The sequence below is a fragment of the Bacillus rossius genome, chromosome 8, assembly GCF_032445375.1.
Source record: "Bacillus rossius redtenbacheri isolate Brsri chromosome 8, Brsri_v3, whole genome shotgun sequence".
Classification (NCBI taxonomy): domain Eukaryota; kingdom Metazoa; phylum Arthropoda; class Insecta; order Phasmatodea; family Bacillidae; genus Bacillus; species Bacillus rossius.
Genome location: NC_086336.1, coordinates 27825867 through 27970045, shown reverse-complemented (window position 1 = coordinate 27970045; position 144179 = coordinate 27825867). Strand labels below are relative to the sequence as shown.

At 40.7% G+C, this 144179-nt stretch overlaps 1 protein-coding gene across 1 annotated transcript; it reads right to left on the bottom strand.

The window, feature by feature from the left end:
- Positions 1–28232: 28232 nt before the first annotated feature.
- Positions 28233–127808, bottom strand: LOC134535347 (uncharacterized). Its single transcript, XM_063374417.1, has 10 exons — positions 127741–127808; positions 126364–126438; positions 125702–125873; positions 113586–113640; positions 113445–113549; positions 108477–108581; positions 32753–32829; positions 32055–32120; positions 31721–31846; positions 28233–29206 (listed from the first exon to the last, which is right to left on the bottom strand). The coding sequence occupies exons 1-10, from the start codon at positions 127806–127808 to the stop codon at positions 28400–28402; spliced, it is 1656 nt and encodes a 551-aa protein (XP_063230487.1). The 3' UTR covers positions 28233–28399.
- Between the last annotated feature and the right edge of the window lie 16371 nt (positions 127809–144179).

Genomic DNA, 144179 nt, shown 5'->3' with positions numbered 1-144179 from the left:
TAACCCTCAATTAATGTGATTATTTATTTGTAGGCTACAAACATTTGTAAATGCTATCTTATCCGGAAGTAAATTACATCTAAATAAATACATTATTTCGTTAAAATACTTAACGCCCATGATATGCTAACCTGAAACTTTGATAAAAAAATAATGTTATCTTCTATTGTAATTATTGAATTACACATAATTGTGGCAAATTAAATAACTTACATTATATATTGCTTGTAAAATGCAACGCGCTTATTGCTAAATGCAGAAATCAGTTCCATCGCAAATTTTACACTTACTTAGTAGGCCAAGTGATTCTTAAGATTTCATCGATACTTTATTTAATAGTTACACTGAATACATGTTGTGAGCTCCATGTCCCAAGGTGTTAACCGTCTTAAAGTAACAATGTTGATTTTATTCAACTATTTGGATGCAAACAGCTGTATTATGTTGTATTCATTTATGCTTCATGTGGGAAAATCTACGAGCTTCAGTGAGAAAAACTTTGAAACTTCTTTGTTCTCACAGCGTCGAATAGAAAAATTAATAAACTTGAAGATCTGTTAAAACAGCTGTAGTCAACAGTAGTCAAACATGTTTGTTTAAAAAATTTAAAAATAAAAATCTTACGCAACTTGTTTTGGCAAATTCCATTATAACCTCTTTACTTCAATGTGAAATTTTAAATTGATCTCTTAGTGTTGCAGAACAAAAAAATAAATAAATTGGCATTGCAAATTGGTCACGAAAATATTTTTAATAATTTGAAAACAAACAAACCTTCTACAAATTGTTAAATAATCTGCGAACTAATAAAATATCTACAAAGTAAGTATGCGTTACTAAATAATTAATAATTAATTTAAATGTGCTTTGTTTACATAATGTATTACCATCCATAAAACTTAAGACCTATATTACTGAAAAGAGAACATGGTTTAAAAAAATTCAGCGTTTAATATACTCGTATTTAAAACGCAGTAGATTTTGATATTGCAAAATTTGTGCAAATTATGTTATTCTTTTAAACTATTCCAATGTTGATAACATTTTAATTTATCCAGCATAAAGTATAAAATTGCACTATATTTCTTCCTCGGCAAAAAAAAAACCTTTAAACCATCTTCCGAAATGTAGAAAGTGAAATCGGTTTTTAAACTGGTATCCGGAATTCATAATATGGATGTTAGTTATTTCACAACAGTGAGGCGCATGTAAAAATGCATCGCTAGCGGCCTTGATTATATCTGTAAACGGGTCTCGAAAAAACACTTAGTGACGACGTCCCGAAGCAGGATTTTTTTCACCCTAAAAGTAAAATATTGATTTAAATTGGCTGCGAAGAGAAAAACAACTTCAACTACAACTGATAGTTACATAAAACCAAAACACCGCGCGCGTTAAAAGTGAATCTTCACAAATAAGAGGGATAGGACATTTTTAGAGTAGTCTATTATTTAAAACACACGTAATCATGCGTTGAAAATATACCTTTATTCACAAGTGTATGTTGGTGTCTTTAATGGAATGATGATTTAATAGGTTTATTATAACTAAAATATGATACATAACTATAATGGAAATTTCTGTGTGAATTGTCACAATTCTAATGCTAACATCGGTTCCAACCTCAGAGTTCAAAGTTAAGAGATACGAATTATCAGTTGCAAAAGTACTGGAAAGTTTACGAAATCATGCCCTGCTATTGCGATCTGCAACTGGATGCAAATATGTTTGGATTCAAAAAAAATTTTTTACATCCTGTGCATACGTTACATACGTTACACACTTTAACTCCATTACCTACTCACTTCCGTTACCCTGTGATTCTGATATTTCGCCAATGGCTGTAGGAAAATTTCACTTCAATATTATTGTTCATTGATACGCTTGTCTCATTCATGTGTTCTCTGGTAAGAATAAAAAGTACATACATTTTCCATCGTCCGTGTTAGCCAACACCCTGTAGACGGGAAGAAAGTTAGGGTCTACTCATTGTAGGCCATCCATCACGCTGACAAGCCTCGCATTCAGGTAGCTCCTACGACGCAACATCTGACACTCCATTACACAGGAAGAAACTGAAACCGCAAGCCACTTGCAGTGTCATTATTTCTACCATCCTTCGCGAGATATACAGTAATTGCCCATGATTTATTAAATGCCTCAGCGTTTGGAAAAATGATGAGGTTTGTAAAGCTAAGCGTAGTCAATTCATTTATGCGGCAAATACTTCTTGTGAATCTCAATTAGATAATTTTGAAACTATTTTCTGAGTAAGACGTCTTTATCATCTGTGTGAATTTCAGAACAACAGAACTTAATATTTATACACATATATTAGTCTATGAGAAGAAAAATAAAACTACTACGACAAAAAATAATTTGCCTATTAACTATATAGCTATCAGTAGTATATAATAGGGAGTCCGGGCACATGGAATCGGAGTGTGGTGTGTGGTGTCGACGGCCATCTTGGACTCAAAAATTCCTCAAAATTCCTCAAAAATGACTCAAAATGACTCAAAAATTCCCGTTTCGAGGGAAAATTTCCCGTTTTATTCCATTAAAATACCAGAGGCTAAAAATGTCCATATAGAGGCTTAAGCATCCATGTCTACAGCCTTCGATAAGCCTCTGACGTCATCATGGATTATGACGTCAAGGTTGCAAATACCGTTACGGCCGCCATCTTGAAAATCCGTAATTTTCATGTTATAAAACGGGAAAATTTTTAGTAATCATTAAAAAAATATTTAATCGAATTGAATAATAAAAATTAAATAAAATATTACTTAAAAACCACTGTTGCCCTTATCGTTACGGTCGCCATATTGGATTATATAAATGTTGCATGTTTCGATACGTCCCACCATCTTGGTTGAGTACGATGCCATCCTTACACTTTACGTTACGACCGCCATATTGGATCCTATTAATGTTGCAATTATCGTTACGACTGCCATCTTGAAAATCCGTAATTTTAATGCTACAGATTCGAGAATTCCTGTCCTGGGTTCGAAACCGCTAAGAGCAAAAAAAAAAAAAACAAATCCTTCCTCCACAGCAGTCACCAACTGATATACCGCCACCAATACCGAGGTAAATATATCGTCAGATGGTATGACATGTCCGCCATCTTGTCAATGTGTCCGGGCTTCATCTGTCTCCCTCTCGGGGGAATTGGGGGTTGGGGGTAATGCCCCTATTTCGAAAATTTCAAAAATATATTCTTTTTGATTTAGAGTGTTTCTGTGTAAGGTTTATGGTGGATAAAGGGCCTGGGGTTCGTTGATAGCAATATGGGTGCTATATCTGAAATTATCTGGCCACTCTTCCGGCATGATCAATAATATTATACGTACATTACATCAGTCCGTGTTGATTTCGGCACAGCTGGTGTAAATATAACTAAACCAATAGCCATTCAGTTTCCCGCGAAATACAGCTATGGTACTGCTGAATAGCGAATGTTGCCATAATACATACTTAGTTGGGCATGTACCGTGCATAAAATGCAACAATTCACTGTAGATTATGCAGTTATTTATTTGGGATAGCGTCTCTTTGCTACCAGACAGGCTTATGTAGCTCTTAGTCAAGTAAAGTCACTAGATGGTCTCCAAAAGAAAAACTTGATTTCTCTAAGATAACAAGAAAAGTTACAATTACTGTTAATGCATTAGCTGAAATGACTAGATTACGTGAACGTTAATGGCTAATTTTAAGTTTATTGTAACAAATAAATACTTTAATCACTCATTTGAAGTAATTTTGATTTGTTTCAATTACTCATATTCAAATTTTTTATTTATATTTACAGACTAAAAAGAATAAAATAAACTTATAGTGAAACTAAAAAAAAAACTTTTATCATTCAGTGAATTAAATATTAAAAAATTACATTTAAATTTAAGTTTTTTGCTTAACAGTCAAATAATGTATAACTGCAAGCGTGGGGTGTTCTCCTTTCATTTTCATAATGACTATCATAAAATTGTCGTAATGACTATATTATAAAATTAGCGATAAAAAATTTTAAGACAAATGATATGAAGCACCTCCTGGGCGTAGATCCCAGGGGACAGGGTACCCGGGCCCGCCTGGAATTAAGAAGCCCCTCACTAAGGGAGGCCTGTCTTCTCTTGTAAATGCGTGATTTTGAAACGTGTTTGATGTCAAAACTATTTCTTATGAAAATTTTATTGTATATTTCAAAGTTTTCTTCTTATTGCATGCATGTAGTCCAAAATATTGGCTGTGTACAGAATACCGGCACCTCATCCACATATGACGTGTCGGATATCCCCGCGTGCAAATCTCGGGAAGGGGCTCATCCCCCCAAGTAAATTTCCGGGGGCCATACTTGCGAATCCTACAGATTTGCGTCCCTGAAGCGCCCCAAGCACCCCATTACTAATTTCTAGTTCATTAATGATATTGAGTTCATTTATTCATGTTTGTATATATTACAAATCATATTCTTATAACTGATAGAAAATTTTCAACAAATGATATCAAGCATCCCACGTTTTTAGTTGTACAGAGTTGTGGTGCATTTTTTGGCTGTTGGACAAAAAACTTTAGCTTAAATTTTAATTTTTAATAATTATTTCATTCAATGATAAAAACTGGTTGTAAAGTTTCTTTTAAAGATAAGTTTGTTAAAGGTGAAAACACTTGTTTTCTTGTATATTAGGCCTACCGGTTACTTATTTAATAAACAAAAATAGGAAGTTGGCGAAGTGTAAAGTTTTTTCTAAGCCGTTTTCATTGATATTTGCATTGCTATTTTGTTAAGTTAATTACTGTATAGAGTGCGCTCGCAAAGTCCCATTTCGATATCGATAGCTCGCCGTTTGCATGCAACGCGCAAACTCTATCTCGTGCCTAGTGAAACTCGTTTTCCTTCGCGGTTAGTCTGTACTGCGAAGATGGAATGGCGACATTCCACCAAGAATAATTAAATTATGCTTTAAGGTTTTGTTTTACCGAAATCTCACCTCGACAGTAGATTCCCCTTGTTTCGAAGGTCAAGTGTGCAAAGTTTTAACTCAATCGGATGAACAATGTGTGAGCGCACAGAAGACGAACACACAAAAAGATATTCATTATTATATATATATATAAGATTAAATAAAAAAATTAAATCATATTTTAAAGCAATATTTGTTTGGATCATTTAATATGTAAATCGAAAAATAAAAATGTTATAAACAACGTGTTTCTGCAAGTTATAGCTTTAAAATAAATAATGTAATTGTTTCAATAAAGTTTTTGTGTTCTAAATTACAAACGCGAAAATTGCTTGCCTAAAAAGCTGTAATATACTAATTTTCCAAACACGTTTGAATGATACGTAGTTATGATATATGTTTTTTAGTAGGTAATAGTTACTAAACGAACATTTTTTTATTGAGTTTTGAAAGCTTTACTTACTAGTTCGTAGTTCATCAAGGGCTTCTTAAAGAACGTTATTTAACTATGCAACATATAATTTTGACCTGCGGTAATACTGCACAGTGACTTTAATTATAATTGCTGGTCAGGTGTGTGATTTTAAGAATTAATTTAAGTTTAACTTTGATAATTATTTCACAGACTTAAATTCGTAAGATTATTATAAATTTCAATGAGGCTAGCTGTTTTAACGTTTAATTGTAACATTGGTCAACTCTATTTAATCTTACCTTAGTAAGCTTACAAGTAGAGGATAGAGATCTCAATTTTAGTTTGCCTTCAAAGGTCAATAAGGGTAGGTTGCTGAAATTGATTACAGCTCTTTTTTCAATTACATTTAACGTCAAAGGTACTTCGTCATAAATATAGAAAGATAATAGACAACACTTTCATAAGAATTAAAAATTAAAGATGGGCTAAAGAAAAACTTAAATAATCAAATAGTATCAAATTCTTATAATTCTAAGTATTTGATTTTTAAAGAAAAAAAATTCTAAAAAAAATATTAGAGTAAATAAAAGTAGTGTAGCTTAGCCGGTCCGGAAACTGGTGCTGGCGCGTGGTGTCGGTGTCGGCGTCCGCCATATTGGATTGTTACGTCACGGCGGCCATTTTTTACTCAAAAATTCCTCAAAATTCCTCAAAAATGGCTCAAAATGACTCGAAAATTCCCGTTTTAAGAAAACATTTCCCGTTTTCGAGGGAAAAATTCCCGTTTCGAAGCCAAAAATTTCCCGTTTTAGTCCTTAAAAATCCCAGTAGCTAGAAATGTCCACATGTAGGCTTAAGCATCCATGTCTACAGCCTCCGATAAGCCTCTGACGTCATCATGGATAACGTCACCGTTGCAGTTTCCGTTACGCCCGCCATCTTTAAATTTATTATCCGATTTTAATGAAAAAATATTAAAATTTATAAAAAAATTCAATTAATAAAAATTTAATAAAAATATTTAATAATCAAACTTTTACAGCACAGAGCTCGGAGTCCACGGTTCAAACCCGGTGAGGGCAAAAAAAATAAAAATTGCGAACGATCCTTCCTCCACAGAAGCCACCTACAGACTAACCTACCACCAATAACAAGGTATATATCAACTAGTATGATGTCATGTCCGCCATCTTGTATTCGTCTGCTGGAAATCACCATCATTGTATCATCTGCTAGAGTGCGATGACGACATGTCAGTTGAATTCATACCCGCTAGAGTGCAGTAATCATTTATTATTACGGCGGCATTCGCCATCTTGGAATTTGGACGCCATCTTTGAATCGTGTAATTATTTAGCTAGAGATTCGGAAAAAATTCCAAAATTCACCAAAAAAATTGGCATTCATTTTACAGAATGATTCGATCAGTTCTAGTCCTTGGTTCGATACTCGATCAATGTAATAATGTTTAATTTTATGTAAAAAATAATAATTTCAATAAACAATGTTAAAAATTCTTAAAGAGACTTTTAATCCTCTACTACCATAATCCTATAAGTCATCAAGACCACCATCTTGAAAATTCATAATAATTAACCTAGAAGTTCAGGAAAAAGTTCAGAATTCATTAAATAAATTCCCAATCAATATACTGATTAATTAGATCGACTTATGTCCTTGGTACGATCTTGGATGATGCAAAAAAAATTAAATATAACATCATTAAACATAATAGTGACAGGTTCGAGGAATTAAACACCGCAAGTTCTTTTTCAAACATAATATTTATTACATAATTTCTATTCTACTACAGGATAACTTGCGAAGGTTAGTAATATTATAATAATTTAGGTCTGCATAGGCGTGAAATGACTAATTCGTAGCTCCAATCGGTTTATACTCGTCAGAGTCCAGCCAGAACCTTTTAAGACATAGTTCTCCTCTTTTTGACAGAGTTTCTGGAATCCCTTTTGAACAGTTTGCTTCACATGGTCAGAAATGTAAATTACTGCAGCCGTTGTCTTGAATGCACATTTCTTCACTTTGTCATCTAATGGATATGGCTTTCCATATATACAGTCCAGCCACAAGTTACAATAAAAGGTCCGTTAGTTGCTAAGTCATCAGTAAGCTGATTGATTATGTTCTACCTGATATCCTCAAGAAAAATAAAAATATCTTTAGCTCCAAATACTCCCAAGGCTCCAAAGGCTCCAAGGGCTACAAAAGGCTCCAAAGGCTACAAAATGCTCCAAAGGCTACAAAATGCTCCAAATGGCTCCAAATGCTCCAAAAGGCTCCAAATGCTCCAAAAGGCTACAAATGCTCCAACAGCTCCATCTGCATTTGACTCCAACTGATTTCAATTACTTTTATTATCGAACTTGGCATGATTACTTGCATGCCTTTATTAGTATACATTTTGACTGACAGTGGTGACGTTTTTTACTCCTTTAACTTAAAAGTTTTATTTAGAAATCAGATTTCGAGAAATGCTAGGTCATGCACAAAGATATCCATGTAGTAGTCGTAGCCTGTCAAACAATATGTTAGGATCTTCCCATGAGGTATAATCAATCTCTTCTGATGCGTCCATCATCCTTGCATGTTTATAATAAATATTATTATCTCTGGTGTCTTTCGTTCTAACGCCAACCACAAGGTCACTTTCATCATCGAGCCAGTGATTATCACAAGCTTGATCAGATTTATTTATTAAAACACGTCGTTTCCTTCCTTTTGTCTCAAGCCACCATCACAGTCTTCGCTATTACATGCTTGTGGTGCTTCAGCACAGTACTCAATCATGTCAACCTTAGATGTGCCAGCACAGTCATCGATCATGTCAGCTTCAGATGTGTCACCACAGTCTTCAATCATGTCAGTACCAAAAACTTGATCAGGATAATTTATTTTATTATGACGTGTCCATCGTTTTAGTCTCAGACCGCCATCACAGTCTTTGATCTTGCTTGCTTTAGGTGCTTCAGTATAGTACTCAATCATGTCAACCTTAGATGTGTCAGCACAGTCATCGTTCATATCAGCCTCAGATGTGTCACTACAATTTTCAATCATGTCAGCTTCAGATGATTCATCACAGTCTTCGACCTTATAAGCTTCAGGTGGTTCTCCATCTTTCACATTTTCATGGAGACGACTAGATATTGGTGTAAATATCGTTTCATTCTAATGTCGTTGCAACTTTCTTCGTTTGTTTTTAATTTTAAATTATTATCAGGATCTTGATCAGTATTTTTAACATTAGCTTTTTCGCCTTCGTTCCTCTTCCGCGATTTTGGAACACAGTCTTCGTTATCTTTATTCATCTTAGTTGTACAGGTCTTGCAATGTTTATCCAAGTAATATCTTCTACCAAAGGATTTCTGACACTGACTGCAATGAAATGGTTTTTGACAAGGACCCAAATTACACTCGCTTCTCTCATGTCGTTTAGCATTCTTTCTCTAAGTAAAAACCTTGCTACAGTATCTACAGTGATGGCGTTTTGATACAGCTTCAGACATCGTACCAGGGTACATGTTAGCTTCTACGACTTATGGCAGATGCAAACTAAGAGTTTTAAATTAATAACCATTACTTAAATACAATTTTTTAAATATTTCGTCAGCGAGAGTTAATTTATCTTATGCAAAGCTACTTGCTGCAACTAGTTCCGCTTTTCAACATCAGATGACGTCACGTATTGCTTGCAGGTAAATAATATTTATTTCTTTTATGCAGGATGCGGGATGCTCACTATCGATCGCATAAGAAGGATAGCTACGATAGTCTCCAAGGAGAAGGAAGTTCGTCCTTCCTGCTAGTGCTTCTCAGATTTCTCACGGTCCGCCATCTTGGATTACGACGTCATGGCGGCCATCTTGGATGAGTGTGACCTTGAACTTTGACCGAAACCGCAGGAATGATCGCAAGCACACGGATTAACCATCAAAATAATAACAAGAATAATCGGGAGCACACGGAGAAAACTATTATAATATTGACAAAAATAATCAGAAGCACACGGAGAAAAACGGCACAAGTTTTCTTTGATATCATAAAATTTCAAGGAAAAAAAATAAAAATAAAAATAAATTAATAAAAAATAAAAAATAAAATAAAAAACACAAAAATATATTCTGGCTTGTACTAGAATTCTATCTTTGTTCAACAATGAGAAGTTCACAAGCTAGCAGAATATATTTATGTATTTTTTATTTTATTTTTCTACGAGCTACGAATTAGTCATTTCAGGCCTATGAAGACCTAAATTATTATAATATTACTAACCTTCGCAAGTTATCCTGTAGTAGAATAGAAATTATGTAATAAATATTATGTTTGAAAAAGAACTTGCGGTGTTTAATTCCTCGAACCTGTCACTGTTATGTTAAATGATGTTATATTTAATTTTTTTTGCATTATCCAAGATCGTACCAAGGACATAAGTCGATCTAATTAATCAGTATATTGATTGGGAATTTATTTAATGAATTCTGAACTTTTTCCTGAACTTCTAGGTTAATTATTATGAATTTTCAAGATGGTGGTCTTGATGACTTATAGGATTATGGTAGTAGAGGATTAAAAGTCTCTTTAAGCATTTTTAACATTGTTTATTGAAATTATTATTTTTTTACATAAAATTAAACATTATTACATTGATCGAGTATCGAACCAAGGACTAGAACTGATCGAATCATTCTGTAAAATGAATGCCAATTTTTTTGGTGAATTTTGGAATTTTTTCCGAAACTCTAGCTAAATAATTACGATTCAAAGATGGCGTCCAAATTCCAAGATGGCGAATGCCGCCGTAATAATAAATGATTACTGCACTCTAGCGGGTATGAATTCAACTGACATGTCGTCATCGCACTCTAGCAGATGATACAATGATGGTGATTTCCAGCAGACGAAGACAAGATGGCGGACATGACATCATACTAGTTGATATATACCTTGTTATTGGTGGTAGGTTTTTCTGTAGGTGGCTTCTGTGGAGGAAGGATCGTTCGCAATTTTTATTTTTTTTTGCCCTCACCGGGTTTGAACCGTGGACTCCGAGCTCTGTGCCGTAAAAGTTTGATTATTAAATATTTTTATTAAATTTTTACTTATTAAATTTTATTATAAATTTTAATATTTTTTCATTAAAATCGGATAATAAATTTAAAGATGGCGGGCGTAACGGAAACTGCAACGGTGACGTCATCCATGATGACTCAGAGGCTTATCGGAGGCTAAAGACATGGATGCTTAAGCCTACATATGGACATTTCTAGCTACTGGGATTTTTAAGGACTAAAACGGTAATTTTTCCCTCGAAACGGGAATTTTTTCCTCGAAAATGGGAATTTTTTTCTTAAAACGGGAATTTTCGAGTCATTTTGAGCCATTTTTGAGGAATTTTGAGGAATTTTTGAGTAAAAAATGGCCGCCGTGACGTCACAATCCAAGATGGCGTACGCCGACACCGACACCACGTGCCAGCGCCAGTTTCCGGACCGGCTAAGCTACACTACTAATAAAGTAAATTAACAAATTTAACACTGATTATAATGTTCACTGGGTATTTTTTTATATATCCTTCCAGTTTCATTTGTGACATTTTGTTTTATAAATAAAATTAAAATATACATTGATTCTGAAACTAAAGTTTGTAAAACAACAATTTAAATGGTAGAATATTTACCACCATAGTTAATATTTTTCATTTATTGTACTTAATTTTATTTTTGACCGCTGACTCTTAGATTCGGATTCGAGGGGTATATTCGAGGTTCTCTCTGGTATTAGAATTCCATTTGGATTCGAGAAAATTAAGAATTGACCTATTACTACAAAGAATTATTTTTTGTTCCATGGATAGACTAACATGTTTGAAGGTTTAGTTATTTAAATGGAGGGGGCACACACTTTGAAATATATTTCGGTACCGATTCATGCTATATCTTATTCATCCAATAATTTGAACGTGACAAAATAAACAAATTTATGTGAGCGTGCCATTACTCTTTCGAAAACAAAAACATAAATTAACTCAATAGGTTGGTGCCTAGATGTGTCTTCGGTTCTTAAACAATACACAGCATTACATATATAGGTACCCTTACATACTTGTTACATCCACAGATTTACTTTTACTCATACGTAGTTAGTCTGTACTATGAAGATGGAATGGCGAAATTTCATCAAGAATAATTAAATTCTGCTATAAGTTTTTTTTTTACTTTTATTTAGCGAAATTTCACCTTCCTCTTGTTTCGAAGGTCAAGTGTGCAATTTTTCAACTCTATCGGATGAAAAATGCGCGAACCTATGTCCCATAATGAATTCTCACTCGTTTAAGTGGAATATATAAATTATCTAACACAACACAAATCAAATGGTTCATGTTGGTTATTCCATTTTATTCACAAACTATTGTTAAGGGCTGTTCTCTGTTCTTGTAAATTTAACACTAGGCTCTATTGCATTTTATGTTTCGTTCATAATTGTGTGATCAAATATGTACTGAGTGTAATGATATTGCTGCAAAACATTACTAAAGTGTTGAAAGATTACTTGTGAGAAATTTTACAACTTTACAAATAGCTTTTTGTAAGTACGGAATTGATGAAATTACTTATGAGAACACAACAAATGTAACATAGTTTTTTTGTGTGTCTACAATCAACTGCCATGGAACATCTGTGGTACGTTACATAAATTGAATGTTTAATTTTTTTTTTAATAAATAGATTTTTTATTTTAATTTTAAACTCATTAGCTGGAATCACAAAGATCCGTCTCAACCATTCGTCACCCATTGTTCCGTTAATCACGAGACATGCAGCCAATCTGATGGCCCAAAAAATTCCATCCGTCCATCAGTCAAAACCTTGCCAAGCTTTAACATTCGACGGATGGAATTATAGCCTCAAAAATTTCTGAAAGGCACTGCCTTTATTTAAAATTTCTTTATTGTTTGTTTATTTGTTTGATTTCTTCCGTTTTTTTTTTAATTGTCTATGAACACGTTTTAGGTTGGAATTTTTAAATTAAATTGTCTGAGTTACAAAAATGTTTATAATTCTTGGTACGGTAACTCGAGAGTATATTTCAATATAAATTTCAGAGATTGTTTATCATTTCAAAGTGCTTATCGTACATGATCGTCCAACTAGTAAACCTTTACAAGGGAAATTTTTTCAAAAATTTAAGACTTTTTAATAGTTGACAGCAACCAAGAAGAAGAATATAATGATGGACGTGCGGATCATTAGGAATCACTAGCCTTGTTGATGGACGGACGGATGGCGGACGGACGTATGGCGGACGGACGTATGGCGGACGGACGTATGGCGGACGGACGTATGGCGGACGGATGGACGAGTGACGGATGGACTATACAGATCATTAAAGTTCAGCTTTGCCCACCTCTAAAGATGGATTTACGATTGAAAATCTTAAATATTATAAACTTACTTTGTACGCCGATGAGCATAAGTTTACTTATGTATATCTGCGAATTTACAGTTTATGATTGACTAGGTTGTCGTTAGTTGCAGCTTCCAGGCAATGAAAACGGGTGAGAATGCAGCCATGTTATATTATAAAGATGAATTTTTTAATTTGTTCGTATCGTCTGCATTTTGAGTGCATTTTGGTTAGGAATCGTTGCCCATCGATTTTTTTATGTGTCATTTTTAGTCATGGTAAAATTGGTTACTTAGAACAATGTTTCTTATGATTATGTAGTTAGTTGGAAATAAGACACGTGGTTACAACTGAACCTAAAACTTACATTTTAACTCGTGACGTGGAATTCTAACTCAAAAGAGATTCACAAATATTTTAAATTTAATATAAATACTATTTCATTTAATGTCATTATCATATGTTCAATGCCAAAATAAAATTGCTGTACCGTTTAAAACATATGATACACGTATCACGAATCCAACTTTATCCCATGATCCTGTTGACATCATCCTGTATGATTGATCCTTTACTACATGATGCTTGCTGTTTATAATTGAGTACGTCGAAAGATCCTGGACATAACAAAGTTATTACAATACAAACAATTTTAGGAAGTAAATAGAAAATTAATTTTCTGATTTTTATTTGATTTGATAAGACAAAAATTAATTGTCATCGCAATTTTTGTATTAGTATCAACGGATAGACTTGGATAGGTACGCAAAATGAAACTTTTACACCCGAAACAATAAAAAGAATAAATTTTCCGATCAAACATTTAATTTAAAATAATTATTGAATTTTTATTTTATTTATATTTTCGTTTCTCTAAATTAGGATTAAAGATAATTCCTTATTTCCTACTTTATTTATATATCGTAACCTGCATACCCCGAAGAAACGTTATTTCACACCAACACATTCTACTGTAATTTGATTGGTGCTTCCGAAAACACTTGGTGAAACTCTAACACGATAATCAAAACAATCATAGATTAATATCGTAGATACAAGACCATATCTTAATTCTTAATTTCCAATTGTAAACCCTCCTTGAAAGCAATTCAGAAAGACCGTTTAAAAAAACTATGTGTGAATACGATAAACAAACTCTGTCGCGAACGCTGTTCGCTCTGCCATCTCCTGGTACGACTGTAAACTAATTCGACTAAACTTCTCAACAACCGCACAGGTATGTGGTGCGCTCTGTGTTCTATCTTATGAACTGGACGTAAACTCGATGACATCCGTGCGACATCGTTGGAGCACCCAAAATCAAAGGTGTAGAAAAATATTTTATTTCATTAGGAAAATAAATAAATGGGGATTAAATGTTATTTTTTTATATGTTAGTGCACAATGTTAGAAATGCATATATATATATATATATATATATATATATATATATATATATATATATATATATATATATGTATGTATATATGAGGCCCATTATCATTATGCAGATACAGATAGTGAAATTTAAAATGGAATTTTATATTTATTGAAAATATTTTATTAAATGGAAATAGGATGTTCAAAATACTTGCCACAGGTCTCTAACAATTGTGGTGCCGATTGAATCATATTTCACAGTACGGATGATTATTTTGAAATTTAGTCGGTTCGAAAATAAAATTTATTAAAATTTGAAGAAGGGTTTAGTGAATATTGCTTTATTTAGCCATGTTTTAAAATAAATTGCTATCTCTTCACGGAATATTTTTTACAGCATGAGTAATTAAAATAAAGTGATAAATAGTTTTGGGTCATTATTCATGCATAGATATACTTTTTATAAAAGGTAAGAGTGTTTGATTTTATATTTAATTTTTATCCATAGTTGGCACTAGTGTTATACAGGATTGCGTAACAAAAATACAACACTTTAATGTGGTAAATTGTTGTTACAGAATCTAAAAAAATTGTTAAAGATATAAATTTAAAACTTAAAATGTTAACCTATGGCTGTTAATCAGATACAACATTATTTATTTTTTATTTTTTATTCATAAGATTTATTAGCTTGACGAGATCTGGGACAGCTTGTACGTATTTGAAAAAATAAACGTTATTTTGGCTCTTTTTATATAAATTACACCTGTAATGATATGATAATTTGATTTTAATAGGTTTATTCGTGTACAGGAATTACATTAAAACAACAATCACGATATTTTCACACTATTCGTTTGAATGGAAAAATCACAATTTATTTTTGCAGTTTGCATAATTCCCTGCCAAATAAAGTTAAAAGGAGGTGAGTATACTATTTCATAAAAATAAATGTACCCGAAAAAACCAAAGTGGTCTATAATTAACTCATACGTGTAGTGTATATTAGCAATAAAGAAAATATTTTTTTAACCCTTTCAGAATAAATTCCTGTTTTTTTTTCCCCCTTCATATTAGTAAAACCTTATTAATATCTGTACTTTTACTGCACATATTGATTTTCGCTAGATGTTTTACTGATTTTAACTTTTCTTACAATCTTACGATTTTTGTTATCTCTCGAAACTTGCACAAGCTACTCCGTAAGTGGAAAGCTAATTGTTTGTTTGACGTTAAATCAGTTAAAATCATAATGACGAAATAAATACCTGCATCAGCGATAGGGTCCCGGTGGTGCCTCCGAGATAGCCCGAGAAGTGACTAGAAATGCGACAGCAACGAGACTGCGAAAAACACTGCAATAACTGTGTCAGCCACCCGCGGCTAGCCTATGGTTTCTGGCCTAGCTATACGAGTTGGTCAAGTATGGTCAACACAGGCTTGACGCCTGTATTTTATTTTTCAGACACTTCATTGGCCACTCCCAAATTCTGCTTTCTCCTTCCCCTTTCCAACACGTATTCTAAATGTTAAACAGGCAAGAATAACACACATTGTTATATAATAACCTTTCGGCCAGATGCAAAATTGCTGTTTTCGTAACCATCAGCTACAAGTTAGCTGAACATATTTACACCCTGCCGCAAGAGAATTTAGAAAGAAATACTTCAGTTCCTTTCAGTTTTCTTAGCTGATAAACTTTAACATAAGTATTATAAAATATGGGTTCCGAGCGCAGGATGGAGACTATATGATGTATTGCCGAATGCCACCTTGGATTGTGTGGTTATGGCGGCTTGGATGACCTTGACCACGGATGTAATCTATGGTTCCTCCATATTGGATAGTGACATCACAGCCGCCATTTTAGATTCTACCATACTGCTTTCTGATGTCACACTCACCATCTTGATTTAGTTTCCTGGACACCACCATCTTTTTTTCGTTTGCTGGAGGCACTATCTTGTTTTCGTTTGTTGGAGGCACTATCTTGTTTTTGTCTGCTGGAGGTTGTCATCTTGGATGATATAATGTCCACCATATTGTTTTCTTATGCTGGATGCCAAAATGTTTTGTTCTAATGTTTATTCCTCAAGTGCTCCAGCACCGCTCTGTCATTGCAACGTAAGGTCGATGTTCCATGATCTACCATTGTCTTATTACTCTTATAGATATATTAAATACATAAATTTTTATACCAAATACATTAGAAGTAAGATGATTTGAACCATGACAGATCAGAAATATGGTACGGAAATCATATGCTTTTGACCACATGACCGTCGAAACATATACCAGACTATGATTTAAATAAATTATATACATATATGTATGTATACATCAAATACTTTGACATGTAATTTTTTAGTATAAAGGAAAAATTGTACCACCTGTTTGAGCCCTAGCCACCATCTTCGTTTTGAATCCTTTTAACTAGGAGTGCTGGTGTCACGTACTGCGCAAATCGTCTGCTAGAGTGTGCTGCTGCCATTTTTTTTAAATATTTGCTAAGAGGAGCACTAACATCGCATACTGCACATATCGTCTGCTAATGTGGACTACCACCACATTGGTGTCAATAATCAATATGTCAACTATTCTAGCATTCACCATCTTGTTGTCTATCTTGGCTGCCATATTAAAAATCGGTAATTATTACACAAATATTCGGAAAAAACTTAAAGTCTTTAAAAAAATTTCCCATCAATATATTGTTTGGTTCGATCAGTTACCATCCTGGTTTACTCCTTGTTCTGTGCAATAATTAAATTCAGCTTAAAAATCATTATTATTGTAAGTTAGTAATTTAGACTACAAACAAGGACTCTACACAAGGCAACTGCCCAGGCTGAATATATATACTTCGTATGCCTGCCATTGAGACTATGTTCTGTGCACCTAAGTATAATAAGTGTGCTAGCTACAAGCATATGGCCAAGTGTCTCCGAACGATAATGCCTAGTTTATTGATATTTGTTATGCTTTTCAACCAAGTTATGGCCTCTGTAAGCATATTGGTCAAGCGTCTACGAACCACGAGGTCTTCTTTGTCAATACAATGTATGCAATACATCCAGGAAAAATAAGCCAAATTCTCCTTACCATGAGGGTTACTGTGCGGATATAAACAATGTGCTATACACTTACTTAAATATTACTTTCAAACATATAAGATAAGAGTCCCGAACTGCCAGACCTGCAGTACCGCATAAACCTTATGCACTTAAAGATGTCTATAAGGTATATTGCAAGCATTTATACCATAAATCTTCGAATTACAGAAAACATTAATGATTATACACCAATCACATTCGACTAAAGAGGCTTATACTGACTATACACATCATGCTTAAGCATAATATAGTACCTTTCAAAAACTAAGAAGAGACGTTTTTATCACTAATAAAGAAAGGCACGCTACTTACCATAAACACTCATACCATTGATTCTATCATTATATCCAACCAATAGTACGTATATTAATGTACTAGCTGTAGTACCCGGCATTGCCCGGGCTGAACACAGGGTGAAGGGGCCCTTTTTCGAAATCAGATGTAGACAGTAATTGTCTTCTTGATTTGAATGTCAAGTGTGCAAAATAATTTATATCACTGGTAGAACCCGGTAGACGTTGTTCTGCCAGTGTTTAGTTATTTACCTCTATATATCTAAAAATTGGTGGTATGTATATAATGTAGACTCTATAAAGCACTATAGATTACTTATATGGAAAAGATTCCATTATCTAGCTAATGCTCGGCATGCGTTGCATGCCTCATTCGGTTTTGATTTTGTAATATGTTTGAAGTATTTACACATATATAAATCATCTATCCATCTCTCTACATATATATCTTTTTCTCTATCTACATCTCTATATCTATGTTTTTTTCTATTTCTCTTTATCTCTCTATATCTACATGTATACATCTATACCTCCCACCATATCTATGTTTTCTATATACCAATCAATATATAGCTCTATACATCTATATATCTCTATACATCTATATATCTCTTTATCTAACTCTATTTCATTCCCTTTACCTAGCTCTATCTCAACATATCTCTCTGTCTCTCTAAATATCATTTGTATCTATCACTCTATCTCTGTCTCCCTTTTATATTTAATTAAATTGTGTCATGCGTGCGCACTTATACAACGAAAACTGACGAAGTTCCGCTATATAATATGAAATAAACACATTTATTGAAACGACTATCGGGCTACCTATTGTTTATATCACACATGAAATGAAATGTCTGGGTTTGTATTTTATTCAGTTCAATTCTGTGAATTATCGCTGTTTATATATAATTCAGTTCAATTCTGTAATGTGTGCGCACTCATACATCGAAAACACACGAACTACTGCTAAACGATAAGAAATACACCCATTTTTTTTGAAACGATTGGTGCTCTTACAATTATTGTACCCTCTCAGAAACCTTCACGGGCATGCGCATAACAACTCACCAAAATTTCATCGCAATGGGATGAATGGTATAAGAACGCATATGGCACAAACAAAAGAAAATTCAAGACATGACGAACGCTTCAAACGATGGCACTTTCAAAATTCAAGGCAACTCTATCGTTAGTTCGATAGCCGCCGCGAGCTCCACTAAGCGGGCTGGTCTCACCAAGGAGAAGTATATGAATTTGCCAGACCTTACTATGTATGCGATCGTGTGGCAGACATAGATAAATGAAACTCACACACTATTTGTATGTCTATGACCTATGATTTTTTCTGTTATAAAATTAAATTATCACACTTTCAATCCACTATGGAGGGAATATCACATGGATATGTAGCCTATGTGTTAATCCAGGTTATAAACTATATGCGTGCCAAATTTCAATCAAATCCGTTCAGCCGTTTTTGCGTGATTTAGTAAGAAACATCCATCCATCCATCCATCCAAACTTTCATATTTATAATATTAGTGGGATACTAACTTTGTTATCATATTATATCCTGCAATCATATCATACCCTACCAATAGTCTCTTACCAATTGTATCCTACTTATCGTATCCTATCGTATCCTTATCGTATCTTTATAAGGTTCATTTTCAGTGTTCACTTTCTCATTACTAAGAATGGTGACATAGATATCACCGTTGCGTGGAAGCTACAATGAACCGGAGACCAATGAATTGCATATTTGTATTCGTAAATAAGAATACTTATTAAACTAAAGTTGTTATAGTTTCAGTCTTCAGTTAAATCTCTTAGCAAGCCTTTTCCCTTGGTTTTCCATAACAAACTGAATGATAATAATTTTCTTTTAGAACGAAAAAGAGAGAAGAGGTCCATTGAAGCAGTTAAGTAGTATATAATAAGGCATCCGAGGACTGGCTTCTTGCTGAGGGTAGAGGATTGTCGAACCATCTTGGATGGTGACAACACGGAGGCCACCTTGGATTGTGACATCATGGCAGCCATCTTGGATTACCTTGACCATTGACTATTGACCTTGGCAATTGACCTTGACCTTGAAAATGGCGGCCATCTCTGATCCGCCATCTCTGGTTCAGCCATTTTGAATGTCCCATCCGCCATTTGGTTTTCTAGAACTTTCTGCCAATTTGAATTATGTCATCACTATTGCAATTTTCGTTACGGCCGCCTTCTTGAAATACTAATATTTTTATGCTAGGAAATCGGAAACAATTTTAAAATTCATAAAAAATTTAATTAATACATTTTCTATTAAAGTACTCCACCATCTTGAATTAAAACATCACCATTGCACATTTTATTATGGTCGTCATCTTCGATTCTATAATTTTTCAATTTTCGTTATTTTTTATTTTATTATTTTTTTAATATTTTCCCAATTAAAAAAATAAAATTAATACAAAAAATTTAATAATCAAATTTTAATAAAATATTTTTTAAAAACTTACATTATGAAGTCCTCGGTTCGAACCCAGAAAGGGAAGAAAGTAATGACTACGGATTCTTCCTCCACGGAAGTCACCGCCGGCAGACTGACCTTCCACCACTAATGCCAAGGTATATATCGCCAGCTAGTATGATGTCATGTCCGCCATTTTAGTTTTGTCTGCTGGAGACCACCATCATTTTTTTCGTCCATAGGAGTGCACTGCAACTATGTTATTATAATTTTTACGCGCTAAATTGCAGTAATAATTTTTTATTATTGTTGCACTTGTTATTTTGAAATTTTAACACCATCATGGAAATGCGTAATTATTTAGTTATAAATTCGGGGAATATTTCAATATAAATTTTAAAAAATCTCCAATTAATTTACTGATTGATTTGATCGATTCCTGTACTTTGTTCGATACGTGATCGATGCAAATCATTTTAATTTTATGTAAAAATAAATAATTACAATAAATATGGTGGAAAGTCCTATAAAAAACCGTGAAATTCCTCTACTACCTTCCTCCAGTAGGCCGATCGTGACATATTGGTCGCCCTCTTAGAAATCTTAATATTTAACTTAGAAATTCGGAAAACATTACAAAAATCAACCAAAAATCGTCTATTAATGCAAGATTGGCTCAATAGATTTTCGACCATGGTTTGATTCTCGGCCAGTGATAAGAGTAAATTAAGCATAAAATAGATTTTAAATTCTGTTTCCCATTAACTTTTGTGGAGTTAATAAGTCAATCACTCTACGAAAAACGACTTTAAATACGATACCTGTCCGACGAAATAAATAGGGTACATTGACGCTGTGCCAACCATTGAAGTCTAATTTTTCGATACTTGGAATACGTTTCAAACAGGTATTGTCAAATCTTAGGCGTGTTGACCAAGCATCTCCGAACCAAGAAGTATTTTTCGGTGATACTCGAAAAACATTTTTATAAAGGCATTGTCCAATGTCAATTCTTCAAACCAGATATCTTCAAACCAGGACACCAATCATTTCTTGTGTACAGAGTAAACGATCCACAATCAATGATGAGGAAACACATATGGAAGCTCAATCAAAAAAAGGAAGCATAATCGGAAGCACAATAAATGAGAAGGAAGGACAATTGGAAGCAAAATTAAAAAAAGAAGAACAATCGGAAGCACATTCGACAAAGAGGAAGAACAATCAACGAAAAGAAAGCACAATTGGAAGCATAACCAACTTAAAGATTTCACAATATAAAGGAAACATATTTGGAAGCACAATCAACGAAAATCACAATAAAAATAAAGCATAATCGGAAGCACAATCAACGAAAAGGAAGCTCATTTAGAAGCACAATAAACGAAAAGGAATCACATTTGATAGCACAATAAAAAAGGAAGAACAATCGGAAACATAATCACCAAAAAAGAACACAATTGTTTGCACAATCAATTAAAATTAAGCACAATAAAAAAGGAAGCTTTATTACGAGAAATAAGTTGTAGAAATTAGATTACAAGAAATAAAACTTTACATTTTTAAAATCTAAATAATTGATTATTTTTCAATATTATACACTTGCAAGTTAAACAATTTATTATTTTATGTAGCCGGCTTCCCTCAGATCTTTAAGTATGGAGGCCACTTCGTCGATGTGTGAGTATTTTCCTCTACGAACCGATGCCACCAACAGTCTCAGGCGATCAACCAATATGTTAGGATTTTACCATGGCATATAATCAATCTCTTCTGCTTTCGTTATCTACCTGGAATGTTTTTTTTTATATATTTTTAAGATCACTGTCGTCCCAGAGTTTGTTGTAAGCTTGATCAGATTAATTTATTTTATCACGCCGTTTCCACCGTTTCGGTCTCAGGGCTTAATCACAGCTCTCGATCTTGCCAGCCTTAGGTGCTTCATCACAGTCTTTGGTTTTGTCACCAGCCTTAGAGTCACTGTCACCATCATCCTAGAAGTCAGAGTCTTCACCCAGATTTCGATAAGAATTTGAAATCGTTGACGTCGAAGATTCTTCATCGTCTTCAATGTTCCTTTTTAAGAGTCCACCTTTTTTTACGGAGTACGGAGGAGCTACCTGAATTTGCCTTAATTGTATTCTCACTTTTCACGTTATGGATACTTCCCTTGTCTTCATTCTTCCATAAATCATCCACTTCGTTCAATTTAAATTCTTTGTCGAGTTCAGAAGACCTATGAATATACTCTTGTTCAAGACAAGGAAAATTATTCATTTACTGAAGAACACTCATCTTCAGAAAAGTAGCTTCATCGTTGTCCTCTAGACTGCAAGCTGCCTTGAGGTTACAAGTTCTGTCGTGTCTTTTTATGCTCTCTCTTCGCGTAAACGACTTGTTATAACGATTTTGTTTAGTGAATTTTTAACATAGTCATTCTTCTCGTGTTGTCTACCATTCTTTCTCAAGAAAAATTTCTTGCTGCACAACTTTCGATACAGACGTAGACATCGAACAGGGATCCATATTAGAAATTGAGACTAATACCAGATGTTTAGTGATAGTTTTAAATTGGAACCATGAATTAAATAGAATTTTGTTTATATATATTTCGTCAGTGAGAGTAAATTTATCTCATGCAAGAAACACGTTGCAAGTAGTTCCTATTCCCGCCAACAGATAGCATCACGTGTTCTGTTGAGGTAAACAATATTTTTTATGCGGGATGAAGGATGCTCAATCACGGTCGAAACAGAAGGAAGGCTTCGCTAGACATCAAGGAGAAGGAAGTTTGTCTTGCTTCATAGTGCTCCTCAGCTGTCTCAAAGTATATTATTTGACTGAGTAGTTGTAGTTTTTTTTTAAATTCCACCTGATTCTAATATCGTATGTGCTGATTTAGTTAAAGTAATCCAGCATTTTATTCGAAACTATGAATATAATTACATGCCTCATTAATTAATTTTTTTTTTCATACTTTAAGTGATATCTCAAAATAACCAGAAGAGTTCGGACAACAACAGCAGATGTGTCGACAGTAATAATCAGCATGCATTGAAAAAAAATGCACGTATTGCTTAATCATAAACCATAAAATTTCAATTAAATTGCACTTTAATCTCATAGCAGTAAGAGTAATAAATTTGTTTACATTTTAAATTTTGTTAATATCTCATCTACATAATTCATTGATGAATGTCCTGTTTTATTATTTTCAGGCACCAAACACAGTTTATTAGAATGTCTTATGCCCTCAAGTTTGCTGTTATAATTGTTGTTATAATTTAAGTCTTCAGCTAATTTACTTAGCATCCTTTTTCCTCTGGTTGCCACAACAAACAGAACGATAGCAATTTTCTTTTAGAGCAAAAAAGAGAGAAGATGTCTGCCACTGAAGCAGGGAAGACGTCGTTGGGGGCTCCACGGAGCCCCGCGCGACTGTCAAGAAGATCCGCGCCGACAGTGAGATCTTTGCTGGTATTAAGGAATTAAGTATAGCTGATTTTACCTACGTCAGATTCAGAGAGTCTGTTCGAACTTTGTGATTACTGCCGCTTCGGTCGAACCCGTATTATAGTGCTTCAAGACGTAGACTAGGATGAGCTGTCGCTACGAGTCCGACCCTGGTGAGACTGTTCCTGTTTAAAAGATTTTGCAGTTTCAAAGGAATTCGCTGAATTCTGGTTTCTGAACACGAAGCTTTGACCGTAGTCTTTAGACATTCCTTTCAGCTATCCTGTTGCCGTTCTTCCATTGAGAACTGACCCAGTAGTCCTGAATACGACGATCTGCGAATCTACCAACTAAAATTTAGGTAGCGAACAAAGTTTTGTGCCTGTGTCTCAAGTCGTATCACTAAAAATATTTCCCATTAATCACACATAAAAGTGAAACTAAAGTAGGCTCTTAGTTTATATCCTATGTTGTCTCTAGCTTCACGATAACTTATTTACGATTAATTTATTTTCTTTTAAGATAGTATTAATAAATGATAATCACAATGCTGATATGTTAAAATACCTATTGGGTGATTTCACTGTCAAATATGTACAGCAATGTACCTAATAGTTAGAGACCCGTGAAATTCGCGAGTTCATTTCGTGTTATGCTAAAATTCAAATAATTATACCTTAGTGTTGCTTCTGTCATTGGTTCACTGTTAATCTGGAGGACTGAGGGCCAATTAGAGACCCTCACTCATAGAAGTGTCGAATCACAGGCCACCCAGTCGAGACGACTCACAAGTCAGCAGCCAATGAACAGATGGAATTTGCCCGAGTGTGTAGAGGATATTGGAGTCTATCCTGGAGGTCATTGAACCCGCGAATTTCACGGGTCTCTACTAATAGTACTAAAATATATATATTTTTTATTTTGTAAAATTATTTGCTGTTTATTTCTTGATAATATTAAAATTAATAGTAACTAAGAGTAAAATTAGTAATATAATTAAGTAGTGATCATATACATGTTTGTTATGTTGGTATGAATTAATTACACTTTTCCACACCAGTATTACTTTGAATCATATTACTATTTTTATTTTACGACACAATCATTACTTGATATTTATTATACGCTATAGTTGTTTGCCTTCCATGCTATTTGCTAAGAGTGCGTGCTGGGTAGACTGCCACGCAAAAGTCATAATGATAAAATCCATTCAGTTATTGTGAAAACTATGTACTAATTTAGCGCTATTATAGACGTAACACATTGTAATATAACGCGTTTGTAGAATTTTCTATCATTAAGTCGAATGGATATTGGCATGTTTTTTATTGTTGCATGGGGAAAAAACCTCCCTATCTGAGCACTAGATGGCATGAGCGTGTTGAACCTTCTGAATATTTATAGTATTGTCAAGTAACTTTGGATCAATTCACAGCCTGTGTGAGCGTCGTTAAGATGCTGATCCATAAGCGACGAAGCTTGATTTTTAAGAGTATTTTGAGAAAAAGGACCACGATAACTCCCAGTGTCCTCTCTTAAGTCAATAAATTCAGATTCGGAAGGTTTCGTCCCAATCGGAACACTGTCACAAACTTAGATTGATACACCCACGGAAGTTCTTAAGTTCTTAAATAGAGTTTCGCAAATGGAAGTATTTATTTATGATAAGCAGCATTTTCCCCTTGACAACTATCTAGTCGCTGTGACCTCAGGTGTTCGTGTCTGCACACGTACGCACGTTGTTGAACAGGTAGCGGAAATGTGGGATCTGCTGTTCCGTCAAACGGGGGTCGGAGCAACAATTAGCCAGCAGCTTTCCACCGTGTGCCACTGGCGCGGCGCCGTTCCCAGGCTTCTTTACGGTCGCGCCTGTGAGTTCGCTTCCTGAATGTTTATTATCGCGCAATGGCGGCTTCAGGATGACTTTTCGGGAGGGGCTATCGCACAAAGAAAGGTCGTAGTTGCATAAAATGAAAGTGGTCAGATATTGGCCTTGGAATATTATTTACAAATTACAGGCTTCAAATACAGAACCTTAGTAGCTCCATGCAACTTTTGATGAGATAAAAGTTTATCATATGAAACTAAATATTTAAGTAAACATAAATATACACTAATCAATAAAATTGGTCTCGGGAGGGGCTATCGCCCCCACCGCCCCCCTTCTGGAGCCGCGCTTGTTATCGCGCTGAACAGAATATTTGGGTAGGAAGCAGGCTCATAACTAACTCGTTGAGCACACCAGTGAAAGCTCCTTTTTTTAAGCTATCCAATGACACGTAGAACATGAAGTAATTTTCTTGATCTTTTAAAATGTCTTTTTTTGGCTTGTAGAAGCAAGCTTAATAACCAAATCTTTTCCTGTTAAACCTCGCCTTCTAGAAAACACCAGACAGTATTACATTTTTAAAACAAACTTGAGGAGCTTGAATTTTCTAAATCGCTAACATTTATTTTACATAAAATTTGCTAACTACTGTTAAAAGCAAGAAAACCTGTGTTACAAGTCTAATCCTAGAAAAATATTTGATCCTGCAGTAATTTTCGTGGATTCTTGAAACCATAAAATAATTTTGTTAATAAATTTTGCATAGACCTTTCTATTTTAGAAGCAAATCATTTACATACATGTTTTTACAGTAAAAAATAATTAACATTTTTTACCCTCTACTATTTGAAAATATTTTTTTTTTCAAACAATCCATCATAACAATTACATATCATTATATTTTGGTGTTAAATTCGTGCAACATAATGTACAGACTACAGCAAAATTAAACTGAAAAATTGTTTTATTTTCTATTAAAATCATGAGTTTTATAAATTTTTATCATAAATACTTTTGAACGTTCTGATTCAATTCACCTTCGGTAGAAAATTTGATTGTTTTTGGCACATATTTGTATGTCACATATTTGTGTGATTTACTTTTGCTTATGAGATAACAGTAGGTATATATGGTTTTCAGTTTTTGAAATATTTAATTTGTTAGGGAGAGGATGGATCGGTGCAGTGTGGACCATAATTTTGCCTCCAGAATGTTGAGAAGTACACAAAATTGTGGTCTAGATCTCGATAAAACAGTGTAAATATTAACGAAAGTGATAAATTCGTGTATTCAATTATAGGCGAATACGAATGCGGAAATTTGAATACTTGTACAAATTTACGAATAGTAATAACGAATATGAATATTTTATTCATGTATTTGTATTTTTTTAAATGCGAATACGAATATTCACACAAAAATACAAATGCAACTTTACATACGATTTTCACCTGTAAATACCAATGTATTCATATTCGTATTCAGAGAAAATATTTTTTCGGATACATTCGTATTTGTATTTACGAATACAAATATGCCCATCACTGCCGGATACATAGGCAGATACAAAAACGTTTTTAAGGGGGAGGGGTGATTAAAAAAAAAAAATTAAATTACAATTTGGGTAATCAAAAAACTTAAGTCAATACATTATCAATCTCAACATGAGTCACTTCCTGTGACAGTCCAACCTGCATCACTAAAAAAACATACCTTTTTCATCACTTCGAGAGAAGATATATCATCCAATCCCCTTCTCCCTTTCGTCAACCTCTGACGGGAGACTGTCGTAGCAGAAACATTCTACGGTGATTAGCCATCTACTTCCGCTGTATGTAGGTATGTATTTAGTTGGAGAGAAACACAGTACGCAGGCTGGAAATTATTCTCGGGACCTTTACCACAAAGCCAACAGATCGGACTTGAGTGAGAACGATAGTTTTAATAGTTATTTTAAAAGGTATTTGACGCTTTTTATTTTAACATTCACTGAATCGGATAATTTTTTGATTAAAAATTGTTTGCCAGATTGAAAATTATAAAATCGAAAAAGAAAATATATTTACGCTAGTTAAATGCTGTGGGTGCTGTTTATTTACCTTCATCAGTACTTGTTTAAAAAAAAAAAGATCAATGATTAGTTCTATATTTTAAGCAAACAGCACACAGTTGAATCTTGAAGTGTTTGCCTCCGTGTTTATAAACACGTTTTTATTCCAAAACGTGTCATCAATTACTGGTAATGTCAGACTATAGGCCTGAAAATATTACCGTCTGCAACATATTTAAATTAACTAAAACAAAGTATTGGAATGATTTCAATTACCATTTTTTTCAGACATCATTCGCAAACGATTGTACAAGCATGCGGCATATTGGAATAAAAAAATGTTAGTATATGACACCAGTTTTTAATGTTACAAATTTTTCTGAGCAAGAGAAAATATAATTGGTAGCAGAATTAGGTAAAGATGATTAATAACTAAACAGAAGTAATTTTTTTAATGACAAATTCATCCAGATTTCTGCTGATGAAACGACTGACTGGCAAAGTATATATTTTTAGTTTTATCGCTGTCAGTAGTTACAATAATTAGAAAAAAATATTTGTAAGCAAAACAGTAGTCAGTTGCTTTAAGAGACCATTACAATTTATTTTAGTTCTATAAAAATTTTCATGGCATGTCTACCACACTGTGTTTAAAATTGTGTGCAATACTTTTTATGACTAAAGTGTCATCTTAACATATTAAATAATTTACGACATTGATATGTAGACTTTTTATAAGGATAGTTTTTCTTTGTTTTACAAAATTGTTGATGGCTTATTCGCTGTTTTCTTTACAGAGGATTGACGTGTCTCCCGAGATGTGAAAAGGAAAAAAAAATCTATATTTGCTTAAAAAAACACATTTATTTGCACAATAAAACATGATACACTTTTCTTATTTAAATTTTGTCGATAAAAAGGCGACTAGGTAAGGAAGTGCAGATGAGTGATAGATGATTGATGAGGGAGAGAGCGGTACTCGAAGGAAGAGAGGCGGTCGCTGCTAAGCCATCACCATGCGCTGTGCCCCAACGAGGCGATGGAGTGGCCGTACGACGAGATGCCGGCTCCGTACGACGAGATGCCGGCTCCGTACGACGAGATGCCGGCTCCGTACGACGCGATGCCGGCGCCGTACGACGCACCGTACCCGCCGCCGATGGCGGCGATGACCGGCGCGGCCTTGGCCACGACCACGGGCTGCGCGACCGGCACGGCGTACGGCTTGGGCACGGCGACCGGGTACGGCTTGGAGACGGGCACGGCGACCGGGTGGGGGACCGGGTAGGGCACGGAGTGGGGGACGGGCACGGCGACGGGCTTATCCACTGGGACGGGGTAGGGGCGGTCCACCGGCACGGCCACGGGCTGCGCGACCTTGACGGGGTAGGGGCGGGAGACGGGCACGGCGACCGGGTGGGGGACCGGGTACGGGACGTCGTTCTGAACGTGGACCGGGTACGGCTGCGGGACGCCCACCGGCACTTTGCGCGTGATGGTCACCGACTCCTGGACGGGCCCAGCGAGGCCGACTCCCGCGCCGTAGCCGTATCCCAGGCCGAGGCCGGAACCATAGCCCAGGCTGGAGCCATATCCCAGGCCGGAGCCATAGCCCAGGCTGGAGCCATAGCCCAGGCCGGAGCTGTAACCCAAGCTGGAGCCGTACCCTAGGCCGAGGCCAGATCCATAGCCCAGTCCAGAGCTGTAGCCCAGGCCGAGACCTGACCCGAGAGACTCGCCAAAGATGCCCCTCTTCTTCTGGCTCTTGTCCTCCTCTGCCGTTGCGAGAACGCACAGAGCTAGGGTGAGCACCGCTACCTGCGGGAAAAAACACACGGAGGTAAGGAAACTGACTCAACAAGTGTCTGTGAGTTGTGTTACCTCTTATCTCCTTTGAAAATAACATAACCCTTTATTAATGTAGATACCAGCCTACCATGATACAAGTGCTGCTTTTTTAGTAGTATTCATTGGTAGTAATTTCCCACCTACAACACTTTACTAACGCCAAGTACCTTGTACGATTTAAGCTCGTCATGGGTAATTTTATACTGTTCTCAATAGTACAAATTAAATTCTTTCTTGCTACATATCCATGTTGAAAAAAAAATTCAGTCAAGTAATATACTTAAACCCAAAACGATCACATACAGATATACCATTTGTTATTTCTACTATCTGAAGGACGTTGCTTGAATTAATATGAACCATTAAACTATGGTTTGAGGAATAGCATATTTAGTCTAAGAGACTTTCGTAACTTTTTTCTGATAGTTTGCACAAATTGAAGAACACTTTATACTTTTGTTTGTTTTATGTTTTCACAAAATTAAGCGTAAAATAAATATTTCTTGAAACTGAAGAAGCTTTAAGGAATTCTTTATTTTATATGTTTGGCCTATGCTTGAATTAAAAAAATAGATATATTTTTTTTTAGTTTTTGTCATTTTATTGTTAAATATTTGCTCATCTCGCATGAGTCCGATAAGCCCACTATTGCAGTAGTAGGTATAAAAAATAAAAAAAAAAATAAAAATTACTTTCCTGCATCTTTTGTTTTCGCTTGCCATAGTACGCGTTTTACGAGTTTGCTCTCAAGAAGTAATTGGAAGCATTAGACGATATATTGACAGACTTAAGAAATAATAAGGTTCTATTTGGTGGAGCATTGGTGTTACTATAGAGTGATTTCAGACAATAGATTCCAGTTTTACATCGTTCAACATCAGTTGATGAATTTAATGTTATTTGAAATATTAAACTTTTTTAAGCCAACAAATATGAGAGTTCATTTTAAACCGATCCAACAATATTTTAAAATAATTACTCGAGGTCGGTAACGGGACAGTACCTACACATCCAGTAACAGGAAAAATAACCTTACCATCTAATTTTAACAATATCGTTAGTACAAAAGAAGAATTAGTAGATAAGGTTTTCCAAAGCATTGAAACAAATTTTTGGAAATTACGCATAATTAAGCGGAAGAGCCATTCTAGCGGCTAAAAATATCGACGTATACGATATTATTCTAATCAGAATCGCAGGTGAAACGGTGACATACAAATTCTTTGACTACATGATAGACCAAGGTGAAGTTGTGAATTTTCCAACGGAATTGTTTAATTCATTCGATGTTACCATATTACGGTCACACATTTTGAAGTTGAAAATTGGAGTGCCAATTATATTACTCCGAAACATCCATCAGCCAAAGATATGCAATGGCACACGATTAGTAGTTTAAAAAATGATGAATAATCTGATTAAACCAACAAATCTGATTGGACATCATACCACTTATTTCAACCAACATTGCGTTCGAGTTCAAAAGGCTTAAATTTTCAATACGCCTTTGTAAGTGTGCGTTTTGAATTTAGAAGACGAATGCTTCTCTCAGGGCAATTATACGGCGCATGCTCAAGAGTCGGTAATCATCTGATCATTATGTTTATGCAGAAAAAGGACAAACAGTAGTCCGTGCACTGGCTTTAAAATGAAAAATTATTTAACATTAACAAAAAAAAATTATTCCTTTCCTTTCATTCCACAACACAGCCAAAGCCACAGCAACGCAAAGCATGGTATTACATTTAATAATGTGTTTCCTAGGTAAAACTATGTTCGCTAGAATATTTTCATTTACTTTCCTATTCATTTTATTTCAGACTGAGCCACAGATAGAGATAAAATTTGTGATTATAAACTTTTTCAATTGTATTAATGTGAGTTTATGGTCCATTATGTATAACAATGTCAGGTTGCTTTTAAGCTTCTATTGTGGCTGGCAGGGATTGTCTGTGAACGATTAAGTAGTCTCCTGGCCGTTTTCATGAGAGTGATTGTAAGGGTAATTTTTCGTATGTATAATTCATTGTTTTTTATTTCATTATAATTAATAATTAAATAAAATAAATAATTTTTGAGTAAACATTCAAAATTATTATTAATTTTCGTTATCAACAAAAATTTATCTGAATTACTATGCTAAATTTATTTATTTGTTTATATAAATGTTAATATTAATATTTAATACTGAGTATTTTTTTTTGTTTTTAATTAGATTGAATAATACTTATTCAAAAGTACAAATAATTTCACTCAAGTGCTTTCATTGTTTTATTTCCATTAATTATTGGCATGTAAAATTTATGTTAGTTATATTATAACGCCAAATAAGTACCTATAACTTCTTACACGCTTGCATAAATGTACGCACCCATTTTTTTTTTTAAAGCGGATCATAATTATTTAATTTAACTTTTCACAGATTCGTTATCGACCCGATATTAAAAATTAAAATTGAAGGTGTCTTGTCGTGGGACGCCTTACCTTGAGGAACATTCTGCGATGTGTGCGCGTCAGCTGGTCCGCAGTGGAATGATGCCTGGCCAGGGGTCGGCCCGGGAGCTTTATACCCCTCGAGTCGCCAGACGAGACAACATCCTGAGGTGTCCCCTGCTGGACCGCGCACCAGGTGGCAGCTTCGAAAGGGGCCGGAGCCAATTATGGAGGGAGGGGTGGGAGGGGGGATTCGGCTGTATTATCACCGCCATTAACGTACGGTGGTTGTAGATCCAGAATTTTTCGCCTTCCGTCTCTCTCTCTCTCTCTCTCTCTCTCTCTCTCTCTCTTCCACCATCTCTCTCAGGGGGTCTCGGCGGACAGCCACCTCGCCCTCCTCCGTACCCTCTGAAGGTTCTCGCTTTCCCCGGCGCCCCATCCCCGACGACTGCAACCCGGGTGCGACCACGTGGGGAAACTCCGCTTCGCTTTCTACTGGACCGGCGCGGTCAGTTCGCGCTTCCGAGACCGCCACGACGCGTCGGGAGCAGTCGGACTCCTGACGGGAGAGTGCTGCGTGCCCCGACTGAGGGCAGGAAACATCGCGGACATCTCGTACTGCTCTAATTACACCGCGGACGTAACTTCTTGTTTCCACCAGGGGCAAGAGCACACTTTGGCGTCCCAACCAAGCAAAAACCTTTCCCGACAACACCTCATAGCGCCACCACATATTAATTCCAATATTTAAAAAAAATTATTCCACTTATATGGTAAATACATATATTTATTTTCAGTCTTTTTATTTTTAATACCCACATTGCAAATTGGATAGTACGAGAAAAATGCCAGTTTTTAAATATTTGATGATATACATGAAGGTATATCTTTTATTTCAATTAATTCAGTTCATCTGCCCTCCAAAATTTATGTCTTCCAACATTACGATGTTCTAGTAAATATCTATAGTAATAATTACTCTGCCAAGTTGACGCCCTCCCAAATGCGGCGCCCGAGGCACAAGCACCGTCTGCCCCCTTGTAGTTACGCCCCTCAAGAACACAGTGCAACTACGCCTACCCATCGCACTGCCAACACGCAGACAAATGAATGGACGAACACTGGTGCAGGCACGCCGGTCAGCCAGAACCTTTCCACTGGAACACGAGCCCAAACTCTCGAATATCACTAACTAAATTTCCTTTGAGTTTGAACTGGTGAACTGAGTGAGGTAAGAAGAGTTCTTAAAAATGCTTAATCGACATTGCTATAAATGAAGCCGGTAGCAGTTGGGGAGATTCATTACCACTTGTAACTCAGCCCAAAAAAAAAACATGACATTTTTAACTTCATTTTGACTGTATTTGGTGTGCTACTTTGAAATATTAGAATGGTGTTTCTTTGTCTGTTATAATTTTTTGGATTCGGTATATCTAATTAATGATTTTTTTTTTTTAATTCATCACATTTATTACAGATAAAGCTCTTTATGTCAATTATTTTCTGGAAATTTTTCTTTCTTCCCTAAAGTCGTATCAGGCTTATTATATGAAAATATATTTGTTGATAAACTATGTAGTGTTTAAATTACATTTAATATAGCACATAAAGTCCTTAGTTTTACATTTAATTGAAGATAATAAATATTAGTAAAATAAGTTTTATTAATGGTCCTGATGTATCTGCTTCATACGTGATAAGTACACCTTCCAGTAGAAATGAATAGTCATTTCTGAATTTCTTAGAAGAGTACCTAGGGTACTTTCGCATCATCCTGAGACTATGATTATTTTTTTACTTTACATATGGTATGCAAAACAGAAAACTGCTACAGAGGACGAATGGGAAAATAACAGAATCTTACAATTTATTGTTCCCATGGTTTGGAAGGAGCTCATTAAGAACTTCGATGAGTGTTATTTTTGTGTTGTAACTACTGGCATGAACATTAATAGTTGCAGGAAACGGATACGTCAGGATTTAACCTCTAAAAGACAGCGTGTCCCTTACTCAGAGAAAAAAATCATATTCCATCGTTCCATCAGCTTCCAGAGATCTCTAGGAATAAATTTAATACGTTTGTATGTTCCTTGTGGTAACAGAGCAAAGGAATGACTATTATTACGTAAAAAATAAGTGTGGAATGTCCGCAATGTTTTAAACTGATAAAGTATCTGACATGAGTCTCCAAAAGAATAATTTCAATTATTTGCCTATATATTAAATTATAAGAATATACTTGTCAGTGGAATAATATATTATCATTTTAAGGAAAACGATTTACTATCAATTTTCTCTTATTAAAACGATTTTGTGTTTGATCAAGATGATGGAGGACTTCTGATGAATTTTTTCATGAATTATGGCGAATTTTTATTTGTTTATTGACAGCTGCTCTAAGCTGATGTAAGTTGTCTACTTGAAGACACTTGGGGCCAATTCTGGTCCATACTCATTGTTCACTTAACCAAAAGGAAAAAAATTCTACTTTAGCATTGCTCATGGAGAATATTACGTTTCACAAATATCAGAGGGTAACTTTTGATATATATCGTCGCTTCTTGTGCCTATGGGGAAACATAGCTAAATACAACAATGAATAACAAAAAAGTGTCATAAAAAAAGAGGAAATAGTTCTTTAAGAAAATAATTCATTCGTTAACCATTATTTGGACAAGCCAAGGTTCAGGGTGTGGTGTGGTTGTGTAGTCCGCCATCTTGGATTGTGATCTCAAGGCGGCCATATTGGATGACCTTGAAAATAGCGGCCATCTTAGATACGCAATCTTGGATTACCTTGAACTTGGAGGCCATCTTGGATCCGCCATATTGGATGAAGTCATGGCCGCCATTTTGTTTTCTCAAACATTCCGCCATTTTGAATTATGACATCACTGTTGCAATTTTCGTTACGGCCGCCATATTGAATATATTTATTTATAAATGGATTTTATTGAAAAAAAAAATATTATTTATAAAAAATAAATAATCTAAATTTGATTAAAAATATTAAAAAAACAAATGTTGCAAGTTTCGTTTCGGACGCCATATTGAAAATCCGTAATTTTTGTGTTAGAATATCGGGAAATATTTTAAAAATTATAAAAAATATATATCGAATTGTATAATAAAAATGTAATTAAAACATTATTAAAAATAATATATTAAAAATGTACACTTACCTCATGGAGCTCGGAGTCCTCGGTTCGAACCCGGCTAGGTAAAAAAAAAGATGGCGACAGGTCCTTCTCCCCTAAAGGCCGCTGGCAAAATGACCTCCCACCACTTATGTCAAGGTATTAATATCATCAGCTAGTATAACGTCAATTCCGCCATCTTGAAAATCTTTATTTTTGATCCAATTTTAATGAAAAAATAATTAAAATTTATAAAAAAATTAAACCATCCATTTTTAAGAAAAATCTAAAAAAAACACAGTTGCACATATCGTTACGATCACCATCTTAAACTCTAGAAATTTAACATGTTTTGTAATGCCCGCCATCTTGGATGACTATGAAATCATCGCTACACTTTATGTTATGTCCGCCATATTGGATTCTAGAATGTTGCATTTTTTGTTAAGGCCACAATCTTGAAAAACTGCAATTTTTATGCTAGAAATTTGGAAAAAAATTCAAAAATTGTAATAAAAATGTATTAATCAAATATGCATAAAATAATTTTAAAAAAAAACGCACTTACGACTTGAAGTCCTCAGATCGAACCCGGTAAGAGCCAAAATTTAAAAAAAAACATCGTCGACAGATCCTTCCTCCACGGTAGCCGTCGGCAGACTAACCTCCTACCAATGATAAAAAGGTTTATATCGTCAGCTGGTATGACATCATGTCCGCCATCTTGTCTTCGTCTGCTGGAAGCCACCATCTTGTTTTCATCTGCTAGAGTGCACTGACGTCATGTTATTTTAATTCTTACTCACTAGAGTGCAGTAATCATTTATTATTATTACTGTGACATCCGCCATCTTGTCATTTGGGCACCATCTTGGAATTGTGTAATTATTTAGCTAGAAATTCGGGAAAAATTCCAAAATTCACCAAAAAAAATTGCAATCAATTTATAGATAGATTCGATCAGTTCCTGTCCTTGGTTCGATACTCTATCCTTGCAATAATGTTTAATTTTATGTAAATAATATTAATTTCAATAAATCATATTCAAAATCCTAAAGAGACTTAACATCCTCTACTACCAGCCTCTAGTAAGCTATTATGACTGCCATCTTGGGAATTTGTATTTGTTGACCCATAAATTTGAAAAAAATTCTAATATTCATAGAAAAAATCACTCATTAATTAACTGATTGAATCGATGTTTGGGCAAAGCACAAAATTCAGTAATTTAATTTAAAATACCAAAAAAGTGACAGGTTCCAGAAATAAATTACCACAAGTTCTTTTACAAATATAAACTTTATTACATAAATTCTACACTACTACAAGTACAAAAACACAGGGAATTTACTAAAGCCTTGAGCAATAATTCTCTTTTAAACAGTCTTCATAGAGTACGAAGTAATTCCTTGACATATATTTAAATGACTTTTTAGTTTATCAGGTCGACTCATTGGTACTTACACCACATTTTTCACATAGAGAAGAATGATCGATTTCATTAAAAGGACAGTGGTATATTTCATGCTTTTTGCACTTGGAATATTTGCTAATGTTTTGCCACAGAAGATTCAGCTTGATTTTGATGAATGTTCAACCCGTCCTTTGCAAAACCACATGTGTCCTTTTAATCTTCCATTGTGTATAAACTGACTACAACACCTGTTGCATTGATATTTAAAACATTCAGAGTTATTTTTACAATTGTGTATTACATAATCACTTAATTTCAAGTTTTTGATTTTGCCACAGTACGTACAGTTGGGTGATGGAACACCGTTGGATGCTGCTTCCTTTATCAATGTCACTGGCACTGTTGACAACCATTGTAACACTGCTGAAATGTTAACTTCAGAAGCCTACGAGGTCTGCTCTGCAGACGATGTTGCACGCGTTGAAATCTCATGCTGTGCTGAGAGAGTAGTGTGCCAGAAATTAGGCATTTCGGCACATTTTTTTAAAATTTGTTATTATAATTTTAAATTATTTTTTGAAATTTTATTTTTCTTTATAATTTGGTTACAATGAATGATTTACACTTTGTTAGGCTGGTGTACTCTACGTAGTTAAACTTTTTGCCAGTGGACCGAGGCACCTTTTCTCAAGGATCAATCTGAGCTTTTGCTAGTCTAATGTAGTCGTTGGCAGCCCGGTTGAAATTTCTCCCACCTGCAGTCACGTCCGGGGTTTGTAATATCTTTTCCCTGCATACCTAAAACTGCATACAGCAGCTCTGGACGAGTCGTTACCATTTATCAGAGATGAACTGACCATAGCCTTTACCGTCACGCATACGTCTTAGGTTCACTCCTCGAAAGTCATGGCTAGGTGGCTCGTTCCCAGCCTGGTTGCGTTTACTTCCCCCCCCCCCCTTATTCCACCTCCTCTCCCTTTGATACTAACAATTTATCCCAGGATCATTGTCCGGCGGTGAACCTCGCCAAGGCAGTGGCCTACTCCAAGGACATTCTTCATTGCCCTGCAGAGCCCTCCACGACATCTAGCGGTGGACATAGTAACTTCTTCTCTTGGTGGCAGCTCGTGGAGCTGACCCACATGACACCTGGTGGCGATTCAGCTCACCGCCTCAATTAGTTCCCCTTTACGCCGCTAGAAAGCAGCTCCGCGGTGCCATATGCCCCTATGCTTTCAAATCGCGACCCGTAGAAGTCGATTGTTGGTTGCTTTCTGTGCCCGCCGGTAGAGAGAGCAGCAGTCGCTCTTCGGCGCAAACAACTGAAGTCGTGCTTACGACCACTCGGTCACCTCCGGATGTCTTCGGCCTAGAACCGAACCTTCACCCTCTTTTCCCTAGGGCCGACCGCCCATTTTAATTAGGAGCTTTGTCCGCCATCGCGGCACTCAGTACTCTGACTTCGGCTACTTACCGCGTCATCTCGGCCTACTCTGTGTTAAGAGGCTTTTCGCGGCAACAGCGAAATCGTGTGAATCAGATATGTAGTCAGCGGTCGTAAGGGATGTGATCCCAGCTAAATTTCTGTAGTAGCCAGTCAGAAGGAACATTTAGAACAAGCATTGTTTTAGTTAAAGTTTTATTATTTTTTTTATTTTAATTATTGATTATTTCTGTTGCGTCATCCCCGCAATTCTCGGTCCGCGCCATTTGGATGTCGGCGCGAGACATCTCCTGAGCCCTGGAGCTACACCCTGTTTGGAAAGTTACTTCGATCTTTTTCCTCCCCGAATTCCCGTTTTTGGCCTTTTCGCGCCGACTGTGTTTGACTGTCTGGAAGCAGGTCTAATTCGTTTGGAATTTGGCTTGTGTTTCAGACAGGGTCCAACATTTTGGCGGCGAAATTGCACCCATCATGTTGTCCAGGACCTCCAGCTTCATTTCTCTCTAGGAAGAGCTTCCCCTCGGGCAGATGTTCAACTTGAAGCCCCGGGTGTCATTTAACATATAACTCCTTCCTACCACCAATGCAACAAATTATATACCAGCGAACAGTGACTTAAGAACTTAACCGACGAGAATATGTAAAATCAGTAAGACTATTATCTATGTAATCAGCGAAATAATCTAATAAGGTGGAATATTTTAATTTTTGTTCTGTGATAATGTCTAATTAATATAATATAAATTGTTTTAATAATATCGGGTCGGCCCCCTTTAATAACTTTAATTAATTGTGAATACCATGTTATTGTTAACCCAAAACAAATGATTTAATTTACATTTTTATATAAAATAGGGAACCTATAGACCAAGCTAGTTACTTATGTAGTGTTTATTTAGTATATCTTAACTTATTCTATTTAACGACCCACTAGCTCCCAAGTTGCTTGTGTGCAGGGAGTCAAAATTTGTCTTGTTCACTTACTCGTGCCCCTTTTTGGTAAATAACTTTATTCTTCTTATTATTTTTGCCCAGCTGTATCCTAGGCCTTTTTTTATTAAATCTAAATAATATAATGTTAGGGCACGAGGGGTGTATCAGTGGGTGTAGCTTTTGACTACGTATTCATCGGGCTCTGCACTGTTGATGGTAGACCTTCCATTCAGGTCAGTGTTAATAATGGTAATAATGATGCCATCAAGTTCTCAAGAATAGCTAGATACTGGTCTATTATGTTATGCAAGTCTAACTATCTGATCCGCACGACATCGCGGCCAGAGGTGGACTGAGGGTCCAGTCATCTGAACCTCACTTATATACGCGTGGCCTACTGGTATAGGTACTACATTGGTCAAAGTATTGTCTGTATTTAAAATTAATTTTTTATTAGGTACCTTAAAATTATAGAAATAAAAACATAAAATTTAAAGTTTTACACATTTATTTATAAAAAAACTCAAATGCATATTAGGTAAAGGAATTAAGCATTTTCGCAAGCAAAGTCTTTAATGCTGCACGAACTGCCTCGTCGACTCCGGTACCAACTGGTTCATAGACTCTGGTTCCAACTGGCTCGTCGACTTCGGTTCCAACTGGTTCATAGACTCCAGTTACAACTAGTTCGTTGACTGCGGTTCCAACTGGTTCGTTGACTCCAAATGGTTCGCTGGTCACGGGATCAGGAACACAGGTTTCCAGCTGGCCATCTTCTGCACTGTCGACAACTCCGGCGAGACATGGTCGATGAAGTCCATGACCACGTCTGTGCCTGGGCTTTGCCTCAGTGCTAGTTAAACAGATTCTCTGCCTGAACTTTGACGACGAGACGCACGTCGTTTGGACGTCTGCGTAGAAGCATCACAGGTCGCAACAGGTTGCAACACGACCATTTTTGGTGTTGCACATGCAGACGAGGCGACTACCACAGCGATGCTAGCAGGAAGGATTGTGTGCGGTCTCATGTGATAGACGGCACAGTTTCCAGGTTCGCAACAATCTAATAGCTGCTGAGTTGGTTCATAGGACACAGGAAAGTGCGCAAACCGCCAATGCTGAGCGCCTCCATCACAGGTTTCCGTACATGTACATATATACCCGACATACCAGTAGCTGTACTCGACACTGCTGAAGTACACGCTTACGTACACGCTAGCAGGATGAAACGTAAACATCTTGCAAGTTGAACGAAAACTGAAGGCACGAACGGAAACACGCCTATTATATATGCAGGCTCCTACTAACACTGTTTGTTCCATTTCTGCATTAGCTGCGAGTTTGTACCGGCACATACTCGTTCAAACTTGTCACGTGGCTGCACATCATAAATTGGACTAAGCTTGCATAGAGAAGGACAGCCATAGTCAATCTGTAGGTCTAAGATTTCAACTGTCGCATAATACTACTTGCTCAGCTAGGTCCAGCAACGTAAATTATTTCGTTTTGAAATAATACATCTTCAATTGTGTATTTCACTTGGTGGTACGGAATTTTACCTTCATCCCACTCCAGGCCATGGTAGTATTTATATAACCATTATTTCGTACATTTACTTTTTTCGTCTAATAATTTCTAGGGATACAGAGTTAGGAAGGTGCGTGTTCGTGCCTTGTCTCCGGAGGTGACGGAAATTTCCTTGAGCACGAATCCGTGTTGGCTCTGGAAACCTTGCAGGTTGCAGTACTTCTTAACGCTAGCAATGCTCGGTCGTAACTAAATTAATATCACAAACAAATCAGTATTTATGTCAGAATTTTCACAAGTTTGTCTCTACAATTGAACAATGCAATCCGATCGTGAAGTATCAGACAAAAAGGATAGGTTTTTGGTGGAATATTTCCGCTAGTCGATATATCGACCCTACAGTCGATGAGGTTTGAATTTATTCGATCATCCTGTTTGGAAACATCAAACACTATTAACAGAGCCTTGTTCTTGAAACGGTCGGGACTCAGAATCGGTGACTGTCTGCGCCCATAGTATGCTTGCTCAAACTTGGCATACATTTGATATGCGAGAAGAAATCTTCCACTTTCAAAGTCCATGTTCATATCGACGTACGGATAACTTTCGCTATTAAAAAATATTTTTACATTACGTATTTGACAGTTATCGAATACGGAGTGACTTACTCCTGCATTGAGCTGTCACCCGGTTTGAAGCCCGGCGATGAGGTATCTTGGTTGTTCTGTAGCGAAGCTGGACATTACTATCCAATTAATATGTTGACAATGAGGCAAGCCAGGATAATTTTCCAGGCTCTAGGACTGGAATGGCACATCGAAGTACTAGCCATTTTTTATGTTCTTCAACTTCTTGATTGGTTCAACCATGCTCACTTGGATGTGGGGCAGCATCCACTCGATAGGCTGTAGTGTTAGCGAGATATCTTGAGGGTTTTCTGCAGTGGCGACAATTCTATTAATGTGCGTGTTGGCTATAAGCAGTACGAGCTCTTGTTTCGAATTAATAATTATATGCTTGTAGTCCTCAGCGAATCCAAGAAGCATGGACAGAGGAACACAAACTTCGCTTTCCTTCGGCATAAACAGGAAGCTTATATTCATCCTCGAGAGCCCAACCGGCCATATTTGCAGCAGACTTTTCATTTGGCGTGAGCGAAAGGTAATTTTTCATAGCAGATGTTATGCCTACATCTCTCGTCTGGTCTACCTCGACGCCATTGATTACATATGTAATGCGTTCGATTAGGTGAAGAATACTATTGCAGGATATTGACGTCGTTGTCAGATGCGTACAATCCGCTTTTGTCAGCGTGCCTCTTATACGTAAAAATGACTGCTTAGGTAAAGTACAGATATCTTGGTGCTGTACAGCAATACGTTCTTCTGATGGTAGTGCGTACGGTCCGAGCAGGAAAGGCGGGTACTCGTGCAATTCCATTTTCGTAATGCTGTCATCAAAAATGACCGGATCTTCCACGTTGAGGATTTCGTCTTCCATATTTATTCGGCACTTGTCCGATACTAAAAAGATATTTTATGCTGTCAGGTGTTAATGCACCGATGTCTGGTAGAGAACTGATCTTATTCACGCCGATGCAATTTCTTTTATAGCTGTTTGGTGTCACAAACTTTATGCCCATCGCTTGAAGTGCAGACGTTATGTAATTTCTTTGTCTTGAAAATTCACCAAGCGTCCTCGCTGGTCAACGATTCTGACGAAGACTTTGTGTGTGCACTTCACAACGACTGGAACGAAAATGATTCTCTGTGGTACTTCAACCAGTTAATATCCTGGCGGGACCATTGGCGAAAACTCGTGCAGCCTGTTGCTTAGTCTCCCGTTGAGATACGTTCCACTTGTCAAATTACAGTTTATTCTTATGACATTCACAGGTAAAATGTTTACTGCACGCGTAGATTCGTACGTTCTTCCTGTATCATACACATTTGGTTCGAATCCGAGCATTGTACCTATGGTCCGACTTTTCGTAAAGTCGACATTTTCACTGCATTTTAGAATGCTTTTTTGAGTGTTTGGATTTTCACACAGTTGAAAGTCTACATCATGTGGTAACATCTCTCACATGTAATTTGCAATGTCCTCAATTTCGTAAGAGCCAATAGGTAACTGTATTTCATGAGCGGTCCCATAATTTTTTTAGGAAGCAGATCTTGCAATTTACTTAGTCGATATTCGGTATGGTATTATATGTTTGAAAATCTACGAGTCCGATACACCGTTCACCGTTTACATTCAGGGGCGGAAAATGAACCGCCCGCAGCTCTGATGCGTGACCTGTCAGGGTAAGTGTTATTGACATGGCTAATAAAGTTTCATACCTGTACAGTTATTTTATAGGCAAAACAATTTTTTTTTTGCTAGCTTAATTTTTATTTTATTTAAAAAGCGAAGGCGCAAGTGCCCGCAGTTTGTTTGATTAGGTGACTATTCGGTTTCGTAATTGTAGAACAGTGTGGTGATCCTGCCCAAGTACTGCCTAAGTTCTGGCGGAGGTCTTAAATTACCAAAGCTATCGTAGTACTCGACCATTTTTCCAGACTTTATGTACGCCAGCCAGTGCGTGCCACGACCTGACAACAAAACTAAATTAATTATGGCGCACTCGTGAGTCTTTGGCTGGTTTGGTAAAGTGTCCCGCATAAACACGCCTTGGAAATTTTGTATTTTCAGTTTTCGTGCGTACCTGATTAAGTCTATATTGGTGAGCGGACGTTTCGGCAAATAACTTAGGATTTTTCATTCGTTTCTTTCTCATGTCTCACCCTGATTTGTGAGGTTGTAAGTAGAGTCCCGTGCCGTTTTTTTTATCCATGGCAATGGCTTCCATGCTGGCATTGTGTCATTGTGCTTCTTTTAACTGCTTGCGCTCATTCTTCAAAGTGTTGACTGCTTCCACTATACCGCTCGTTGCATCGATGAGGCCACCAAGAGCACCCAATGCAGGTAAAAGCAACGGACGAAATCCTTTAATAATCTTCTTGTCGAGAGTCTGTAATATTTTCTTGGATTTTTGTACGCCTGCACTGGTTTCGCGTATGATGTAGCGTGAATTAGTCTTTGACTTGATGGAGCTAGCTCACCGAGCAACCATTCCTAATTTCTTCTTGACCTTCATGATTTTTGAAACGCCCCAATCCGCGATTTTCTCGCCAAGTCCCGCGTTCGATGATTTACTTATATCTTCGGCTTCTTGTTCCAATATCTCGTCGGCCCGGTGCCTGGATTGCAGATCCTTGCTGAGTGAATAGGCACTATCATGCTGCTTGCACTTTTCGTCGAGAGAATTAATGCCCACGTCACCACGAGCTAACCTTTTCGCTAGTTTAGTGCCGGGGCCGCAGAACCTGTAGCCGGGAATGTGTAGCTCGAAAGGTAGATTGTTTATCAGCGAGTTCACGAGTCCTGCACCGATGTGTTTTTTGTTCTTACCTCTTCGAGTCATTACGCACAATTGATCATAAATTATAAATAAGTTTGCTTTTATACAATTTTGTCAGTACAATGCAAGTTGTCAAGCAAAAAGTGTGTTTGCCCCTGCGCATAACACGAGACGACGAAGCCTTTGCACGCAAATCGCGTCATGGCTTACTGTTGCCTTCTACTGTATTATGCATAATGGCAGGTCCGTCCAACTGTGGCAAAACGTGCGTTCTACTGAGTTTATTAGAGGAACCAAACGGTCTCAGGTTCGAAAATGTGTACCTCTATTCCAAATCTTTGCTACAGCCAAAGTACCAGCGCCTGGGAACGATCCTACGATCGGTGAACGGTCTGGAGTACTTTCTGTTTAATGATAATGAGGATGTGGTGCCTCCTGGCGAAGCAAGAGCCAATTCCGTGTTTATTTTCGACAATGTCGTGTGCGAGAAGCAAGGCATAATGCAAGAGTACTTTTCAATGGGTAGGCACGCCAAAGTGGACTGTATTTAACTATGTCAGACATACTGTCGCATTTCCAAGCATCTGGTACGTGACAACGTGAACGTCATAGTACTTTTTGGCATAGATGAACTTCATTTACGTCACGCCTATGACAATCACGTAAACACCGACATGACATTCCAGGAATTCAAAGACATGTGCTCCTTGTGTTGGAAAAACAAGCACGGATTTCTAGTTATAGTCAAGGACTGGCCTCTATATAAGGGCAGGTACAGACAAGATTTCGATCAGTTTATCAACAAACATGAGTCTTAGCATTTCGAAATTCGGCCGTCGCAGTCGATACTTACGTACTGATCTCAAATCTCACGACGACGATAACCGCAAATACATTTCACTACTGGCTCAAAAAGTATAAAGTGTGAAAAATGAATAACTAGAGTACCTGCTAGCCATCGACCAGCGCGTGCAAGCCTCGGATTGTTGAATTCGCGACATGATCGAAGTATCGAATGCACAAAGACGTGACGATCTGAGAACTTTCCAAAGTAGTCTGAATGCTCCACTAACTCACTTGTCAACAAATTCGGATTTAGCCAAATACAAGAAAAAAGTTTCTGCGAACGAATAAAAAAGTATAAAAGGAGATATGCAATATGTTTTCAGCCAGTAAAATGTCGGACTTAGCCAGTGACCTTCATCATGCTATACATTCTGTCCATGAAAAATATCTACTTGCTAGAAGAACCAGACTTGCACATGAGATGGAAAATGAATAGATATTTAAGCCAATCACTAGTCGTCTGGACGAACTTAAAAATAAGAAAGAACCAACCATCACTGTGAAGGCAGAATTTGAAGATGAAATGTCAACTGTAAAGAAGAGAAAGTATGAACCAGATCGAGAAGAAGAGGACTTAACGAGTACAGAGTCCATGCACAAGAAAAAAATACCTAAAAAGGGACACCAAGTAAATGCAATGGTCCGTCCATACCTGATATGGTTTACGAGTCGGAATAATGACACGACCTATGGAGTGTACAGAAAACATAATAAGTGGTTCCTCTGTGCTAAAGAAATAGACTTTCTACCACGAAATATCGTGTGCGTACAAAAGATCAAAACGCGTGGGACTCCGGGTCTGTACGAATTGCTATTTCGGAAGGAACCTAAAGGATATTATCACAAAGATTTACAAGATTACAAAAAAACTGCTAGAGCTAACCAATGCACATTTTCGCAATAACGATCCAGATAGTGGCGTATATAAAGACGAAGATCATGAAAAAATCGACATTCTCGCTAATCTATTCAGTGAACTAACAATATATGGTGAAAGTTTAAAAAAGCGAGAAAGTGGTCAAAACTTTGACTATGTGTATTGTGACGACCCCAATAAATTAGTTAATCGCCTTAGACTTTTACACGCTTCGCTTGGTGCAGGAAACTATTCGCACATCAACGAAATAGTCTCCATACTCGAAGAACTGAGGGAAGCCGGATATATGCAATGAGTAGAAACAGAATCGCTCACGAACTTCATGCTTCTGCTAGACGAAAATAACTTCGTCACAAAGTCATAGTTCGTGGAATTGATGATTTATTCCAGGCGGACCTTGTTGAGATGATACTGTATTCCCGATTGAATCAAGGTTTCAAGTACATGTTGACAGTCATCGATGTTTATAGCAAGTTCGCTTGGGATAGACCTGTACAATCAAAGACTGCAACTGAAGTAGCCAAGGCCATGAACAATATTTTGCGGGATTGACGTGTACCGTCGCACCTGAAAACGGACCTCTGGAAAAAATTATACAATGCAACTTTCAAGGCTTTGATGAAGAAGTATGGCATCAAACACTACTCTACATTTAGTATCGTCAAAGCCTCCATTGTCGAAAGGTTTAACAGAACTTTGCGTTCCAACATGTGGTGACAGTTCACGGCTAATGGAAATTACAAGCGGCTTGACATTTTGCCGAAACTAATAAGCGAGTATAATTCCACGGTGCATTCTACCACGAAAATGAAGCCAAAGGATGTAATGGACAATCGCCTGCTTCAAACAGTATTTTTCAACACGAAGAAGAAAGATCCACGAATGCTTAAAGCTAACGTCGGTGACATTGTGCGAATCTCCAAGCAGAAAGGTATCTTCGAGAAAGGTTTCACTGCGAACTGGAGTCCCGAACTTTTCCATGTGACACATGTTCGTGAATCTGAGCCTAGGACCTACTACCTCGAAGATTTGGACCACAAACTTTTCGTGGCGGCTTCTATGCCGAAGAGATTCAGCCTAAGTTGTATTCCGATACGTACTTGGTGGAGAAAATTATAAAATGTAGAAATGGACGATCCTACGTCAAGTGTTGGGGCTTTCCACCTAGCTTTAATTCATGGGTAGCAGATGCAGAAATCGAGAATTGCTGAAGACTTTAGTTAATTGACTGCGTGTTGAGTAGTGTAGAATTTATGTAATAAAGTTTATGTTTGTAAAAGAACTTGTGGTAATTTATTTCTCGAACATGTCACTTTTTGGTATTTTTAATTAAATAACTTCATTTTGTGCATTGCCCAAACATCGATTCAATCAATTAATTAATGAGTGATTTTTTTATTGAATATTAGAATTTTTTCAAATTTATGGGTCCAAAAATACAAATTTCCAAGATGGTGGACATAATGGCTTACTGTAGGTTGGCAGTAGAGGATGTTAGGTCTATTTTAGGATTTTGAACATGATTTATTGAAATTAATATTTTATTACTAAAAATTAAATATTATGGCAAGTATAGAGTATCGAACCAAGGACAGGAACTGATCGAATCAATTTGTAAATTGATTGAAATTTTTTTTGGTGAATTTTGAATTTTTTCAGAACTTCAAGCTAAATAATTACACAATTCCAAGATGGCGCCCTAATGACAAGATGGCGGATGTCACAGTAATAATAATAAATGATTACTGCACTCTAGTGGGTAAGAATTAAAATAACATGACGTCAGTGTACTCTAGCAGACGAAAACAAGATGGTGGCTTCCAGCAGACGAAGACAAGATGGCGGACATGATGTCATACCAGCTGACGATATAAACCTTGGTATTAGTGGTAGCAGGTTAGTCTGCCGACGGCTACCGTGTAGGAAGGATGTGTTGACGATGTTTTTTTTTTAAATTTTGGCTCTTACCGGGTTCGATCTGAGGACTTCAAGTCGTAAGTGCGTTTTTTTTTAAATTATTTTATGCATATTTGATTAATACATTTTTATTACAATTTTTGAAATTTTTTCCAAGTTTCTAGCATAAAAATTGCAGTTTTTCAAGATTGTGGCCTTAACAAAAAGTGCAACATTCTAGAATCCAATATGGTGGACATAACATAAAGTGTAGCGATGATTTCATAGTCATCCAAGATTGCGGGCATTACAAAACATGCCAATTTTCTAGAATTAAAGATGGTTATTGTAACGATATGTGCAACTCTGTTTTATTTTTGATTTTTCTTAAAAATATGATGATTTAATTTTTTTATAAATTTTAATTATTTTCATTAAAATTGGATACTAAATAAAGATTTTCAGGATGGCGGTCATGTCGTCATAATAGCTGACGATATATATACCTTGACATAAGTGGTGGGAGGTCAGTCTGCCGGCAGTCTCCGTAGGACAAGGACCTTTCGCCATCTTGTTTTTACCTAGCCAGGTTCATACCAAGGACTTCGAGCTCCTTGACGGTAGTGTACATTTTTATAATGTTTTTATATAATTTTTTATTACATTTGTATTATTCAATTCAATTATTTAATTTTTATATAACTTTTAAAAATTTTCCCGATTTTCTAACATAAATATTACGGATTTTCAAGATGGAGGTCATAACGAAAATCGCAAAATTTGTATTTAAATATTTTAAATATAATTTTAATTTTTTATTTTTTATATATATTTGAAAATGATTTCATTAAAATCCGATAGTAAATAAAAAATTTCAAGATGGCGGCCGTAAAGAAAATTGCAACGATAACGTCATCATTTGAAATGACGGAAAACAAAATGGCGGAATGTTCGAGAAAACACTATGGCGGCTATGACCCATCCAAGAAGGCGGATCTAAGATGGCTGCCAAGATCAAGGTCATCCAAGATGGCCGCCATGAGGTCTCATCACAAGATGGCGGACAACACCACAACAACACACCCTGAACCCTGGCGCCAGACATACTGCTGACATCATTTTCTTCCACTAAATATACATCTAAGATCAATAAAACATTAATGTAAGCTCTTGGTCAGTGCAGTCCTTGCTGTGCATAAATAAAAGAAAAATAATCCCCGAGTAAGTACACAAAAATCTAAAGTTCAAATTATTTATGGTCCTGATATCAGACAGCTCTTTAACGATTCTTATTTCGATAATGATTTCATGAATGAGACAGAGAGATAAGAATGGATCTCATTTGTGCTTGTTGCAAAGGAATTTATATTTCTTGTCAACAATAAGGCTGAAAACTAAGTTCAACTATCTAACTGCACGTTAAAAAACTTTAGAGACGTTGGATTTTATATTAGTATGAATTTGTATTAATTAATTAAAGCTATTTAAACGGTTTCTCTGAAAAACCTTAATAATACAAGAGCATAAAAAATGGAGGACTGATACCAGGGCAGATGGGATGATAATTTGATGACAGATAAACTGTGTAAAGATAGTTCACTTAAGAATGTCAAACAAAATAAGCCTTACGAGTGAAAATAATACATTTTAGTTTTTTTTTACTCGAATCTTCTTATTTTATTTACTAAGCTATTGTCGTAGAAAAAATATTTAAAAAAATTATACAGGAATTTTTTCTTAACTAAGCCAAATTGATATGAATAACGATACTGTCGTGTATAACAAGAAGCGATGGGCAGAAACTATTGTCATATTTGTATTAGAAGATTAAATACACATTCAATATTGTTTTCTAAAAACCAATACATAGTATGTATTGGGCTGTGCCACAGGTACGTGCACTTTCGACCATTTGTGAGTAGCAGATTTGTCGCTACGATACCACACTTTTTCGCGTGTCTGGGTACAGTCCAGGTAAAGCTATGGTTAGGAAAACATAAAAGTACTGAAAATTCAGATGACTTGGTACTCAATGGAATATGAATTAATTTCAGGCTATTCACTATAAAGCGTTGCACTTAACATGAATAAATAATTTTCTTCGAAACGTATACGAAACAGCAAAAATAATACGAGTAAGGATTTTGTATACATTTTTCGCGAAAGGCTGACATGTTTACAAGATTGTTAAAAAGTGTGCAAAACAATTATGCAAAAACATAAAGTTCCTCATTTAATTGCAGCGTTAAGTACAGAAAGAATTTTAAATATCAAGCATAATGATTAAAGTTCTGTCGCTTTATAAATGATAATTATTTTTAAATAATCAAAAATTTTTATTCAATTTTATCTTTCTATCAATAAAAATATATCAATATAAAATAAATTAAACGGACTAAATTTGTGTTTATGAAGCAGCTATAATATTAGATGTTTCAAAACTCAAAATGATTATGGAAGTTGTATATGCTTTAAGATGTACAAAACTCGTGCTTGCAAGGAAGTCCTAGTAAGATACGATCGGCTAGTTGACTTTTTCCCACAATTGTTTTTTGGCAAATGTAACGTGACTTATTTATGGCAACAGTCCATAAAGAATATTGTGATTGTAATAGCAAGTCAAATTATTTTTTGAACATCTGTTAGCTGTTGAATGTTGCACTGGCGTGTGTTCAGAGAAAGTGTAGCGCGATGAGATTGGGCGATCGCCAGAAACACTGGTTTCTTGTTTACGCCAATCACTTAGTGAACTGGTCAATGGCGGTTGTGGCGATTTCACTCGCCATCGGCTACTTGATAGCCAAACTTTTCAAACGTTTGGTAAACATTTTTATACCTCCTTATTTTAATTTTCAATTGTTTCTGGGGAAAAAAAACTTGACGTAAATGATGAGATAATTCGTTTAAATAGGTCACTACCATGTCCTGTCCAACCACATGCAAAAATGTCGTAGGTGCGGTAGACTGCGAGGCAGTTTCTGTTACGTCATGCATTCAAATTGATTTTTCGAGATCGCGGCCACTAAATTATCTGAAGGACGCCGAAGCCGTTTATGTAAGAGATATTCTAACTTCGTCGGAAGCTCCGGCAATAAAACATATCGAGATATGCTCTCGCGCCAACTTTCTCCATGGAATTGAGCCGCTGCCATTTTTACTGTTCCCAAGTGAGTTCACGCACGCAAACAAGTTTTGTAATTGAAAAAAATGAAGTGTTACGTCAGATAATTTTAGTGTGTGGTCGTGGCGAAACATTTATGTAAAGCTCTCGTTGGGCGCAGGTCCTGTTTGTGCCCACTTAATTAAGACGCACTAACTGAAACGAATCCCCCAATTAAGAAAAAAATATATACGCGAATATTTTACGTCACGCGTGTGTATTTATGCAGTAGTCACAATAGTGTGATGGACGCGGCGCAAAGTATGTATACATCAGCAAATTAACGCGTTATCGTGAAAATGCTGTTTTTACCCGCGCGACAGATTATTCCAGTCTAGATGGTCATTTATTGGGTTATCACATCCTAGATATGATATATGTCGAGGGTACACCATGGTTTCTATAAACAATCCGTTTTTTTATCTATTGTATGGAATTATTAAATATAATTTATTTTTAATCTAAGTACTTGGTTTTTACTCTGGTGGCTGCACTGTTAAAATAACAGTATATTTGCGGACTTTTCAATGAAAAATTTAACTCAAATAAGCAAGGAGTTCTTCGTCATTTAAAAAAAAAATTATTATTTTAAGAAAGATTGTATTTCGAATTCCGAATTCTATGTTTCGTTTTAATCAAAGGTAAACACACATGTTGACAAAAAAAGAGTGTACATACCGTAAACTTAACCAGTTTTTGAATGTTTGTTAATGTACCAAGAATATTCTTTTGTATTCATGTTCAAAGTAAATGAAAACCGTGTACGTAAATTTACGAAGAAAGCCGTAAATTTACGAGATCACCGTATAATTTGTAACCAGCGTTCTTTGTAATTTGAAAGTGAAAATTTTTACCAGTGTGATAGGCATGCCTAATGTTAAAATTCTATTATTTTAGCTTGATCCTTTGACTTGATTATTTGTTATCATACACGTACTTTATTTCTTGGAAGTATATTTTATTTTATCTTTCTTTGTCCTCAATAATACTTTTTTTTTGTCCAAATATCACGCATATATTCTTCAATCTGTATTCCCAGATCTCGTACCATCCTGTTCACCGAGAAAAAAAATTATCATTCATTAAAATAAATTTTTTTTGGAGTAAGAGGTCTGTCTGTTTCGGTTCAACCTTTCTCTCCACAAAAACCGGTGAAAGTATACAATTTAAGCAGTATATAACAGTAAGTCAGGATACAGGTTCCATGTTGAGGTGCAGAGGTGCCGTTCGCCCTGACGTCACGGCAGCCATCTTGGTGTTTAATTTCCTCAACATTCCTATAAATTTCCCTATTTAGAGGGAAAAATTCTCGCTTTGAAGGAAACATTTCTGTTTTATTGCCAAAAAAAATATGCCAGAGGCTTTAAATGTTCCATGGAGGTTTAAATTCCCCATTTACAAGCCACGAATAAACCTCTGTAAGGGAGCTTTAACATTGCCCGTGACCTCGGCCACAATAATGTGTAACGTTATAGCTATCTTGACCATCCACAATTTCCAAGGTAAAAAATAAGGGAAAAATTTTAAAAATTATAAAAAAGTATAATTAAATTTTAATACAAATTATTTTATAAAACAAAGTCCTTGGTTCGAACGTGGTGAGGTCATGTGATTAAAAATGGTGATGGCCCTTCCTCCTCGGAAGCCACTGGAAGAATGACCTCCCACCCCTAATGCCAAGGCAGATATTATCACCCAGTATGACTTCATGGCGACAATTTTGAAGTCGCCTGCTGACGGCCGCCATCTTATATATCCGACATATGGTTTTCGTCTGATAAAAGGCGATGTCACCATATTAGTTTAATTTTTACCAGCAAGAGTGCAGTATTACTTTTAACCCTGAAATCCCCCATATTACCGGCCGTCTTATCGCATATCTTAAAAATCTGCACGGTAATTATTTAGCTAGAAACTCCGGAAAAAAAATCAAAAAATCATCAAAAAAAAAATTCATAAAAATAATAATTGACTCGATCGATTACAGTGCCTGATTCGATCCTTACTGTATATAAAAATGGAATTTAATTAAATAACATACCAGTTACATAAAAAAGACAGGTTAAAAAATACCCAAGAATGTTTTAAATAAAAATTTATTACATAAATTCCAATCCACTACGGGTACACTTGCGAAAGTTAGCATTTAGTTCTGCATTGGCTTTAACTGACTAATTCTCAGCTCCAATTGATTTACTGAAGCCAGAGACCACCCGGATCCTTTACCAACATGTAGTATCTCGATACTGTGTTTATAAGACTATTCTACATCGACATAATTGTAAATGAGAATATTCATAATCTTGAAAACACACTTATACACTTGATTCTCGAACAGTTACGGTTTACCATATACACACGCCTGTCACAAGTTAACTTTTAAAGATCCATGCGTTGATACTTCATCAGTAAGCTGATTGATAATGTTCTGCTTAATATCATCAAAACAAGTACAAATGTCTTTGGACTCACTTAATGCACGAAATGCAGATTTTTCCAAGTGGAATCGATTATCATTCAACAGAAATTCACCGATCACAGTCTTGGGTTTAGTTTCATCTCCAGGTGTCATTGCAATCGGTTTATGAACATATGCTTAAACCAAGGAGTCTAAATGACTGCATTTAGTTCCACGTTCACAGGCATTCACGTGTCGTTTCAAATTATCAGTACGTGTAAACCACCATGGCACTTATCACAGAAAAACTTGAAACTTCATACAACTTCCCTCTTGTGTCTTTGTGCATCATGGTGAAGTGCAGAACCCAAATCATTAAATTAATTTCTTATTTATTAAATGGTCTAAACTCCAAAATAACAGATTTAAAATACATCCAGATCTCAAAAAAAATCAGGAATGAGGAAAACGAATGTAGCATAAATCAAGATATACTTAGTCATTCATATGTTCTTATCTAACACAAGCATTGTAGCCAATTTGTATTTCTTTTTCGCCTTTCATAGAAAAATTAATTCCAATCCATGTGAAGTAAAAATTATTTGCTTTTTAACATACGACTAGTCAAAGCACATTAATTACAAAGCTTGTAAAATATTCTCAAGACCAGAGGCAGAAGCTGGACGAAGCCAAGCGAGGACCCCGCCTGCCGGCGCGTGCAGAATGACGTTGACCCCGCGCGCAGGGAGAGATGTGCAAGCTTGCAGAAGAGTTGGGTGGCCGTCCATCTGCTCGATCGCGGCACGTATTACTGCTCACCCAACCATCACATCAATACACAAAAACTTTGCTGTAATCGTAACCCAATACATGTTACATACACATGTTAGAATCGCTTCAAAATACGAAAAAAAAAACTGAGAGTAGAAAAAGAGCGTACCAAAGTAACATTTGCGCCCTGAAACATTAAGTAGAACATGTGATCTAAAATAGAGTTCAACCACAGGCCATATTAAAAAGACATGACATCACCAAGAATAATAAGACACAAAAAATCTTCATACGGGCCAAGCGATTCCGAACAAAGTGTAATATTTCGTCGGTATTCGGCGAACATTTTAATTAGATAATGCATGTTTTACTGTCAGGTATATAGACCAGGCATCTCCGAAACAAGAGGCCAATCATGACTTGACTTCCAACTTTACTACGCACATTCAACGAAACGGTAAGTTACACATTCAACGAAAGTAAAGGATACACAATGCACATACTGAACACACACTGGAAACGCAATGCACACACTGGACATGCAAATTACATACACTTGACATGCTATGAACATACTGGACAAACAATGGACATACTGGACATGCAATGGACACAATAGACACGCAATAGACCCACAATGCAAACACTGAACACAATATGGACATGTAATGCACACACTGAACACACAATGCACACTTTGGACATGCAATGCACACACTGGACATGCAATGGACACACTTTTAACTAAAAGGACTCACCCTGGACAAACAGTCAAGAGAAATCAGTCTTAGTTATAAAAAAGATTTCGAAAAATAAATAAATCAATTTTTAAATAAAAACAAATATATATTTTTTTAATTTTGTACAGATGGGGGTAAAAAAAAGTCATTATGATATGCAGCAAACAGTTCTTAGTTCACGGAGTATGGTGGCTTCTTAGTTAATGTAAGAATAGTTTTCTCCACTTATCTATGCCAGTAGCAAACTAAGACGATCGGCCAATAAGTAGGAACTTCCCATGACGTTAATAAATCTCTACTGCTTCCATCATCTTCTTGGAATGTTTGTTACTGGTATTTTTAAGATCTCAGAAGTCTTCTGTTTTATCGTCAGCCTCAAAGTTACTGTCGTCATCGTCGTAAGAGACGGCATCTTCAACTAAATAACTGTAAGAATTCGAAATCGTTAAAGTCAAAGCTTCTTTGTAATTTTCAAGCTTCCGTTTTAAGAGTCCCTAAATTTTACAATGTACAGACGATCTTTTTCAATTCGGTTTGATTGTATTCTTACTTTTGACAGTGATGATACTTATATTGGTACCAGTCTTTATTAAACTATCACCATATATGAATTTAAGTTGTTTGTTGAGATCGGGAGAACTATGAAAATAATCATGTTCAAGACGTGTAAGATAATTTATATCATGCAGCACACTCTTCTTTAGAAAAGTAGCTCCATTGTTGTCCTATATCTTGTAAGTGGGCTTTGCTTTACAAGTTCTGTCTTGTCATTTTAGGCTATCGATTTCTGTAAACAACCTGTTGGATCAACCACAGCCTTACATCTTGTGTAGTTGGGTTTTTAATACAATAATTCTTCTTGTGTATCTAGAATTCTTTCTCATGACACATTTCTTGCTGCAGTAATTACATCTGAGTCATTTCAATATAGGTGCCGGCAATGAACCACGATCCATGTTAGCTTCTGTGCCTAAGTAACAGAACTAATATTTAAACTGACGTTCGCTCAGCTGACTCATACGTGGATGTGACACGAGTCCCCGCGCCCCGTCGCCAGGTGGAGCAGGACTGCGTGCGGAGAGGTGCGTCTCGCGAAGAACAACAATCCGCGCCAGTGCAGCTAATTATGTGAACCTCTGCTACATTTATCTACAAATTCAAGTTCTTTTGACGCTTAAAGTTTGAAATTAGTATTGCAGTTTAAATATTGTTTATTTTCTTTTTCTGACTTACATGGCATACGGATATTAAGGACTGTCTGAGTTTATCACATGCCACTTATTTTTGCAACTATAATAACATATTTTAAAAACTTTAATGTATTACCAATGTAAATAATAAATTTAATATTTATTTTTGTGGTTATTTGATACTTTTTGCTTAATTTTGTTTCTTTTTACTTTGTTCTCAGTGTCAAAAACTCAATGACCACATTGACGACGAAGATCATATTCCACTATCGCAGCTAAAAAAAAAAAAACTCAATTTCAAGAATTAATGCACACGCCGATAAAACCCACCGGAAAACAGCCAACATTAAAAAAATTTCAACAATTACGAAGGCACTAAATTCAGTATGATCTTTTTTTAGAAAAAGAATAAAAAAAATAGTTCTACTAAGAAATCAAACCCTACAAATAGGCTAATAGCTGTACTTCACCAACTCAAAATTTTGGTACTTCGTGCCTGTGAGGAGGATAGGATGGCTGACATGAGACAATGCAGAAACTGCCCCAAATAGTATCATGAGGAATGTGTCGGTTTATAAGAGGAGGATGCTGATGATTTTCAGTTCTCTGATGGCGGTGAGGCGAAGAAATTTGTAGATTTTTTGCATGCGAAGTAGCTGAATCTAAATTATTATTGATCTCAAGTAAAAACGTTAGAGTATAGTTTTATTATTTTGTCAGGTAAATTCATAGGCCTTATTATCTTGCCATAGTAAAATAAGGCCTACTGGTAGGGTTTTCAAAAGGTTTAATTTGGTTTCTGTTTATGGAAGAAGATGCCATTTCAAGTTTAAATGTTGTTATAAATATTCTGCAAGACTGATTAGTTAAAGACATGTTGATTTACTGTGATATTTTTGATTTTATTGCAAATATCCCTTGGCTAGGCCTTATTACCGCCGGTACCTTACTCTCATTTACAGTTATGACGACATAGAAGAATCTGTTAAACACGGTACCAAGAAACTCTGTCGGGAAGAGGAATACTATTTCGCTAAAGGATCCGGTTGGTCTCAGTCTTTAGTAAATCGATTGGAGCTGAGTATTAGTCAGTTCAAGCCAATGCAGAACTAAATGTTTATTAGATTTTAAACTTTCACAAATGTTTCTGTAGTAGAGTAGAATTTATATAATAAATAATTATTTTAAAATTCTTGTATTTTATGTCGAAAAAGTATTAGCTTATAAAGATTAAGCGTTGTTTAATTTATTCCCTTTATTGCGTCGATTAAAGATTGAACTAAGCACTGTAATAGATCGAGTCAATCATTATTTTAATGAGTGATTTTTTGATGATTTTTGAATTTTTTTCCAAATTTTTAGCTAAATAATTACACATTTTAAAAATGTGTGCCAAGATGGTCGGCAAGATAAGAGCCGACTGAGTAAGACGACTTCTTATCAATTACGCCCGGAGAAATTATCTATGGTAATTATCCTTGAACTAAATTGTACAATAATGCGTAGTTGACTGAAAAATGGATAGTAAATCGCAAACTTAAGTTAAGACACAAAAAAAACAGTGAAAGGAATCCTGCTAAAAAAAGTTCTTAACAAATCCCATGTTCAGTTTTTCCGAAATACACCACTGTAACTTTATTTTACCCAACGCATTAAAATATGTTATGTTTCTGGATTTCGTGGCGAACATAATCATGTAAAAATAGGTATACTATCTATGTCGCTATTCGCAGTTATAGGGTTAATGGTGCTAAAAATCTGCTTTGAAAATTTTAAAACATATTAAACGTTCATAAAAGTTTGCTTAAAAAAATATTTTTTCACATTTAGGGTAGGTATTGTTTTTTTTCCAAACAAACGAATAAAACTTAAATTGATATTTCGGAAAATTAATTTGATAAATGTTTGAAGATCATAGTAACAATCAAGAAAGGCATAGGGCCTAAGTATGTCTAAATTACATTCATTCATCCTAAACCAATCCGTTAGGGTTACGGACATTCCAATCCTCTTTTTTTTTATTTTTGCATGCATTTTAGGTGATAGTCAATTAATATGTAAGATGTCGCTGAAGGTAACAAATGTGTCATCATAATTGGCGTGTCTTGATCGATTTTGCTCCAAATTCTGTCAGCAAAATTTAATAGCTATTTACAAAAGGCTTGTAAAAGTATATTGCTTTTCGTCATTCTGTTTAGTTCTGGGCCTATTGTAAACTGGATTTTCTTTTTCGTCGACCTGTCTTGTTTGATGTCTGTGTTCGCATGCTCTAACATGGCGTAATTCAGATGCGAAAGTCTGGGACCATAGGAAAAAAGTAAAAGGAGTGAAAGAGAAAATTTCTCTCTAAACTTGACATGACAGAAACAGGAAACTTCCGCCAGAACTCGTTTCTGGCGTGGACATAAGATTAAAATCAACCTGCTCCGGATGAACAATTTTTAAAATAAACCTAATAGCCCAAAGACAGCACACGTCCTACAACATCTGTCAGTTGAAACTAACCAAAGATTGCGAAGGAAAACTCATGAGTTGTTTTGATTTTTGAAATATAACATTTATGATTATTATATAGTCACTGTAGGGCCCAGAATTCACTCCAATTAAGTTTTAAAAAAATTGTGGGTAACGAGTGAATTCGTGAGTTCTCATGATGTAAATAATTTTATAATACGAAACTCAGACATGTATAATTGCCTGAAATAATACCGAGCGTGATAATATGGACATGTCATTTTCGGGAAAAGATTTTGAGATCAGCTAAGAGTTAAGACACTGTAGCATTGTCCGTGTTTCGTGATTAGGTGAATTTCTTTAAGTTACATTTCCCCCGTAATAACGCCAATTGCAGTACTTCAGTGTGGAAGCAAACGCGTCCTGAATGTCTCGGCCAAATGAGGCAATAGCTTCTCTTGCAGACGGCCGCCAATTGCAAGGAAGAAACCGCTGACTTGGGCATACGATATTGCAGTTTAAGGGGCGTTCAAATTTTTTTGCGGAAAATGCCTGCCACTAGTGATAAATATGTGGAAATTGTATTTTCAACTACATTTTTGACGCCAATCACATGTAGTTTCCGCACCCACCGCTAAAATTTCCTGCTGTAGCAGCTACGTCGAATTTGGAATCATTCCATTTGCAAACCGAAAGGTTAAACAATATAATGAAACGAATCCGATAAAAGCGAAAAAAAAAATTGAAAAATATATTAAACCCCGGCATTTGACATGATTTTGAACAAGGAAATTTTAATAAAATACTGCCCATGTTGTTAAATTTATTTAACAATTAATACCATAAGCTAAGATTTTTAGACGTCAAAACAATTATTACTAGCTTTATTTATTTTAACGCTTTTGTTACAGTGTTCATTCCAATTATACATTTTTCGGACTGAAAAGGACCAATAATAAATTACTCTACTTGTATTCACAAAAACGGTTAATTTTTCCTGAATTTAGAACCAATCTACAGAACACAGTAGTTAAAGTTTTCCCGTAGAGTGCAATATATCGTTTTTCTCATTAGAAACTCAAGTTATTCAACAGAACGATTTATCAATTTTTCAGGCATATTTTATTTCTTAAGTGTAGTTATTATGCATTAACCAATTTTTGGACCTGGTCATTTTCGTTTCTCTCTGAGTTGTAATAGTTTCGTTCGTTTTCGAGTCTCGTGATTAGAAATGGCCGATAAATGTTTAAACTTAATTCTTTTCTACTTTAGAACTATTAAGGAGAATTCGTAAACATTTAAACTGTTATCGTGAACTTCCTTGCCAGTTAATTTTATTATTAATTGTCAATTGACAACTTGTCATTATTCCGAAATGCTTGTAAGTTAAAAAGAATTTCAGATATATTTATTTTTATGTGTTGTTCATTTTGTACTTTTGTGTTCCATGTTAAATTTATTAAAATAATTATATTTCATTTTTTCTAAAACAATATAAGTACAGAAATTCAAAATGAGTAAACATCTTTATTAATTATTTTCTACCAGATTGAGCATGGACATCGAGGGAAACCAAGGGCCAGTTGGCAAATAATTTTTCCAGCCACCTCGCTTTTATTTCTTGTACAACATTTCAAACCTCACAAAAACAAACATCTACAAATCTGTAAATGTTAGTGTATCCATAACTATAAACGTGGTCTGTAAATGGAACAGCAATTACTCATGTAAAATTACAGATATTTGTACATTCGTACATTTACATGAAAACAACTGTATCATAACAAAGTACAGTTCGCAGTTATACTGGGTTCAGATTCTTAACGGGGCATTTATGTTTTGTGTTGTCCCAGTACCTCCAGCAGTTAATGTTGTATTTAAAACTAGCTAAACCCGGCCACGCTTTGCTGTGGCACAGTTTAATATTAATTCATTGTTTAATTTAATATTTTACTGTGCATGGCTGTGGAATGTAATAGAAGAAATAAAAATGTGTTTAGCTTAAATATTTTTATTGTAAAGCTAATGGAAGGACTACATTCCTTGTTTTCCCATTCCCATTCCCATTCCCATTCATTAGATATTCATAATTTTTAACGCTAATAAATAAACTCTAATTTTTTGGCATTTCTTAAGTAAAAATATACAATTTTTATCCCATTTTTACGTTAATATTTTTAATATTGTAATTAAAATTAATATTTTTATGTACAAAATGAGGAGTGGACGTAGTTATAAAATAATATTCATGGATTTTATTTTTTAAATCTTAAATTTTTTCTTAATACAATGAAACATTAGTTCTGTAATTATTGTTCCGTTCATAATTGTTTACACAGAATGTATTGAAAAAAAATTAAGTCAATTTATATAAAACCTTCTATGAAAGTTATACTGACTGTTTCATTGATAAAATTACTAAGAAATATATAAAAATATATAAGTTTTAAAAGCGAATAAAAATTTATAATTAACCAAAATAAACTCAAAATAAACAAATATATACTTTTAAAACATGTAATTAAATTAATTAAAATGTGAAGTTTTTATTGTAAACAAATAAATATGAAAAACACATTTCCAGTGTCACATGCTGTGCGATGCCCAGAAACATAAAACTTCTGCAATATTTTATGAGAAAAAGCAGCTAATAATAGGGTAGCTCAACTCACAACGATAGAATGTGGTTAAGTGTCGAAAAACGTGTCTTAGTTAATATATATACTTTAAGAGGATTTTTCGGCCTTGACAATTTTCGCACAACACAGAAAACACGATTTTTTATACTTTGGCACCATAAGGTTTAATGATAGTAGCCTACATAATTCATATTTCCAGTGAAAAAATAAAGTTAAATTATTTCCAAGATAAAAAAACTATATGAATACAAAATTCTGAAAATAGTGTTTCATTAAATCACAATTTTTTTATAAAACATAAGTTTACTCACTTTACAGATGAAATCCAACCAATTCCATTCTTTAATTAAACATTTATAAATGATACCATACACATAAACTGGTCACAGTGACACATTTTGTGCTTAATCAATATTTGGCTTCTTAGAAAACAAAACAAAAGTGTTAAAAGATTATTGTTGGAAAAATCAACAAACACATTTTGCTATGACAACAGGGTTGATATGACAACCGGTTTGATATATCAACAATTATCATAACAACGTACGTGATTATAACAAATTATAATAGCAATATATAAGATATAAGCTATAAGATAAGAATTATTTAATTTTCAAATGTATTGTACGAAATGTATTTTTTTAATTTAAACGTATTTTTATCAATAGAGTCGAAAGAATATACTTTCAAATTAAATAAAGTTTTTTATTCTTTCTTGAAATATATATATATATATATACATATTTGTGTAAATTATAGTCGTCAAGGCACAATGGTCGAGTAGAACAGTCCGCCCCGTGCTCGCGTGGTGCGCGGACGTGTGCGACGCGACGTGTCTCGTGCGCTGTCACTCTCCTGGTTTAGTGCGAGAGCGAGTTAAGTGTCGTGCGGCTTACACGTAACGTATTCTAAAGGCTTCTTACTGACTTTCGCAGGACCATCATGGCGACTTGCCAACCGACCCCACGAGTGAATACCCTTCGCGTGAAGTGTCAAACCAAACCGCTCGCGTTGGACTTACTCCGATGGCTCGACGAGACCCTTGGGCTGCAGGATGACGAAGTGATTGCTGTACAGGTTGACGGACGCCAACGGTGCGTCTTTGTGAAGTTGACATCACTACTACACTGCGAGAGGATCATCCGAGAGACCGGCGGAACGTCTCAGATACACGCAGCGAGCGGTGAGTCACTACAAGTAGACATAGAACTGGCGCTAGACAACCTGAAAACCGTCAGGGTCGTAAACATTCCCGTGGAAGTACCAAATGAACGGATTGTTTACTCGCTCACTCCGTACGGAAAGATACACACGTGCGTGGACGAAATGTGGGGGGTGTATCGCAAGTTCAAAGCCAAGACAGGGGTACGAATAGTGAAAATGGAACTCAATCAAAATATTCCCTCACAGCTGGTAGTCGATGGGCATCAAGGGTTCGTAGTGTATGACGGACAACTCCAGACCTGCAGTCACTGCTCGCAGGTGGGCCACCACCGCGCGGCCTGCCCCACTCTTCCGCGAGAGCGGTCGGGCGCGCCGCGCACGTGGGCGCAGACACTGCAGGGTGGCGCGCAGAGCAGTCGCTCGACAGAACCGCACGAAGTGCGGGACCGTCCCACCACCTCTGGGGCGAGCTTACATCCGCCGGCACAAACTCTGACGTCAGAAGACAGGGAGGAGAGGCCTTATGAGGCGGTCCCACTCAAAACTCTGCTGTCCACCATTACCGCATCACCTCTTGTTCCGACTCAACAGGACATGCCCGCCCCGGATTTACGACTCGATACGCCCACGGACATGGAGGATGACGGAATGTCCGAATGCTCACAGGAGGCACACTCCACCAACCCCCGCTCAGGCAAAAAGTCCGGTGGGCGTGAACGGCCTCCGAGCGGGCGCAAGGACAAAAAGGCCCGTCATGCGAGTCGCAGTCCAGCCAGTCGCGACACCGCCCTACCGGACAGCCCGCGTTCACAACGTGAATATTCACTCCGCATTGCCCAGCACGCGATCGAGCAAATCAAGGGGGGCGCGATCAGCATAACGGAACAGAGTGGGGGAGGGGATGATGTAGCTAGTAGCAAAGACGTAGCGGATGACTAGAGTTTTAACAATTGCCACTGTCAACATTTGTGCAATTGAAGCTCCTTTCAAATTTCATGCTTTACACAGCATTGTACGTGCGCACGCTATCGACGTACTATTTTTACAAGAGTGTGCGCTAGAGCGGCTACCATATTTTGACCAATATAATGTGTACCCCAACATCGGCCCTCAAGGGAGAGGAACAATTGTTGTCACAAAGAACCATCTTGAACTCACGCACATCAGAGCGCACGCATCTGGGAGAATAATCTCTGGCACACTCATAGCGCTCAATCCCTCCAGCGCTACTGGCAGGAGCATCATCGGGCAATGTGTGAATGTCTATGCCCCCTCTGGCTCTCAGCGTCGAACAGAACGCCAGGAATTTTTTCGCCAGGAAATCCTTCCATTTATAAGGAATGATGGCACGGGTCTTATTCTAGGTGGAGATTTCAATTGTATAATTAAACCCAGTGATCACGTTGGTGGACACTACCCCATTAACACGGCACTGCATGAGCTCGTTACTGCCATTGATGTGGAAGACATGGTCGACATTCTTCAAGTACCCACACCACATTACACCTTTCATGCCTATTCATCTAGTTCGCGCCTAGACAGGTTTTATATGTCCCGCACGCATCGACACAACGCGCGATCATATGATGTGGTGCCAGTGGCTGTCACAGATCATTACATGGTCGTTTGTACTGTGGCTGCTCCGGAGGTTTCACCCACACCTGGGCGTAACTACTGGAGACTACAAACACGCTTGTTGGGTCAAACTGAAGTGGACAATGATTTTCATCGGCGCTGGTCTCATTGGTTGCGATGTAAACAGAGGTACGCGGACACAGCGGATTGGTGGGATGGCTGCGTCAAACCAGGTCTGGCCAAATTATTTAAGCACCATGGCGGGCGTTGTAGAAGGGAGCAGGACTCCCTTCTCTATTTGCACGAGAGGGCCCTGCAGGAATTAAGTACGCATCCAACCGCAGTTACCAATCTTAGGGATCAAGCCCGTCGCCTTAAGGAACGGATCATCGCCATACACCGAGCGAACATGGAAAGTCGCATTGTATTCAACAACACCAAGAGTGCGCTACAGCAAGAAAGGCTTAGCATTCACTCCCTCATGCGAGATCGGAAGAGGCGTACACGAAGGCACATCAGCTTGGTTGTGGACGCGAATGGCACGGTCGTAAGGGATTCCACAACCATTCTCACAGCATTTACAAGTAGTTACAAGGAACTCTATGCGGACCACGACATTGACTATGATGAAGGGACGTCATTCCTCGATGTGTATGACAGCAGCCTTGCCGACATAGCACAGCACCATCTGGAGGCCGACCTAACTTACGAAGAGATCACACACATTGTTCGGAGGGCCCCAAAAACCAAATCCCCTGGTGTGGACGGTATCCCCTACTAATTCTACAAGCACTATTGGCCAACGATTCGAGAGGAATTTTGCGAAATGGCGCGCACGGTCATTCGACGAGGGCGTCTGTGCAGCACGCAAACAGAGGGAATCATTGTGCTCATCCCCAAGGTACCACAGCCACGTGAAGTAGCCCACTATCGACCTATCACGCTTCTGTGTGCTGACTACAAAATCATCGCACGGGTGTATGCCAATCGTATTAAATCAGCGCTGTCTGATGTCATCGGGCCGGACCAACATTGTATTGTGCAGGGGACGTCCATCACACAAGGCACTTCTGCGCTCCGCGATGTGCAGCTCCTGGCGCGCACAACGCCGGGCGCTGTCGCCCTCCTGAACATTGACCTTGAGAAGGCTTTTGACCGGGTGCAATGGAGCTTCCTCGACAGGGTGCTCGAGCACCTTTGCTTCCCTCCCACAGTTCGAGCTGTCCTACGCACGTTCCGTGAGAACCTAACCTCGAAGATGTCCATCAATGGTTGTTTTGGTGACAAATTTCCGATTCGCTCCTCTGTCCGACAAGGGTGCCCGCTCTCGATGGTACTTTTCGTCCTTTATATTGAGCCCCTTATAAGGAAATTTAACTCTACTCTCTCAGGACTGAGTATTCAAGGGAATCCTTTAATGTGCATTGGGTATGCAGATGATGTTACGGTCATTGTGCGTAGTGAACATGAACTCACGGCCGCTCATGCTATTCTTGAGGCCTTCCACAAGGCAACGCATGCAAAATGCAACTTCGCGAAAACCAAAGTGTTGAATCTGAAAGCAGCGCCAGATGTGATTGTGCCACTGCATTCATTCGTGTCTACGGATGCGATCAGAACACTTGGAATACTTTTCACGGGTGACATCGGTCATACCATTCAAGAGAACTGGGACGGAGTGGTGCGGAAAGTTCGTGGTAGCCTGCTTGAGTCACACCTTAGAAACCTCAACATCATCCAATGTGTATATATCGTTAACATGTACTCCCTTTCACAACTCTGGTACATGGCACAGGTGTTCCCCATGCCAGCTGCGATTGCAGCTCAAATCAGGCAATACATTGGATGGTTTATCTGGAAAGGATTCCTCTTCAAGGTCAGCCGCGATCAGCTGACGATGCCTGTCAGTAAAGGTGGTCTCGGACTCATTGAGCATGAGCAAAAAGCACGAGCCTTGTTCCATAAATGCGTCATACAACGTGTCTTACAGGGTGGTCGCTCCTCGGCTTTGTACACAGCCGCATGGGGCGCCAGGGAGCGCCTATCCCGACACTACAAGTCCGCCGCCGATCACCTTCGCACGACGATTTCCGAACTTCCCGAAGGTACGCATGTCTCCACAAGACAACTTTATGGTTTCCAGCGACAAGCAACACCCTCTGTGCCGAATATTCAGAATAAGATCCTTTCTTTGCGTTGGCTGAACATATGGAAAAACGTTTCTGATCCTGAATTACCTACTCATCTCCGTGCCGAAGCTTTCACATTTGTCAACGACCTGACACCCACCCTTTATCGCAAGAAACGCATTGCGTTATCCCAGGATGACCACTGCGAACTCTGTGGCTACCGTGACACCGCCCTCCATCGCATATGTGCTTGCTCATTCTCGCGCCCCTTGTGGGAGTGGTGTAAAACCAAACTTTCCAGACTGCTCTGCCTACCTCCACGAGACGTGTGCGCGGACCGCATGTGCTACCTCGACATCACGGCCTTCCCTACCGTGAAGAGGCGGGCGGCTGTGTGGCTGATGGCGAATTTGATCGATTTTGTGCTCAAAACTCAAGTGCCATATTTCTTGCGGGACTTCATATCCCAGCTACGACGTGACAGATGGTCTATGGTAAAAAACAATACATTAAGAAGGAGATTTGGACATTACCTTTTCATGTTTTGAAATTTGTACAGATGGTGTGGGACTGTGTTAATCCGCAGGGGCGAGGTATCAGTATCGTGTAACCCATTTGTGCTGACTGTCATCTGATGTGAGCTGTAATTTTATGTACATGTACATGATATCACAATAAACTAATAAATTAAAAAAAAAAAAAAAAAAGTAGCCTGATGTGCTTGAACTTCGACAATATGGTACAGCATCGTCGAGCGTGGTCACAACTAAGTTGGGTGACCATGATATTTAGTTATAGAAACTTTTTTTTCCGACGTTTCCGGTGGATTTTCCCAAACTTTTATTTCATATAAACACTCTTCTGTTAAGATGCAATGTTCTGTAAAAATTTCAATCCAAACCATCGTATACTTTCCGAGTTTTGCGGCCAAATACATACGGAAGCTAAATTTTTTTATATATAGATGATCTCTTTCCAGGATTAACAGCAATCATTAATAAGCACATTAAAACCAATAATGTCCAATCATTAAATATTCTATTATCTTTTCTATTGTTCAAAAAACTATCCTTGAATGAAATATCAATAAAAATATAAAATTATGCGCCAATTTTCGTAAAAAAAAAGTTTCAGTTTCTCGAAAAACGTGTTTCATTTATGCACAAAGTTACAGAATATTTCTTGTAGTAATACAAACTATATCTTGGCAAATGTTTTCCAAAGAAATCTTTTGTTAATATACAGAACATTTGTTTTCTGTGTATGAACAATATTAACATATACTTTTATTTTGGTTCTCTCTGGGTAAACTAATAAAAATAGTTTTGAAGCTCTACCGGGGCCCGAGGATAATTTTTTCGACGGCCCTGGGCTTGATTTAAAGCCCACCTCCCACATGGGTTAATGGTTTCCCGTCGCCTTCGCGAGAACCACGGCGGTAACAAGCACCAGCCGAGAGACGTGCCAAATGGAGTCGCCACGCGGGTTACATGGTTAACGTCGCTGGAACGATCACCGGGTGTCCATAAACTTGCTTGAATTTGTTGGCGTCCACGCGCTTTCTCCTCGTTTCGAGGAAGGCACTAAAAAATATTTATTATGACGGCATCCTTAATGATGTCTGCTCCCATCGAAAAAAAAAATAGCGAGATTTTATTTTTGTTTAGGCCACGAGGAAAAAAGTAGGAAGTACGAGATTCAAACCATGGACATGATTCTCGAGTTGCTACCAGTTCATTTTGGAATGCCAGAAACACTTTTAAATTGAAATTTTTTTAATTGAAAAATAACTGTGTTACGAAGAACCGGAAAGAAAAGGTTTAGAGAACAAAAAATACATATTATTCATTGTCCAGTTTTCAACCACGGTCCTCAACCACGCACTATATCCCCTACGCTACGAAACCTGACAAAATATTGCAGGGAGAATGCGTACTACAATCCGTAGGGTTTATAAAACTTAAAATTACTATTTACTATGACTACTTTATTTTACCAATTATATTCCACGGTAGTTTCAATTCCGTAAAGTTACATTTGGCACACCAACACGTTTTGTATGTCCACTATTTTTTTAATGAAAGTATTTTTATATGGGTTTATCTTCATAAACGTGGGTCCACGATTCTCCTATGAAAATTTCGCTGCATGTTGCACCTGCATCGTAAAAATTCATTGTCATCATTTTTCCATAACACGTTTAAAGAATTTAAATTTTAAAAACAATAACTATGCCAGATATTTGGCTAAGGGAATGCAGCCTACAATTTCGTTCAGCTACTTGAATGAACTTAAGTGATTCTGTCAAAGAAAAAAACATATTTCTCAGAATGCTGGATAAATTTATAGAAATATTTTACCTGTTAAACATTAAACTACACAAACAAAAACGTGCATAAACAAATGTGGCGGCTCTGCGACCTGTAATCTCAACTCCCTATGGTCATAAGCGAAGTTACTCTCATAACTTTATTTCAAATTTCAGACGAATAAAAACAATTTAATAACAGATTTTCATGATAGCAGCCAGGGTGGCCGACAATATGGTGGAAGCTATAATTACTGACGATTTGTTCTCACTTGTGCGCTCTAAAATGGAAAAAATAATAATATGGAGGTAGCCCACGCTCTAATAGACGATAAGAGAATCCAACTTGGCGGAATCCAATATGGATGCTGTGACGTCACACAGCAGAAGTAATAAATGTCTTGCAATATCGTGGACAAAAGATTTGTATATATTTAGAACAAGTGAATTACTGAGAATCAAACCACTTACCCCTAAAACACGTAATGAAATTACATTTAAATATCTCGGGCTGGAACTGAGGACTCTAGATGCAAGTGCGTATACTTATTAATGAAGGTGTTTTGAAACGATCTATTCCAATAGCGTACGCAGAAATAAATTTCCGGTAGGTGGGAAGGAGTGATGCAAACACCTTGCCTGCTGTTTACTTGCAAACATTCCTATCGTTTGTGGGAATTATTTTTTTAAGGATTCCGGATAGATGGTGGTTTATATCCCCACCCCATTCCCTTTCGTACTCCCTTGATCTTATTTTTTGTTACAGGAATCATTCAAGGAACGCATTTCTAAAGAGATTTCCCAATCAATAATCGCAATTTGCAGTCCCTCACTAGGTTGTAGGGAAACCCGTGGTGGTACGAATGGGGGCATGTAATTTTTTTTTGTGATTAAATAAATAAATATATATAAACGCTCGTTGGACTGCCCCAGCGATGTTTCTTGTAATTGGTGACTGTAAGCAAGAGAAGCCATTTACATTGCTACAGCGTTTTACCTCTCAGCTAATCTTGAAATATTTTCGCAAAATAATTCATTCCCTTAAGGTTTAAATATAAACCGGACAAATTTGCGGATTCAGTATTCCTCATTCATCATACCATTGTGCTGCTTCTGCTATTGGTTCTCTGTGAATCTGGAGGACTGTGGGCCAATTAGAGATTCTCAGTCAAAGAAGTATCGAATCACCAATTCCTAGAGACCGAAAAAATTCGCGTAATCATTTCGCGTTCGGCTAGACTCCAATCTCGTTTACCTTAATGCTAGTTCAGTGATTGGACCACAGTTTACCTGAAATACTCAGAGCCAATGAGAAACACTCAACAAAAGAAGTATCGAATCAGAAGCATCAGTAGTTAATGAGTAGTTGAATTTTACTTTGTACATAGAAAATCTTGGAGTCTATCCTAGAGGTCACTGAAACAGTGAATTATCCCAGTCTCTACCAATTAACTAATTGAGACACCTCAAAAGTCAGCAGCCAATGAACAAGTGACGTTTGGCCGACTATGCTGAGGATAGTGGAGTCTATCCCCGAATTTTATCAGTATCTAGGTATGAAAAGAGATTGGGAAAATTCACGATTTCAATGACATAAACACATAAAGGATAGACTCCATGATCCTCTATGCACTAGGGCAAATTACATCTGTTCATTGGCTACTGACACGTGACACCGATGTTACCTGGAATTATCGTGGTTCAATACTTATTTTGTAGAAGGATTTTCATTGGCCTAGAGTACTACCGGTAAACTGTGGCCCAAACACTGAAGCAGCAAAAAATCTATTGGTTTTAGATTCCAGTCCATTGTGAAATTAACCCGCGAATTTTTCAAGTTTGTAGGTATGAAGTATCTAGAATTTGGGCCGTCGGGGAACACTGCTGTCAGACCAGTTGCGAACCAAACAGGATCCAGTGTAGGCAAGGGTGAGCAGGAGAGAAAAAAAAAGAAGCGGGCCTATAACGAAGTGGACGAGCCATCTCGTCCAGCTTTCCATCTGGCCTCAGCCCGCGAGTGGAGCACGCGTGCCTACCAGGAATGCCGGTTTCCTTGTCCGAGACCAGTCCGCTGACCGCACGCCAAGCCCTGCTACACTGTTAGAAACCACAGTCAATTAGCGTACCTTTCAACGAAGAATTTAACTCAAATAAATGATGGTTTCTTCATAATTTAAATTGACAAATCTCCGTGGAATCTACTCCGTGTTTCGACTTCCGAGTTGTTATGTTTCGTTCTAAAAAAATGAACACAACACTTAAACAAAATAAGAATGTTCTTACTTTAGACTTAACCAGTTTTTGAATCTTTTGTTAACATATCAAGAATATTCTTTTGGATTCATTTTCAAAGTGAGTTATTTTCAGTGTCTGTAAATTTACGAAGATCTCATAGTTTGAAACCAGCGTTCTTCGTTAACTTAAAGTTAAAATGTTTAATAGTGTAAAGGAGGGACTACGCTAGAGTCTCGTGCGACGAACGCGACGCGGATGAAATATTAATCTTCGAGGGCGTAGTATCCAAAGTTATTTTCCTTCTACAGTTTTTTTTCTTCAGATAATTTTTAATAGCTACATAATAATGTAACCATATTATCGCTATGAAACTTTTTTTATTAAACAAGTCTTTATTTAAAGTCGTTTTATGAGTTTAAAGCAAAATATTTATTCAGTCTTAGCATGTACTGAAAAATTTCATATTGTTTTAGATTAACAGTACGTCCGTAGCCTTCGTCTCCAAATTTTTTAATTTAAATCATAAATCAATACATATCAGTGGTTTCTTAGATTTTTGGAAAACCTAATATTGTTTTAATGAATGTAATAAAAATGAAGAGTTTGAAGATGAAGGCTACATACGAACGGTTAATCCAAATATGTATTTCATGCTTTCAGTATATAATAATGAAATAAAAATTCGGTTTTTAAGTTCATAAAAAATATTGAATAAGGCATTGTTTGCTAAAAACCTTTCTCTTGTAAACAATGTAATATGTTTATATTCTGATTATTTTAATAATGTGCATATAAATTAGAAGTAAATTAATTAAGTTTCTGCCCACTTAAACCAATAAATTTTGACACATCTGTGACCTCGGCGCGGCAAAAATCGTGGATGCAAAAGACTTTCCTATTAAAAATAATTTTCTCTTTTCCCATCACGTCGCGCTGCCGCGACATTACTAAAGTCAGCGTCTGCGTTTCTTTCTCGATAGAATATTATTAAATATTATTATTAACAATTGTTAATATTTCTCTTTCCTTTGTTGGTATATTTTTGTATTTGCTATGTCTTTATTTATTCATATACTAGCTGCGATACCCGGCGTTGCCCGGGCTGAACACAGGGTGTAGTTAGTAATTGTCTTCTTAATTTGAATGTCAAAAGTAGTATGTAAATGACGGAACTGGCACTGGGTCCTGGGTGTGGTGCCTGTGGTGCCGACCGCCATCTTGGATTTGTGACGACACGGCGGCAAAATATCCTCAAAATTCCTCAAAAATGACTCAAAATGACTCAAAATTTCCCGTTTTAAGAAAAAATTTCCCGTTTTCGAGGGAAAAATTCCCGTTTCGAGGGAAAAATTTCCCGTTTTATTCCTTAAAAATCCCAGCGGCTGAAAATTCCTAAAACTGGCTTAAGCATCCTTAACTCAAGCCAACGTTAAGTCATTTATAGGATTATGACGTCACCGCTGCAGTTTCCGTTACGCCCGCCATCTTTAAATTTACTATCCAATTTTAATGAAATAGAAAATTTTTTAAAATTTATAAAAAAATTCAATTAATAAAATTTTAATAAAAAATATTTAAAAAACATACGTTAACGACACGGAGCTCGGAGTCCTCGGTTCGAACCCGGTGAGGGCGAAAAAAAATAAAAATGGCGACCGATCCTTCCACCACGGAAGTCACCTACAGACTAACCTACCACCACTAATAACAAGGTCAACTAGTATGATGTCATGTCCGCCATCTTGTCTTCGTCTGCTGGTAGCCATCATCATCTTGTTATCGTCGGCGAGAGTGCGCTGACGCCATGTTAGTTTAATTCTTATCCGCTAGAGTGCAGTAATCATTTATTATTGTTGTGTCACCCGCCATCTTGTCATTTGGCCGCCATCTTGAAAATCCATAATTATTTAGCTAGAAATTCGGGAAAAATTCCAAAATTCATTAAATAAATCACTCATTAATTTACAGATTGATTCGATCAGTTCCAGTCCTTGGTTCTATACCCGATCGATGCAATAATGTTTAATTTGATGTAAAAAAATAATAATTTCATTATTCCATGTTCAACATTCTTAAAGAGACATTAAAACCTCTACTGTCATCATCATCCTATAAGCCATCAACACCAACATATTGGTAATTCATAATTTTAATGCTAGAGATTCGGAAAAAGTTCAGAAATCATTAAATAAATTTCCAATCAATGTACTGATTAATTAGATCGACTTAGGTCCTTGGTACGATTCTGGACGATGAAAAAAAATAACAATTTAACATAATAGTGACAGGATCGAGAAAAAAACAAAAACAACACAAGTTCTTTCACAAACATAATATTTATTACATAATATATATTCTACTACAGGATCACTTACGAAAGCCAGCAATCTTATAATCATTTAGTTCCGCAGCGGTGTGAAATGACTAATTCTTAGCTCCAATCGGTTTATACTAGACAGAGTCCAGCCAGAACCTTTACAGACATAGTCCACCTCTTCTTGACAGAGTTTCTGGATACCGTATTTAACAGTTTGCTTCACATCGTTAGAACTGTAAATTACTGCAGCCGATGTCTTGAATGCACACTTCTTCACTTTGTCATCGAACGGATATGGCTTTCCATATATACAGTCCAACCACAAGTTATATTTCAAAGGTCCGTTTGTTGCTACATCATCAGTAAGCTGATTGATTATCTTCTGTCTGATATCATCAAGAAAATTACAAATGTCCTTTGACTCACCGAACGTATTTAGATAATAGTAGTCTTTCAACGTTCCACGAAATGCAGACTGCGCCAAGTAGAAGCCATTATCGTTCACTTGTAATGCTCCGAACACAGTCTTAGGTTTAGATCCATGTTCAGACGTCATAAAAATCGGTTGCTGAGCATCGGTTTTCTTGCTTGTACGCTTTCGTGTCTCCAATATAAAGCGAGGAGTCGAAATGTCGGCAGGTAGTTCAGCAGTAGGAGCACAGACTCCACCTTTACATTTTTTCGCATGATGTCGCAAACTGTCAATTCGAGTAAACCATTTAAGGCACTCATCACATCGAAACTTCATGCGAGATGGATTCTTCGTGCATTTGCTCCGCTCATGTCTTCGTGCATCATGGGAAAATGCGAACGACGTATCACAGTAACTGCAAGGATACCGTGGTGATGAAGACGATCCTTTCAGACCCGATCCAGATACAGGCGTTGCAACAGTAGTACCATCTCCAGGCATACTCTTATGCACATCGACGCATCGTTGTTGTGACGAAACCTTTACTTTCTGCCGCACAGCAGGACCTTTGCATGCCTTCATGTGCGTTTTCATATTATCTTTTCTGGCAAACTGCTTATGACATTTCTCACAAACAAACATTTTACGATATAGGTTCTTGGCACATTCTCTATTCTCATGTCGTCGAGCATTGCTGTTGTTTGAGAAAATCTTGTTGCAGTAACAGCACCGTTGTTCGTTAGTTGTTGTCGATTCGGCATCCATTGAAGTCTCCATTGATGGTGAACCAGCGTTCGCCGAGTTTCCCTGCACATCCAGCTCAGTAGTCATTAAGCTATCTTCTGCTGGTGGTATCACATCTGTTGAAATCTCCTCCAATGTTGACGCCGTCGTTGCCAACGGGATCTGCACCTTCTCCATCGTAGCTGTCGTCAAGGTTCCCGTAGACGATGGTACAACCTCCGAGTTCGACGTTAAAGACGGTAAAGATGCCATCGAGGTCTCAAGAACAGGTAATTACGCGACTTATGCACCAGAAGAAATAATCTAGGTGATCCTTACACCGACAACGTCAGTAACAAACTAAGCATCCTGTTGTCTAGAGCTCGCTTATAAATACATGCACCGTATGGAACAATACGCTAGTCAAATCAAGAACCATTTACAATAATACTAGAGTCAAAACAACATTAAAAATAGAAGGACCATCAACGAAAAGGCAGCACATTTGGAAGCACCGACAACGAAAAGGCAGCACATTTGGAAGCACCGACAACGAAATGGCAGCACATTTGGAAGCACCGACTACGAAAAGGCAGCACATTTGGAAGCACCGTCATCGAAAAGGCAGCACATTTGGAAGCACCGACAACGTAAAGGCAGCACATTTGGAAGCACCGACAACGTAAAGGCAGCACATTTGGAAGCACCGACAACGTAAAGGCAGCACATTTGGAAGCACCGACAACGAAAAGGCAGCACATTTGGAAGCACCGACAACGAAAAGACAGCACATTTGGAAGCACCGACAACGAAAAGACAGCACATTTGGAAGCACCGACAACGTAAAGGCAGCACATTTGGAAGCACCGACAACGAAAAGGCAGCACATTTGGAAGCACCGACAACGAAAAGGCAGCACATTTGGAAGCACCGACAACGTAAAGGCAGCACATTTGGAAGCACCGACAACGAATAGGCAGCACATTTGGAAGCACCGATTACGAAAAGGCAGCACATTTGGAAGCACCGACAACGAAAAGGCAGCACATTTGGAAGCACCGACAACGAAAAGGCTGCACATTTGGAAGCACCGACAACGTACAGGCAGCACATTTGGAAGCACTGACAACGAAAAGGCAGCACATTTGGAAGCACCGACAACGAAAAGGCAGCACATTTGGAAGCACCGACAACGAAAAGGCAACACATTTGGAAGCACCGACAACGAAAAGGCAACACATTTGGAAGCACCGCCAACGAAAAGGTAGCACATTTTGGATGCATCATCGAATAAGGAAGCACATTTGGAAGCTCCATCAACTAAAAAAGGCAAAAAGGAAGCACAAGTTACGAGATCTAAGTCTTAGTAAGAAATCATAATACAAGAAATAAAAACATTACATTCTTATAATTTAAATTATTTATTTTATTGCTTTACATTATACAAATGCAAGTAAAACAAGTCAATATTGTATGTAGCCAGCATTCAGCATTCCTCAGTTCCTTGAGTATGAAGGATATTTCTTTGATGCACGAATAGTTTCCTGCACAAAGCGAACCATGTAGAAGTCTTAGCCGGTCAACCAATATGTTTGGATCTTTCTATGATGTGTAATCATTCTCTTCTACCACCATCTTCCTTGCACCTTTATAATAAATATTATGATCTCTGGTGTCTTCCGTTTTACCACCAACCTCAGGGTAACTTTCATGTTTGAGACGGTGATCATCACAAGCTTGATCAGATTTATTTAATATATCACGTCGTTTCCATCGTTTCGGTCTCAGGACACCGCCATATTCTTCGATCTTGGCAGCTTTAGGTGCTTCATCATAGTCTATGTCTTTGTCAACAGCCTCAGAGTCACTGTAACAATCACCGTAGAAGGAATCGTCTTCACCCAATTTACCGTAATAATTCGATGTTGATGATGTTGAAGTGTCTTCATCGTCTTCATGCTTCCTTTTTAGGAGTCCATCATTTTTGCAAAGTAGAAAAGATCTACTTGAATTCGGCTGGAATATATTCTCACTTTTCACGTTAAGGATTCTTCCATTGTCTTCATTCTTCCGTAAATCATCAACCTTCTTCAATTTAAGTTCTTTGTCGAGATCGGAAGAGCCAAGAAAATTATTGTCGTAATGCAGATCACTCTTCCTTAGGCTAGTAGATTCATCGTTGTCCTCTAGCTTGTACGCAGGCTTGGCGCTACAAGTTTTGCCATGTATTTTTAGGCTCTCTCTCCGCATAAACGACTTGCTACATCGAACACAACTTATCATATTGCGCAGTGGATTTTTAACACAGTCATTCTTCTCGTGTTGTCTTTTATTCTTTCTCAAGATAAACTCTTTACTGCAAAACTTACACCTATGTTCTTTCGATACAGCGTCAGATCCCAAATCGGAATTCATTTTAGTTACTGAGACTAATGCCAGATACCAATTGAGTGTTTTAAATTAGATTCAATACTTAAATAGAATTTTTTTCATATTTCATCAGCGAGAATTAATATATCTCATGCAAAAGTACTTTATGCATGTAGTTATGCTTTTCAACAACAGATGTCGCCACATGTTGCTTGCAGGTAAATAATATTTAGTTATTTTATGCGGGATGCGGGATGCTCACTAACGATCGCAAAAGAAGGATGGCTTCGTTAGAATTCAAGGAAAAGGAAGTTCGTCTTGCATGTTGGTGCTCCACAGATGTCTCATGGCGTAATATTAATTTGACTGAGTAATGATATTTGTTAATTCCACCTGATAAAAATATTGCAAGTTTTGATTTAGTAGCAGAAATTATCGAATTAAATGTAACTCCAAATAAAATGACATGTCTCATTAGAATAAAAAAAAATCCATGCAGACAGCGGTTTCTCAGAATAGTCAGAAACACTTGAAGAAACCACAGGAATGATTGCAATAACACGGGAAAAACCATCAAAATATTGTCAAGAATAATAAGGAGCACACTGAGAAAACCACCATAATATTAACAATAATAATCGGAAGCACACGGAGAAAACCATCATAATATTGACCAGATTAATCGGAAGCACACAGAGAAAACCACCACATGTTTTCTTTGATATCATAAAATTACAAGAAAAAATATTTAAAAATAAAAATAAATTAACAAAAAATTTAAAAAAAAAAAAATGCATAAACAGTTTCTGCTAGCTTGTAAACTTATCATTGTTGAGCAAAGATAGAGTTCTTGTACAAGCCAGAAATTTATGCATTTTTTTTATTTTTTTAAATTTTTTATTAATTTATTTTTATTTTTAAATATTTTTTCTTGTAATTTTATGATATCAAAGAAAACATGTGGTGGTTTTCTCTGTGTGCTTCCGATTAATCTGGTCTATATTATGATGGTTTTCTCCGTGTGCTTCCGATTATTATTGTTAATATTATGGTGGTTTTCTCAGTGTGCTCCTTATTATTCTTGACAATATTTTGATGGTTTTTCCGGTGTTCTTGCAATCATTCCTGTGGTTTCTTCAAGTGTTTCTGACTATTCTGAGAAACCGCTCTCTGCATGGATTTTTTTTTGTTCTAATGAGACATGTCATTTTATTTGGAGTTACATTTAATTCGATAATTTCTGCTACTAAATCAAAACTTGCAATATTTTTATCAGGTGGAATTAACAAATATCATTACTCAGTCAAATTAATATTACGCCATGAGACATCTGTGGAGCACCAACATGCAAGACGAACTTCCTTTTCCTTGGAGTCTAACGAAGCCATCCTTCTTTTGCGATCGTTAGTGAGCATCCCGCATCCCGCATAAAATAACTAAATATTATTTACCTGCTAGCTACATGTGGCGACATCTGTTGTTGAAAAGCAGAACTACATGCATAAAGTACTTTTGCATGAGATATATTAATTCTCGCTGATGAAATATGAAAAAAATTCTATTTAAGTATTGAATCTAATTTAAAACACTCAATTGGTATCTGGCATTAGTCTCAGAAACTAATATGAATTCCGATTTGGGATCTGACGCTGTATCGAAAGAACATAGGTGTAAGTTTTGCAGTAAAGAGTTTATCTTGAGAAAGAATAAAAGACAACACGAGAAGAATGACTGTGTTAAAAATCCACTGCGCAATATGATAAGTTGTGTTCGATGTAGCAAGTCGTTTACGCGGAGAGAGAGCCTAAAAAGACATGGCAGAACTTGTAGCGCCAAGCCTGCGTACAAGCTAGAGGACAACGATGAATCTACTAGCCTAAGGAAGAGTGATCTGCATTACGACAATAATTTTCTTGGCTCTTCCGATCTCGACAAAGAACTTAAATTGAAGAAGGTTGATGATTTACGGAAGAATGAAGACAATGGAAGAATCCTTAACGTGAAAAGTGAGAATATATTCCAGCCGAATTCAAGTAGATCTTTCCTACTTTGCAAAAATGATGGACTCCTAAAAAGGAAGCATGAAGACGATGAAGACACTTCAACATCATCAACATCGAATTATTACGGTAAATTGGGTGAAGACGATTCCTTCTACGGTGATTGTTACAGTGACTCTGAGGCTGTTGACAAAGACATAGACTATGATGAAGCACCTAAAGCTGCCAAGATCGAAGAATGTGGCGGTGTCCTGAGACCGAAACGATGGAAACGACGTGATATATTAAATAAATCTGATCAAGCTTGTGATGATCACCGTCTCAAACATGAAAGTTACCCTGAGGTTGGTGGTAAAACGGAAGACACCAGAGATCATAATATTTATTATAAAGGTGCAAGGAAGATGGTGGTAGAAGAGAATGATTACACATCATAGAAAGATCCAAACATATTGGTTGACCGGCTAAGACTTCTACATGGTTCGCTTTGTGCAGGAAACTATTCGTGCATCAAAGAAATATCCTTCATACTCAAGAAACTGAGGAATGCTGAATGCTGGCTACATACAATATTGACTTGTTTTACTTGCATTTGTATAATGTGAAGCAATAAAATAAATAATTTAAATTATAAGAATGTAATGTTTTTATTTCTTGTATTATGATTTCTTACTAAGACTTAGATCTCGTAACTTGTGCTTCCTTTTTGCCTTTTTTAGTTGATGGAGCTTCCAAATGTGCTTCCTTATTCGATGATGCATCCAAAATGTGCTACCTTTTCGTTGGCGGTGCTTCCAAATGTGCTGCCTTTTCGTTGTCGGTGCTTCCAAATGTGTTGCCTTTTCGTTGTCGGTGCTTCCAAATGTGCTGCCTTTTCGTTGTCGGTGCTTCCAAATGTGCTGCCTTTTCGTTGTCGGTGCTTCCAAATGTGCTGCCTTTACGTTGTCGGTGCTTCCAAATGTGCTGCCTTTTCGTTGTCGGTGCTTCCAAATGTGCTGCCTTTTCGTTGTCGGTGCTTCCAAATGTGCTGCCTTTTCGTAGTCGGTGCTTCCAAATGTGCTGCCTATTCGTTGTCGGTGCTTCCAAATGTGCTGCCTTTATGTTGTCGGTGCTTCCAAATGTGCTGCCTTTTCGTTGTCGGTGCTTCCAAATGTGCTGCCTTTTCGTTGTCGGTGCTTCCAAATGTGCTGCCTTTACGTTGTCGGTGCTTCCAAATGTGCTGCCTTTTCGTTGTCGGTGCTTCCAAATGTGCTGCCTTTTCGTTGTCGGTGCTTCCAAATGTGCTGCCTTTACGTTGTCGGTGCTTCCAAATGTGCTGCCTTTACGTTGTCGGTGCTTCCAAATGTGCTGGCTTTACGTTGTCGGTGCTTCCAAATGTGCTGCCTTTACGTTGTCGGTGCTTCCAAATGTGCTGCCTTTACGTTGTCGGTGCTTCCAAATGTAATGCCTTTTCGATGACGGTGCTTCCAAATGTGCTGCCTTTTCGTAGTCGGTGCTTCCAAATGTGCTGCCATTTCGTTGTCGGTGCTTCCAAATGTGCTGCCTTTTCGTTGTCGGTGCTTCCAAATGTGCTGCCTTTTCGTTGATGGTCCTTCTATTTTTAATGTTGTTTTGACTCTAGTATTATTGTAAATGGTTCTTGATTTGACTAGCGTATTGTTCCATACGGTGCATGTATATATAAGCGAGCTCTAGACAACAGGATGCTTAGTTTGTTACTGACGTTGTCGGTGTAAGGATCACCTAGATTATTTCTTCTGGTGCATAAGTCACGTAATTACCTGTTCTTGAGACCTCGATGGCATCTTTACCGTCTTTAACGTCGAACTCGGAGGTTGTACCATCGTCTACGGGAACCTTGACGACAGCTCCGATGGAGAAGGTGCAGATCCCGTTGGCAACGACGGCGTCAACATTGGAGGAGATTTCAACAGATGTGATACCACCAGCAGAAGATAGCTTAATGACTACTGAGCTGGATGTGCAGGGAAACTCGGCGAACGCTGGTTTACCATCAATGGAGACTTCAATGGATGCCGAATCGACAACAACTAACGAACAACGGTGCTGTTACTGCAACAAGATTTTCTCAAACAACAGCAATGCTCGACGACATGAGAATAGAGAATGTGCCAAGAACCTATATCGTAAAATGTTTGTTTGTGAGAAATGTCATAAGCAGTTTGCCAGAAAAGATAATATGAAAACGCACATGAAGGCATGCAAAGGTCCTGCTGTGCGGCAGAAAGTAAAGGTTTCGTCACAACAACGATGCGTCGATTTGCATAAGAGTATGCCTGGAGATGGTACTACTGTTGCAACGCCTGTATCTGGATCGGGTCTGAAAGGATCGTCTTCATCACCACGGTATCCTTGCAGTTACTGTGATACGTCGTTCGCATTTTCCCATGATGCACGAAGACATGAGCGGAGCAAATGCACGAAGAATCCATCTCGCATGAAATTTGATGTGATGAGTGCCTTAAATGGTTTACTCGAATTGACAGTTTGCGATATCATGCGAAAAAATGTAAAGGTGGAGTCTGTGCTCCTACTGCTGAACTACCTGCCGACATTTCGACTCCTCGCTTTATATTGGAGACACGAAAGCGTACAAGCAAGAAAACCGATGCTCAGCAACCGATTTTTATGACGTCTGAACATGGATCTAAACCTAAGACTGTGTTCGGAGCATTACAAGTGAACGATAATGGCTTCTACTTGGCGCAGTCTGCATTTCGTGGAACGTTGAAAGACTACTATTATCTAAATACGTTCGGTGAGTCAAATGACATTTGTAATTTTCTTGATGATATCAGACAGAAGATAATCAATCAGCTTACTGATGATGTAGCAACAAACGGACCTTTGAAATATAACTTGTGGTTGGACTGTATATATGGAAAGCCATATCCGTTCGATGACAAAGTGAAGAAGTGTGCATTCAAGACATCGGCTGCAGTAATTTACAGTTCTAACGATGTGAAGCAAACTGTTAAATACGGTATCCAGAAACTCTGTCAAGAAGAGGTGGACTATGTCTGTAAAGGTTCTGGCTGGACTCTGTCTAGTATAAACCGATTGGAGCTAAGAATTAGTCATTTCACACCGCTGCGGAACTAAATGATTATAAGATTGCTGGCTTTCGTAAGTGATCCTGTAGTAGAATATATATTATGTAATAAATATTATGTTTGTGAAAGAACTTGTGTTGTTTTTGTTTTTTTCTCGATCCTGTCACTATTATGTTAAATTGTTATTTTTTTTCATCGTCCAGAATCGTACCAAGGACCTAAGTCGATCTAATTAATCAGTACATTGATTGGAAATTTATTTAATGATTTCTGAACTTTTTCCGAATCTCTAGCATTAAAATTATGAATTACCAATATGTTGGTGTTGATGGCTTATAGGATGATGATGACAGTAGAGGTTTTAATGTCTCTTTAAGAATGTTGAACATGGAATAATGAAATTATTATTTTTTTACATCAAATTAAACATTATTGCATCGATCGGGTATAGAACCAAGGACTGGAACTGATCGAATCAATCTGTAAATTAATGAGTGATTTATTTAATGAATTTTGGAATTTTTCCCGAATTTCTAGCTAAATAATTATGGATTTTCAAGATGGCGGCCAAATGACAAGATGGCGGGTGACACAACAATAATAAATGATTACTGCACTCTAGCGGATAAGAATTAAACTAACATGGCGTCAGCGCACTCTCGCCGACGATAACAAGATGATGATGGCTACCAGCAGACGAAGACAAGATGGCGGACATGACATCATACTAGTTGACCTTGTTATTAGTGGTGGTAGGTTAGTCTGTAGGTGACTTCCGTGGTGGAAGGATCGGTCGCCATTTTTATTTTTTTTCGCCCTCACCGGGTTCGAACCGAGGACTCCGAGCTCCGTGTCGTTAACGTATGTTTTTTAAATATTTTTTATTAAAATTTTATTAATTGAATTTTTTTATAAATTTTAAAAAATTTTCTATTTCATTAAAATTGGATAGTAAATTTAAAGATGGCGGGCGTAACGGAAACTGCAGCGGTGACGTCATAATCCTATAAATGGCTTAACGTTGGCTTGAGTTAAGGATGCTTAAGCCAGTTTTAGGAATTTTCAGCCGCTGGGATTTTTAAGGAATAAAACGGGAAATTTTGAGTCATTTTGAGTCATTTTTGAGGAATTTTGAGGAATTTTTGCCGCCGTGACGTCACAAATCCAAGATGGCGGTCGGCACCACAGGCACCACACCCAGGACCCAGTGCCAGTTCCGTCATTTACATACTACTGTCAAGTGTGAAAATTAATTTATATTACTTTCAGATCCCGACAGACGTTGTTCTGCCAGTTTATAGTCATTTACCTGGTCTGTATGTAATTTAGACTTTATAAAGCAATATAGAAAAAAGCTGAAAAATAGGTGATTACTAATATTGAAAAGATTCCATTATCTAGCTAATGCACGGCCTGCATTGCAATGCCTCATTTAGTTTTGTTTTGTAATATGTTTGAAGTAGTTCCACACATACAAATCATCTATCCATCTCTCTATATATATTTATCTCTATCTACATCTATATACATCTATGTATCTCTCTATCTCTATTTATCTCTTTATATCTACATATACACTTCCCACTATCTCTATATCTTTTATATACAAGTCTCTATATAGCTGTATACATCTATAGGTAGGTATATCTCTTTATCTAACCCATTTCATTCTCTATACCTCGCTTTATCTCAACTTATCTCTCCGTCTCTATCTCACTTTATATATATATATATATATATATTCAGTCTTCCATTTCTTTGCTTGACATTGATTGTATATTTTATCCATTCTACCAATATCGACATCATTTAGCACAGCATAGTCAAAGTTAAAGTCATAAGCAAAAGCAGAATTCAATAAATTGTGCTGTCTGCGAGTTCTATTCATTGCTGATCTTGCATTTTGTTGACCTAATCGGTGGGAACGTTCAACACTTGATTCCCGTTCCATATTTGCTAACGTTCGGGAATTCTGTGAAGCCAAACGTTGCGTTCGTTCAACGCTTGTTTCTCTAGCGCGGTTTCGTTCAGCGATTGCTCGTTGAGTAGCCAACCTCTGCCTTTGTTTATCCTCTGTCTCATTGCTGCGCATGAGTTGCAGTCGGTTTGCAGTGGCAGACTGTCGAGAAAGTTGGGGTCTCTTTCTAGGCATTTCTTTATCTATAAAAAAAAATTAAATTGTAATTTCCCAATGGAAATTAACAAAAGCAAAGATTACTAAATAAATAATTTACATAATCAAAACTTATGAGGTATTAAATTATTACTTAAAAAATAGTAATTATTTCACAATGAGACACGGTAGAAGAATTACCCTAAAATACATCAAAATCTAATTTATATGTCTAATTAGACACTGGAATTCACAAAAATAACTAAACTAAAACAGAACTTATTATATCTAGAAAGTATTATAAGTATATATCGCCTAATACTACAAAATAAACAAAACAATACCCTAAAGATAATTAAATACTACAAATTCTAATTAAAGTATTATACGATGATGAGATATCGCCTAATAAGCCAAAATAAAACGCTAAAGATAATTAAAAAAGTAACCAAACAAAAAAATTGTCGTCTAAGAAGTATTACAAAAAATGTTGTTCGTTAAGCACAACCGTTCCGCAAGGAGCCGACCGCGCGAGTGAGCCGCGCGGTATGGTACCTCGCAGAGGCTACCGCCCCCTCTCCCCTAATGTACGCCCGCAACATCATACATGCGCGTGCAATACTTAATACTTACTTGGCTACAACACTAATACTTACATTTTAAATATCGCTATATCTTTTGAATGAAACGTCTGAAATAAATAATTCAAAAAGTTCTAGAAAGGTATTGAATTCGTCTTGAATATGCAGTAATTTATTTTGATAAGGATTATTACCAACGTACACAATAAAGAGTTTTTGAAGCGACGGCATTTAAATTATTTAAAAAAATAAAAGAAAACACTAATTGTGAGATAACTACAATAGTTAGACATATGGTTACGCGATATTTTTTGAAGACAATTATATGTTCTGCAAAGTGGTAGTACATTGTTTTGTTCTATAATCAATAGGTTTCGCAGCGCACGCCCTGTAAGGATTTTTTCGGGTCAATTTTTTACACCTTGGGTTACCTTATTGGACTTTTAGTAAGGATCCCTAATGTTATTGATAATGTTATATAGCCTATAGCCTTCCTCGATAAATGTACTATCCAACAATGAAAGAATTTTTCAAATCGGACCAGTGGTTCCTGAGATTAGCGCGTTCAAACAAACAAACAAACAAAATCTTCAGCTTTATAATATTAGTATAGATTATATTTGTGTTGTTTCCGTTACTTTTAACAGGCTATGTGTACTGTTGTGTGTGTATTATGTATTATTTTATGTAATATTAGTTCAGTGCTTGCATATTAATAGTCACGACTGTTGGTAGATACTCAAATAATAATAAATAAATAAATAATTCTGTTTTATGTAAGGTTTTGTTTACTATTCTTTTTTTCTGGTGTTTTTCTCGGGGCACCGTTTTTCACCCCACCAATCATTCCGTCATTCTGCTTCATATAAACTCACACATCCCTCAGGCTCATTGGAACAACAGGTCTGTCCCTCGGGTAGGACAGCTGGCTCCATTGAGTGTCAGCCCCATTCCATCCATGTAGACCCTGCCTCAGAAAGGAAACCATATGTCTATTCTCATTTTCAGATATAAGATGTTTGAAACATGTTCAAGCACAGCAATTTTTTTCAGAATGGAACATTTTTACTCTGAAACATGTAGATTAAAAAAATTGTAAATGAATGGCTGTCGTATGTTTCTATGCGGAGTAATGGTAAGAAACATTGAATATATATGTACTTCCAAAGAATAAGGCACTATGTAACAATGAAAAAAAAAAACATATTTTCAAGAGAGAAGTTTAAAGGATTTTAAATAGTGCCTCAACGATAAACTAAAAAAATTATATCCAAAAATGTTATTTTTTTGACATATTGTAGACCTTATTGTTGTAAGCCAATTAAAAAAAAACGTTAAACGGGGGTCAAGTTTATGGTTAAAAGTGCATTTTTACTAAAAGTGGAATCCGGGGTACAATTATATTTTGTTTTGTTGTTCTCTTTTTTTTTTAAATCGCATGTCATCAATAACGCCATATTGGCTGACGCATTGAATACTTCGCGCAGCTTCCGTCATGATGTTATGGTTCCATCGTGATTATTTATATATTTATCTTTTGAAATTTTCAATTCAATCTTCTTTGTGAGCAATGAGGGTAAAATTTTAGACCAAATATTAATACAACGTTTTCGTGAAACATTGTTGTTAAACGTTTGTAATGCGAAAAGGTCATAGATATATAAAAGGAGAACTATGCTATATACGTTGCTAAGCTCGTTTTCCTCTTTGTACAATGATTTGTCCTCCGCAAAAAAAAAATAGAACCGAGAGAGATAGATGAATGAAAGAATAAGATAGAGAGTGTGCACATGCGCTTGTTTCATAAAATATATGTAGGTATTCTATATAGTCAGCTAGGAATGCCTTGAAATTTATATTTGCTACCAGAGCACTCGCGTTCGTTCTTGTTCAACCAGCTGCGGAGAGAGCGTTGTTGAGAAGGTCCCTGAAGTTCACGCATAGATACCGCTAACTGTTATCAATTTCATACTTCCTTCAGAGGTTTCGAGTGTACCAAATGGCAGAATTGTTTGAAGAAACGTTAACACGCACAGTTTTTCTTTATGGTGTGATATCTTGATCAGATAGTAATAGTTATTGTTAATTAATCATTAATAATTGATCAATAATTATTGAGATCCTGAGTAGTTATTTCAAAGTGAATATTAACTTTGTTAATTCATGTTTAGTAATTATTTTCTTATTTAAATCAAATTTCTTATTAGCAATAAATAGGCAAGGATTCTTAAATACTTGGAAAATATGTGCAAGTAAAAAAAAATCCACACTAGGTTATTTTTTAAACATTTGTCTTCTCTCTCTCTCGCTCTCTCTGTGTCTTTTTACCCCTTACGATATACTTACGTGTCGAGGTGTGAATTGTCAAAGAATTTTCACTTCTATCACGTGTACTGAGTTACACGCGCTATTTTTGGGTGGCTTAGGTCTTGAGAATAACGGAGAAGCTGAAGACGGACTAAAGGAGCAGCGTTAAGATAAGCAATGGCAGGCTGCGTAGGTGGACGGAAACTGAATCACAGCGATAAAACACCACCTTCAGCCGGCGATGTCCACCACGTTTCTCCAGTGCAGAAAAAACACGGCGGTGATCCCGGAGGGAATCGAAGTAGGTCACCTTGTAGGGAGGCGAGTGGTCTGACTACTTTTGTTTTTTATAAAATCATTTATCTCGTAATTAATAACTGTTCCCGTCCTGAGGCACAAACAGATTCTAATATTACGAACATACAAATACTTTATTTAATTTTCTTTTTTTGTTGTAGTAACATTCAAATACTTCAATATTCGCATGCCAAACAAGGCATTATTTCATAATCAGTTAAATATTAATGAAATTACTATATTAACTCTGAAATAATGCCTACTGAACAATGCAAAGTAATTAATCAGGATTTTAACAGAACTAATTTTCAAAATATTATTAATAACATTATTATTTTTAAGTTAAAATAATAAATCTATTTCCATATTTATAATTATCAATAAGTCATTCATCCTTTTATTTTATTGTTCCTAGGTAATAGGCAGATATAAATATTAAATAGTCTACAATTTCAATAATTCTAAATAATATTTTAGAGATGTATAATACTAAATTTTAAATCAAAATGTAAATATAATTTTAAGGAAAAGGTTTTATTCTACAATACTATTTACTCTACTCCTTGCTTCCTGAAACTCCTGACGTTACTGGCTCGGTGTGTGTGTGTGTCCTGTTTATTTAGGTTTTCGAATTTGCGAAGCCTGCCGGTTGATTGCCACACAGATGTGCATCACCGTGTTCATAACAAAATATCTAACTTACTTAATAAATATTCTAAGTTATAGATTAAATATTTTGGTACATTGCTTAGAATTTCCACAAAGTTACTTGAAATCTTGTAATGCACAGTAAAAAAGAAAACGCTTTAAACAGGTGCAACTTGAATCGACTGGTCAGCTTGTGTGAAACTCACAGGAAATATCTGCAGTTTTCTCCTCCCAGGTGGACTACCACCCTCGAACTAGGACACGCTCGATTTTTGTTGAAGCCCTGATGTCGCTTTTCACTTCGGTATTTTTGGTATGTATGGGTGATGTGAAAATCTGCTCATCAGCAGTGTTAACATCATCATGCATAGCATACACTCCTAGTAAAAAATATTTATGCTTTGCATTATTTTCATAACTTTTATTTCATTTACTGAACCTCGAATACATAATTTTGTTCCTTGGAATCCTTGACATTTCCTTGAATTTCAAATACATATATTTGTGGCCACTTCGGATAATTGAGATCCAACCAACGACACAGTACTTAAATTTGGAACCAATTTTTTAACCAATGCACATGCAGTCTTTGAATATAATATTCAAAATTAAAATTATTGTTCCAGTTGAATGCCCGATCGTTTAACTCACATAGTCTCTTATGATTTTAACTGATGTTTTAATAGTGCTGAAATATAACTGATGTCTTATGATAGAGAGAGGTTTTGAGGAGTGATGGAAATCTACAGTTTTATTTTCTGGTTACAAAATCCAAGGTAGCTCCACTGGAAACCCTAAGATAGTGATAGCTGCTGCTCGGCACAAACACAACTTTCCGCACAAATAGAAAGGATATAATAGGACTAAATCATTTAATTTTCATACTTATTCCTTGATTGGGAAACCGTGCATTAAGTAGCCATTTTAAAACACCAGCCGAGCAAACAGTCCTTTCGAACATAATTCACTCTCTGACTGCTTTTTTATAATATTTATTGTATTGCCTCTTGTATTATATCAGTATTACTAGATATTAAACGTAGAATTTTTAGGAAATTGTTCTCACCGTAAAGATTTTGGTAACCCAGTTCCTTTAGGTTTTTCAAGCTTAAATAAAAATCGCAGGCTTTCGCGGCCTATATCTGAAGTAGTTTGGCTTCTGGGTTGTAGCCTGATGATGATTACCTACCCTGATGATGGCAACTGAAATTTCGACCGAAACGTTGGTGATATATTCGCCATGGACGCGGCTACAGTCCAGAAGCCAAGCTACTTTTTCAAGCATTGACGGTGTGAGTGGGTTCTGCATGTCTGCTAGAGGTAAATAAATATTTTTGGTCATTTTGAAATAAATATAGCTACCAGCAGAGTTAGTATAACTTCAGACATACACATGATATATTTTTACTCCTGTCCTCAAAGTAAAATTACTATTACGTCTACGTCTTATTGTTTGTCTCATGGATGACAAATTATTTTTGACGTCATTTTTTTTTTTTTTTTTTTAGACATTTTAACTGACTGCGGCAAGAACCATTACTTGTTAATAAAATTTCAAATTCACGTCCATGTCTTACACGTGACTCTAATCTAGAACCCCTTGAAGTGAAAGTAAGTGTTTATCCGACTCTCCTATGGAAGTCGATCTCCTTTCGACTATCGTGCACACATAAATTACTAACGGATGGTAATATCTCTATCATCGCGACTTTTAGAACAAGTGCTATATATCAAATAACCAAATATAAAATAAATGAAGTTTAGTCAATATACATAAATCATTCTGCAATTATACTTAAAATATATTATAATCATTAAATTAAATTATCTGAAATTGAGTTAAACTCATTGTTGTAAATGAACTCTTAACAGAAATTTTCACTTTTTTCTACACCGATGAAGTGTATGCGTTCAGCTACAGGTTTCTAATAAAAAAGTAATATTTTGATTATTTTAATCTTTTGTATATATAATCCCACATAACCATTTAAGTGTAAAATTTGACACGTTAGAAATTGAAATAAAATGTATACATTCTGGAATTTCAAGTAAAGCCTGTAGCAAAACTCAATTTACTAAATCATTAAGGTAAATTAACACAAAACCGTTTTAAAAAACAGCACGACAAAAATTGTGAAAAGCAAAAACTTTTTATCTATGTATCCGAAAATATTATAAAAAATTATGGATAATATTTATTTAATAAAATTATTATGCAAATGTATGTCCTGTGGCTGGGTGTTTGGTGTGGATTGTGATTGTGGGGACCACCATCTTGGATTGTGCGGTCCTGGTGTCCATCTTGGATGATCTTGACATTTTATGTTCACCATAACCTGGTGAACATCATGGATTTCACCAGTTGGTTTTCTAGAACTTCCGACATTTTAAATTCTGCCATCTGGAATTCCGGACCTATTGTATTAGTCTGCCGAAGATCACCATATTGGATTATGACATCACGTCCACCATTTTGTTTCCATCTCCTGAAAGTCGCCATCTTGGTTTATGACATCATAGCCGCTATCTAGTTTTAGTTTGCTGAAGGTCGCCATCTTCGATTTTCTTCTGCTGGAGGTTGCCATCTTGAATGGCATAATGTTTGCCATCTTGGATTCTGCTGTTTGCTCCTATAGTGCACCAGCATCTCTCTGTGTCGTGCATCGTGTGTAACTTTACCTGCCAGTATTGTTATGACCCTTATGAAAATATAATATGTAATTTTTAATCAAAATGAATTGGAAGCGAATTGTTTCGAACCATGGGAGGTTAACATATGGAATAGAAAACATACGCCTTGATCACACGGCCATCAAGACATTCACCAGACTGAGAAAAATATAAGGTGAATTTAAAAAAATCAAATATTCTCATTTGTAATTTCTTTAATATGAAAAAATAATAATTATTAAATCACCTGAAGGAGACTAAAGCCGCCATATTCGGTTTTTCAATCCTGCTACTAGGAGCACTTGTGTCACATGTGCACACATAATATGAAATAGGGTGCTTCCACTAGCTTTGTTTTCAAGTCTTCCTACTAGTGTAGTGCACACATCGTCTACTGGAGTGCGCTGCCTCTATCCTGGTTTATTTTTTACCCACTAGAGTGTAGTAGTATTTATTACCAGACCGTCGTAGAATCCACCATTTTGTCGAGCCATCTTGGCCACCATATTGAAAATCAGTAATTATCAATAGAAAAATTCTGAAAGAATAACAAAAATTATAAAAACCAAACCACCTATTAATATATGGATTGATTTGATATTTTAGTCATCGGTTCGATCCTTAGATGATGCGATCAAGCTAATTTACTCTAAATATACTTATTTAATTGTCAATGTTAAAATCTCCTTATAGAGGCTTAAATTCTTCATCTTTAAGCCTCCAGTAAGCCACCGATGTCATATTGGCCACCATGTTGAAAATTTGTCAGTGGTAAGTTTAATTTCTGAATAGATTCTTAAAAAATATAAAATATAATTATTAATATAATTATTTTTCGATATATTTCCATCCCTGTTTCGATTTTTAGTCCATGCTATGAATAAATAGGGCCTACAGCTGAAAATCGTAACTAAACTATTTCCCATTACCTTTCGTTGAGTTTATTAATCTTTCTCACTCGAAAAATGACTCTATACAAGATAACTGCCTAGCTGAATAAATATGTTATTCGAAATCACTATGCCTAGCATGGAGGCCTTATTGAGTGCGCATTGTGATTATTATAGTACAAACATTTAGACTAAGTGTATCCGAATCATTAGATCTTCTTTGTTAAAACCAAGTATGCAATATGACCAATTAAAAAACAATGACAAGCATATCGAAAAGGTGTATCTGAACTACATAGCCTTATTTTACGATAACTGGAATACCTTTTAATCAAGTCATGTCCAATGTAAGGCATATAGGCAAAATGTATCCAAATCACGAGGCTTTCTCTGTTGATTTCGATACTTGGAATTTCTTTCAAACAAGCCATGACTAATGTCAGGCAAATAGACCAAGTGTCTTCGAAAAACGAGGCCTTCTTTGTAGATGCTTGTCATATCTTTCAAACAAATATGACCATTTTCAAGCAGAACCTACAGTTTTCATCTGACCAATTAGAAGCAATTCGACCAACTAACTAAGCATGTTTTACACTTACTATAGGACCGAGATTCAATGAAAAATGTTTAAGGCTTACTAAAAAACCAAGAGGTTTTGAACCACTGAACTTTCAGTCCTGACTAAAGACTTTACGATCCATATTTAACGAAAACGACGCACATAAGGACAAACATTCAACTCGGTAGGAAACTATCAATAGGATACGATATCAGGATACAGTAGCATACAATCAACAGCATACTGTATGATACGATCCAATCGGTAGGATACGATCGGTAGGATACGATCGGTAGGATACGATCGAAGGGTAGCATTTGGCACCAACGAATTTGAACTGCATTTGCTTTTACAAGCCGGATTGTTGGAATGGCCTTATTATTACCCTTGATTGTGTAATTCATGGTTATAAATTAGATTACGGGAAAGGAAACAATATTTTTTTTAATCCAAAATATAATATATATTTTTAAGTGAATACAAATGCAAGTAAAAGAAGTCATTATTTGTAGCACGTACTTCCTAGTTACGAATTTATAGTCCGTGTTTCTTTGGTAAAAGAACAACTTTCAACATTTTGCGAGCAATTAGAAGTTATAACCCGTCTACCAATATGTTAGGATCCTCCTATGATGTGTAATAAATCTCTTCCGCTGCATATTTATTATTAATATATTACATATCTGTATGTCTTCTCTTTAATAACACTCATAATCATTAAAATCTTAATCATCTCACTGATGGTCATTTTACAACCAATGTCAGGGAAAAATATATTTTATTTAATGCGTCATAACATTGCTTTGGTCTCAGAGCATCTTCGCAGTCTTCGATCTGTCAGCGTGGGGTGCTTACTAGTGTCAAACATTAAAGATTCGTTGTATTGTAAAAGTAGTCACTGTTTTATGTGGGATACGTGATTCTCTCACATGGTCACAAGACACGGATGGCTTCGCTATACATCAAAGGGAAAGGAAATTATCTTGCATGATAGTGTTTTACAGGTGTTTTAAAACATTGTAATCATCTAAGTAATAAATCTTTTTATATTAATTCCACATGATTAAAATATTATTAGTTTTAATTTAGTAACATGAATTCACCCACTAAACTAAACTTTGAATAATGTTACAAACACAGACAGGACCGTGACACACGCCAGGTTCGGAGCTGGCTGACGGCCCTGCACGGCTACTGGCATCACGTGCCGTGTCATGTGCCGTCCACTGATATAAGGCATGCCACGCGAGCCTGACCGGATCGGCCACTTGCATCACGTGCCGTGTCACGTGCCATCCACTGTCGTAAGGCATGCCATGCGCGCCTGGCCAGATTAAAAGGTTCGTCGCTTACCCCCTCCCCATCCTCTCACAGCGCATCGTCCCACCTTGGGCTATTATCACCTTCAGCATCCTGGGCATTCCGAGCTTACAGAAGCCACCACGTGGAGTGGCATGAATAAGCGTGCCTTTCTCGATGCTTCGGGAAATGGGTCAGCCCGAGATGACGCGACTTGTCACAGCCGCTCTCGTCGGTTCGAGAAGGGCACCACAAGTATTTAAGCAGCGATGCTGGTCTACGTGGGAGTTCCGAGCGAGTTCCGAGAGTTCGGAGAGCCGCTGCGAGTAAAGGGAAGTGCGACATCTGTGAAGAGGGTGAGAGATCCATTACGAGCGTGGCGCGACGCAGAGCGACGGGATCGAGAAATTGCGACTGAGTGGCGCGAGACTGTGTGTGTTGACAGGCACGAGGTAAGAGGGAAACCACTTTTCAGCCTATTTCCAGTGAATAGTGCGAACTGTGGAACTTGACAGACATTGAGTGACTTGCGAATAAACATTTTTAAGTGCCAGTGACTGGTGATCGGACATTTTAAGTATGCTTATTTATTAGTAATTAATAAAACTGTTATAACATATTTTTTTCGGATAGTCCTTACGAACTCAGTTTTCCCCTCGTAGGTTGTAACATTTTGGTGTCAGAAGTGGAATAGCCCTAATAAATAGATTAAGTGTACATTTTCAACTAAAATCTAAAAACATCTTACAAGTTTAGTTATAGAATTGAGTTAGTTAAGGAACTGTAGTTATAATTGAGTGTAGAAGTATTAAATTTAGTGTTAGTTTTTAGTAGTGCTTGAAGTGGGCTCATAGGGGTAATTACAGTGTAGTCATAAGACAGTAGTGATAGGCTGGTAGTGTATGTGGACACAAAAAATGGTGGTCGACGAACTTTAAAACATAATGGATTTCTAGGCCGAAGTGTATAATAAAATAGAGGAAATGAAGAAGGTTCAGGATGAAATTGAAGAGTTGCCAGTAAGAAGTAAAAAATGAAATGAAGAGTGGCCAGGAAGAAATGTGTAATAAAAAGAAGAGTGGCCAAGAGGAGATAAAGAATTAAATGAAGAACTTTCAAGAAAAAGTGAATTATGCCATGAAGACCGAGATAGAGGACATCAAGTAGAGCCAAGAAGAAATGTGAAACGAAATAGTTGCTGCACAAGAAGAGATGAAGATAAAGATTGATAAAACAAGCATCCAGTTCGAAGGTAAAGTACAGTGTTTGGGGCAACATTTTGCACAAGAAGAACCACAACTTGCCATACAGGAGCAATAGCTAACCGAACATGAAGAACAGATGGCACAACAGCCAGCTCAGCTGGAGCAGACCTCCGAACAGCGTGTAGCAGCTGATGAATACCATCTGATGATTAAAGAAGCTACAACTGCTGCAAGCTGGAAGAGTTACTCTGAGGATGTTAAGGTGGAGGGGACATCCAACAAACACTCGAAATTCATGCCAACCACCTTCGATGGTCAATCTTCGGGGACAGTGTCCATAAGACAGTTGGGGAGAGGAATAAAAGGCCATGGCACTCGTCTTGGTCCTGCAAGGATCTCCACTATAGCTGCTGCAGAATAACGAGTAGATCGTAATGTAGTAAGGATAGGCTTACTTGTCGGGATGCTGCCCGACTTGGTAACGAGTCGATAGATTCCTAGTTTGAAAATGCTAAGTTCGTTCGGGTTTTCAAGGGCAGGAGAGAGGCCCCTATGTTAGTTTTAAAGTGATGTATCAAAAAAATTCACTTTTTTTAAAATGTCAGTACATAACTATCTTTTCATAGCTGTAATAAAAAATTCTGGTTTTAGATGTTCATAAGTTAACACATTAGAAAGAATTAGGGAAGAGTTTGGTGAAGCTCTCTCTCTTTTATTGGCGTTTAGTAGTTATTAAGTGAGTCATAACTAAGAGATAGATGTGAATTTTAATTGTAATTTTAATTATTACGTGTACAGTTGCTAGATATACTAAATTTGAATGTAAGAAATTTGTTAATAAAATTAAGTTGGTATTAAATTAGTGTTAGGTTTTTTTAAAAATATCCTTTAATTCATCTTTCACCAGACATTTGGTATGTGATGATGGACGTTTCGATCCTAGAATGAAAACTATTTTATCAAATTAAGTGGTATTGTAAGACAAATCGTCTTGTTAGCCTAAATGAGTATGTCCTTTGAGTTACAGGTTCCTCTCCCCCCAAATGAAGTTAAAGAAAACTCATTATACTTTTCGATTGATTTCATTTATGTATTTTATTGTAGTTTTTATTTTTAATTTTTTAATCATTAGTTACAACATGAGGATCTTAAAATTTTATCGCGACAAGTGACATGAGGATCTTAAAATTTTATCGCGACAAGTGCGAAACCCATCTTCCTAGTTTACCCAGTTGCTGCGGGTAGTAAAACAACCAACTTAAAGATTGTTGTCAAATTATAAGTCGTATTTACCACATTCGATGTAGAATTCTAACTTATTGACTAAAATAAACAGGCCAACGCTTCCGTTTCATAGGTCCCAAGCAGCATTGCAAAATCTGAAAGGGCGCGACCGGCGTATGCAATATGCCTTAACACCTTACAATTCCAGTGTCCCAGAACAGCTCCTACAGCCACCGAGAAGGTGTTTGTCTGCAGCCCAAATCGCTTACTAACATCTGGGAGGATAATGATTGTTCGAGAAGTCAACAACCCTTTCAAGAGAAATTAAGGTTTTCTCCTGTTTCTCTCCCTCTCCCCCCAGCATAAATGTTGCAATGTATTATCTTGAGTAAGCTGATATATGTATATGTAATTACAATTAGAGCAATTGGGGTGTGACCATGGCAAATCCAATGCGTTAAGCTGTACTCCTCTGCGGTGCACGTCCCTTGCGGCAGACATGGACGTAGTTACACTGGCCATGATGCAGGGTGTGATATTTTTCACATGCAAATAGACGAGAGTTTGTCGATCCACTATAATTGAATTGTGAAATTATTGGATGAATTAGCCTTGCACTCTTTCTTCTAAGGGCAACTGCCCTGCTCTGCATTAGGCAAAGGATAAAAATAGCACGACCCTATTAAGTAATTTTAAATTTCCCTACTTCACGAGTAATGACCATCGAGACTAGATGACGGGGTCAGCATAGCACAAAGCTAAATCACCACCGGCGAAAAAAGTCAAAAATAATGCGCAAAAGTCAGGCCTATTTCAGCCTCAGGTACAAGGAATCTGCATGTAAAACAATGCTTGGGTGCTGAAAGGGGAAAACGAACTCATGCCTACTCAATCCATAACTCATATAAGAGAAGTGAACTCGAGTACACACTAATTAAATTGCGTGAAAGTGAGTTTCTGTGAAATTACATCCAAGAACATTTTGACAAAACTTTAACACAGTTGCTTAACAAGGCTTTCAGTAACTTAACCTCACAGACAAATTCGAGACTCATGAGTCATTAAGCCTTGATTAAGAAGACGATTAACTGCTGGATTCGGTTCTTTGCTCTCCAGTCTGGGCAACGAAATAAAGATTGCAAAAACCACTTTATGTATAAACCACCACTGCCACCACTATCACTTCTACCAATATAAAGACTACAGGGAACACTGAATTTGCCCGAAAGATCATCATACACAGCCTGAATAGCACCCCGTAGGGGCTGAACCAAACTAGTCTGAGCTGCACAACATTATCAGAATCCTCGTTTCTCAGCACTTTTTCCTCGATGTAATCAATTAACTACCTTCCATGGAGCCTGTACAACCCCACGATCAATGTTGGCCAGGCAACTTGGTGAACCTGAAAGAGAAATAAACACCAGTCGCAGAGTAGCTCCGAAGTTAAAACATATTCGAAGGCACTCGCTCTCAGCAGGTTCCAAACCCATTCATTAACAAGAGAAAGCACAGTTAGTCCTCAAACTGGTATGACGATTGCATGGAGTTATTATTGTTAAAATTATTTTTATTATTAATGAAACACAGGAAAGTTAATTTTTAAACTATCTATTCTTATTTAAAAAATACAGATTAAAGATTGTAGATCCCAATTTATGTACACACTCAATGAGTATTTTACCTAAATAAGCATAAATAATCATAGCAGAAAAAAACATACTACATAAAGCTGCAAACACCACAGCGATGATCAAATATGATCTAAAAAAAAGTATATAAAAATAGCAGTTACCACACAACAAATTTTGCTCTTAAAAAGCCCTCAAACATAAGCGCTATTACACCACACTCATTAATTAGATGGTTAAAATTCATTATAATACATAATTTTACAAACAAAATCATAAAATTAAAAAAAAGGCCACACAATGCTACTCAACACTCAGGAATAACTTAGCTCCGACTAGATTAACGGAATCCTAACTACTGATTGCAACCAATGTTCAAATCGATCAATGTCAATAAAATCAACGATAATTACAAGACGATTTACTCAGCACAATGCTTCGGGATTGTCATGGCACCAATTAAGCAGGACTCACATCCAAACATAATGATAAGCAAGCAATAATTTAGAACGATATTGCAAAACCAGTAATCAAGATAAATAAATCAGTTTAAGTTATTCTACATTACAGGTGTGGTCACCACTATCCTAGAAAAAACCGGTTACACATTTGACAACGATCCATCTGCCTTCCTGTAGAGATAATGAGTTCGTAAAGTAATTATGTGGGTTCCAGGGTTCGGTTCGGCAATGTGACCGGAGGCTGAGGCGTGCTGACTGAAGGACTCCCTGGGTTGTTCAGGTTACCCAGGATGAAAAGAAGAATACACTGATAACTTATGTCGGTGTATTAGCACTGGTATAAGGTACATGGTTCTATCTGACTCCTAAGCATTTCTGTTATTGGATAGATAATGCTGTCCCTTCTAGTGGTCGCACTGATTACGTTGGTAGTGATGGTCTCTTCCGATGAGTGACACGGCGGACATTTATTTGTGGAACTAAGTCCCCGCAGCTAATACTATAGTGCATACATGAAACTCTACACTTTACTTAAGATGTAGATTCTCGCATGCTGACAGTGCTCATTATGTGCAGTACTATAACAAAGTGGCAGACGTCTCCACTACATGCCCGATTGCGGGCTCTACCTCCCCCTAAAAAGCACAGAGCGCGGAAAAACAGAAGCGGCCAGTTTTACGACATGGTCGCACGTTGTACAATTTGTATTTATCAGAAAATTAATTTAAAGCGGTTACAAGTTCAAGATTATCTCTGAAAAGAAATATATAAACCCTTTTGACTAATTCAGTTGAAGCGTCTTGCAAACACCCGGCAGAGTGATACTGTCTAAGTGGCCTGTAGCAGCGATATCTTTTTAGCGTTCCTGCACTGCTGAGGCCTTACTTAAGGCGCTCGAGTTCGAAGTCGGAGATCGCAGAAGGCAGTACCAACTAAATGCAATGAGATGTACGGTCCCTAGGCAAAAGAAAATGAACTGAATAATAATTGAAAGCATCACTGCCTGTTTACTATTTAATTTTCCCGCTTGGGATTGGCTTGGTACATTGAATACAGAACCATTTACACACATCTGCAGATCTAGATCTCGCATTAAAAAAAAATACATCTAATGTGATTACTCATTACAACCACCATATTACGGTTAATTTTATCAAACATTAAGAAAGCATTAGTTTTCCCTAACAGGTCCGTTGATTACAATCTTGGATGACGTATTGTCTATAAAGTTTGTTTAGGCACATTCCCAATATTTTGGTGAAACCGGTCTCTAGTTATGACGTTATTATGCGAGTCTAACATCCCGCACCACAGTAACTTGTTAAGTCTGGCTTGCAGTTTACGTAATTTCTCACGCAGCGTAAAAGAAAAAAGGAGTACAGTTTAATTCGCCACATCACGATTCAAGATGCTAGCAAGATATGAATTTGAGTTTATGATCACTCAAGTCTCTCTGCTTATTGTTTCCTTGAAAAACCAACCCGGTCTCTGGTTGTTAATAACGGTTGCGTCGAGGCTTACTTGTAGTCGCGCAGCATGTTGGACGATAACCCGGGCTGGCCACTGGTCGATGCGTAGGTGAATGGAACAGCCTTTCCATTTTAGCAGCGGCGCAACACGCCTGCACCCGTGAGGCGAAGTCGACTCCACCAGACGCCACCACCGTCTCTCCGCTCGTCAGCCGCAGACCGTCGCAGGTTAACGCCTCACCATGACGTCATAAGGCTCAGCGCGCCGCGCGGTGTTGGCTCGCGGAAACACACACATGCGCAGCGCCGCGAATGTCCGTAATGCTTTTGTTTTAATCCAGCTTCAGGGCGAGAATGAACCAAGTGCCAAACAATCTAATCATAATTAATACCAAATCAATTTAAAACAACGTTACTGTTACAAAAGGACGTTAAAACAAACAAATAATAAAAGTGAAATTAATGGAGGCGTGGCAAACGCCTCAATATCCACCCCATAAAAAAAATAATTTAACACCAAAAACCAAAAAAAATTTATGTAGCTTCGAACCACAATAAGGCGAGAAAACGGGGAAGCACTCAAAACACGCCATTCAAACAACTAACCTCAAAGAAAAGCAATAAGAAAAAGCACACAGTGGAAAAAAAAAACACGCGAAGAAAAACACTTGAGAGAGACAAATAAAAACAAAAATAAAGACCAAACAATGCTTTGTGCCACTTTCCCGTTTACTCGTTAACAAACAGCAACACATTTCTTACTAGGAGGTAGTAACAGTAATCCACCTCTGAGACACGTAAGGCGCAATAAGAAACCTACTCAGCAGCAATAGCCCTATACTTAAGTCGAGCAGCCACCCAAAAAGAAAACAAAAATTTAAAACCCCAAAAAAAACTAACCAATATGACGATAAAAAAAACTTCTAGACCTCAAGTCAAACCCGACAGTCACGAGCGAAATGCCCTAAACGCCCACACCTAAAACACGTACCTCCCTTCTTAACTTTATTTGGCCCTCGCGAACTTTCACTGCTTTTGCCCACCGCGCCTTGCCTTAATTGCTTTTTGAACTGAAAGCTGGTAAAACAAACGTTTTCCACCGCCACTGCCCACTCTAATAAATCTGACAACTTATGTGGCTTGTTCACGTAACACGACTCATGACGCACCTGTGGACAAACATTTTCAAGAACAAGACTAACCTATTCCTCCTCAGTCTTACTCACTCCTAGTGCCTCAGCATAATCCAAAATCTCCTGCACAAAATGCAAGACGGTTTCATTTAGCTCCTGAAAGCTATAAACTTTACTCATAATTAATTGCTCACGAATCCGCCGAGGACAAAGCTTATTCCACAGCGCCTCCTTACAATCAACCCATGACATATGACTCTTATAACCCGCAATGAGTATATCGTAAGCTAAACCTGTACAACGCGAAGCAACAGCCAAAATTAAATCACTCTCATTGGAAGAATAATTTGCGTTAGCTAGCTTGTCCACGGCCATGCAAAACTCTACTATATCCTCTACATTTGCTGACTGCAGTTTCGGAACATTTTCTAGTGATCGCAAAGCAAACTTATCTTTTAGGAAATTTGTACTAAACGAGCCAGACCCACTCGCTTCTGCCTGTTCCGTTTGCCACGAAACTCTTTCTCCTTTCAAATGCGCCACAAACTTCTGTCTTAAAACATCTATGCTTTCGTCCGCACTGTGCTCGACTGACGCAGCCCTTAAATTAGTCAATATCTCCTCTTTATGTAATTTATATATCCAAGCCAATGCCATACTGGTGATACAAAAAATCAATAAGTATCTTAAACACCGAAAACTACCGCGTCTGCAACTCTGACTAGCAGAGTTGCGCAGTTTTGAGGCCTTACTTAAGGCGCTCGAGTTTGAAGTCGGAGATCGCAGAAGGCAGTACCAACTAAATGCAATGAGATGTACGGTCCCTAGGCAAAAGAAAATGAACTGAATAATAATTGAAAGCATCACTGCCTGTTTACTATTTAATTTTCCCGCTTGGGATTGGCTTGGTACATTGAATACAGAACCATTTACACACATCTGCAGATCTAGATCTCGCATTAAAAAAAAATACATCTAATGTAATTACTCATTACAACCACCATATTACGGTTAATTTTACCAAACATTAAGAAAGCATTAGTTTTCCCTAACAGGTCCGTTGATTACAATCTTGGATGATGTATTGTCTATAAAGTTTGTTTAGGCACATTCCCAATATTTTGGTGAAACCGGTCTCTAGTTATGACGTTATTATGCGAGTCTAACATCCCGCACCACAGTAACTTGTTAAGTCTGGCTTGCAGTTTACGTAATTTCTCACGCAGCGTAAAAGAAAAAAGGAGTACAGTTTAATTCGCCACATCACGATTCAAGATGCTAGCAAGATATGAATTTGAGTTTATGATCACTCAAGTCTCTCTGCTTATTGTTTCCTTGAAAAACCAACCCGGTCTCTGGTTGTTAATAACGGTTGCGTCGAGGCTTACTTGTAGTCGCGCAGCATGTTGGACGATAACCCGGGCTGGCCACTGGTCGATGCGTAGGTGAATGGAACAGCCTTTCCATTTTAGCAGCGGCGCAACACGCCTGCACCCGTGAGGCGAAGTCGACTCCACCAGCCGCCACCACCGTCTCTCCGCTCGTCAGCCGCAGACCGTCGCAGGTTAACGCCTCACCATGACGTCATAAGGCTCAGCGCGCCGCGCGGTGTTGGCTCGCGGAAACACACACACGCGCAGCGCCGCGAATGTCCGTAATGCTTTTGTTTTAATCCAGCTTCAGGGCGAGAATGAACCAAGTGCCAAACAATCTAATCATAATTAATACCAAATCAATTTAAAACGACGTTACTGTTACAAAAGGACGTTAAAACAAACAAATAATAAAAGTGAAATTAATGGAGGCGTGGCAAATGCCTCACTGCTCACACCTGCACTACGTTGCTCACACAAGCGCATATTTCGCACACGCTTCTGGGCAGGTGTTGATGATGCATAATGGCCTGTGCGACGAGAGGAGTACCGACTGGTGGCGTTACATTTACATGACACATCTCATATGCTTCGCCGGAGTTCTTGCTGAAGTAAAAGTATGTATAGAATAAATTTTGCCCATGCCAGGCAAAAGCATACTTGATAAACATTTTACTTCCAAATTTAGGACACACTCATGCTTGCATAAAAAAATCATTTAAATGGTGGCATGGGAAGGAAAAAAGAGGAAGCAATATAAGATGGAGTGGGAGAGAGTAAATGGCATAGGATAAGAAGTTGCACGAAGACAAAGCATTTTGACATCTTGAGCATCTATTTATGCTAATGCTATACAGTTCAGGATGACGTCGTACCTCCTCTTTATTTAACTAAAACCCGGGTCACAGTCCTGTCCGCGGCACAACATTCCGGCCATGTCCATTGTAGTGACACCACTCGTCACCAGATGGCAGTTGTACATATGAAAAGTCAATGTTATATTAAGACATCTTATGTTATGTTAGGTTAAGACATGTTATGATTGTAAATATTTTTGAAGATTATTAAGTGTGTAGTATAAGTATGTTTCGTATTCTTGTGAATATCATTGTAAATGCAAATCAGCTAATGTGATAGCAATATTTAAAATTTACCACGAACGATTGTAGAAGGAAAATGTATATATTGTGCAGGCTAACAAGCCTAGAGAGCGTCGGTGGTCGTCTCTCGGGGCGTGCGCATCTCTCTTGCGGGCTGTTGGCTGGGAGTTACCTGCGACCTATTGGGTAACCGAAGGCTGGCAGTGCGTGTGGGTTTTTTGTGCGTGCTGGGGGTGGCCTAGCAGCGCCAACTGCTACCGACCGCATCCCGCGGGTGGCGGATACGGGAGCCCAGCTCGAGAGTTGCAATCTCGCTGGGGTGGCTGTGAATAACCAATAGCAGTCCGCGGACCAATGGCCGGCCTGTGGAGTCGTTATCACGGCTGTCGGGGAGAAAGGTAGCCTGAATGTAGCTCGGCGCGCGGCAGAAAGCAGCTTCGTCGGCGAAGGCACCGCAGGGGAGCTCGATGTGCCCTGGATGCGAAGTGTAGACGAATTGCGGGCTGGAACTTGCGGAGCTGTGGACTGCCGCGCGCGCAACGGAACTGAACAGCATCGGAATTCTGAAGGAAGAGATGGCGGCGCCTTCAAGTTGGGGCCCTGTTGGAGCCAGTGGTAGCCTGGGCGGCGCGACCTTCAACCGACCCGGGAATTTGGGGGGCAAGAGGGTCCGACTCGCAAGATACTTCATTCACCTGAACGACTTACCCCCACCCTGGCTTGAAAGGTCGTTGGCTGTTGACTGGAAGAAGGAAGATGAAGATAACGTAATGTCAGGCTGCCTTTCGCTCCGAGAGCCAGCAGTACGAGCCGGTTTACTGGCTCGTCTGCCCACTTCTGTTTTAACTGTGGCTGCCTGGGCAGCTGTGGCTGGGCCGACGAGTTAAATCGCCCGCCCCTGGGGGCGCATGCGCCCCTGGTTAATAATAACCCAGGAGTTCCCAACCTTTAAATGCGGGCCGCAAGGCCCAAGCACCCAACTCCAGCATTGTTGATTTTTCAGCCCCTCCAACTCTTCTTACCTGGACCCTTCTTCCTCTTGTCCAGTAGTTACCTGCTTGCTTAATGCATGTTATTTGATCCCCGCATGAACCGGCCCAGGGTTTTCCCTGTGTCTGTGCAGGTTTTACCTGGGTCACATTAGCTAGCTTTTAAGCTAGGCGACCAATGAGGCGTCAGTCATGGCGCCAATTGCAGCCATGGCTGGCCAGTAAACCCCAATAGCACACGATGCACGCGCCCTTGTCCTGCATGGTTAAAAACCCGCATGGTAGAGTGTATAGGCTTCGGCCTGAGACACACTTAGGCCTGGACCCTCCCCTACACACTTAGAATTAACTTAGGCTAGGAAAAAAATTGCTTAGAGAGCTCTCCTCTCCCCCAGCCAATCTGGGAGAATAAATACCAACACAGCAAACAGTGGTATTATTGGTGTTGGAATGTTTTTGTATTTTTCTATATTTATAAAAATGTATTTTATCTATGAAATCAACATTGAGTATGTTAATTGTTGTGACAATGGTGTAAGGAATTGATGAATATCAGTTTGAATTAAAATAGGAGAGATGCGGATGTGTATCTAGAAATAATGATCGTTTTCTTATCTTTATTCGTGACTCTGATGTGATTGTCTGACAAGAGAAAAAACTAACAGGTTATAGGCCCAGAGGCGTTTATAAGAAGAGAAGAAAAATGACTAGAGACGAGGAAAACGAGTGACATTAAATGGTGGCATCGGCTTATGAGAATAAATGGCGTCTTCAAATGGAGAAGAAACGGTAAATAGAATTGTAGCTAAACTTACTACGGACAATTATTTTTCATGGGCACTAAAGGTTAAACAAGAATTGTTGTTGAAAGATGTATGGGAAGCAGTCATCGGCTATGAAGATGGGCCAGGATTTATGTTGACACAACAAGAAACAAGACGACGAGCATGAAATAATGTGATAGCATTGGCAATTATTTTTAAATATGTTGGCAAGAACTTCGAATGTGACATAGCAGAGATTTATTCAGGGAAAAAGGCATGGAAGAAACTGGACGAGTTGTGCAATGATGGAGGGCTTATCAATGGTGCCATGAACTTGAAACAGCTAACTCATTTTGTCAAGCCTAAGGACATGAGTGTACAAGAATATTTTGCAAAAGTTAACCAACTATGGAAAAGGACAACTAAGACGGGATATGAATTCACTGAGCGACAAGTTGCGGGAATGATTGTTGTAAATCTCCCAGAAGAATTCTTAGGGTGTGTACCTTCTTTAGAAGCTGAAATGACGAGTTTGTCACTATGTAAGGTGAAAGCACGACTTCTAACAGAAGAAAGAAGGAAGGAACTTAGGTTAAGTGAAATCAAAGCTAACTCTTCAAAATGTCATGAGGATGAATTTCAGGCAATGATAGTGAGACATCGTGACAAGAAAGAAGATAGCTGGCAACCCCCTGTCAAGACAGATGGTAGACAGTACAGTTGCTACAATTGTGGGAAATCAGGACACGTGTCAAAATACTGTCGCAATACATCAAAGTGCTTCAACTGTGGTAAGTCTGGCCATATTTCCAAGGTATGCAGAGAACCACAAACAAATGAATCTTCACAAGAGAGAAAACCAGTAAATGCTAGTGGCAGAGTGGTAAATACGGAAGTCCTACATATTGTAGACAAAGCCATGAGTATGAAAGTGTCTGTAGGAAGTGGAGAAAATGGGGATTGGCTATTTGATTCATGTGCATCACATCATATGTGTCCTTCAGAGGAAATGTTTGTAGATATATTAAGAAATGTATCTGGTAGTGTAGAAATTGGAGACAACAGTAAGTTAGAGGTTAAAGGTATAGGTAAGGTAACAGTAAGAATGGCATCAGGTTGGGTGATAACATTTACAGATGTGTTGTATGTGCCTAACCTAGGAACAAATTTGATCTCTGTGGGAAATTTAACAAGCAAAGGGTTTAGGGTAGAATTTTCAGGCGAGACCGCTGTGGTACTAGATCAGAAAGGTAAGGAAATATTATTTAATGCTAAAATAAAAAATGATGTTTATATTGTGCAAACAGAGTATAGACAAAATTATGCAAATGTCGATAAGTCTAAATGTAATGTAAGAGTGCAAAAATTTAGTGCAAACAGCAGTAATATTGCATACAAGTGTGTTGGAGAGGTTAAGTTGTGGCATGAGAGGTATGGGCATGCACATAATGAAGCTTTATTTAAGTTACCTGTGTTAAAGTTATAGAGAGTTAGTAAGTTATAAACATGTTCTGTTTGTATCCAAGGGAAATTGTTTAACAAGGGGTTTCCTAAATATTGTGAATGTAAGGCAGAAAAACCACTTGATGTGGTATATACAGATGTAATTGGAAAAATTAGTCCACCTTCTTTAGGGAAAGCTCAATATGTTGTGACGATGATTGATGAATATTCCAGGTATAATGTGGCTATTTGTGTAACGACCAAGGATGAGGTGCTGAATGTATTCTGTAAATATCAGACAAATGCAGAAAAATTGCAAGGTGTTGGTATAAGAGTGATACAGTCTGACAATGGCATGGAGTACACTTGTAGCGATTTTCAAAAGCAATTAGAAAAATCAGGAATTACTCACAGGAAGACTGTACCGTACACTCCACAGCAAAATGGGATTGCAGAGAGGCAAAACAAAAGCATGTTTGATACAGTTAGATGCCTATTAATTCAATCTGGTTTACCAAGAGAGTTTTGGGGGGAGGCAGTAATGACAGCAGTTTATGTTAGAAATAGGTGTCCATTGTCTGCAATAAATATTCAGGTACCATATGAGTTGTGGTATGACAGGAAGATGGATGAGGAGGAGATTAATAGGTTAAGAGTATTTGGGTGCCAAGCATGGGCATTAAGAGCAAGAAAAAGGAAGTTAGATTCTAGGGCTGAATCATGTGTTATGGTTGGGTATGAACTGGGTACAAAAGATGGGTATAGACTATGGAGTCTTGAAAGAAAACAAATAATTGTGTGTCGAAGTGTAGTATTTGAGGTAGGGAAATTCCCATTCAAGAAAATGGGCATAGCTAATGAGTTAACAGGAACACCTAGATTTAAGTCAATAGGAGAAGGGTCATACTTCGACATAACACAAATAGAAGGTCCAGAAATAGAAGTGGGGTTGAGATTGGAAGAATTAGACAACGAGAAAGATGACACATTGGGGGTAGAATCACTAATAGACAATTACAGTCTCGAATTGAATCATGTTGAGGAACCAGTGCCCAATCTAAGAAGATCAGTTAGACTTAGGACAGAAAAGACTTGTGCATGTTGTCATGCAGTAAATACTGTTGATGAAATGAAACATGAAAGATTGATAGAACCTATAACGATTGATGAAGCCATGTCAAGTACAGAGCATGATTAGTGGATGAAAGCCATGAATGTTGAAATGAGTGAGATGAAAAAGAAAGAGGTTTGGGAAAATGTTGAACGACCAGAACATGTACGGGTAATAGGTTCAAAATGGATATTTTTTTTCAAGTATGACAGTGAAGGTAACGTTCAGAAATATAAGGCAAGGTTAGTTGCTCAGGGATTTAAGAAACAGATGGATTTCAGTTATGATGAGACATTCAGTCCTGTCATAAAGAGAAAATCATTGAGACTAATCATAGCTATAGCAGTAGAGAAAAATTGGATTGTGGAACATCTTGATGTTTACAATGCTTACTTGAACAGTCACATTAACTGCATTGTGTACATGGAACAACCAGAATTATTTGAAGAAAGGGATCATCAGAATTTTGTTTGTAAATTAAAAAAAAGTATGTATGGTCTCCCAAACTCAAGTAAGGATTGGAATATTTGTGTTGATACTGTACTGAAAAAGCTTGATTTCAAGAAATGTATAAAAGAGGCATGTGTGTATGTAAAGGGTAATTGTATCATAGGGCTGTATGTATATGATATTATTGTGACAGGGTCATTAGAAACAGTGAAGTCAGTGAAAGATAGATTATCAGATGAGTTGGAAATCAAAGATCTGGGGTAAACCACAAATGTGTTATCCCTTAAGATAATACAGACAGAAGGAAAAGTTATGTTGAGTCAAAAATTGTACATTGAGAAAGTAATTAATGATTTTGGTATGAATAACTGTAAACCTAATAAAATAATTTTACCATCGGGGTATACAGCAGCTGAAAATGATGAGCAAAGTTTTGATTCCACTACTTATCGAAGTGCAGTTGGAAGTTTGTTACATTTGTCAAATAACACAAGACCCGATCTATCATTTGCAGTAAGTAAGGTTAGTCAATATTGTCAGAATCCTAAAGTCAGAGATTTAAAAGAGGTGAAGCACATAATAAGGTACTTGAGTGAGACAAAGGATTTACAGTTATGTTTTAAAGGTCATGATAAGTTTGTGCAGGTGTTCTGTGATGCAGATTGGGGAGCTGACACTGAATCAAGAAAATCAGTCAGTGGCTACGTAACCATTGTTGCAGGGGGAGCGATGTCATGGTATAGTAAAAAGCAGAGAAGCATAGCCAGATCAACAATGGAGATGGAATATATGGCTATGGCTGAAGTTTCTCGAGATGTGATATGGGTAAAAGACTTACTTTCAGAATTAGGAATGGATACACTCATAGACACACCATGTAAGATCTATACTGACAATGCAGCAGCAATTAAATTGACTAAGCATGATAATGTTAGTGAAAGATCAAAGCATATTGACATAATGTTTCATGTTTGTAGGGAACTTGTAGAGAAGCAACTAGTTAATTTTTCATATGTAGCATCAGAGAACAATGTAGCATATCTATTTACAAAGAATCTTGCAAGCAACAAAAATCAAAAATTTTGTAGTTTGGTTGGACTTATGTAATTCTTTCTTTGTGTTGGATTATCATATTTGTAATAGAATAGAAAAATAAGGGGGAGTGTTGGAATGTCTTTGTATTTTTCTATTTTTCATAAGAATGTATTTTATCTATGAAATTACATTGAGTATGTTGTTTGTTGTGACAATGGAGTAAGGAATGGATGTATATCAGATTGAATTAAAATAGGAGAGATGCGGTTTTGTATCTAGAAATAATGATCGTTTTCTTTTCTTTATTCGTGGCTCTGATGTGATTGACTGACAAGAGAAAAATACTAACAATTGGCTTACATTTCTCTCTCTCTCCCTCTCCTCTGCTAGCGACTTCGTGAGACCACGGTCTTCCCTTATCTCTCTCTCTCTCATTCACCCTTTCTCATTTACCCATCCACTAGCGACTCTTCATGAGTTCGTGAGACTGCGGGCATCCCTCTCTCCTACTTCCAACCTTTCCGTTGGCGACTCCTTGCGAGACCGCGGGCACCTTCCTCCTTCTACCCCGGAGTTGGATGAGGAAGCGTTCCTGCTGCCGCCGCACCCGGCGGAAGGGTACTCTCCTCGTCGAGGTACCCCCATCAGGCTCAACCCAGTCTGCCTGGGAGCCTTAGGCAGCATACCTGCGGGGCTACTTCACAGCAGTAGCAAGGCCAGGGGGAGCCAAGCCCAGCCTACTGCCCCCTCCATTCCTACCAGTTCTCCCCTGTCCCCTACCCCCCAGATCAACTCCCAACTGCCGAGATACTCTTCCCTCACCCCCCTGAGCTAATCTCTCCTATCAAGACATCCTACCCCCGCCTCATTCCTCTCACCCTACCCTCAACACCCCCCCCCCTCGCAAGCCCCTGACGACCTGGACCACAGTTGACCAGCTGCAGGACCCGCGGCCGCGAACCATTTCGGCCCGACTGGCAGCCCGCCTGCAGGAACTCTTTGGCAGTGACGCCTAGGCACACTGCAACCCCGGCGGTTTTCACCCCCACCTATACACTTCCGGAGTCCGGGACGACGGCGAGCGGGGTGAGCAACCTCCCATCCCCGAAGGCCTGTTCCACGCAAGCCCGTCCTCGGTCAGCTGCACTGGGCCGAACGGTCCACTCCCGCCTCAGAGTGTGAGACTGCTCTACCCAAGAGCTGGCGCCGGGAAAAACCAAAACGACAACCGAATGACCGAGCGACGTCCACCCCGTCTCCACATCTTCACCAGAGATGAAGCCGCGACATTTGGCGCCCTAACATGTGGCACACTTCATCATCGAGACTACAAGAGAGCACGAACAGCCAGCAGCATTCGGCGACCCAAAGTGTATATTTACTAAACAAGTATAGAAGAACGTGTGCAGGATAGACAGTGTAGAAATTCATAAACAATGCTGCCACACAGACTGACAAACCACATGTGAGACAGGTCAGCCACCAAGGGACTTCGACCTAATGACAGTAGAGGGACAGTGGCACAACACATCTGAGGGCAAAACAGTTAAATCGGAGTTAGCAATGGGTACATTGGTTTGGGACACAATAGCAACACCAAGGCCCACACAGGCATCGACACAGAAGGCAGGGGCAAACCTCATAGGTTGGGAGGTGGTTGCAAGCCCAGTAGTACAACCAAACATGCATATGGGGCGGACAGCTACCGCAACAGGACACGTAGTGCTACCAGAGTTCAGTGGACTAGCGCATGAGGACCCATGCGAGTTTGTGCAGTGTTGTAAGGGACGGTTGACACAATGTGGGGTGCCGATAGAAGAATGGACACAACGCACGAGTGAGCAATTGCGCGGGTTAGCTCGTGAGTGGTGGGACCTGTGGGGGCGCTATGACATGCAGTGGCAGGAGTTCGAATCCCGCTTTACATGGCACTTTGACGACCGCATGGCAGACATGAGCTGTAAGGCTCGCTTCTATGGCGAGTCCCAAAAGGACTCAGAGTCAGTAGAGCAGTTCGTGGCAAACAAGCTGCGGCTGTACCGGCGCATAGCCCCAGGAGAAGACCCCGAGCAAGCTTTGCCAGAAGTTACTGCATTAATGCGAGAAGAATTGCAACCATTCCTCAGGCCATACTGCAATGAAACAGTAGAGTACTATGTACGACAGGCAACAGCTACAGAAGGCAACCTACGACACCTCCTGGGACGTCGGACCAGGACAACTATCCCCGAACGAGGGCCCAGACAGCAGGTCGGAGCACCTGCAGGGACAAGCAGGGACAGACCACAGGAATGTCCATGGCGGACAGCAACACGGGCGATCGAGGAACCACCTGGTGGGACAGACCAGAACACATCTCCAGAATGGCGGAATGCAGACAATCGGTGCGATGGAGGCCGACCACCACAGTGCCGTCTTGGATGCCCACAGGGCATGTATCACTGGCATCAGGACTGCCAGACAAACCAAGAGAGACAACAACCGGCGGGAAATGGGCAGTAGGGGGTGTAGGATCTATATTCCTACCCCCCGTGCCAGCCAATCCCCTGCCGCAAGCCACAGAGAACAACCTTGAACAACTGGGGCAGCTCACCACGCTAGAAAACCGACTGATGCGGATCCACATCACCCTGAATGGGAGACCGACTGCCGCACTTATAGACACAGGGGTGAGCCATGTGTTCGTCGCCCAGCACTGTGTACCACCCGCAGATATTACACCCAGACGCTGTGCCCTGTGCCTTGCTACGAACACTGGAACCGGTACAGCCATTGGAGATGCCATCATCACAGTAGGTATACGGGAGATGGTGACCCAAACTCCAGAAGTCGTGGTAGAAGGACTCAGAGAAGATTTGATACTCGGATAGCCATGGTTAGTAGATCAGGATGCCTTGATTTCGCCAGCATCAGGCCTGGTAAATTTAGGTAAACATGAGCGCCTGACAGTTTATACACTAGGAAGCATACCACCTTCCCACAGGGCACACGACCATAGGCAAAGTTACACGACCTTTCGCCTGCTCACTGTGGGAGAAGATGATGACCCACCTCCAGCAGACCTCATTGAACTCAAACAATGAGTTATGGACGCCCAATGCACCTCCCCAGATGCTGAGCATCGACGAGCAAAGCAAGCGGAAGGACTGGATGAGATATGGACCATGAGAGAGGGCATGTTGTGTACGAAGGGGATAGGAACCAACCAGGAGTGGTGCATCTATGTACCACCAGAGGCATGGGAAGCTGTTCTGCGCTTCATGCACGATAATGATCTGGCAGGACATTCAGGACCGGATCAAACCCGATGGGCAACCAGCCAGCACTACCACTGGCCCGGCATAGCCCGGGACATATGGGAGTATGTAAGGACCTGCGAGAAGTGCCAGTAGCGATAGGCATGGCGGAGTGATGGAACCGAGCAGCAGCAGCCGCGCCTCCCCACTACCCCATTCCAGTCCATCACGCTGGATGTTATGGGGCCGTATCCCCATACTGCCCGAGGGAAGAGGTTCCTGGTGGTGGTCACGGACCTCTTCACACAATGGGTAGAAGCATATCCTACCAGTAACATCCGAGCCAAAACCATTGCGAGAATCCTGCAGACGGAATTCTTTCCACGATGGGGATACCCCAGGAACCTCCTGACGGACAATGCCAGCCAGTTCATTGGAAGGCAGTGGCAAGAATTATGTCGGACATGGCAAGTGTAACACCGGACTATGCCAGCTTACCATCCACGAGCCAACCCAACGGAGAGACATAACCAGGAGCTGAAAGTCCAAATGCACATACGTCTGGGGGACGACCATACCACATGGGACGAACACATAGCAGAGGCCCTGTTCTGCATCCACCGCAGGACCAATACAGCCACAGGGATGTCCCCGGCACAAATGGTCCACGGCCACAATCTGCCCATGCCCGGTGAATGGACAGTTCACGGAGTGACAGATGAAGGGGAAGACACCGAGGATCGCCGTCGGCGGCAAGAAATTGAGCTGACAACAGCGTAAGAACACCAGAAGGCCTACACTCAGCAGATAACCCCGCAGACCACACGACAACCACCGGAGCTACAGCTAGGTAACAACGTGTATGTCTGCACACATACCCTGTCCAACGCAATAAGGAACTACTCCGCTGGACTGAGCCTCAGGTGGCCGGGACCACGCCGCATCCTGAAGTATCTAAGTCAAAGCACTTATTTGGTGCGCCGGGGTAGACAAATGCGAAAAGTACACCGGGACCACATCCAGAAAACAGCTCTCCCGGAAGGGGGCAATGCCATGGAAGACCCTACCCCAGATGTGACAGAATCGATGCCGGACAACCACCAATCTTTCACACCCCAAGGAATGCAGTATCTGCTCCAGGGAACACCGAGCCCAAGAACAAGAATGGAGAGGACAGCAGAAGTCCCTGCCACGACCCCGAGGCGACAGCACCAGAGGCACCCAGCACGAAAGCAGATCCTTGATGTCACTGGGATACCAGAGGCGGGCATAAGCACCACAGAAAAGCAGCCCCTGGTGACAGAACCGGACGACATTGAGACAACAGAACCACCCTCCCCTACCCGAAGCAGATGGGGGCATGGTGCCTCCCTCACCGATGCCGAATTCCGGGTCAAGGTGGAGGAACCAGCTGAGGACAACCAGAGACACCGCCGACGACGACGCCGGCCCCCACTGTACCTGGCAGATTACGTCAAAGGCTGCGAACTAGACACACTGGTGAATGGCAACCCAGGGAGTCCGGAACCTAAAGGCCGGCCCTTCGCTCGCAACCACTAGGAGAGAAGGCATCATGTGCCTGCTGGAAGCCACGCGGACGGCCTAGAGACCGGGCTTTTCCAGGGGGGGGGGGGGGGGTCAGACGTCGTACCTCCTCTTTATTAAGCTAAAACCCGGGTCACAGTCCTATCCGAGGCAAAACATTCCGGCCATGGCCATTGTAGTGCCACCATTCGTCACCAGATGGCAGTTGTACATATGAACAGACAATGTTATATTAAGATATCTTATGTTATGTTAAGTTAAAACATGTTATGATTGTAAATATTTATGAAGATTATTAAGTGTGTATTATAAGAATGTTTCATATTCTTGTGAATAACATTGTAAATGCAAATCAGCTTAAGTGATAGCAATATGTAAAATTTACCACGAACGATTGTAGAAGGAAAATGTATATATTGTGCGGGCTAACAAGCCTAGAGAGCTCTCCTCTCTCCCAGCCAATCTGGGAGAATAAATACCAACACAGCAAACAGTGGTATTATTGGCATACCTTTCTCTCTCTCTCTCCTCTGCTAGCGACTCTATGTGAGACCGCGGGCTTCCCTTCTCTCCCTCTCTCTCTCACATTCTCCCTCTCTCATTTACCTATCCGCTAGCGACTCTTCGTGAGACCACGGGCATCTCTCTGCTAGCGACTCTTCGTGAGACTGCGGGCATCCCTCTCTCCTACTTCCAACCTTTCCGTTGGCGACTCCTTGCGAGACCGCGGGCACCTTCCTCCTTCTACCCCCGGAGTTGGATGAGGAAGCGTTCCTGCTGCCGCCGCACCCGGTGGAAGGGTACTCTCCTCGTCGAAGAACCCCCATCAGGCTCAACCCAGTCTGCCTGGGAGCCTTAGGCAGCATACCTGCGGGGCTACTTCACAACAGCAGCAGGCCAGGGGGAGCCAAGCCCAGCCTACTGCCCCCTCCATTCCTACCAGTTCTCCCCTGTCCCCTACTCCCCAGATCAACTCCCAACTGCCGAGATACTCTTCCCTCACCCCCCTGAGCTAATCTCTCCTATCAAGACATCCTACCCCCGCCTCATTCCTCTCACCCTACCCTCAACACCCCCCCCCCCCCCCCTCGCAAGCCCCTGACGACCTGGACCACAGTTGACCAGCTGCAGGACCCGCGGCCGCGAACCATTTCGGCCCGACTGGCAGCCCGCCTGCAGGAACTCTTTGGCAGTGACGCCTAGGCACACTGCAACCCCGGCGGTTTTCACCCCCACCTATACACTTCCGGAGTCCGGGACGACGGCGAGCGGGGTGAGCAACCTCCCATCCCCGAAGGCCTGTTCCACGCAAGCCCGTCCTCGGTCAGCTGCACTGGGCCGAACGGTCCACTCCCGCCTCAGAGTGTGAGACTGCTCTACCCAAGAGCTGGCGCCGGGCAAAACCAAAACGACAACCATATGACCGAGCGACGTCCACCCTGTCTCCACATCTTTACCAGATACGAGGCCGCGACAAGGATAACCAGATGACCTACAAACCGAAGTATTCTTAAGTGATTCTAATTTTTTGCGCGATAACAATTTACCATGCGATGCATAAATATATTTAATCCATAAAATATATTTGACATAAAATAATATAATTTGTGAAATTAAGAGATACTTGTTACAACATAGAGTTTACTCTTACAAGTATTTACCTTTTTCATTGAATTCCGATTGGGAAGATATACGGATAAAATAGGTAATTCCCTCAAAGGCATTTTGATATGGTTTTGATAACATCATAAAGTTTGATATTTATTTTAATGAATACAATTTTTTATAGTAAATATAAAACAATTGTTAAAATACAAAAAAATTCAAAAAAATTTACATCTTCTGTTTTCTATTACTCTAGTAATATGTTGACGCCGACCGCCAATGCTCCTCTATGTCGCATAGACCTGCCGTCGTCCGGGGTCTCGGGCTCGAGTCCCGGTGTGGCTCCTAGTGGGAAAAGGCGGTTCTTGATCTGTGTTGTCCGGGTGGGCGCCAGACTAGCTCGTTTCTAGTCGTGAATTTGGGGTCGTGGATGTATGTGCCCCTGCGTGGCCCACTAGGGCCGGCGGCGGTGTTGCGTGAGATGATTTTAAATAAGAGACGTGGAGTTGAGGTGGTGGTGTCGTACCTTTTATTCAGAGGAGCGAGTCGTACACGATACAACACTCTACAGAGGTCCCCGGGGGGTTTTTACTTGTTATTCCGTGGCGCCTTATTGTTTGTGTTCCGCTTTACGTGGCCTCGGATGCTGTTATGTCTCAGACGTCTCACTGGGTACGTAGGTAACGTAATTTCGTAACACAAAGGCGGGACACAAAATACACTGAATTAAGGGGGCGCGTACAGGTTACGTGGCACTCGTTACTCGGGTAACGTAAGTTAGCAATACAAAATACGGGATACAAAAATACACTGAATTAAGGTGGTGCGCACAAGTTACGTGGCACTCGTTATTCGGGTAACGTACGTTAGCAATACAAAACACGGGATACAAAAATACACTGGATTAAGGGGGCGCGCACAAGTTACGTGGCACTCGTTACTCGGGTAACGTAAGTTAGCAGTACAAAATACGGGATACAAAAATACACTGAATTAAGGGGCGGGCGATTGGAGACGGCCAATCCCGTATGCAAATGTCTCGGCGCGGGTGTTGTGCCCACTGTGGTGAAACACGCACCGCAATTAAGTTTGTCCAAGTTCCCTTGCGGGTTTGTGGTCAGCGCCGTGCGCGTGACCTTAAACAAAGTTCTGTACGTTGCGGGAGACGGCCCGTGCCGTATGTTGAAGAGCAGCCCCGTTGACCAAGTGTGGTGCGGGGTGTCCTTAAGTTGATGCGGCCGGATTAGGTCCGGGACCGAAAAAAGGGACCGGGTACTCACGGAGAGGTTAAGTAATAAAAGGGGTTTGGTTAATTAGTGGCTATAGTTACCGGACGTTACTTTCAATGTAGACAAAGGATGTTGCCTCTCCGTGGGACGTAGGTCCGCCCCGGTCCATGAGCTGCGCTGAACTGCCGAACTGGCATGGCGTCTGAGGGAGGCTCGGCCTCTCTCGCGCCAGGCGTGACCTCATTACGCTAGACTCCAAACGGGTTTGTCTGGAAGAGATTTTATTGTCGCTAAAATCCTAATTTAATGTTTTAGGAGGAATGGGTACGGTTCTTCTCTTGTCTACTCAGGTTTCCGCGGCTTTGTCTTTGATTGCTGTTCGGGTCGCCTGACTCGGGTGGGCCATGGCCAGGGGTGTGTTCCGTTAGCGGGAGCGTATACTGGCGGGTGCAGGTCGGGCTCTGGGGTGGTCGTCGGCCAGACGACGTCAAACGCCCCCCCCCCCCCTGTGAAGCCCGACCTTGCGCCGCTTATGGTCCCGCTAACATGGGGCCACCCCTAGCTCCGGCCGCTCCATCCCGGCGTGGTTCGCGGCTCAGCAGCTGGTTGGCTCCGCGTACTGGACCTGGTGATCAAGGCCGACTGGGCCAACGTGATCGCCGCCCCGGTTGCCGTCGTGGCAGGCGTGCCGGGGGCGGCGTCGTGGCGTCTGGGTGGGGTCAGCGGCTGATAGGGTCAGCGCACTGGACCTGGTGAACGTGGCCGACTGGGCCAACGTGCGCGCCGCCCCGGTTGCCGTCGTGGCAGGCGTGCCGGGGGCGGCGTCGTGGCGTCTGGGTGGGGTCAGCGGCTGATAGGGTCAGCGCACTGGACCTGGTGAACGTGGCCGACTGGGCCAACGTGCGCGCCGCCCCGGTTGCCGTCGTGGCAGGCGTGCCGGGGGCGGCGTCGTGGCGTCTGGGTGGGGTCAGCGGCTGATAGGGTCAGCGCACTGGACCTGGTGAACGTGGCCGACTGGGCCAACGTGTGCGCTGCCCCGGTTGCCGTCGTGGCAGGCGTGCCGGGGGCGGCGTCGTGGCGCCTGAGCGGGGTCAGCGGCTGATAGGGTCAGCGCACTGGACCTGGTGAACGTGGCCGACTGGGCCAACGTGTGCGCCGCCCCGGTTGCCGTCGTGGCAGGCGTGCCGGGGGCGGCGTCGTGGCGTCTGGGTGGGGTCAGCGGCTGATAGGGTCAGCGCACTGGACCTGGTGAACGTGGCCGACTGGGCCAACGTGCGCGCCGCCCCGGTTGCCGTCGTGGCAGGCGTGCCGGGGGCGGCGTCGTGGCGCCTCCTAGCTCCGGCAACAGCTCCACCCGGGTGGTGCTCGCGGTGGCCGCAGTTGGTAGGGCCCGAGCACCTGTCCCGGGTCGTCCCACGCCGAACATCCGGGGGTTGACTCGTCGAGGTAGCCTTGTGGCTGACAGGCCCTGCGCCCTGTTCCCAGGTCGAAGTCGGCCAGGCGAACTGGAGGTCTGTGGGCCCGTCGGGGTCGTTCTGCGGGCTCGCTGGCGGGTTCGCTTGTCCCCAGTCGATGTCCCGGTCCGCGGAGGTCCTCCTTCGGCGGCGGTTGACAGTTCGTGGACTGGTACGGAGTCCGTTCCCGTTCGGGTATGGCGGCTGATGCTGAGGCGGCGATCTCCGGGTCGGTCTCTCCGGGTTGCGTGACGATCGGCGTTGGCCCATGCTGTGCGACAGCTCGGCGATCTCCACGGCCTCTGCTTCATCGCCCCGTGGGTAGCATTGCGGTGGGGGGCTCTCGTACACCCCGCTTCCCTCCCAGGGTACCACTGCCGTCTCCGGTGCGTTCTCGTGGACCTCTTCTGGTTCGTCTGGCACGTCGTGGGCGGGGTCGCCCCCGGTGTCCCCCGTGGCCATGCTAAGGGCATAATCGTCGAGGTACGTGGGCGGGCGCCGCCACCGCCGTGGTCGTGGCCTCGCCTCGTCGTCTGACGCGGCCTCTGCGGGTGATGTCCTGGGCGTGTATGCAAGTTCGTCGCGGGGCCTGTTGGACGTGGTGTTCGTGAACACTAGGGTGCGGTATGGGCGCGGTTCGGGTCGGCTCCTAGCGGGGGTCGCTTCTGGCGAGTTGTCCTCTTTCTGGACGGCGTCGCTCTCCGGCGTACGGCGTCCGTTGTCGTCCGGAGTGGGGGGTCCTGCGTCCCCGTCTGGGTTCCTCTCCCCAGGCAGGGCGGTGAGCCGGATGTCGTCCCTGTGCACCTTTTTCAGGCGCCGTCCCTCCGTGCGGACTAAGTACGTCGTCCTGCCTAGTCGTCGCCGTACCGTGTATGGCCCGCCCCAGCGCGGGGCCAGGCCCGCGCAATAGTTGCGGGGTGCGGCTGAAAGTGGGTGTAGTCGCGCGAACACCTGATCGCCGACCTGCACGGCGGGTGGAGGATGATCTGTGATTGGGGTGATCCGGTTGGCGTACCTCTCCTGCCTACGTCTTGCCTCGTCGTGCAGAGTCACCCATCGTTGGTCGCGTTCCTCCGTCGTCTCGTCGGGGTGTGGAGTGCCGTGTGTGGCCCATTCTCCCGGTAAGGGCAGGTTGTGGCCCTGTATCATTTCGGCCGGTGTGCGGCCGGTTGCGGCGTTGGTGCGGCGTCGTACACAGAAGAGGGCGTCAGCCACGTGCAGGTCCCACTGCGTGTGGTCTGCCCCCAGCCGGATCCGGAGCTGTGCCTTCAGTTCCTGGTTCCAGCACTCTGTCGGGTTCGCTCTCGGGTGGTAGGCGGGCGTCGTGTGGTGCTCGATCTGGTGTTCGTCGCACCAGCCCTTCCAATGTCGCCCCAGGAACTGACTGGCGTTGTCCGTCAACACCGACTGGGGGTATCCCCAACGGGACAGGAATTACCTGGTCAGCAGGCTGATGATGGTAGGTGTGCGCACGTTCCCGCATGGATACGCCTCCGTCCACCGCGTGAAGAGGTCCGTCACGACGAGGAGGAAGCGTTTGCCGCGCGGCGTGCGGGGGTAGGGGCCCATTACGTCTAAGGCTATCGTTTGGAAGGCGGTGGTGGGTTCCCTGGGTCGCTGTTGCTCCTCGCCGTCACGCCGCCTCGCTTTCCTCGCCTGACAGACCTCGCATTCGCGCACGTACGTACGTACGTCGTACGTGACGCAGGGCCAGTGGTAGTGCCGGGTGACTTCTCGTCGTGTCTGATCGGTCCCCGGGTGTCCAGCGAGGTCGTGGTCGTGGAAGAACCGAAGGACCGCTTCTCGGGCTTCCGTCGGGACGTAGGTCCTCCAGTCTTCTTGGTGTCCGGGTGTGTGAGTCTGAATCAGGCCGTCTTGCACGCGCCACGCCTCGTGTCCGGCGGTCGCTTGCTGGCGGCGTCTTGCCGCGTCTATTGACGTTTCCTGTGCTCGACGTACCCGGTCCTGGACGTCGGCCACGGTGTTGGGTGGGTCTTCGTCCCCGTCCGCGTCGGCCGTGATTCGCGCGCATGCCGAGTCGTGCGATGCGTGTCCGTGTGGTGTGTCCGGGGGTAGAATCTCCTCCCAGTCGTCCTCGTCCGTCAGCTCTGTTCGGTCGTCGGGTTTCCGCGACAGTAAGTCGGGGAGCTGGTTCTCCGTGCCGGGAACGTGCCCGACGTCGAAGTCGAACGACTGGAGGAATAGCGCCCATCGTATGAGTTTGCCTTTCCGCCCCTGCATCGTACGCAGCCAGGTGAGGCAGCTGTTGTCCGTCCTCAGTGTGAAGCACTTCCCCTCCAGGTGGGGCCGGTACTTTTTCATGGCCCAGACTACGGCTAGGCACTCTTGCTCGTTGCTGTGATACCGGCGTTCGGCCGGTCCGAGCTTCGCGCTAGCGTAGTCGATGACCTCGCGGACCCCGTTCGGGTCCGTGTGAAAAAGCACCGCGCCCACACCGAGTGCGCTGGCGTCGGTCTGAAGGTAGAGGCGGCGTCCGGGGTCTACTCGTGTGAGGGTGTGACAGCGAGTGAAGGCGGCTTTTATTTCTTCGAAGGCGCGTTGCGCGGGTTCGCCCCAATGGTACCGTGCCCGTGGTGACAGGAGGTCGGTCAGTGGTGCGATGGTACGGGAGAAGTCGGGGATGTACCCCCTGAGCCAGTTCACCAGGCCGATAAACCGTTGGAGTTGCTTCCTCGTCCGCGGTGGTGCCGCTTCAGCAATCTTGCGCAAGTGAACGGGTTGGGGTCGGTTGCCAGCCGCGCTTACTAGGTGGCCCAGGAATTCGACCTCCTGGGTCCCGATATGACACTTGTGGTGTGCGGCCGTGAGATGGTGTGTGGCCAAGCGTTCTAGGACCAGCGCCAGGTGTCTGGCGTGGTCCTCCCACGTCTCGGAGAAGACGATCACGTCGTCGAGGTACGCGATCGCAAACCGGCCCAGGTACCCCTCCAACACTCGGGTCATCATTCCCTGGAACGTGGCCGGTGCGCACTTTAGCCCAAAAGGCATGGCGCGAAATTGAAACTTCCGCCCGTCTGGTATCGTGAACGCGGTTTTCCCCCTGTCTTCCGCCCGTATGGGCACTTGCCAGTACCCAGCCTTCAGGTCGAGCGTACTGAAGACTTTCGCGCGGCCGAGTCCGGCTACGGCGGCGTCGACGCTGATTTGAGGTGGGGGTGAGCTAATCGTGATCGCGTTTAGCGGCCGAAAATCGACGCAGAAGCGTAGCGAACCGTCTTTCTTTGGGGCTAATACGAAGCAAGCATTGTAATGACTGTTGGACGGCTCGACTACCCCGTCGCGAAGCATGTCCGCCACTTGCTCCCGGATGGCCCTCTGCTCCCGGAACCCGTAGCCTCTCGGGGCCTCGTGTACTGGGTTGTCGTGGGTGGTCGGGATGTGGTGTTCGGTGATGGTGGTGCGTTTCAGTGGGTCGGCTACCGCGAAGACGTCCTGCCTTTCTGCCAACACGCGTTCCACTGCTGCTCGGTACTCGTGGGGGACGTTGTGGCGGAACTGGTCTAAGGTTACTTTCTCCCCCTGACTCTCGGGGGTAGTGCCTATGGCGTACACCGTGAGCCGCTCGCGGGTGCCAATGTAAACTCGTCTGGGTTTCATTTCGATCACCGCATCTTGTCTCGCTAACCATGGTTGGCCTAGTACTATCCCTTCGTGTAAGTCCTCTACCACTAGGGCGGTTACCGTGGTGACGTCGTCCCGAATGCGTACCTCGAGTTCGGCTTGCCCCACTGTCCCTCCCGGTTGCGTGCTGGTTGCTAACCGTAACTCGGCTTGGTGGGGCTGCAGCGCACCGGGGGGTACCAGGTGGGGGGCCACGAACACGTGGCTCGCGCCCGTGTCTACCAGGGCCGCCGTGGGTTGCCCGTTGACTTCCACTGGGATACGGAGTAGGCCGTCGCGAGGGCGGACTAGCTGGTTTATCTGCGGTGTGGCTGCTTCCGCGGCGGGTGTGGGTTGGCTCGGGTTACTCGGAGGCGCGGGTTTTACCGCCGTGCCCCCGGGTGGGCGTTTCCCGACGTGTTGGTGAAGGGTGGTGTTTGCCGGCGTGGGCAGTCGACATGCCAGTGGCGGGTACCTGCGGGGCAGCCCAACTGGCATCGCGGTAGTGGGGGTTCCTGCTGTGTCGATGACCCATCGGGCCTACCAGGTGGTGGTGCGTCCTCGATGGCTCGTCGCGGGCGGTCGGGTGGGTAGCCCCCTGCTTCCCGGTTCTGGGCGCTGGATATTCTCTGACCCATTGGGCGTCTCGCCAGGTCCCGGTCGGTGTTCGGGGGGTCGTAGTGTCGCAGTCCCCGGATGTTCCGTTCCGTGTCTATGGCTTGTCGGACGTAATCCTCGACTTCCTCTGCGCGGTAACACCGCATGAACGGTTGCAGTTCATTGTGTAGGAGGGTGGTAATGGTTGCGAGCGCGGTGGCTGGCGCGGCACCGGGTGCTACTCGATTGAACAGTTGCATTTTCTTGGCCAGAAACTGCTCGACGGGTTCGCCGTCGCGTTGGCGTTCGCCATAGAACTGTGTCGTGCATTGGACCAGTGCGTGTTCCGTGTCAAATCGGCGGTTGAATGACGTGGCAAACTCCTCCCAGGGCATGCCGAAGCGTCCCCAGATGTTCCACCATTGGCGGGCGGTCCCCTTCAGCTGTTCGCTCGCTCGCCCCGACCATTCATCGGTCGGTATTCCGGACCATGCCAGTCTAACCTCGCAGTGTGTTAGGAAGTCTCTGGGTACTTCGTGCCCTATTCCGCTGAACTCGGGTAGTGCTAACTTCCCTGTGTAGCACGGGTTGCGTGTATGCATCCCCGTGTTTGGTCCGGTGATTGCGCTTGGTGGTGGGATGTATTTGGGTGCCAGATTGGTCCGGGCACTCGTGAGGCCCATAGTCGGTAGTATGCCTCCCAGTGTGACGTTAGCTTGTGCCTCCGTCTTGAGCGGTGCCCATGACCACGGTAATTGGGTGTGCGGCTCGCCGAGTAACGTCTCGCTCCAGGGCTTGCCCCAGGTCTGTTCGGTGACGTTGTCCCGGGTGTTCGCGCATTGGCATATCCTGTACCACGGCAGTGATCCCGTCAATAGGTCTATTTCCCTTGGTAATAGGCAACGCGTGCACACGAGGTCTGTAGGTGGTGCCTGCATGTTGAGCTGTATGTTGTACGTTCAAGTTCGCCGTCTGTGACGGGCTGTTCGTAGTCTGGGCGCGTGTTGTAGCGCGCGGGTTTGAGATCGGCGGCGGGCAGGTGCCCGGACAGCCGCACAAAGAGGAGGCGAAAACGGTCCGCGCGGAGTGGGGGTGGTGACGTCGCTCCGTTGCTCGCCTCGCCGTGATGACGTGCGGGGGTGGGGGTGGTTGGAGTGTCCTTTGTCCGCTCGCCTCGTCGCGCCGGTCTGTCTGGCCTTCGACCCTTCCTGTGTCCAAAATGGCCGTTTCGTGTCTCCGCTGTCGCCTGTTGGTGAATTTATTTCGAAAATGTCCAGAAGTGAAAAAAAATAATTTTTCACGTTATTTTCTGCCCCACGCAGCGGGCGCCAAATGCCGTCGTCCGGGGTCTCGGGCTCGAGTCCCGGTGTGGCTCCTAGTGGGAAAAGGCGGTTCTTGATCTGTGTTGTCCGGGTGGGCGCCAGACTAGCTCATTTCTAGTCGTGAATTTGGGGTCGTGGATGTATGTGCCCCTGCGTGGCCCACTAGGGCTGGCGGCGGTGTTGCGTGAGATGATTTTAAATAAGAGACGTGGAGTTGAGGTGGTGGTGTCGTACCTTTTATTCAGAGGAGCGAGTCGTACACGATACAACACTCTACAGAGGTCCCCGGGGGGTTTTTACTTGTTATTCCGTGGCGCCTTATTGTTTGTGTTCCGCGTTACGTGGCCTCGGATGCTGTTATGTCTCAGACGTCTCACGGGGTACGTAGGTAACGTAATTTCGTAACACAAAGGCGGGACACAAAATACACTGAATTAAGGGGGCGCGTACAGGTTACGTGGCACTCGTTACTCTGGTAACGTAAGTTAGCAATACAAAATACGGGATACAAAAATACACTGAATTAAGGTGGTGCGCACAAGTTACGTGGCACTCGTTATTCGGGTAACGTACGTTAGCAATACAAAACACGGGATACAAAAATACACTGGATTAAGGGGGCGCGCACAAGTTACGTGGCACTCGTTACTCGGGTAACGTAAGTTAGCAGTACAAAATACGGGATACAAAAATACACTGAATTAAGGGGCGGGCGATTGGAGACGGCCAATCCCGTATGCAAATGTCTCGGCGCGGGTGTTGTGCCCACTGTGGTGAAACACGCACCGCAATTAAGTTTGTCCAAGTTCCCTTGCGGGTTTGTGGTCAGCGCCGTGCGCGTGACCTTAAACAAAGTTCTGTACGTTGCGGGAGACGGCCCGTGCCGTATGTTGAAGAGCAGCCCCGTTGACCAAGTGTGGTGCGGGGTGTCCTTAAGTTGATGCGGCCGGATTAGGTCCGGGACCGAAAAAAGGGACCGGGTACTCACGGAGAGGTTAAGTAATAAAAGGGGTTTGGTTAATTAGTGGCTATAGTTACCGGACGTTACTTTCAATGTAGACAAAGGATGTTGCCTCTCCGTGGGACGTAGGTCCGCCCCGGTCCATGAGCTGCGCTGAACTGCCGAACTGGCATGGCGTCTGAGGGAGGCTCGGCCTCTCTCGCGCCAGGCGTGACCTCATTACGCTAGACTCCAAACGGGTGTGTCTGGAAGAGATTTTATTGTCGCTAAAATCCTAATTTAATGTTTTAGGAGGAATGGGTACGGTTCTTCTCTTGTCTACTCAGGTTTCCGCGGCTTTGTCTTTGATTGCTGTTCGGGTCGCCTGACTCGGGTGGGCCATGGCCAGGGGTGTGTTCCGTTAGCGGGAGCGTATACTGGCGGGTGCAGGTCGGGCTCTGGGGTGGTCGTCGGCCAGACGACGTCAGACCGCTATGCCTCATCAACCTCTCGCAAAGGTGTGTGCACCGAACGCGCTCGTGCGCGCAACAAAGTGTCGTTCGTGCGACGAGGCGAACGCCAGGCAATAAGTGCTACACCGGCGGAAGGATCCGGCCGGGTGTGGCATATCCCTCCGCCGCACTACAACAAATTTTTTTATGTATATTTTTCCACAGGTTTTTATTAGACATTATTTTTCATCAATTTATATTAAGCCATGTAAATTATGTCTCACTGTGCGTTTTATCCCGAACCTGGCCGGTTCAGCTTTCCGCGAAATTCACACGTTTCCGCGGGAGGGTGGCGGAGGAGGGGGGTCGCGCACAGCGAAACCGTCAGTGTCCTTCAGGAGCTCCGAGAGGCTGGCAGACTGCGCGCAACGCGGAACCATCAAACTTTGCTTTCACCGACATGTAGTTTTCAATAGTGTAATATATTTTCAAACTTTTACGTACAGTTCCGCGGTCGGCCTCAATCTACCATGAGGTATTTAACTTAATTAAATCAGTGCTCCAAGAAGAGTGTTCGACATAATACGTAAGTACTGTGGGGAGGCTACAAGACTTTACGTCGGCGCTTCACGCCCCAACTTAGCTTGCTGGCTACTTAGGTTTGGCCCGCACGGGGCAGCCTGAAGGCGACACGTGCCACCGAACGTAATAACGAATCAGTCCCTGGGACACATCTAGGTATCACGTAGAGTCGCCGGAGACACGGGCCGACGAGCCACTAGCCCAGTTTATTAAGTGTTTTGTAGTAGTGAACTACTTGCCCGTCAAAGTTTAATCTGTCATGTTAGAGTTTAGGTATCATCATTGCACTGCATTGTGCCGCCAAATGTACTAACGAATCAGTCCCTGGGACACATCTAGGTATCACGTAGAGTCGCTGGAGACACGGGCCTACGTGCCACTAGCCCAGTTTATTAAGTGTTATGTAGTAGTAAACTACTTGCCCGTCAAAGTGTAATCTGTCATGTTAGAGTTTAGGTATCATCGTTGCACAGCATCGTGCTGCCAAATGTACTAACGAATCAGTCCCTGGGACACATATAGGTATCACGTAGTCGCCGGAGACACGGGCCTACTTGCAACTAGCCCAGTTTATTAAGTGATAAGTAATAGTGAAGTGTATTGTTCATCAAGATATCGTTCGTCATGTTTTAAAGTGTATTTTTGTAACTGTCGCATCACGTGTACAAGTCCGCCCCTCACCCGCATTAAAATCGTGAGCCGCCACTGAGGAAGTGAGCTGCGCGTGTGACTAGTCGATTCGGAAATACCGTTACGGCCAGAACGGGCAGCACCCTGTATAGGGCTGTGCCGTAATAAATTCACCAAATATCATCCAGAGACTTTGTGTTATTTTTCAGGCATCCCGAGTGGCCAATACAGCTCGGGGGGATCTACTGCGTAAACCCCTACCTCTAGCCACCAGGCCGAACTTTCCCTGAGATCTCTAACCCAAGCCAATATCACTTAAAAATCAATGGAGGTAGAGGGGACGGCATCAAAATGGCGCCCGACTAGTGTGGCTTTCGTTTTTCTTAAAAATTAACTTTCAAATTTTTCAAATTTATTGTGCTTCAAATTAGTGTACCAGTAAGGGCTTCTGTAGGAACAAAGGAATCGCGCAGAAACGGACGCGACGCGCTGACAGCCAAAGGAGCGGGCACCTGGTGATAGGCGCGCGTTGAGTTACGCGCCAGGCGCGATAAAGGCGCGCATCAAGTTACGTGCCAGGCACGATATCGGCTGTGTAAGCGGAAGTCCGTGCACCGCACACAGGGATCGGGTGATGCAGCTGCGCAGCTGCTACGCGCATGAACATGAGCTGTGACGGAGCCGTGAGCATAGACATGGAAGGGGTATGCCACACATGCCTTCTGCCAGGCTTGCCGATAAATCATGCCGCGGCAGAGGCTTTCGCCACCTGTACCTGCGACACGGAGAAGAAGCCCAAAACAGACTTTGACGACGGAAAACCAGGGCCGACGTCTACATTTAAGTGCGGCGTGAGGGGGTGTCATCGGCGGCCCGATGAGGTGGCGTTCTGCCATCAGTGCGGCACCGTGAGGCACCGCTCGTGCACCGAGGCCTGGGAGTTCCTCATCTTCAGAAATGGGCTGTTCATGTGCCGCGCGTCCGAGCTCGCGCTGGACAGACCGTCAGCGATGCCGGCGGCCACTATCGCACCGCGCCACGGTGGCACTCTCAAACTGCCGGAGTTCGGAGGGCAGGAGCACGAGGACCACGCAAAGTTCCTACGGACATTCCGGGACAGGCTGGCACGATACTCGATTCCTACAGATGAGTGGACGGAGAAGGTGTGCGATCAGCTGAGGGGGTGTGCCCTTGACTGGTGGGTCACAGCCGGAGAATACGGCATGGAGTGGGGCGACTTCGCTAATGGACTGGAGGAACATTTCAACGACGGATGTGCCCGGGCCCCGTGTCAACAAATACTGTTCTGCCGGACTCAGGAGGCGGGGGAGAGCGCGGAAGCATTCATCAGTTCTAAGGCGCGGCTCCACGGACGGCTGGCGGAAGGAGAGGACGACAGCAGCATGCTAGGGGTAGTCATCCAGCTGATGCTGCCCGAACTACAGCCATTCCATAGGGCCGCCACCAACAGAGGACTGGAGACGTTCGTGCGGTTGGCGAACGAGGTGGAGCGCGACGTGCAAATCGTCTGCCGCGGCCGCGAGCCGTCTACCCGACGGCCAGGAACGTCGCCACCGACGTTAGCGGCACCCGAGGACTCCGGAGCTCTGGTACCGTATGTGGCGCCGGTGCCGAGGCAACAGGGGGAGCAGCCCTCCCGACGTGCTGCAACCAGGGAAACCACCGGGGCACCAAACCAGGGGGCTCCACGCTGTAAGTACTGCCGAGAGGAGCAGAACCACTGGCACGACGTCTGTCCCACGCGGGCAGCTGTCTGGCAAGCCCGCGGGGCGGGCGGTCCCACGTCGGGAAACGCCCGCTAGGGGGTAGTGCCATGGCTGGCCACTGTCCCTGTAACCCTAGCCCGGCCTCCACTGTCACCCCGACACGCCCCGTCAGGACGGACAGGCGTGGCTCACCCGAATCGTCAGCGGCCCGCACCGGGTCGTCGGCGAGCCGCACCGGACACCAGGTGGCCCCGGCGACACCGGCAGCACCTGCGGACCGCCTGACGGCAGCGGCAGTGCCTCTGGAGCAGTGCGGTGAGTCGTTCCAATTAGGGCAATTGGGACCTGGGGCAGGGAATTTACTCAGTATTCCCGTCAGGATGGATGGGCAGCCGGTTCATGCCCTTGTCGACACGGCCGCCAGTCACACTTATGTATCAGCTCAGTGCTCGAGCGTACAGGACATTGACTTTGGTGCGGAGGAAGTACATTGAGCGACAAAGGGGGCAACAGTTCATATTGTCAGTCGCACGAACATCACCCTCTCCATCAGGGATCATGTCAGCCACACAACAGCACTAGTAGTAGATGAGCTACAGGAGACGCTAATCCTAGGACTGCCTTGGCTAGTGCGGGAGGACGCCACTGTGGAAGTCAGGAAGGGGGGGACTACACGTTGGCCATCACGAGCGGCGCACGGTTTACAGCCTGGGCTATCGGCTACCTGCCAAACAGGGGACACCAATACGCTCGCGGACCTGAGGAATAGTGTGCCCGCTGCCCATGTAGAGCTCATAAACAGTGTCCTGTCCCAACAGCCACAAGTGTTTGCGGCCAATGACATGCTCCGCCGTACCACAACCACGGAACACACCATCCCCACCCGACCTCACCAACCCCAGTTCGTAAAGCCGTACAGGTTCGGACCCACTGAGAGGCATGTCATCCAGACCCAGATCACAGAAATGATACGCGATGGAGTCATCGAGCCCAGTGAGTCGCCATACAATTGCCAGATTGTCATGGCGAACAAAAAAGATGGCTCCATGCGTTCTGTGTTAATTTCAAACCAGTCAATTCAGTAACCATACCCGCCCCACCACCGCTTATCAACATAACGGACACTTTGGCAGGGCTGGGCGACGCCCGCATCTTCACATCCCTGGACCTCAGGTCCGGGTACTGGCAGGTGCCCGTACGTCCAGAGGACCGCCCGAAGACCGCGTTCACTTCCCCTGACGGCCGACGTTTCCAGTTCTGTGCCATGCCATTCGGGCTGATGAACGCCCCCGCCACCTTCCAGGCCATGATGGTGCGTGTGTTAGACGGGTACGCGGGCGAGTTCGCCGCCGCATACTTGGATGATGTCAACATTTGGTCACAGTCGTGGGAGGACCACGCCCGGCACCTCGGCCTGATCCTTGAGCAGCTGACCAGACACGGCCTCACATGCGCCCCCCAGAAATGCCACGTGGGCACGGCTGAACTGGAGTACCTAGGGCACATAGTGGACACGGAGGGTTGCCGTCCTCTGCCAAAGCACCTGAACCTTATTGAGTCCAAACCCGCCCCACGAACCTGCAAGCAGCTGCAGAAGTTGATGGGCCTTCTCAACTGGATGCGCTCTTTCATCCCGCATTTCGCCAGCATCACAGCCCCGATGACGGACTTGCTGTCACCCAAGCTCAGGTTTCAGTGGACCAGCAAGGCGGACGCCGCCCTAGACGCGGTAAAACGACAGTTCTGCGAGTGCCACCAGCTCGCCCGTCTGCAGCCTGACCTTCCCCTGTTCCTTCAGACAGACGCCAGTCAGGAGGGGATGGGGGCCGTCCTGTACCAGGTGGGGGACAAAGGCGTGCCCCGGGTGGTGGAGTACGCCAGCGCCAAGTTCGGCCAGCCCGAACGGCAGTACCATGTGAACGAGCAGGAGTGCATGGCCGTCGTTTGGGCTATGCGCCGCTACCGCCACCACCTGGAGTGCCGCCGGTTCATGCTGCGGACGGACAGCCAGTGTCTCCGCTGGCTGGACTCCGCCCAGGGCCGCAAGTCGAAGTTCACGAGGTGGGCGGTGATGCTCCAGAACTTCGACTTCGCGGTCGAGCACGTCCTTGGACGGAACAACAAGTTCGCCGACGAGCTGTCGCGCCATCCCGACCCACACAACACCTTTCAGGATGACCAGGACTGGGAGAGGCTGTTGCCGCCAGAAAGCGCCGCCAGTCACTCCAGGGGAGGCGCCCGCGACCTTGTTTCACATCCCAAGGGCCCCCGACCATCCCGCCTTCTTGCCGGTGCAGACCCTGAGCGAATTAGTGGAATTCGTGAAACAGGCCTAGCATACAGACGACCCCACACAGGCCGAGGTGCGGTCATATGGGGAGCAGGCTCACCCCTACCACAGGTGCATAGACGGGGTGTTGGAGACCCAGGTACTGGGGGACATGGACGCCTGGTGCCTTCATGTGCCGCTCGGTGCCCGTGAGCAGGTCATGGGCTTCCACTACACGCACGAGCTGGCGGGACACCCAGGTTCGCACCAGACACAGTTAGACGTCCGTAAGACCTTCCATTGGCCAGGGGTGACGCGGGACGTACGGGACTTGGTGCGGCGCTGCCAGCATTGCCAGCAGAGGAAGACAAGGCGGTCTGACGGGGTGGAACAGCAGCGTCCCCGCGGGCCCCACGACCCATTTCACACCCTGGCCCTTAACATAATGGGGCCCTACCCGCGGACCACCCGGGGGAAGAGGTTCTTGGTTGTCATCACCGACATTTTCACCCGGTGGGTCGAGGCCTTCCCGGTGTCCAACGTGCGCACCCTGCTGGACCATGAAATATTCCCGCGGTAAGGTTTCGCGCACGTGCTGTTGACGTACAACGGCTGTCAGTTCAGCGGGAGGCGCTGGAGAGCTGACTGTCGCCGATGGGGTCTCGGCCAACACACCATCCCCCATTTACCATCCCCAGGCCAACCCCACTGAGAGGCGGAACCAGGAGGTCAAGGCGCAGCTGCGGCTAAGGTTGGGGGACGACCACTCCAAGTGGGACGTCCACCTGCCGAAGCTGTTGTATTTTCTCCGGCACCGCACCAACACCGTCACCGGTCATTCCCCTGTCGAGTTCCTGTACGGAAAGAACTTGGCATTGCCCGGGGAAAGCAGGGTGGCCGATGTCGCCATGGGCACGGTGGTGCACCACGATCGTGAGGAGGGGAGGGAGCACGCCAGACAACAACAGGCCCAATTCCTGGTGGCCCACACGCCCATGAGTAGTCACCCCCTAACCCGATCCAGCCAGGTCAGCTGGTGTATGTCAGGCAGCACCACTTGTCATCCGGGGCACGTAACTTATGTGTGGGGCTGGCGCCCCGATGGTCGGAGCCACGGGAGGTCCTGCGGAGGACGGGCCCCTCATCCTATGCGGTCCGGACGCCAAGGGGGCGGCCCGCTAAAGTGCACCGGGACGACCTGCGCTTAGTCGCGCACGGGGTCTGAGTTAGCCCAACGACCCCCTCTTCACCATCCCCCACACTCCAGGAAGCCACAGATACACTGCGGGAAGGAGCAGAATTTGAACTCACCAACCGGAGGGACACGCACACGGGCGACCCGGACGGGGTAGCCCCGATCAGAAACATGAATGCATCCAACCCGACCTCCGGGACACCCTGATCAGGTCCCCGGTGCCGCTGGCCACAGTTCCGCACGTCCCCGCGGAGGAGGGGAGTTCGTTGGTCTGGTTTCCTGACGAGGAGGGGGCAGAGGTCTGTGAGGAGGAGGACGACGAGCCACTGTGGCCGCTGGACCTCAGCCTGGCGTACGCCACGTTCCGGGTGTCCGTGGATGAGCCCGAGGACAGGGAGGAGGCACCGGACAGTAGGGATAGACACCCCACCCGCAGACATTGGGCCCCGGTCAGGACATTCTGCGCGTACAACAGCGATCCGGTAGAGTTCGCTTCTGTCCCCGCCATGGAGGCGAGTTGCCCGACCACCCAACCGGACACGAGGGAACCTACCACGCTCTGCCCAGTAGAGACCCCTACCAGCACAGTCCCCAATACACGACCACAGAGGGCCCGCCGACCACCGGCCTACCTGGCGGAGTACGAGTGGTCCAGGTCCTCATCGAGCTACTCCACCCGGGCGTAGCCTGTAAGGGGGCGTTCCAGTGGTGCCAACACTCGTTGCCGGACCCATGTCATCCCACCATCCACGTCGTCCATTCCACCACCACGCCACACCCCGACCACACTGACCCCCCCACCCACTTGTCACCATATTGCGCTAGGAGAGGCGCACGTCGCCGCCCAGTCCCAGGGGGGGTAACGGACACGGGTCAGGGCGTACACCTTTGTCATTCATTCAGTGGGAGAGGCATTCAGGGCAGAATTCTTGCATCACCACACACCACCACTCCACCACGTAGTGTAGGGCTCGCAGTGCGGCGAACGTCAGTGAAGTGCTCAGCGTATGAAGCGAGGCGTTGATGCACATAGCGGTCTCAAAGAAGGGGGGGCATTTGACGCCGACCGCCAATGCTCCTCTATGTCGCATAGACAGCTATGCCTCATCAATGTCTCGCAAAGGCGTGTGCACCAAACGTGCTCGTGCGTGCAACAAAGTGTAGTTCGTGCGACTAGGCGAACGCCAGGAAACGAGTGCTACACCGGCGGAAGGATCCGGCCGGGTGTGGCATATCCCTCCGCCGCACTACAACAAATTTATTTATGTATATTTTCCTACAGGTTTTTATTAGACATTATTTTTCAACAATTAATATTCAGTCATGTCAAAATTATGTCTCACTGTGCATTTTGTCCCGAACCTGGCCGGTTCAGCTTTCCGCGAAATTCACACGTTTCCGCGGGAGGGCTGGCGGGGGAGGGGGGTCACACGCGGCGACACCATCAGTGTCCTTCAGGAGCTCCGAGAGGCCGGCAGCCTGCGCGCAACGCGGAACCATCAACCTTTGCTTTCACCGACATGTAGTTTTCAATAGTGTAATATCTTTTCAAACTTTTACGTACAGTTCCGCGGTCGGCCTCAATCAACCATAAGTAATATAACTTAATTAAATCAGTGCTCCAAGATGAGTGTTCAACATAATACATAAGTACTGTGGGGAGGCTACAAGACTTTACGTCGGCGCTTCACGCCCCATCTTAGCTTGCTGGCTACTTAGTTTTGGCCCGCACGGGGCAGCCTGAAGGCGACACGTGCCACCGAACGTAATAACGAATCAGTCCCTGGGACACATCTAGGTATCACGTAGAGTCGCTGGAGACACGGGCCTACGTGCCACTAGCCCAGTTTATTAAGTGTTATGTAGTAGTGAACTACTTGCCCGTCAAAGTGTAATCTGTCGTGTTAGAGTTTAGGTATCATCATTGCACGGCATCATGCCGCCAAATGTTATAACGAATCAGTCCCTGGGACACATCTAGGTATCACGTAGAGTCGCCGGAGACACGGGCCTACGTGCAAGTAGCCCAGTTTATTAAGTGATAAGTAATAGTGAAGTGTATTGTTCATCAAGATATCGTTCATCATGTTTTAAAGTGTATTTTTGTAACTGTCGCATAACGTGTACAAGTCTGCCCCTCACGCACATTAAAATTGTGAGCCGCCACTGAGGAAGTTAGCTGCGCGTGTGACTAGTCGATTCGGAAAAACCGTTACGGCCAGAACGGGCAGCATCCTGTATAGGGCTGTGCCGTAATAAATTCACGAAATATCATCCAGAGACTTTATGTTATTTTTCAGGCGTCCCGAGTGGCCATAACAGCTCGGGTGGCCTACTGCGTTAACCCCTACCTCTACCTACAACACAAGGCCGAACCCTCCCTGAGATCTCGAACCGAAGCAAAAATCAAGTTAAAATCAATGGAGGTAGAGGGGACGGCGTCAATATGTGTTCATCATTAAATGCCTAGCATGTTTTTAAAACTCTATATGTTTTATCAAGATATTTTAAAGATGTTGATTATCTCAATATTAGCCCTGAATAATGTTTTAGAAACTTAGTCGTCACAATTAATTAAAGTTACAATGTTTCAGTTTCTATATATAGGCCTAAAACGAATTTATTTCTATGAAAGTATATTTTACGACCTAAATTGTATATAATTATTTATAATTTTTTTTAATTGGCTCGTAGTTGAAACAATCTAAAGTTTTATTCAACAATTTTCAGAAATTATTGCTATAAATTTAAATATGTTTTAATCATTCATATCATATGCTTTATGCAAATTTTTTTGCTATATTTTTTAACAATTGACACACCTGTTATATTTTGAGATGTATTAAACATTGGATTGAAAATTACTTTAACCTAATATAAATTTTAACAGATTTTATCAATTTTGGGTTTTTCTTATATTATAAAGTCACAGTGTTATTACACTCACACAAAACAGTAAATAATTTTTATTGAAACTAATATGGCATCTGTAGATTTGTCCATTGTTAGAATTAGCGAATTATACATGTGTGGTTATTCAGGAATAATATTTGTAACATTTTCCAGCCTATTTAAAAACAATTTATCTTTAGTTCGTTTTACTCTTCCTAGATTGTCCAATTAGTACAATGTGAATTTAATCGATAACTATTTTTACATTAAATAACTAATAAATTATTTTACAATATTGACAAAATGACCAGGTGTACTATAATATTTCAATTTCGAATAATGTTTTGTGGTACATATAAGAAAAAGTTTTTTAAATAATTTTTGAGTTTATTGAAAATTATAGAATGTATTTCGCGGAACCCAACGATGTGTCAAACGGAAATTATTAATTATTGCGTCAGCCTCGGTCTCGTGTTCGATGTCGGGCGCAAGTCCTAGCGTGGTGGCTGGCTTATTTAGAGATTTCTGTCCCGGGAGGGCGCCAGGTTAGCTCGGTGTCTAACCGTGTGATGGTCGTGGGTTCATTGCCCCCGCGTGGCCCGCTAGAACCTTCGGCGGTGATGGAATTTGGTTCCTGATAAGGTTGGGTTGTTTAGGTTAATTTACATACACTGTTCTGGTTGGTTTACAGGTCGCACGTCGCGCACGGGAGGTGCGGGGTGGACGTTTTATTGTTCACGTTTTACACTGGTTCATTACATTGGGTGCGAGATCTACTCGGCGACACATGACTGCCAGTGAGGCGTCGGAACACATAGAAGTTTTGGTTACACTATATCACGATTACACTTGAAAAAACTGCACACTGTGGTGCTCTTACGTACACGATTACACTCCACACGTTATCTAAGGGGGACACCTGCGTGCCTCTACGTGGGTTTACTTACTGAGCCATCACGCCAGTCGTGGGCGGGGGGGGGGAAGCTTCATTGTTTGTCGGCTAATCCCGTAAATCGTCTCTACGTTGTGGGCCGGGCCACTTGCGTGGGCCGCGGTCCGTAGGCTAAATTAGGTTCACAAGCGAAGTATCGTTGTGGCCGGTGCCGGTGCACACGGCTTTTAGTTAAAGTTCTGCGGTGGCGGGAGTCGGCCCGTGCCGTAAGCTGAACTGCCCCGCGTAGCAACTGGTGCGGGGAGTTTTATTAATGAGCGGCTGGGTTAGTCCCTACACCGGAAAAAGGACCCGGGGACACACGGGGAGTTTAATTGTAAGAGAAAAGGTTGATGTTTTAAATGACTATATTTACCAGAAGTACTCGGTCGGTGAACAAAGGGTGGTGACTCCCCGTGGAACGCACGTCCGCCCCGGCCCGCGAGCTGCTCTCAACTGGCGTGTGACCCTGGCGCGAGGGAAGGGCTCGACCGTTCTGTCGCGCCAAAGTTTCCCAAGTTCCGTTGTTCGGAAATTACTATGTTTACAAAAGGCTGAAGGCCGCTTAAAATTCCTAATATTATTACTAATGACAAGTTCTGACAAAATACTCTCTTAAATAATTGCAATTTAGTGTTTCACGTAATAAAGTTTGAATTTGTAACGTCACACCAGAGACTGTCTGTCTCTTGTTAACCGCTCCGGGGCTTATCAATCATGTAAGCACTAGGTTGCACACTGATGTTAATTAGTTGCTGTATTTAAATTAGGCTGAAGGCCGCAAGGGGGGCACTCACACACGTATTGTTTACTTAATACGTGTGAGTGACCCGGGCACTCCTACGTCGCACTCTATTAGTTACGGGCTTTTGTTTGTTTCTGATTAATTAATTATTGTGTGGGGAATTTTGTAGGCACGGGGAGTGCGTTGCATGTGTAATTAAAATGGTTCGCTATTCTCTACCTTGGGCTGCGGTCCGCTCACTTGACTCAGGTGGGCCATGGCTAGAGGTGCTTTCCGTTAGCGGAGCCGAGTACTGGCGGGTGCAGGTCGGGCTTTGGGGTGGCCTTCGGCCGTAAAATGTCAATATTTATTATCAATTTCCTAACATCTGTGGTGCTTTGTTAGGATGAACGAATTGAAGAGTGTAAATTAACCCTACTAGAATCCAAACTGAAAAAATTTCTTGGTGTAACTATTTTATCTGTGGTAAATAATAGTATGTGATATCTGTAACAAATGGTAGTGTATTATCAAAGTGTTGTTGTATCGTTGACATAACAATCATACAACATATTTGATTCACAGAATTAATAAGTCACGCTATAGTATAAGTAAAATTATTTGCTAATCTAAGATAATTTGAATTCTTTCAGCGATTTTAGTTACTCATCAATCCAAGTGCAAAATAGTAATCAAATTCCTAAAATGAATATTTAGGCAAACATGTAAATCAGTTACTTTAGATCAAAAAACTAAAAATTATCTCTCCTTTTAAGTTTAGTTCAAGTTGAAAGTTACAATAAGCTAAAATCAATTATATATGAGTGTATGCCGTTTAGTAATCAGAAGGTGAGCAAACCTCTGGGTTTCAGTGAAAACATACTACACCAGAATATACATCATACTCAATAGTTACTAACTCCAAAATTAATTCCAATCATGTACTACGTCTAAAACTAATACTGGGATCCCGGTATAATATACGATAAATTAAATTAGCCAAGTTAGTATGTATGCAGAATAGGAGTTACAATTTTAGTTAAACTTTCAATTATTTTAGGTTCTTTGAATGAATATTTGTTTATTAACGTGGATAGAAATCTTGAATGTAACAACGAAAGTTTATACAGCGACGTGACGGGACTGGGACAAACCAACCTCGGTTTCAGCAAACCACACCAGGGAAAATAGGCAATACTCGGTGACCACTGCACAGCGCGATCAACGGACAGCGACCTTCATCACTCTCGTTACTGGTAAAACAGTCCTTCGGGCACTCCTCTCGAACGGTCTCTTGGGGCTGGTCGTCGGACTGTCTCACGGATCGTCCTTCTCTGGATACTCAATCGTCGAGTTGAAACATTCTTCCACACCTTCCTTCAGTCAGTCGTTGTTGGACAGGACAGAAGTAGACTCTGACATCAAACCTTCATTGGATTTGTCGATTATTCTCTCGAAGGTCAATTTTAGATTATCCTCAAAATTATATATTCCTAGTCAGTTCTTTTCTACACGTCGATATCAGCAGCTAACGGTTCAGGACTTGTTGATAATAACTGGTAATTCTTCGTAAATTGACGCCAACCGCCGGTGCTCCCTCTGGTCCGCAAAGGTCGTTATGCCACAACAACACTTGCTCCTAAGTGCATCGAACACGCCCGAGCGTGATGTCCGCCGAGTGTGTGAAAGTGCGCCGCGACGAACACCAAAGCGACGTCAGCGCCCGGCCGGGTGTGGCAATGCGCCTAATTAATTGTATAATTATTTTGTCAAATTGAAACAACTAAATTAATAACAATTTAAAAGAGGATTCATGTAAGGGAAATTATGTCTAATTGTTTTATAAGCATATATTGTGTAACTTGTCTTTAAGTCCAAAACTGGCCGGGTCGGTTTTCCCGCGTTTCACGTGGTTAGGCACGAGGTCGCAGGGCGGTCTCGCGCTCAGTTACTGTTGGGAGCTCGCAGGGGTCGGGCGCTCCGCGAACGTCGGGCCATCAGCTTTAGCATCTCTTCAACATTTCAGCAATAGTGTAAGTTTTGTAAATCTTTTAATCAGCTTGGCGCCGACCCCAACCCAGTCGCACGATATTTCGTGCGACTCTTAACGTATTAAATTCTTCCCATCAGGGAACTTTATTTTCATACGTAATTCCATGTCCAGTTTAAGGACCCCGTAGTAGTGGTACACTATTTTCGGCTCATTAGCCAATTAATCGTCATCGTCGTAGATCCTCTGTAATAGGTATTGAGAATAATACTGACTAACTTTCGCCTTTTAATTATCATCATTCTAAACGTGTAATTTGTAACGTGTGTTTTATTTAAATAACTTTCATTTCCAAGAGACTTTTACGTGTACGTCTCCAGCTGGCGTGTCCACGTAATTTCAGAGACGTTAATATTTCGTAGCAGGCTAGACTGCCAACAATCTTGAACATAGGAACTTGTCTACGTATTTGCCAGCCAGCCTAAGTTGTGGCAATATCAGTTTCGTGTTTATCTGCCAAATCTTTCATAGGGACGAGAATCCACTGTTTCAGCTTGTCGATATAACTTTGCAATCTATCTTGGTCGCGCTCACCGTCACGTATAGAGATACGCGTGTCATAGCGGTCCGACAACGGACGCGGCCAGTATCGGGAAGAATGAGTGTATCAATACTGAATAAAGGGCAGTGTCCTGTAACTCGTTTTCCATTCATTTACAAGGCGTCCTGGGTGGCCTGAACAGCCCAGGTAATTTCCGAACCGAGACGCGTTCCTGCCTGCAGCCACGAGGCCGAACCCCCGTTAAAAACCCCTGAGATCTTTTACAACGTTATATTTAATTAAAACTAAAACAGGCAGCGGGAGTGGCGTCAAAATAATTTTATATAAATCCACTTAATTTCTTGCAAATATCAATAAATCTTCTCTAATTTTCAGCAATCCAGCTTGAAATAGTTAATATCGTCATATTTCTTGTAGTAGATATTTGGACGGCTTTTATATAAAAAGAACCAAGCGCCATTTTTTATATTTTTGAGATATACCCATAACTGAATGCATGAAACACACTAAATTCTTTAAAAAAATAGACCTAAGTGATATATAGGCTGTGCTCCTATCTGTGAGCACTTGAACCAACAACCATTTTACATAGAGGTTTTCTACTTTTATTTAAACCGAACCAAGTGACATTTGGCGGTTGGTTCTGTTTAAAGAAAATTTAATGTGTATTTTCTTTCTTGATTTAAAAAGAACCAAGTGATATTATGTTGATTGTACAGTAATAATATTGTTAAATCAAACACTGTTGGATTCAATTTGTTTTTAATTCAATGTAGATTTTGAAATACTGAGGGTACAAAATTCTATAAGTTAATATTAGATTTGTTATTGTGTTTTTTTTAACATGATCATGATGTATAGGCCTATTGTCAAAAGGATCATACAAATTATGATGAAGACTGGGATGATAGTGTTCAAGATCCAGACTACACTCCACATTTAGATTCAGGCAATCAAGGTGAATATAGAGAGACCAAAGACATAAAGGAAGAGAATGAATATAATAGTAATGTACCTGAAAAGTAAGATGGACAAACGACTCAAAATAAGAAAGGAGGTAGACCTAAAAAGGGGAGAAAACGAAAGCATGTCAGTCAAACATGTCAGTCATGGAAAAAACTAAGACAGCAACAAACCTCATTTCGTATTTAAAGGTACTTACTGTAGTCCCAAGGAATTCAATGATTTTAATTGCAACTGCTCCAAACGATGCAAAGACAATGTTAATATTGATTTCAGGAAAAAAATGTTTGAGAAATTTTGGGATTTAGGATCTTATGATTGCCAGACTGCTTTCATTGCTGCACATATTCAAGAGGTATATGTTAAAAGAAAGAGGTCATCATCTAACAAACGACAATACACTAGAAAATACGAACTGGATAAAGTGAATGTCTGCAGAGAAATGTTTAGTAGGTACTCATACCTTTGGAGTATCAACAAAACGAGTCAACACATCACTGAACAAAATTCGCTCCGATTGTGTAACTGACTAGAGAGGAACTCAAGAAAAGGTGTACCTCGAATTTCTCCAGTTGAAATTAAAAAAATTAAGGACCACATCAACAAGTTTCCTAGGTATAAATCACACTACTGTCGGCGGGTGAGTGGTGATACAGAATACCTATCTACAGAACTTACAGATTTAAAAATGTATGAATTATACAAAGAGGAAAATGAAGGAAATGGAGCAGTAAGTTTTAGTTGCTACAGAATTATACTTCACAGATATTTTAATATCAAACGAAAAAAAGCTCAAAAAAGATACATGCAATGCATGTGACAGATTTTATGCAGCAATGCAAAACTGCAACATCATTGAAAAGGAAACAATTATGAATGAGTTAAATGTGCATCAGTCAGTAGCTGAAGAAGCAAGAGATGCAATGAATCGTGAACTTAAGACTGCAAAGGAATGTGAAAATGTGGAAACGTTAAGTTATGGCATGGAGAAAACATTGCCTCTGCCTAGAATCCCAAAAAATATAATTTATTACAAGAGGCAAATATGGGTTTATAATACTGGGATAGACTCTGGGAAAGAATCCAATAGTTAATTTTATGTTTGGGTAGAAGGCACTGCCGGAAGAGGTGCCCAAGAAGTGGGTTCCAGCTTGCGAAAGCATGTTGTTACTCATGTCGGAAAAAAATTTCACAGACATCATTTTGTGGTCTGACTCGTGTGGGGGCCAGGATAGGAATATCAAAATGGAACTAATGATGAACACATTGTTTGGTGATCTAAACCCACTGAATTCTGTCACACTTACCTCCCGAATGATTCTGATTTTGGCGATGTGGAATCTGCCCTAAAACAACAGCGACTATATACTTTGGAGGACTACATAAATGTAATGGAAGGATGCCGTAAAAAGAGAAAATTTGTTGTGACATAAATGCAGAATTATGACTTTAAAGGGACCAGTGAAATAGAGAAAGAGATCACCAACAGGAAGATTTACACAGAAGGAAATAAAATTAACTGGCTCACAGTTCGTCAAATTAAATTGGAGAGATGTAAACCACAAGTTCTTCAGATGAAGACCAGCCATTCTCAAGAAACTTTCATTGATGTTAACATTAACAAAAACAAGCGACGAGGGAGACTCATATGGATTTCAATCATCTAAATTAATTTCGCTGTGGCCTGAAGGAAAGCCTATAAGTAAGGAAAAGCTTAAGGATATTAAATCTATTCGTCATCTTATACCTTAAGGAGTCTGGCATTTTTATCAGAAATTTCAGTCGAGTACAGAGGTTGAAGATGACATAGATGGCTTTGGGAATAACGCAGAATTCACAATGGAAGATGAATAATAAATTGCTTATGTGTTTTATGCTGAAATGTGTAAGTAATAGTTTCTCGTAACCAACTGACTTTTAAGAACATTTTTGTAATTTATTTGTCATCTCATATGGTATAAGTTATGCTTTCAATGTATCTGGCATTTTTAACACAAAGCTTATATCCGACAGATGAAGAACACTTGCCAGATTGTTTTAAGACCGATTATGTAGATTTACAATGGACAATTACTGAACAATGGATATTGAGGTAATTAAAATGGTGTATTATTTGTTTGTTTGACAACGTGACCATGGCATTCATGTTCCATTATACTTGGTTCTTTTTAAAGAAACTCTACTTTATTTTATTCAAAGAGAACCAACAGACATTTTTACTGATTAAACTATGATAGGAAGATAATTCACAATGTTATGCATAATAATAAAGCAGCTTATTATACATGTTAAAATATTTTACAGTGATTTTTTTATGTAGATGTTTCATTATTTTTTTGACATATCAATACTTTGAACAGTCTTTTCTCAGTTGTGACTGAATGGCGCTTGGTTCCATTTATATAAAAGCCGTCCATTTGGAGAATTTAACTTAAAAACGTGCTTACTGACGAACATTCTAAAAGAACCTTTTTTCTCTAGCTTATTAATAACAACGCGGTTCTCTAAATTTTGACAAAACATGAACTGTTTGTCCAGAGATTAAGTAAAGAAAACTCCTATTCTTTACAAATGCAGAGAAAAAATGAATTAAAATAATATTTAAGGTTTATGACCAAAGATAAAATCATAATCATAGACAAAGCAAAATACTTTTAAAATCACACACAATTGCATAGAATAAGCGAACCATAATTTAAACTGATGAAAATGTTAAGCGTGAATAAAATAAATAAACCGATTTCTATAAAGTGTAGAAATTACCTTTATAGTATGAAAAAAAGCTCTTTTATAAAATATTAGGTAGGTATGTAGCAAAAATTACCATGTATAAGTTAAAGATAATCTTAGTATCAATATTTAAAAAAAGATATAGTAACATGAACATTTTAATATTAATTTTAATTATGGAAAAAAACTGATAATATTACTACTTCAAAGGGGAATTAATTTCAATGGCAATATTTACAAGAATAGTGATCCAAATAATTAATTCATACACTTTAAGAAACCAAATTTCAAAGCTTACGATTATAATATTAATAATTACAAACAATGTTTGAAACAAAGATGGCGTTTTCTATTCAAACTCATCATTTAAATAAAATCAAAAATAAGAATTATTATATATTATTATGACTAGATTAAACAAATATTAGTCAATTATTTCAGTCAAAACATAAGCAAAAAAAAATTGGTTGTCTGTAAAGTCGGTTTACGGACGATAGTTTAACATGACAACGTCATAACAAAACATTGATGAAATGATTGATCCAGAAGAAAAGGAAATATCATATTCGGCCTGAGACTGAGCCGTAATATGTTTTTGCAACCAAACCATTAAGGCATTAAAAATATTTTATTTTTTGAGAAATAATTTTTATTTTTTTAATTTTTCTATCTTTTGTATGATAAAATCTACCTCTACATACTTTTATGGATAAAATTGAATCAATTTTATTTAATTATCACTATTTTGTATGGATACAAAGCAGTGAAATGAAATGTACGATGTAATTAATAAATTTACTTTTCTTTGCATTCATTAATTCAAATATATTTATTACTTTTGAAATGTTGCGTGTGCCGTATTTATTTTTACAAGTACAAAAAAAAAATTCGCAGCTGCTGAGATCACGCACGATATTTGTTTGAATTTCTTTTAACTAGCATATTCTCTGTTGGACTCGAAATATTTACACGCCCGTGGGCTCATAACTATGATACGGTGTGTGATTTAGTTGATCAAATATTAACTCATGACAAATAATAACCAATGTAAAACTAAAGCGTAAAAAGTATCATACCAGCAATAAATATTTAGTTACACAGCTAAAACAATACTCATACAACACTGTTTAAACATACTGATTTACACTAGTCATTAAAATAATACGTACTTGTAAGAACGCCATTTCATTTCCTTGCAAATATACTCCCGTGGCGCGGTGCACAACAATAACCTCGGTTTGCCGTCACGTGCCGGCCGAGTTTTCTGTACCGTCCGCAACATACCAGAGAGATGCCACGCATGCATAAACACATCCGTAGTGGGACATCCGTAGTGGGACAATTTCGTGCGTGCAGCCAGCGTTCATTGATTTATTAGACGTGTTCACGTCAAAATAACCAAAAAATTTTGACTAGAGTCAACTAAAGCCTTTGTAGGATTAGAAACCCAAATGTTTGACTTTAGCTTGTTAACTAAATGCAAGAATACCATCACCCGCAGTCTTGGGTAATGACTCGGGATAAGCATAAGGTGAGCTAGCGAGAATGATTTTAGATTTTTTCGGGGAGGGCACCAAACTATCTTTTGCTACTGACCAGTGATTTTGTGGGTCGTCGGTCCCAGCTTGGCCCTCGAGGTTCGGTGGCTGAGTTATGAAGTTGAAATAAATTACACACTTCGCTACGTGTCGGAGACAAAAATTAAATTAATCAGGATATACTGTAAAACAGTTTGGATTATTTTCATACATGGTAATGCTACAGTACCCAGGCCTATGCATTACATTGTCAGAGAAAGGCCCTGCGTACTCATGGAACAAGATAATTATGTTTATGACTGCTATTAATATGAAGTTTTAAATCTCTGATGGGGTAAGTGATGTTAAATGTCCACATATGACAGCGCAGAGATACTTAATTAGTGAAACTAAGAATTTCGTGACATGGCACACAAGACCCTAGATAAAGACCAATCACATAATATGAACATTACAATGTGATCGATGATTATATATATAGTATCCTTAATCAACAAACATGCGCGAAAGTTTAAGGGTTTAGCACATAGTGCGAATTTAAGTTTCGATTCACTTGTTATTTATCGCCACGAGGGCAGTGTTATACAGTACAAGATGGATGTCTGCTCTTAAGCATAAGCGAAGAGTCTCATATGACTACACATGACCTAGAGGACAATCCAATGAAGAAGAATTAATATTGACATCGGCCCAAAGGCCTCCTTAACTCTTACAGGCCTATATGTCACGCCAATGCCTTTTCATGCCGAGTGGTGCTTCGCGGAAGTGGTTCTACTCGCTGAGGATGCAGTGTAGACTTGTGTTTTCTTTTGCAGGTACTTATTTTGTTTTGTATTTCATTTTATATTTTATTTGTTTTTATAGTTCATATTATTTTTTATTTATTTTATTAATATTGTTCACCGGGCGGTTTGGCCATGGTTTTCCGCCTGTGACTAATCCACGCGTTCCGCGCGATCGTGTAAGAGGGGAGTCGTGGTTGTGGCATGTGGGGGAGGCAGTCGCACTCGGGAGACGATGGGAGGTGGACGCGGGAGACGTCGCTCCACAGCTCGGGTGAAGCCAGCGTCGTCAATGCAGCAAGTCGCCATCCAATCTGTGTCGGTCGCTGGACGCGGTCTAGGAGCGCTTCCTGGATATTAATAATAACTCTTATTGTATCGTTTTTTTTATAAATTTTTAGTCGCAATTACATGTTAGTCATCGTGCCTGATGCTAGTCGCCATGTGTTAGTATGACGCTGTCCCGGCTGCCTGTCTTAAAATTATTATATTTAAATTACGTTAAAGGAGATTTCAGACAGTATATTCCACAACATGACTGAACACATTCCCCAATTTTCGGTGACGACTGCTGCCATCTTCATGTTGAGCTCGGAAACTTTTCAGACAACCCTTGTATTTTGCGATGCTACACCATGTCAGCAGCCTTCTCAGGGACTGGAGGTGGCATCATTGGGGTTGGCGTGTCAGTGCCGAAGAGGGCTCATTCTGTATCGGTGATCCGGTGTCTGTCCTGAAATTGGCAGGCAGCTCAGCAATCACTGTGTGGCCCGATGATGTGCCAGCAACCTGTGCGGCAGCCAGAGTAGCAGCATGGAGGTTGACGATTGGGTTGTGGTGTGTACTGCAACCTTGTCAGTGGCCTCCTGTACAACCAGAAAGTGTGTCGATGTTGTGTTGTTATGGGATGGCACTGTAATAGTAGCCTTCTCAGCAGATGGAGGCATAGTCGTTATTGGTAGCAGCACATTGGAGGTCATGAGTGCCGGCACAGCACCAGGGACCTCTTGGAATCCCTTACTGTGCAGCATGGTAAGCATAAATCAGCCAGAACTTGCTCCAGCAAACAGCGGCACAGATAGGGGTTTCGGCATCAAGGGCCT

What these genes read in the sequence shown, in the direction of transcription:
- LOC134535347 (XM_063374417.1), bottom strand. Translation starts at nt 127,808, where the DNA reads ATGGCCTGGAAGGTGGCGGGGGCGTTCATCAGCCCGAATGGCATGGCA. An exon ending in CAGAACTGGAAACGTCGGCC is followed by an intron (nt 126,439 to 127,740) that starts GTCAGGGGAAGT and finishes CCCTGGTTGCAG; the next exon opens with CACGTCGGGAGGGCTGCTCC. An exon ending in CAGAGCTCCGGAGTCCTCGG is followed by an intron (nt 125,874 to 126,363) that starts GTGCCGCTAACG and finishes GAATGTCCGTAG; the next exon opens with GAACTTTGCGTGGTCCTCGT.